The sequence below is a fragment of the Ahaetulla prasina genome, chromosome 1 (assembly GCF_028640845.1).
Source record: "Ahaetulla prasina isolate Xishuangbanna chromosome 1, ASM2864084v1, whole genome shotgun sequence".
Lineage (NCBI taxonomy): Eukaryota > Metazoa > Chordata > Lepidosauria > Squamata > Colubridae > Ahaetulla > Ahaetulla prasina.
This window is the reverse complement of record NC_080539.1, coordinates 29,288,888-29,410,783: the sequence shown is the minus strand read 5'-3', so window position 1 is coordinate 29,410,783 and position 121,896 is coordinate 29,288,888. Positions and strand designations below refer to the sequence as shown.

The window sequence follows — 121,896 nt, the reverse complement described above, 5'->3', positions numbered from 1 at the left end:
TGGTTAGTTTGGACACTGAATGATTTATAAGATAACAATAGTTTGTTCATCCAGTTTGAGACTTTAGCACAGTCTTTCTCAACTCACCCTGGCAATTTTTAAGATATGTGGACCTCAACAGCCAGAGTTGAAGTCCATGTATGTTAAAATTGCCAAGGTTGAGAAACTTTAACTTCAACATGTTGTGGGAGGTCAGCTACAGTCGTGTAAAAAGTAGCACCAATGTTTTTCCTTAAAATCCCTTAAGGAGCCCTAAGGTGACATAGAGAGGCTAAATCTATGAACAGGGGAAGACTCGTAGAACATAGAGAACATAAGGTAGGGAGTAGAAGTGGGTTTCAGCAGGTTCTGACCAGTTCTGGAGAACCGGTAGCGGAAATTTTGAGTAGTTTGGAGAATCGGTAGTAAAAATTCTGACTGGCCCCACCCCCATCTATTCTCAGCCTCCCAAGTCCCAGCTGATGGGGAGGAAATGGGGATTTTTGCAGTATCCTTCCCCTGGAGTGGGGTGGGAATGGAGATTTTACAGTATCCTTCCCCTGCCATGCCCACCAAGCCACACCCACCAAGCCACACCCACAGAACCAGTTGTAAAAAAAATTGAAACCCACCACCGGTAGGGAGGGACCTTGGAGGTTTTCTAGTCCAACCCCTGCTCAAGCAGGAGACCCTACTATTCCAGACAAATAGCTACCCAGCCTCTTCTTTAAAACCTCCAGTAATGGAGCATCCACAACTTCTGGAGATTATTCATTCCACTGATTAACTGTTCTCACAGTCAGGGCGTTTCTCCTTCGTTCTAAATTGGCTCTCTCTTTAATGATCTTCCACCCAATACTTCTTGTCCTGCCTTTAGGTACTTTGAAAAATAGGTCGACCTTTTCTTCTCTGTGAGAGCCCCTCAAGTACTAGAAGACTGCTATCATATCCCCCTTAGTCTTTCTCTTTTGTTAGGCTAGACATACCTAGTTCTCTTAATTTTTAATTTCATAGTTTAGACTCTACACCTCTTAACATCTTTGTTACTCTTCTCTGCACCTTTTCTAGCGTCTCAATATCTTTTGTATACCGGAATGACCAGAACTGGAGGCAGTATTCCAAATGTTGTCCCACCGGTGCAGCATTAAGCGTACAACGTGATCCTAAAACTATCCCTCTGCTGTTGCAACCTAGGACCGCATTCGTATTTTGGCAGCTGCAGCACACCCTGCTCAGTCATGCTTAAGTGGCGATCGATTAGGACACCTAGATCCCACTCGCAACTGCTCCTGTTGAGCCAGGCCACTCATTCGATACCTGCGCAATTGGTTTTTCTTGTCTTAATGGGTAGGACGTTACTTTTCTCACCCCTGGGATTGCATTTAATTGGATGTGGGTGGATGGGGGGTCCACTGTTCAAGTCCGCCAAGGTCTTTCTGAATCTCGAGTCTCTGGTGCGACTGTGATGTGTTTTTTTTCCTGCTTCATCCCGGTGTGACGATTCGTGTTTTTTTTCGCACGAAGAGAAAAAGTTTGAGGAAACGAGCAGGGATCGCACGGCTCTCCCTTTTGTTTCTCTCCGTCTTCTTTGGAAGACTACACTTCCCAGGCTGCCGAGCGGGGGGGAAGGGAGGGGGCGAGTGCGCTAAAGCGAGAGCCAAGAGGTGGCGACACCGCCGGGCACAAGCGAATCAGGCGCAGCAGAGCCCGCCTTTCGCTGGCCCTTCCAAGGACAAAGTGGCCGAGCGGCTAGCTAGTTATCCTTGGGGGTAAGCTCGGCGGCTCCGCAATAGCCCCGCGCAGAGCCCGCTTCGTTCCCGCGCGCCGCAATTTTCGGGGTGTTTCGCTCCAAGCCCGGGTAAAGCGATCCTCCCTTTGCGCCCCTGCGGGCTGCCCTCCTAGAAGGGAACTTAGAGGCGTCGCGGAACAGGAGGCAGCCGATGGCCAAGCGCAGCTGAAAAGAAGACGAGACCGCGGCCGATCGGAGACGCTGCATCTGGGGATGGAGGAGGAGGCCTTCGGCCGCCACTTCTCCGGCCTTTCTGCGGGTTGAGCAGCGCGATGGGCTGAACGCCGCCTCCGCCCGGCTCCAGAGATCTCAGAGCATCTTCCGCCCGGATGAAACGACCCAGGGCGGGCCCTTCCTCACTCGGCATCATGGGTCTCTTCGGACGGAAACCCCAAACGATGTCGGAGCCGCTGGGGGAGCCGGAGGGGCCCCCCTTAGACCGCGCCGAGGAGACCCGAGTCGCCTTAATGCTTCCAGAGGAGGAGGAGGAGAAGGAGCAGGAGGACCTCGTGGAGTGCCCGCTCTGCCTTCTGGCCCAGCCCAAGGCGGCCTTCCCCGCGCTCTCCTCCTGTGCCCACCTCTCTTGCCTCGCTTGTTTGCAGCAGTATTTGCGCATCGAGATCAGCGAGAGCCGCGTCCAGCTGGCCTGTCCGCACTGTCCGGCTCTCTTACAACCGGCCGAGATCCACCAGCTGCTGCCTGAGGCCGGCCTGCGCGACAAATACGAAGAGTACCTGCTGAGACGCCTGTTAGTTGCCGACCCTGGCACGCGCTGGTGCCCGGCCCCTGATTGCAGGTGGGGTGCAGGCTGGCTCAGAGGCCTTTGTGGCGGGGCAGGAGGGAAAGCATTGAACAGGTGCAGAAATCTGATCTACTAGACCAGGGGTCTCCATCCTTAGTAACTTTAAGGCTTGTGGACTTCAACTCTGGGAAGCCTTAAAGTTACTAAGGTTGGAGACCCCTGTACTAGACTAGAGAAATGCTTCAGACTGAGCTGAGTTAAGGGACTGTGATGCTCTCTTTTAAGTGCTTTCAGAGGCTGCATTCAGAAAGCATGCCCAATCTTCTTACCAAATTGATCCCTTTCCTGGGCTAAAGCATGAACTGGTATCGTACATCAGGCTAAGTCACCGAAAACAAACATAAAACCTCAGAACTACTTAACCACATTTTAAATTGATCGAAGTTAGTGGGTTGCATGAATGTACATGTTCCTGGTGGGTTGGCTTACAGTATTTGGTTCTGTGTATTGTCAACTTTATATGGGCAACCCCCTGGTAAGTCCACCCATAGTGCTTAAATTTGTTGAGTGCATACAGCCAGAGAGGGAGAAGAGGTTTTTGCATTAAACTGAAATTGAGTCTGCAGGAAAGAGTAAACAGTTTGCTGGAGAAAAGATGCAGTGGAATTACCGGTAATATATGGCAAGATGATTGAGACTGGGCTGCCATTGTTGATCTCCGTGTATCCCTTTTCTCAGTTCATTTGCTCAGTTTCTGCACCAACTTTCCCTTTCCAGCTGCAGTCAGATCTGGGTCTATTTGGTATCGTGGATGGTGGTGGGACTGATGCAGAGGTCCGGACCTCATTGAGAGAGGGCATCACTTGACCTGCAGACGATTTCAATTTCAAAACATTGGTGTTAAAGAGCACGGTGACTTGACTTCTTGACTTGGAAGACATTTTAATAAATTGGCCTGTTAATGTAAGACTGGATTGGAGGTCTAGTTCTAAATAAAGTAGTATTTAGGTAGATGGTAGATTTAAGTCAAAACTTCAATGGGAACCTGAAGTTGAGGATTCCAAATAAATGAGAGCACCCAGATAGACTCTGTACCTGCTTATTCCATAGTTGCCCCTCGTACTTTATCCAGCAAATCTGTTTTCCTGAGATCAGGTTTTTTTCGTTCTCCCCTACCATTCTCCTGGATTTACTCTTCTCCTTCACATCTTACCAGGTTGTGTTCCTTCTTTATGAAGACACAGTTGCAAGTGCACATACTGCGCTGTTAGGCACTGATCGTATTTGATTTGATGCAGGTAGCTGGTTAGGCATTTAACTGAACTGTTCTGTTGCCCCTCTGCAACAGTGTTTTAAAGATAAAAAAAATCTTTTTTGCAACCTTGCTTATTTAAGTATTGTGGAGAACAAATCATAAGGCTGTCTTGATAGATCTGCTTTGTCAGCCTGTACTCTAAGGTGATAGGATAGAAAAGCTTGATTAAAAACTGGGAATGCTGAAGCTAAGTGAACCACTACAGAGGCAAATCCCACTGATGCCATGAAAAGTATTTACAGAAAATGTTCACTATTGCAGATAATTTCTGTCTGGTGATTTATCCATCTGTCTCTCAACTGATAAAGAGATATAGTGCTATGGAGAATGGAAATGTAATGTCCATGAGAGGTGGTGGCAGAACTGCCATCATAAAACTCTTAATTCTAAAAGAAGTTTTAAGTTGTAGGAAGTGGATTGAATGGGAAAGTGAATTGCGCTAATAAGCTTCCAGGTGCAACTCAAAATGCTGCTTGTTACTTACAAAGCATTTTATAGTAGTGGCCAGGATAATTGAACGACCACTTTTTGTTGTTGTTACTACTACTTTATAGCTAGTCCTTGCATAACCAGCAGTCATTCAGCAACTCTTTGAATTTATAATGGTGCTGAACAACTGGTCCTCATCACCAATCTGGTACGCATATTTAGCTTGTGATGGTACAGTATGCAGCAAGAGTGTCTAGAAAACAATCATACAAGACAGAGTGGCTTAACAGTCAGAGAAAGGAAGAACGACATTTAAGAAGGACATATCCTAGTTGATTTGATGGCTAAAAACGGTGCCGGGAAATTTGTACCTTTTGACTTACTAGATGCTACAAGATTCTGTTAATGTAGCAGTATAATAAAATAGAATTAGCTCATCTGGTCATATTTCCTGTCTGGTTTACCTAGGAGGGCTGACACAGCAGTAGAGGAATAGCAGTGCAATCACAAGATTCAAGCATTTGGTGACCAATCCGTAATTAATGATCATAGCATCCCACAATAACTTTATGATTTGAGACATTCCCTGCCAATTTCCCACTAGCAAAGTCAGGCATGTGAGGTCCTCCCTTAACATTCTTCATGGTCCTTGCTTACCAATGGCAACAAGGATTGCCGGAACCGTTGCTAAGTGGTGTGATCACATGACATCACATTTTATGACTGTCAATTAGCAACAGAAATTCTGGACTCAATTATTCTCGTTAACTGAGGACTAGCTATATTAAGATCTGGCAGGAGGAACATGTTATAGAACTTCTGAATTAAAAAATGCCATCTTGTGATACCCAGGAAATAATACTTTTTCAATCACGGAATTTGCCTTCTGGAACACCTTTACCAAGAGATCTAATTGGCCCCAACTTGCTGGCCTTTGGGAAAGTGTTTAAGATCCTGGCTGTTTGCCCTTGCATTGGCAGTCAGGAAGTTAGCAAAACTCAGGTGGTTTGTTATTACTCTGAGATTTTTATTTTCAGCTGCCATTGCCTATTTGTTTAGATTTGTACTGTTTAATTTTAATCCTTAAACTCATAAAAGTCACTTGGGCAAGAAAGGCAGCTGTATAAATTAATAAACTAAATAATATGAATAATAAAAGACCAAATGTCAAAGCTTAAAGAATCAGTATGGCATAATAGTTAATGTATTGGACTGGCACTAAGGAAACCCTAATTCTAGTTCATCTTTAGCCTTGGAAACTTACTAGGTAAATTTGGACCAGTCTCTTTTTCAGCCCAACCTAGCTCACAAGATGGTTGTTACAGGGAAAATTGGAGGAGGAGCACACTGTATGTTGCCTACAGCTGCTGAAAGGTCAGATGTAAATATAAATAAAAATGTATAAGAAGGACTAGGGGAGATATGATAGCAGTTTTCCAATATCTCAAGGGCTGCTACAAAGAAGAGGGAGTAAAGTTATTCTCCAAAGCACCCAAGGGTAGGACAAGAAGCAGTGGGTGGAAACTAATCAAGGAGAAAAACAACTTAGAACTAAGGAGAAATTTCGTGACAGTTAGAACAATTAATTATTGGAACAACTTGCCTCCAGAAATTGTGAATGCTCCAACATTGGAAGTTTTTAGGAAGATGTTGGATAACCATTTGTCTGAAGTGGTGTAGGGTTTCCTGCCTAAGCAGGGGGTTGGACTATAAGACCTCCAAGGTCCCTTCCAACTCTGTTATTCTATTGTATTCTAAAAATAAAGCTTGAATTAGGAGAACGAATTCTGTGAGCGCTATTGAGTACTTGAGTTGATGTTCCTGCTTTTTTTTCTTCCTTCCTCCAGTTATGCTGTAATTGCATATGGCTGTGCTGAATGCCCCCGGCTTGTTTGTGGTCGTCAGGATTGCAAGACAGAATTTTGCTATCATTGCCGGCAGCCCTGGCATCCCAATTCCTCCTGTGAGCAGGCCTGGCGGGAGTGGAAGCAGCAGAGCCCTTTGGGAGCCGTGGAACTCTCCACGCAATTGATCTGGAAAGAGGAAGCAGCCCACAGTGAGTTGAGGCAATGGTACCTCTTTGCCTTCTCTCAGCACTGGGTTTCTTCCTTGCCTGTATCTTTTCTGTCAGGACCCTCTTATCTCTGCCCCTAAGTGCATCTGTTGGGGCCTGATCAGCTGCATTAGCTTAAGCCCCGTTTTCTTCTTTCTGCTTTCCATAGACCCCGACACCATCAAGGTCTGTCCCCGCTGCGGTGCCTTCATCATGAAGATCAACGATGGGAGCTGTAACCGTATGAACTGCACTGTCTGCGGCTGCCTTTTCTGCTGGCTCTGCATGCAAGAAATCACGGATGTGCATTTCCTCAGGTGTTGCAAGTGGAGAGGGAAATGGAGTGGCCCTGGCCACTCCAGGCTTTTATTCTATCCATCAGGACTTTCAGGGAATGGAGCTGCAAACTAAAGGCTTGGTAGAGATGGAAATAAACTATGAGAGCTCAAAGAAGCACTTTGAATAGTACGGATTAGATGATGAGATTGCAATCTCATATCTACTTATGGGGGGGAGTAAGCCTCACTAAATTAAATTGTATACATATATAGGCATGAATAAGATGAGCCATTGAAAGCAAAGAATGTTTTATGATTGACTTAGAATCAAGGGCACCATTTATTTATACAGACATACCATTTTAAAAATAAAAATATTATCCATAGAGTAAGAGGTTAATTTTCCTCTAACTGCTGTAAAAGAAAATTGGAAGTCATTTGTTTATACTTATTATCTCCTGCACTTTTGGCTTAGTTCTTATTTCCCTTCTTTTTTCTTCTCTTTTTCTTCTCAATATCTTAGTTTTTAATCTTTCATCTTATAATTTTAATAAAATTAATATAAAGTTATGTTTATAAATATGCTGCACATTAAACTTACCTATCTCTATTATACTATAGAAAGTCGCATAGTGACATAGACATTTACAACAAAATTGAGTATATCAAAAACAGTCAAGTGGATAACAACTTTAATAGAATTCTGAGAACAAATAAATAAAAAACTACTGGCAGCAGGTTAAGAATATTTTATGAACTAAGAATTTCAGAAAGCCTTGAACTTCTGAAATAATAGCTTTATACTTTTCTCTAGATGAATGAGATCCACATCTTGTACATACTGAATGCAAAGAGATTGGTCTACATCAAGTCCAGTAGAGGTTAGGGAGCAACAGTAGTAGATTTCACGAGTGTGTATTTAATTCTGGGAAAGGGACTTTGGTTTTCAGAAGTTCCAATCCAACTTCCTGATTTTTGACGCTGCAAAAACTGCTTTGGAAATGCATTGTAGCAAGCCCTGTGTTAACTAACAGGAAAACTTAAGGGTATCTGCACTTTGTAATTTTAAATGTCCCCATTTTCATAACGGATTCCTGTTTTCTCCTCAGTCCTTCTGGCTGCACCTTTTGGGGAAAGAAGCCCTGGTCTCGAACCCGGAAGCTCCTATGGCAGCTGGGCATGGTGTTGGGTGCTCCAATGGTGATCTCAATTGTTGCTGGCATTGCAGTGCCGGTCATCACCCTGGGCATACCCATTTACACAGGGAAGAAGGTAAGGAGACTTGCATGGAGGCCGTACCATTTCATAATCACAGAGGCCCCTAAAATGTGCACAGGATGTTTTCGTAGGCTCATGGGAAATGCAGCTCAGGCCAAATTAAAAAGTCATTTTTCTGGGGATCTCTTATTCTTTCTTTCCTTTTCCTCCAGGTTTTGAGCCATGGGCGGAAGAGCAAACTGTCAGGCTGCCAGCAATGTCTTTCTGTTGCCAGCAGCATTCTCCTCTCTCTCTTTGTGTCCCCTGTCATCACAGCTGTTACTGTTGGTAAGAGCCACAAGGAGACCGAGATGGGAGGGTGCGTGTGGATCCAGAAGGGTTTGGGGTTTTTTTTTGCTTTCGTACTGAAAGGGAAATCTTCTGCCCTTTGTGAATTGCATGGCTGCATGAACAGTCCTTGAACAGAGGTGGTTTTTATAACAGGCTCTTTGCCTGCAGGGGTGGGTGTGCCCCTGATGCTCACCTACGTGTATGGGGTCGTGGTACTCTCTCTGTGCCGGAATCGCTGGGGGTGTGGAAGCTCCCGAAAGAAAGCTGGGGAGCTCAGCACCATGGAACTGGAGAACCTCGCCAAATGTACGTAAGTTGTTGTGAGTTGTGCTGAAGTCAGAGAGGCAAAGTAATTTAGTCCAGGGGAGGGACAGATCACACCCGGCTCTCATTTAATATATTCTTGCTTTGCCCTTTAATCCTCCTTCCATAAAATAACTTCTTCTAATTTTGCCATTAGAAAGTTGATGTCTCGCTTTGGACTGTGAGAGAGAGTTTACAATGGCAGATACAACAGTCCATTGTTTCTGAACCTCCATGGCTTGGGATTACATATAGGTTCCTATATTATTACATTGGAACAATATCTTAGTTTTGCAGCCATTCTGGTAATGGAATATCTCGCTTGGTTTTGTTTATGGAAGAATGCTGTCATGTCAGTTTGATGAGTTATGTTACAGCTTCCTATCTGGGCTTCAGGTGGTCTGTTCCTATAAAATTTAGTTATCAATGAATGAAAGCCACCCAGCTCTCAATTCTTGGACATTATTTGCCTATGTTTTTTATATAGCTGGTATTATTCGGTATTATGTCAGAAATGTCATTGTGTTATAATTCCCATTGAGTTCCACCCCTTGCCTGTTTCTAGTTTTGACAGTTCTGATGGCTTTGTGTGAAAACCAGTTTAATTGACCCATTTGATTACACAGCAAGGATTCTTAAAATGCCATTTTTTCTAATTGTCCCAGAAAGCTCAGAAGTGATTCTCTTTTTAATTATTTCAAATAAGGAATGTCTCAGGAATTCCCCTAACTTGCATTTCTTCCTTTGTATAATAGCTACAGATACGGGTATCTCATACTCATATTGTCTCCAATTGCTAAAAAATATGGGTAGTAACAAGATGGGAAATACCACAACAGAGCAGCTTTCTAAAACCGACATTTAATATTCAGAATTTATGAGCTTTTTAAAAACTGTGTGACAATAAACCCTTTTGTTCCTCTTTTTTGTTTTAGTACCATTTGAAAATTTTGCTCAATCTCTGCACTTGCAGACAGTTTTATTCTATCAGGTTTCATGGAATCAACATTTCCATTAAGGAAACCTTGCAGAGGCTACCTAGATATGTGAAGATATTTCTCGATGCCAAGAAAGGGGATGCTGCCATGTTTACCCTTTCTTTCTTCATACCAGTGAACGAACTGCTGGCTGTGCTGCCTAACCCCATGGTGCCTGAGAAGGGGGCTTCTGCTTCCATCCCCCATTCAAGTAACAGCCAACATGAAGAGCCATGCCAAAAAGATCGGAAAAGCGAATCTGCCAGCACTGTAGCCTTGGCAGGCAGCATGCTAAGTGAAGCTCAAGAAACTTCTCACAGGTCAGTCTAGTGGACTTGGAAGGGTTGGAGGCGCCCCAAGCAAAGTTATTCCCTATAAGTAATCTCTGGATGGAACGGAAGAGCAGGGAAGGAAGGCCTATTGAACAAGCAGTGTTGGCTCAGCTCTGCTTTATTGGGCTGTTGCAAGTCCAGTTTGGGAGAGGTTCCACCTCACTGCTACCTCCAGTTTGTCAGTCATGGCAGACATCCTCATTCTGTTTTCAGTTCAGAAACAATACAGTAGCGCAGAGGGAAGAAACACAAAAACACATACTCTTCTTCTTCCCAATTTGCCTTATAGTGCAATATTGTGAATTATAACTCTCTACCCTGTTTTTCTGACCCATATTCCACCCAGTTCACAAATGGCACTGTTCTTCTCCTGTGCAGGGATGGCCTGAATTTGGTGGAAGTGGAAGTGGAGATTGAAACTCAGCCACAGGCTGCTGGTGAGCACAGTCTCTGTAGTGCTGCATCAGGCCACAGCTTTTCAGCAGATTCGCTCGCATATACAAGTGATGGCTGCAGTTTGGCAGGAGTGATGACAGAGTAAAGCAACTTAACACACAGACGCAACCATGGACTGAAGATCCAAGCTCTCCTAGCTTGAAAGCCAAGTCTGTCTACAGCCCATGCAAGATTCATCACTGCTCACTTCAGTTACCCAAACACTTGCCATCTTTTAGCCCCCATTCTGCCTTCCACTTGATTAAGACCTTTGGTGCTTCAAGATAATAAATAGCAGCTATCAGAGGAGTCTAATGGATCCTCCCTTTTTAATATGTAGGGATGGAACTCCATGCGTTACCTACTTAGGTGGTGGGAAGAAGTTTTATCAGATGGGGCTAAACTGCTGAACAACCACTGAGAGAACAAGTGTGAGGCCAGATTCACATTAAAGGAGCTTGGGAAATCTCTCACCTTCCAGATGTTGAATTAGGCATCACTCATAATTGGCCATATGAATCGTAGATTTCCTACCTCTGATTAAATGATTTTAAGTAACCACTTTGAGCAGAGTACTTGTGGAAGTGAAAGCACTGATCTAAATAGGCCAGAGTTTCAGTTGTGATAAGATAGCTACATATGTTAATCTTCTGGATGAAGATTGAAATTTGGGGAAACTGGAAAATCTTTAAGTGGAAGCCTAATGCCAATTTCAGAGAATCAAAGAAAGGGCGTATGGGTAGGAGGGAAAAGGGCACATGCAGCCAAGCTAGAAGTTATGAGGGATTCTGGACTACATTGTGGATTGCTTTATAACAAGTCCCACAGGAGACTTGCTATTAAAGCCATTATTATAAAATAAGCTCCTATGAAATTCCTGGAACCTTAAAACATGCTAGTTTTATCTGAGTGATTGCTTAAGGAATTCCTCAGAAATCTACTGGAACAGCAGCACTTAAAGTAGCAAGTAATTAAAGATTACTCAAATTTTCACCTCAATATTGAAACCAAAGGAGGACCTTCAATGTCTGGTAGTATTACGATCCTATATTCCATAGGAATGAGGCAAAAAAGGTTGAAAATCAACTTTGGGTTAGCCTTATACAAATCTATGGTATAGGAACAATAGATGCAAGAAAATGGGAAACGGCTATTATAAAAAAAAAGCATCTTGGGGAAAAAGGGCAAACCTGCTGGAAGAGGTATTCCAGTGATATCCACAATTCTGGCTCATTTGAGGGAGGTTAAAATAATGGTACCCAACTTGTTTTCATGTTTGGGGAGCTTTAAGGGTGGTAATGGAAGCCAAAGGTTTGTCTCTTAAAGACTTCCAATTCCCACTTTTTTCCAAGTTCAAATTGAAAATTTATGACTGTAAAGTAAGAATGCTATTCTTATTTTTCCTGGGGAAATCGTAAGGGTTTAGATAAAAGTTTCCACGGACAAGAGAAGGTGTTGGTCCTAGTTTGTTTGGGCAGAATAAGACCTTGCAAGTCATAGGCATGGAACTCACAGTGGGAAAGGATTTGGAATTGGGAAGAAACTGGAATAAGCAAGAAAAAGGAAGAGACAACAGAATCAATGAATTACATAATAGTTCAGTTCATCTTACTTCCCTCACAATTTTACAAAAGTACACAGTCACTGATAAAGAGTTTTAGTTTTTAGTTTGAAAAAAATCTCAGTTGAAAATGAATGACACAGAGTTGGGGCTTGGTAGCCATGGGGTGGGGGATATGGCAATCAGTCCCACAAATAAAAAAAAAGTGGAGGCCTTAAATAGAACTACAGCTCTGAAATCTCCACATTGTAAAACTGCTTCCTGCCAACAGAAAAATCACAGGCACGGAAATGGCAACAACCATAGATGCTTCAGTGGTGTGTGTGTGTGTGTGTGTGTGTGTGTGTTTGTGTCTGTGTGTGAGACAGAGAGTGTTTGAGCAGGTAGACTGCCTTCTGGGCTTTGGTCAGATTATGACCCTCCCTGCCATTCACTCTTTGGAATGGTTTCAAAGACCAATGGGACCCACCCTGAATCCCTTTCCCCCCTCCAAATAATAAAGACAAAATGGGCTTCCCTAAGGATAAAAAAAGCCTAAAACAGGCATCAAAAGTTCAGCTTTGTTTAGAAAACAAGAGTCCAGTGAGAGCATGGGCAATTCCCTACCCAACTTGGCTGCTAGTCCTGTCGGGCCTTCTTGCTACAACCCTCTTCTGTGGGGCTAGTTGTTGTGCTATCCTCCAGTTTCCGTTTGCTGCTCTCAGCAGGGGAGCCTTGATTGATGTGTGGTTTAAAAGAGATGATGATACAAGTCATGTTGTCACAGCCTGTTCCATCACCAGATGTGTCAGGAGCCAAACAACGATCTAGGAGCTGTTAGACAAAAATCAGAGAATGAATTCAGCATGAAATTCAGTTTCTGCCATACACTCATTAAACCCGAAGAATAGAGAAATTCAGGCAATAGTCTGATGGTTTCAGATACCTGCCAGGCAGCCTGAAAATAGACTTGCAGGAAGGAATCTTTGTGTAAACCAAACAAGATTTACTAGACGTGGACTACAAACCTAATGATTATCCTGGAACATTTTTCAGTTCCTGAAGATAATTTGTTATCAAGATAGGTGACTGTTTTCCAGGCTTAATCAATTGGAACCCAGTCAGTAAACAGTGCATGTCTGGTGCATACCAAGATCTAGTCCTTCTTAGGTGCTTTTAAAGAGAAATTTTTAGAGCCCCAAAAAGATCGTTTCTCCTGGCAATCTTATCATATCAAATAGAACTCTCATCTTGTAGCCTAAAAAAACATCTGCTAAACCTGAGAGTTGAATGTTTTTTTCCATATACTATAGAAATATTCCTGTACTTAATTTCAACGGTCACGTCTCCCAGTCTCCAACTCACTTCTTCTACTATAGATGAAAGAGATCGCAACTCTCCATCTTCACTCTTCTGTGTGATCTTGGAATGAACAAAATCCACAACCTCTTGGCTGCTCATGACATTCCTGGATTACGAGCAAAAGAGAGATTATGAAAAATAAATGGAAGACTACGTTACAATTATATCAATCTGCCCTCAGCTTTGCAACTAGAGTACAAGTTATCAGCACTCTCTACCTCCCAAGTATATTGAAAGAAATTAAGCTTTAGCTGAGTACCATAGTAAGGATTTTTGTTTACCCCAAAGCTCAATTTCCACCTACCAGATGCCATCACAGGCAATGACCATAAAATCATGGTCATCGTTGATTGTCAGGACCTTGATATCTGGCAACGCTGAGATCATCTGTTCTTCTGGGGGCAAATTCTTGTTACGTTTATAGAAATGATCTCCTAAGATACAAAAACGATCAAGAGATTTATTTGAGGGTTCACTGTCCTAGAGAAAAGTGCAGCAACAAGGAGAAAGCTGGGCTATGCTCAGAAACTGATACACCCCAACACCCCCCTCCCCGGTAAATAACAGAACATTCAAGAAATTTCTCAAACACAAATACACCTTTAACGTATCTGGTTTTTTTAGTTAACTTCTGGTTTGTATGAAGCTAGCTACACATGCCATTTCTTCCAAATCAAACAGCTGGGATTCACTTCCATGATCAAGTCAAACCGGCTTAATAACAAATATTCATTGAGGTGATTCTGGAATTTGAGCTTCATGCTCCCATAGACAAACCAAAAAAGTAAAGTAAATCCTCCTGAAAATAACTCCCCCAAATGTGGATGGGCTGGCTAAAAGACCCATTTAATCTAGTCCACAAACTTCATGGCTTGGTGGCCTGACGGGGGGTGGGGGAAGTGGTCCATGCAAATGGTGGGCCGGCGCATATGTGCTAGCGCACCGTTCACGTGTGTTGAAATGCATGCACGTGTCGGTCCGCTGCTCATGCGAGATAAGCTGCATGAGTACATACGCTGACCAGCTGCTCACATGGCCCACTTCCAAACCAGCCAAGACCCAGTAATAGGCTGTGGCCTGGGGGTTGGGGACCCCTGATCTAGAATACCATATCCACAACATTTAAGCCACTTTTAGGATTAATTAAAGGATTCACTATTGGCAGCAAATTCTTGCTTCACTCTACATTCCACATTCACACATTATGCTATATTGTTTTGGCCAAGTCACAGAGGGCATCAACCATATGTACCATGTTTAAAGCTTATTCTTGTGAATGGGCATGTTTACAAGCCAACTTTAAAGTTTAGCATGGGCCTAAGTTTCTAATTGTTGCTGGAACATTCAATAGGAAAAGTCGTCAGTCCTTTGCTTTTCAGTTTTCAAAAGCTGGTTTCTGACAATTGTTGAAAATGAATCCCACTAGTGCAAGATTTGATTTGCAAACAACAAGCATTATAATCTATTTTTCGGTTGTTCTATTTTCTTTATACCATGACATAACTCCTTTTCCTTTGTACTTAAGGCACTTCAATAGCTCCAGGTCAGATGACTGAAGAAACAGCTTTCTTTTTCAGAGAACAGAAGGCTGCAGACTGAAAGATTGCATGTGTGATGTTTTCGTCATTCGAAGGCAGAGTTTGGTATTCACTGTCACTAGTGGCTACTGCCTTATAACTCTAGCACCATGATGGCGAACCTATGGCACGGGTGCCAGAGGTGGCATGCAGAACCCTCTCTGTGGGCACGCGTGCTGTCACCATCTGCTCTTCTCGTTTCTGGCATGCATGTGCACGCCGGCCAGCTGGTCTTTGCGGGCGCTGGAATGCCGGAAAACGTCCTGAAAATCTCCCCAAAACGGCCACAAATCAGGCCATTTTCAGTCCGTTTTCCAGCCGTTTTAGCCTGTTTTCAGACTGCTTTTTGGGCTGTTTTTGGCCCAAAAAACACCCCCCAAAACAGCCTGAAAACGGCCTGAAAAACAGTCCCAAAACAGGCATGTGTGCACTGGCCAGTTGGTCTTTGGGTTTCCGGCACTCCAGCATGTGCACATGGATGCACATGCACATGCACACGCATTCCGGCTTGGGCACTCGGTGCCAAAAAGTTCGCCATCACTTCTCTAGCACATGCATACCTGTTTACTCACCAATTGCTCTGGAGAGATTGAGGCCACCATTTACCCGACCATCCATGGTTACTTTTCCACCAGCATTCTTTATTCTGGCCGATTCCACCTCATCTTCGGGCTTATGATCATAGGACATATCCACAGCCTTTCCACCTTCAGACACCACACACCGGGAATCTCCAGCATTGGCTACTATTAGCTGCTTGCCTCTGATAAGTGCTACTACCGCCGTTGTGCCGCTGTCTGAACCAGGCTGGAGAGTAAAAGAACTGTGAGGAGAGCCCATGCTGAAGCACAAGACTTACTGAAAGAGTGGGCCTCAAACCAGGGTAAGAGCAAAAGAAGCTCAGCAAATCTCAGTAAGGACCACTGTGCCTCTATTCCTTCCCCACTTTCTTCACAAACACTGACCTTTTCTTTGCCCTCCATTCCTGGGAGCATCATGTCTTCATCATCTTCCTCTTCTGCTTCTTCAGTATCATATTCTTCTTCCTCACTGCTGTAGCTATCCTCATCCTCACTGCATTCCTAATCAAAATGTAATACATCCACCCGTAACAGAAATAAAATGGACCCCATGGCTCTGGCTGCCGTCCTGCATGCAGGACCTGGGGTACCTTCCTCTTAGCCTTCATCTGTAAAGAAGACTAAGTTCTGCTTTTTCAGCTCAGCTATGGAAGGACAAAATGCCCCTCCCCCCCACTGCCCAAATGATAATGGTACCTCACTATCGTCGTCTTCCTCCTCTTCTGCATCCTCTGATTCATCCTCACTGTCCTCAAAGAACATTGACTTGATCACTTGCTGGCTCTTGCTTGCAGACGAGCAGGATGGCTCCATCTCACCACTGGCAGGAGATGCTCCCTCAGCTGTCTTTTTTTGGCAAGTACCAGCATCCCCTCCACCAGCCACATCTGGACCATGGGCAGTATTGATGGCCTCAGAGCACAGTTTGCCATTTTTCTCCTCTTCTTCACCCTCTTTATGACGCCTTGAGGGCTCCTCTGCATCTACTTCACCATTCAAACTTGGCTCCTGGGCATCCTCCTGGGTTACATCTTTGCCTGGTGGGCCCAGCTTGCCCTTGACACAGTTTTGCCCATATCGAGTCAGAAGCTCCTCAATAGTCATTGCAGCCTCCTCATGCAGCAAGGCAGTCTCCTCATTGTCCACTGCATGGGAGTATTGGGAGAGTAAGTGCAGCTAGTCTCAATGTCACATCCAGTTACCTACCTTTTTAAAATCATAGCTCAGGAAAGTCATTTATTATGACTAAAGGAACAGAGTTTTACACATATGACATCAATCTACATACTAAAATACAGATGGAATCATATTTCAGATGTCCCTATAACTGGGCCCGACAGTAGTTTTCCTAATTATATAAACTGTTTTTACCAAGCTGCAACTGTTTGGGCTGTGCAAGTGCAAACATGATGCTGGATTACAATTCCCTTTACCCCAATCACCAGCAATGCTGGCTTAGAACTGTTAGATCTCCACCTCTGGTTTCGTCTAGGCTCTTTCTTAAAGTTGGCATAGTCAATTACGTCAGATTTAACACAACAAAGGAAATGTGATTTGACATTTCTAATGCACTTTAGGCATTTAATCTCAGTTATATACAAGGTTGATATAAAAGTTCCCCTTCCGGTACTTGGCTTTTGCCTCTGATCCCACACTGGATTGCAAGTTGCTGCTTCACTCACCATCATCTTCATCTGCCACTTTCATCTCTTTCTCATCACCCTCATCTCGAGACCGCCCTGACATCAGTGCTAATTCCTTGATCACTTCTTCCATTGTCAACTTGGCATCTATGGCCAAAAAAGCATCTTCAAGTGCCTAATAAAAAATAAAGGAAAATTTCTTTGTGACCACCATTAATATTAGAAACTATTTAAATAGCAACTTATTCAAGATGTATGATACAGTTCTTAATAGCCCCAATAAACAGACTAATACCATACCACACCACAATTGATACCAGTGGACGAAAAGATTTCTGTCACTTTCTCTTTCATTATTACACAAAAAATAGCCAATTTCTAACCAGAATTGGCTTCATATTTATGCTAAACTCTTGTTTTTAACAAGCAATTTAGGTTTCTTAGAACATAGTCAAAGAAAATATCTTAAAAGGATCAAGATGGCGAAGATTGGGGAAAGATGGAATGGAATAATGAAATGAAATCCTTCACAGAATTAGCTATTCTTCTTTGGCATGCTCTTCTATAGTTTGGAAGATAGGCTTTCTATCTTACCTTTTGTAGTTTGCCTTCTTTATATGCTTTCTGATCCTTGATGATCTCTGGCAGGTATTTGGCACAATACAGGGCTACCTCTTCTCCTACAGCAAAGAGACCAACAGTTAGAAACTGACAATCTCTTGTTTCATCTCACAAGTAACCTCATGTTTGTTTCAGAGAAAATATATATTAGCATCCCAAAGCTGAACAAATTGGGTAACTCAAATAACTCAAAGACCCATTTATTAGGCACACAGGAGTTAGGATTGAGTAAGGACACCAGCATTGACAAATCTAAAAAATCCAGACAGGTTAATCAGGCAGACCATCAAGACTTCCAACAAAGGCAATGTTGCAATAATACAGATAGTCCTCGACTTGGAACAATTCATTTAATGACCATTCAAAGTTACAGCACTGAAAAAAGTGACTTATGACCGTTTTTCAGTTACCACCTTTCCGGTATCCTCATGATCACATGATAAAAATTCAGATGATTGGCAACTGGTTCGTATTGATGACCGTTGCTGTGTCCCAAGAACATGTGATGACCTTTTGCGACCTTCTGACAAGCAATGTCAATGGGGAAGCCAGATTCACTCAACAACCAGATTACTAATTTATCAACTGCTGTGATTCCCTTAACAACTGAGGCAAGAAAGGTCGTAGAATGGGGCAAAATTCACTTAAATGTCTCACTTAACAACAGTAATTTTTGAGTCTAATTGTGGTGGTAAATTGAGGATTAGCTGTAACTGGTCACCCTAGTCAGTTTCAATTAGAAACAAGTGCCTGCATAAGAATAAAGAGCACTGGCGATGAACCTCCTCAAGGCTCTACAAGATAGCCTTCTCAAAAGGCCCGGTCCCAACAGATGTCCTTAAACGAGTGGACACTTTGTTATTGGGTAACCCTTACCTCCGTGGCCATCGTATACAGAGAACATTGCCGTCTCACTGTCTAAATCGGGAATGCAGTTGTGAGCATCCTGAAAAAGAGAAGGATGAGTGAAGGGGGAAACAGCGACTACAGCGGACCAAGACTGGAAACTCCCAGCAATTTCAGTAGAAAGCAGGCAGATAAACAAGCGTAGCGGTCCTCCGCAGCCTGCCGGTGCCACTGGGGCACCGAACGATCAACAGCTCCGCCAATGTAGGAGAATCTATGACGGGGGGGCGGGGGAGGGTCTCCCTAGCCGTTAGCCCTGAGAATAACCAGAGCGCTTTTCCCATTGAAAGCCGCCATAAGAAACGAGGCTGCGGCCTCCCGTAGGGCAGAATCGCCCAGCAAGACGCCGTTCTCCCGCCCTCAGTCCGTCCCGCCCTCACCTCCATGGAGACCCGCCAGCCCTGCATGGCGCTATAGCCGAAGTGAAGCGGGCGCGGCCCAATTCCGACACCATCCCCGGAGCTCTTGGCCGTGCTGGGCTGCGACAGGTAGGCACCCATGGCAAGGCAGGCGCGGGCCCCGCCGAGCCGAAGAAGGAAGAGCGGCAAAGACTGAAAGCGAACGACAGAGGGAAGGCGATTCGGGGACCGGAAACAGACACCATAGAGTCCCCGCCGAGGAACCACGGGAACCGGATGTGAGGCCGATAAATGATACGAAGGTGGTGGTGGGGGAAAAGAAAGACGTTTCCGAGCAGAGCGATTGCTAGAGCGGCCGAGGGAAATGGAAGGCTGTGGCTGGACAGAAGGGAATGAATGGGAGAGCGGGAGGGGAGGAAACCGGACGGGATGTTGCAAAATCATAGACTATGAGGAAGAAAGGGCGTACCACTGGTTGCCCAGCAACTAAGGGGAAGGCCTGGAAGGTATTTTATTTCCATTTACTAAAGTGGTACTCTTTGCAATACTGCATTTCCTACGCGAGTCCACTGTACTGAATATCTGCGGAGATTCTCGGTCATTGAAGTCGTGGTTGTCCAAAAAAGGTGATTTTTTTCAAAATAGTACTGAATACAGAGCCACTTCCATCAGTTCAAGCAGGGGGAATAGGAATAGTGACATAGTCTAGTATCAAGATGGTAATTTGTCCGATTCCTTAACGGACATTACATTACATTATGTATTTAAGGGAGCTGTATGCTAAAAAGAGAAGGGTTAAAAATGAAGGATTCCTATATTGGGGAAATAGTTAAAAGGTATGAAAATTATATAGTCACATTTACTAATGAACTATTTTAAAGCAACTATAATTTGAAAGAAAATATTCTGTGCTCAAAATCATTTGGAATTGAAAATCAAACAGCCAATAAATACCTTTACACAACTTTATGTGCACTTATATTAGAAGAGTATGTGCAATTGTATCCACTATAACTCAAAAAGGATATTGTAGAATTAGGGTAATAAAATGTGATGGAGTAGTTAAGATAGTCATGAAGAAAATATATGGCGGCTAAGAGTTGACAGCAATTTAATGGCAAATACTTGTAATAAAAAATGGAGACTCAAGTTCAAGTCTACAGTCAACTGTGGAAACTGACTGGGTGACTTAGGCCAAGGGTGTCAAACTCGATTTCACTGAGGGCTGCATAAGGGTTGTGTTTGACCTTTTATGGGGCCAGGGTGGGCGTGGTCAGGTGGGTTTGGTGCCTGTGGTGGGCCTAGTGCTGTGCTAGGGAAACAGAGCTCCAGAACCTGTTTTTGCTGGCAGAAGCACTGTTTCCAGGGTGGCCCCGTGGGCCAGATCTAAGTTCCTCATGGGCCAGATCCAGCCCCCAGGCCTTGAGTTTGACACCCCTACTTTAGGCTGTACACCTATAGCAATTGAACCAGTTTTGATGGCTTTAGATAGGGATTACACAAATTCATATTGCCTGTTAACCAAAATGATAACCACCAAATGGGGATAATGTATCTTTCAGTACCAGCACCTGGAGAATTAGAAGCTTAATTAGGAAAGTTCTGATATGCTATTTAGATCACACCTCAGATAAATACATACATCAAGGTTTGTGTAGTTTTCGGCCAATTCCAGCGAAACTGTGATTTAGTTAGTCAACTATGATTCAGTGTACTATGACTATGTTCAGGCTATGTACGAACCAAGCGGTTAAGTCGGGTGTAAGTTTTCTGCTCCATTACCAATCTTCAAAACTATTATCAAGGGCTGTTTCTTCCCGATTCAGAAACTCTACACGATCAGAGGGAGCTTTTCTAACCATGTATGTGATTAGCGGCATTTCAATGGTTAATCTAAGAGGAGCTAAGCCGCAGTCAGTTCTCTCTTTGCTTTACGCAGCGATCAGAAAGCAGACTTTCTCGCACTGGCTCCCTAGACCGCTTGGAAATATAGAACAGCTCTAAGCGGGCTGGTTGCGGGTCACTCAAGCATCGCGCACTCAACGCGAGCGGGAATATCTCGTTCCATTTTATGCAGCCATAAAGGCCCCGCCCTGTCGCCTTGTCCCACCGGAGCTCGGCGGACGGCTGGAGTTGAATGAGAAGAACCGCGGGACCCGCCTTGCAGCACTCTGTCCAATCGAAGCGCGTCTTTGATGCGCAGGTCGGATTCTTATTGGCTGGACTAAATCCTGCCTCCGCCGTCCCTGGAGCGCCTCCCGTCGCAGCGCGGCTTGTCGGCTATTTAGTTGGCTTCAGGTTGTGAGCTGTGGCGGAGGTTGGCCTGCGCCCTGGTGAGTTCTATTTTCGGGGCTGGCGGGTTGTCGTGGCCGGGGACGGCGTGTCCCGTCGCCGGGGTGATAGCCATGTACGCGCCGAGGCCTCGTCGCGCCGGGTTGGTGGCGCGTGAGGGGCCTGCGGCTCCCCCGTTTGCCCCGCGCGCTGGGGGGACGGGCCTGTGTAACTCTGGCGGAAGCGCGTCGTCCTGGTGCTGCGTCACGAACGGCCTCCGCCCCGCCTGCCCTCCTGTTGAGAGAAGTCTCTCTTCTCTTTCAACGTGTAGGTCGCCTCCTCCGTCGCGGCGATGTCTGAGGGCGAAACCAAGCAAGTATCCGGCAATATCGGTTCCGACCAGAAACCCGAGGCTGCGTCTGCGGGATCCGGCATGACCTCCCTGTCGCCGCCGCTAGCGACGGCAACCCAAGAGGAGGAGGAAGAGGAGGAAGAAGAGGACGAGTCCGAAGACGAGTCCGAAATCTTGGAGGAATCACCTTGCGGGCGTTGGCAGAAGAGGCGGGAAGAGGTAGGTGACGAAGCCGGTGCGTTGCGTTCCCACCGTCTCTGGCTGGCTCGAAGCTGGCGCCTTTCGGAGGCCTGCACAAAAGGGAGCAATCCCGAGGAGGCTGGGGCTCTAGAAAAAGTTCCTCTCCCGAGAGCTCTGGGTGTCTCCTCCTGGGATCCAGGCTTCAGAGGTTTGTAGGTGAACAGCTGTCAAAGACTCTGAGAGGGCCAGTCGGGTCGTATAGTGTGGAAGTTGAGATTTGACTAGTCATAAGCAGTTTTTAGGACTTAAGACAGTTGCCCCTTTTTCCATAGATTTGGAAGAGTCAGGAGAAGTAGTAGTTATGTTTGGGGTGAAGTGCCTCTCTCTTTATAATCAAGCTATTCCAGACAGCATTTCAATCTGATATTTTCTTATTTAGGAATCTGAGGTTTTTGCCTTTATGTAAACGGTTGTATGTCTAGCTAGCTGGGAATTGTCTGTTTTGATTGCTAGGATTTCTTTTTCCAACCTTACCGATCGATAATGGGACTTGAATTAAGGAATTTGACTGAAAATTATGTGCTTTCCTTGTGTGTCCAATCACACTTGGCCAATAAAGAATTCTATTCTATTCTTTACAGCTGTTATAAAGAAACTCTTTTTTGCTTAAAGACAAAAACAGTTTTTGAAGACATCCTGAGAAATTTATTGAGGTTTTGTTACTTATTTTGCTGTTTCTGTTTCATTGTTCTCCCCAGATGATTTTCAAAGTGACTACCAATACAAAATAAACACTTGAAATTTCAGAATCAAAGTCATAGAAACTGATTTTAATGCCATGATTGTAGATTGTAGTCCTGGAAGTCTCCCTTTTTTTACTGTTGCCAAAACGTGTCCATGAAATCACCAGAAGTTGAGTTTGACTTGAGGGGGATTTTAATGGAAGACATAACTAAAAAGAAAAACCTTCACTCCACTCCTGAAAGGAATATGATCTGGCCACAGCGCTAAGAATGTGTAGTCTATAGCATGGGAATAACATATGCCTGGCAATTGTTGAATGGTCTTTAAGTAATATATGGCTCTGGATATGATCCCATCTTCAGTTTCCTGATGTGGATTCAGTCCTTTAGAATCAATGGTTTTATTCTGTTTCCTTGACTGAAACTTGCTTGGGGTGTGTTCTGAGGAAGTGTCCTCTTCCTTGATATTTTAAATGTAGGACAATATCTCTTGCTATTAAGGAAGCTATTTATGAGTTAGAAGATATTTTGGATAATTTTAGGTGTTTGAATTTGGCAGATTAACAAGATCATAGCTTTATATTGAAGATTTTAGAACAGCCTTTTGAATAGAGGCTGTTTCCCTTTTTGTGAAAACATTGTGTTGTCCTGAATGTTCTGAAGTCTAGAGTGTTGGGGAAATGGCTTATTTGACTGGGGAAAAAACTAGCAATCATTGCTGATTTTGAGGAGAAATTGACTTAGCTGGGCTAGCATAAATAAGTACAATATTATCCTGTTCTGTGTATTAAAGTCTTGATTTAGTCATCCTGATGGTTTATTTTCAATAAGCTGTCATGAAGATTGAATGCTACTAGCCCCTATTTAAAAATTTTTACTGTGAGGCTGTCTTGGCTAATTCTGGATTCTCTTCTGCTTTTTAATTCAACCCTAAATCCAGTGTAGGATGCATTTGAAGGACTTTCTTTTAAATATGTAAGTACATAAACCTTTAGATATACAAGATAGTTTTCCTTTGCTGAATAAGAAAGACAAGATTCATGCCCTTCTTCTGTGAATATCACTGTTACTAAAAGAAAAGAAAACACAATCTGTGCTATGGAGTTTTCTGTCAGAAAATGTACTGATGGGTGATTACTGATGAACTAAGCCTGGGCTGGATAGCCTTTTGTTGATCAGGGATTTAGCATTCTGAAGAAGCTGAAGACTCGCAAGTGGGTAGGAGCACAATACAACTAGTTTAGGAAGGAGTTTTTCATTTTATAAACAAATACATATTTGTACAGTACAGCACTTTTTTTGAAACAGAAAATTATGCCTTGAATTTGCAGCAGTCACCCTAGAGGAACCCGAAGGCCAGAAAAAGAAGGCTGTATAGATCTATTGCTTCTGGTTTAGGCTATTAACAGCTACTAACCATAATGGATGCATATATCTTTATTATGAATAATATATTTAACAATATCAGTTGAGAACATGAAGAGGGACAGCTTTTATATTTTCCTACTTGTGAACTATACATAGACATTGATATACCATAGCAGCTTTATTAAGATTTTCAATTTCTTTTCATGTTAAAAAGTTAAGGCTAATATGCTATTTGGTAACATTGGAAGGGGAATCATGTTAGCTTCCTTTACAGATTCTCTTTGTAGCCTTTAACAATCTTTATCTCCTCCCCTCTTGTGGTCCATAACTGAGTGTAGTGCTTTGTCCTGTGTTGAGCTTTGGTTGCTCTGTCTTTTGCCTTGTTTTCTTCCTTCTTTCTTAAAATAGATTTGCTAAAGCCTGCTAACCATGCCACCATCACTTTAGCTGGATGATTTTGTATTGCTGGTTTTCTGTACACATTTTTGACTCAGCACTTTAACATCCTCTGCTGTTTGCAGCTGTTCTCTAGGTCATGCCATTGTTTGATGTTCTCACTTTTCCCCATCCCCCTGTCTTTCAGGAGCAGTGTATATTTTTAAATATCTCTGAGATCATAATGAGGTTGACTCTTGGCTTGGTAATGATGTGTGACTCGCTGGTTTGACCCACAAGATGATTTGGCTACACATCAAGAAAAGGGAGGGGCAACAAAGAAACATGTGATTCCTTAACATGGGTGGTTGTGTAATTTTTGTTATACCGCCTTACCTAAGACTTCAAGAATCACTGGACTAGAATAGTTATGCCAGGAAATGTTTTTTTAATGACTTCTTTTAGTTCTGGGAGCTGTACGGACTGTGTTGGTGATATCATTGGAGGGGTCAGAGCAAACGTTTTGTGCTCCTGCCCCTAAATACAACACATGCATTCTTACTTGAAATTTAATACATATATTTTAGTACTCTTTTAAAAATGAAAATCATTTCTCTATACTGTAATTTTGGTTTTATCCACTGAATTTTGGCAGCTTCAACTTGTGGGGTTAAGACTACAGGCTGCCTTTTCTTGGATTTAACTATTATAAAGAAAATAGGAATTTGAAGAAACAGTGGGTACTGGAAGCTTGAACTTAATAATATGTGCTACTCTGAACTTTAGAATTAAAGCCAAGGGAATGCTAAAAATAAGAGTGGCTCAGAAACATAATAATGCTAAGAAGACTTCTGTCATAGGCACAATTCTTCTTCAGCAGCTCTGTGATGGCAGAATTTATTTTCCTTCCATATTCAGAAATCTCAAGCATGGGTGGTATAAGAGACTCCTAGAGTTGGTAAGAAATGTAAGAGGTCTTTATATCGAGGTGAAATGCAGGTGATTTAGGATCAAAACTAGAAATATTGTTAAGGTACAACTATCGTTTACTGAACAAATTACAGTTGACTGGATGTGTACAATATATACAGCTTGGTTTAATCAAAATTAGTTCACAGAGCATCTTGATCTTGAGTTACAATCTCTCTTTATTTTAAGGTGTTATATGAGCTCAATAATTGAATTCAAATATGGAGATAGTTACCAGTTTAACTATCAAACTGGTATTCAAAGGGGGACTGGATAAATTCATGACTGATCGGGCCATGATGGGCAGCGGAAATCAATAATTTATGGATCTCTGGTGACCACGATGACACATGGAAGATTGTGATATGGAATGTAAGAGGAGAAGTTGGTAAAGATTGCGAAAAAAATCTTTGATACTTTAAAAAAGAGAAGGGGTAGTTTAGTCACCTGCCTAATACAGGAATCCCTGACAGATAACCTGACAGATATAGCACGTGTCTAGCGAAGGTGAATCTGAAGATACTCTGTTCAATTACTGAACGGCTCTTCATTTTGCGACATTTTCTTGATCATCAGTTAAAATGTGTTTTCTTGTAATTTAAACCCATTTAAAAAAATCCAGTCTATAGCTGTGTTCAGCCTGATGCAGATAGCAAACTAGAAATATACAGGTAGACTTCGCTTAACAATTGCCTTGTCTAGCAACTCTTTGAAGTTATGACGGTGTTAAAATAATTTTATGACCAGTCCTTGCATTTATAACCATCGTAGCATCCCTAGGGTCACACGGTTGACATATGGGAGCTTCACAATCAGTTTCTGACAGTGGCAGCAGTAAAATTGCAGGTTACAGCATGGGTGTCAAACCTGCAGCATCACACCTTTCACGGCATTTTTTCCCTTCGCGGAGCTGGGGTGGGCGTGGCCTGCACTTGATGCATCTGGCCTGCAGGCTGCCAGTTTGACACCCCTGGATTACAGTCATGTGATGTTTTGCTTAATGACCAGCAGTGACACTCTTTAACAGCTATGAATGGGAGGTGAGATAAGTCTGTTCTCATGGGATATTTCACTTAGCGACTATGTAGCTTAGTAATGGAATTCTCAGTTCGAATTGTGAAAACTGAGGACTATCTGTAAAAACAAAATTTCTGGCAAATACTTTAATCTTAATGTGAGATAATATTTAAAACTGTGAGAATAAATTTGTAGCCAGAATTACAGCGAGTTAAAGTCTCTTTTAAATTTTCTTCCCATATCTCTCCTATGCAGGCCTTTATGTCTTTTCTCACATAAACCAAAACTCCTTACCTCCCATTTTCTTCCCACAGTTTCTTATAAGCGGTTCTCCCTACTTTGTTATATGGAAGTGAGAATTTGATATATTAAAACAAATGTAACAGTAAGTTGAATGTAGTAGAATTGGGTGTTAAAGAAGCTATATAGTGAAACAAGAAATAGGACCAAGAATAAATGGGTATTGAATGAATGTGATGAGTGACCACTATGAAAAGACACTGAGATAAGAATGCCTGAGGATCAGATTGCACAAAATATGGAAAATGAGTTAATGGATTAAGAGGATGAGGAACTTCAGTAGATGATATGTTGGACAGTGTTGATGGGATCCTGAAAACGAGAGAAGTGGGTAGGCGAAATAACACAGACACGATGATGTGGAGTATAGACATGGTAGAAGCAAGGATGGTTTGCATAGATTTAAAATTATGGAAAAATACAATAAATTGTGTTAGTTTAAATTAATTCTAGCTATGCTATCTTTTGTGTTTTCCCACCTTTTTAAAAATTTCTTTGGCATACTATATATTCCATTTTGATCCTGAAAGAAAATAGTGTGATTTATATATCTGTAGTGGGTAACCATCCATCCATCTTTAGTGTTTCTAGATCCCCCATCTTCCTCAAAGAGGAAGACAAATTTTAGTTGTGGAGGAGCAACGGAGGAGTACATTTATCATGTCCTGCTTTTTATCTTATCAAATTCATCTGTTTATTTGTTTTGTGAGATTCGTCTGGATAGCCTTTGGTCAGATCCAGCAGGATTCATCTTACATTTTTAGGTCAAATAGCAATAATTTGCAGTTACAGCAACTTTTCTAATCTGCCTGAAATTTGGCTTTTTTTTTCTTGTCTATTTCCATCTAGGTTAATCAACGCAATGTTCCTGGAATTGATAGTGCCTATTTGGCAATGGATACAGAAGAAGGTGTGGAGGTGGTTTGGAATGAAGTCCAGTTCTCTGAACGCAAGAATTTTAAGCTTCAAGAGGTTGGTGAAACTGGAATGAAGATTTGTGAAAAGGCAGACAAGATATCTGTTGTATGAGGGCTCAAAATTTTGGTGTGACTATGAATAAGTTTCTTGAAATCAAGCAGACAAGGAGAATGAAGAGTTGTAGGATTATTTTCTATTGTTGGCTAGTCTGCTTGCTTGACTTAAATTTAACTAATGCCTCCATCTTGCAGCCTGGGAGTAAATGTGGATGAACAGCTGTGTGTGAAGTAGATGAGCTTCATCATGAGTTTCAGGCTGTGTTGAAACTCTGCTAATGGCATTTTTCTTTTCTTGAGTTGTTTACACTACTTTGCATTGCTGCTGCTGCAGGAAAAGGTCAAAGCTGTCTTTGACAACCTGATCCAGTTGGAGCATCTGAACATTGTGAAATTCCATAAATACTGGGCAGATGTGAAAGAAAATAAAGCCAGGGTAAGTAGAATTGTGTGTGATTGCCATTTATCTTACTGTGGAAAAATATGAAGCACCAGCAGTTGATAACTTCCACTATTATTAGGTTATCTTCATTACGGAATACATGTCCTCTGGTAGCCTGAAGCAATTTTTGAAGAAAACGAAGAAGAACCACAAGACCATGAATGAAAAGGTAACTTCTTCCCAACCTCATACTCTCTTCCCAACGCCCTAAAATTGTCTTCGTGCTCTTCTTTTCTTTTCTTTTTTGTCTGTCTAGCCCTTGGCCAAGATACTGTTGCTTCCCTTTCTGCCAAAGACTATGAGTGAAAAAAATGGCTATCTAGCTCATAACTATTTAGTAAGTCTGATTCTTGCCTGAGAGTCCTGAGCTAATTCATCTAATTCTGGAGCAAAGTAAAAGAAAACCAGCTGTGATTTGCAAATCAAGAGTGCCCAGAAGTAAGGAGTATAGAAATGGCACTGTAGAGATGCCAAATGATGACTTAGTTTTACAGGAGATGCTGAAAGCTTTTTGGTGATATTTCATTTGTATTGCAGGCTTGGAAGCGCTGGTGCACCCAAATCCTTTCTGCCCTCAGGTATGTACCTTTACATATTTGAAAGGGGTGATAGTCTGGGGCACAATGTTAGTGTACAAATGATTACACTTTTTCAGAGGCTCAGTGGAATATCTGTATATTTTTTAATTTATTGTATAAGAAAGGGTTTTGGAGAAAGTAAAGGGAAGACTCTTGCTTCTTTTATTGCTTACTTTGGTTTTCAGAACCTCTGGGGTACTATATGATATGGTTTCAGCAGCATAGTAAAGTTTTCCTTAGAAAGCTCAAAAAACAACAACAACAACCTTGGATTCCAAACAGAAACTGTCAACAAAACTTTACATTCTTTGGATACCAGAAATAATAGAAATGAGGAAGACATTATTTTTCTGTTACTAAAAATATATATTTTCCTTGTACCTGCAAACTGATTTTTCAAACTATGCATTTGTATATCTGGTAGCTGTGATTCATCTCTATTGTGTTGCTGTTCCAGTTACCTTCACTCCTGCGATCCTCCCATCATTCATGGAAACTTGACTTGTGATACCATCTTCATTCAGCACAATGGACTTATTAAGATTGGATCAGGTGAGGCTGTTGTCGAATTAGTTTGTGATTTAATGTATGCTACAATTCCATTCTTGGCTTGCTTTGTTCCCTGACATTGGTTCAAGCTTTATATTAGACCAAGGAAACCTCTAGAGCTTGGAGCATATATTGTTATGTCTGTATAGCAGGACTCTGTTGCAGCTGGTGCCTCTACCTTACATCTGTTGTTGTTGACCTCTGGAAACTTCCTGGACCTTTTGCCATTTGCAGGCTGCTCTATCTTCTCTTTGTAGAGCCTCTGTTTACTCCTTTGCAGGCAGAAAATTCTGCTGTCAATTCATTTTTATGTCTGTCATTCAAATATTTGGAAGCTTGGGGACTCTGCTTGTTCTTGGCTGCTTCCAAGCCAATCTTACACTTGAACACATTGAGTCATCAGAATTGTAGGGGAAGGCAGGATGGGCAGAGCTCTTTGTTTCGCTTCTTCTTGGGCTGTCAGTTTCTTGTGGCCAGTCTTAGTTAGTGAGCTGTTAGTAAATAAGCAAAGTATCGCTGTTGGCTGCTCTATTTTTCACAAATATATGCTTAGCATTTCATCTCATTTTTTTTGTGTGCTGCTTATGTCCTATTCAATGAATTATGCCGGTTTAATTCATGAACATTCTCAAGATTACTTTTGAAGCTTATGGGACAGTGTTAATCATGATTTAACCATGGTCATGTTAATGCCACAATTAAATTGATATAAACATAGTTTCTGAATAGTCAGTTGTGGAAAAAACCAAAAGTCATACAAACATAATAGTTGGATCAAATCAAAGTTCTCAGACACCCATAATTCTGTTTCCCCAATAACCAACTTAGATGCCAGAGGGAAGTCCATAAGCTGGATAATATGAGCACTTTACTTCTCATACTATTTTATTTATTTATTACATTTGTATATCCTGCCACACTCCCATTGAACTTTCAGAAATTAGTGATTAATATACATCATGTTTTTTATGTAAATATGCTGCCCCAGTATCCAAAATAATACAATGGTGTCATATTTAGTAAGTGTAAAAAGCTTTATTCCTCATACATTTATCTGATAACCTTTAATGCCATAAGAATAGGTGGTTGTCACTATCTCATAGCATCTTTTCAAACTTCAATTTCCAAGTATTTGGAGGGGGGCATAATGACTATATTGGAATCAAATTCCTCAAAGTATTAATAACAATATTTTATGATGTGAGTGTCTTTGGGTTTAATGCAGAATGGATCAAGTAAATAAAACTATCTTGAGAAACCCTAAAAGCTTGCAAAATCCAAGTAAAATGGAAATATAAATACTATATATATATATGTATGTATGTATGTATGTATGTTTTCTGAGGTTTTCGCGGGTGTTTGTATGTAGGTCTTTGGTTATTCGGGTTTTCTCCCGCTAATATTGCAACTGCAGTCTGGCTTCAGTGACACCAGACCCACATTCACGAGGTCCACACAGGATGTCACCACCACACATCCACCCAGAAAGCAGACCCAAACCCACACTGATGATGAAGCACGACCAAGGACCAGAAGCCAGACTGCAGTTGCAACATTAGCCATTTCAAACTCCTCCAATCCATACATGCAGCAAACTGACACCCACTATGAAGATGTAGCACGACCACGACCACGAAGCCAAACAACAGCAATGCAGCTCACCAGCTCAAATCCCCCTGCAACTCAGACTAATCTGAGCACAACCAAGCCCCCACCCAAACAGGACACACCCCCAGCCAATCAGAGCACAAAAAGCCCCACAGCCAATCAGAGCACAGCCAAGCTCCCACCCAATCAGTTCAAACCCCCACTAGCAGTTAAAAGGAAGAAACAGCTGCGATCACACTTTTCTCCTAGAAGCACGAAGCTGTAAACACCTAGCCTGAAGATGACGAATGGGATTTCGTCGAAACGTTGCCAAGACACTTCCAATTTTACGCGGGAGAAAACCCGAATAATCAAAGACCTACACACACACACAAACACACATATGTATGTATATATATATGTATGTGTGTGTGTGTGTGTATATTTGTTTTCTGAGGTTTTCACGGGTGTTTGTATGTAGGTCTTTGGTTGTTCGGGTTTTCTCCCGTGTAAAATTAGAAGTGTCTTGGCGACGTTTCGACGAAGTCTCATTTGTCATCTTCAGGCTTCAGCTTCGTGCTTCTGGGAGCAAATTTGCTCCCAGAAGCACGAAGCTGAAGCCTGAAGATGACGAATGAGACTTCGTCGAAACGTCGCCAAGACACTTCTAATTTTACACGGGAGAAAACCTGAACAACCAAAGACCTATATATATATATATATACACACACACATGCATACTACACACACACTCTCCATGAATCAAGCATCAGTGGTAAAATGAACATGGTTCTTGAAATGAGCTATTATATTAACTGATCTTAGTGTCAGTCTTAATTACATCAGATATATCTTCTTGAAAGAAGTGGAAATTGGAACAACTCAAGTCTCCAAATAACAAAAATGTAGTTCCAAGAGATATGTAATGGAACAGTTCTTCAAAAAAATAAAGATTTCTAATTCTGAAGTTAATCATCTTACTCTGGATAAAATTAATTGAGAGAAAGACCCTGTAATTGTTTCCTTGCCTTTTGAGATAGAGGAAGAATGTTTACTGGACTAAAAAGTTACTGCTTCTGCAGTTAGGTTCACAAACATCTATCACTGCATTTGAAGGACATTTTTGTAGTAATTATCTTCTACATAATTACTACATGCATTACTACATAATTAAACCCAAGAAGTTAACGTAAAATGAACCTAGCTCAACACTGTTTGAATAGAGGGTCATATTACTGGCCATCTCTTACAGAAGAACAAAACTAGAACACTAGCCACTCTGTTTAGCCTGTATTGTGTCTTGATGGAGAGTTCTGTAGGTCTGAGGAAAGGGTGCATGGATTAGAATCTGCATGTTCTGAACAGGTAATTCACATGAGTTGAGAATAAACAGACTGAGCAGAGTTTGCTTTGCAGTAACTAATGGCAACTTAATTAAATTGACATGGAGCTATCTTAAGTAGCTTTGTGATCTCTGTGCTTCCAGGACTGCTTTTCCCTGGGAATAAGGAATAATTCTGTGTGTTTGTACCAGAACTCTTGTGTGAAGTTAGAATTCTTGAAATAGCTATTTGAAATAAGCACTTGCTTTTTCGTTTCTTTCCTCAGCATCCTAGTAACAATTATTAAAAATACTATAATGATGAAAAATTGATCACGGCTGGTAATGATATATGCCATTGAAATCTCATTAAACATTTTGAAAGGAAATTTAATGCACTCACCTTTTGTCTATTTGATGGAATGTTGAGAAGGAAAGCAAACAGAAACATGTCAAATTCAGAAACGAGGAAGACTTCCTGCAAGAACTCCATTAAAGAACAGGGAGGAGAAGGAAGCTAGGTGCTGACTGGCAGGAAAGGTAATCCATCCTGCATAGAACCATCTCAGGAATTATCTAAAGGATTTCACTTAGCTTCCCTAGCTGTTTTATAGAAGCATAAGAGTGCAGTAGTGGGTGAATGAGGATCTAATTCTATCTTTGTCCTAATTTATTAAGAAATACTGTTCCATTCTTTCTCTCCCCTTAAAACAAAGTTTCTTTGTTTCTTTGAATATTAGAATTCTTCCCATTCTTCCAATCTTCATTCTGCTTTTTCTCCCTCTTCCCCATTCTATTATCATAGTTCAGGCAAATGCATCCCAGTAGGTTTCCAAACTCAGCAACACCAGAGGCTACCCTTGAGGTGTCCAGAGACAGTGGTACAGAGGTGACGTTGGAGAAATTGAATAATTAACTCAGTGGACAAGCTCTCAGTGAGGTGTAGTCCAAAAGGGAGGGAGAAGGAAAACGGTTGGAATGTAACTTAGAAAATCTCTGATAGGGATTTACCAAGTAGAGAGTAGCAATTCATTGAATATATCCTTTCCTTGGGAATAGTGGGAAAAATACTAAAATATTTAAAAATCCACACTTATTTTTGAAAATTGAAGGGCTTGGAGATAGATGAACAGCATTTTTTTTCTAACCAATCACCCAGAGGTGTTGTATTCTATGCGAATGAAATGCAAGAAAGGCTTTCTGTTTTCAGGCAGATCCTCCATCTGATCTCCATTTTCTCTTTTCCTCCTCCAAGGAAAGACACTTGGCCAGTGATCTAGAATGTGCCAAATTTTGCAACTTTCAATTTCCAAACATTAGGGGTGCTCAAAAGTTGTGACATGCCTTGGGGATTGTAAAGATATTTTGGCTATTTTAATATAATTTAGATGTGCTTGGTAAGTAACTACACAAATATCAAAACTTTTAACATTTTGTTTGTTTCATTGGCCACCCAACAGCAAGTCAAGAGAAAGAGTGGGTAGTGGTAGAGGGCGGAAAGATGGCTCTGGACTAAGAATTGGATTCTGAGAAGTAGAAGATAATTTGCAGTTGATGGATAGCCAAACGTAGGTGATATATTTGGCTCCTGTCTCACTTCACATGGAGAGTGTGTACCCAAAACAGCTGAGCACTGACCTCCTTTGTGGATTTTCATAGAGGGTCAGGATAAAAAACCCTTCACTCTGTCCTGATGAGACAAACACAGTCTGTCCCATTGCTACAGGAGGTACTGTGGCTTAGCTGAAAGGCTGGCTCTTCCATCAATTCTTGAGTTTTATTTCCTGCTGATGGGCTGCCTCTCTCTCTTTTTCTTTCTCTTTTGCCAACAGTCTTTCATAGGATTTTTGCTAATGGTGAGCAAATCTCTCTGCTCTGTGATGTGACTGTGACTTTCTAAAAATAATAATAATAATAATATATATATACACATAAATGGCATCATATATATATATATATATATGTATTATATACAAAAGCTCCTTTTCCCCTTCAGTGTCCCTTGCTTATGACTCTAGTATAGTTGCGCCTGCCCTTGGCTCTTGGTTGGAGAGGAGTCTTGCCCTTCTCTCTCATTTCTGGTCTGTGTTTTCTCTGCTGTCCTGCTGCATGCTTCCTCCTGCATGTGAACTGCTCTTGTCTGAGGAGCGGCTGCTATCTCCTTCCCTTGCGGCCATGATTGGGATTTTGCTTGCTGCTTGCTTGTGGCCTGAGCTGTGGCCAACTGTTTATAGGGATCATGGATGAGGCTTATAAGAGTGCTAAAATGTTATCCAGTTTAGTGACATATGTTGAATTCCTCTTGGGGTTTCTAGTTGAATCAGAAAATTAGGCTCTGCTTTGAATGCTCTTATTTTGGAACTATTCAATTCCCTTTAGCTATAGAAGGATCCCTTGGGGATTTGCTCGCCTTCCCTATCCCAGTACTAGGTATAACGGGTAAGCAGGCCTTTCTGTTTATGGCAGAGTAGAGTGATTGAAACTGAACAATAAGACAGGTTGCCAGGAAAGAGCATATAGAGAAGATGGGCTTCCGGTGAAACTTCAGCCAAGTCTTGCAAAAAGAAGAACTGATTAAAAGAAAGAAAAAGCTTGGATGGAAGAGAGATGCTGATGATGAGACTGTGGCTTTGAACTGAGAAAAACCCTTGGGATAATTGTATGTCCAGCAATAATGAGGACTGAAAACAAACCTTGTACCAAGTTCATGTGGTCCTTGGTCTAGAAGTTCAGAAGACTGCAAAAAAACAGATGCCATACACACTGCTGAAAGGAGAGTGATGGCTGCCAAATGGAGGCAGCATGTGAAAAGCATTATTCTTTTGCTTAAGCTGTGCATATGATAGGACAAAGATGGAATTACTTCCAATTCATTATCTGGATTTACACATCATGCTAAGTGATAATATAGTTTATTTTAAACTTCCTGAATCCAGTTGTCTCTTAACCCTTAATCAATAACAAAATGAGATATGGTGAACCTAGACTACATTTATTAAAATAAGTAGCATACTTACAATAATTTATTATATTTTTAATTTTATTAAATAAATGTATATGGCCACCCAACTCACACGCAGTGACTTTGAACAGCTTACAACATTAAAACTCCACATTTATTAGTCTCTAAGCAGTGTTAAGAGATGGAGTTACTATGAGTTCATCCAGAAGTACAGAGTGTATGCATTAGTTTTAGTCTGTTGAGAACGTAGTTACTTTGTACATATTTAACTGTTGGCATACTGAAAAACACCAGTAGTCTTATTAATTTAAAACTGTATGTAAACCTTAGCATTAATGAACAGAAAGATAGCTATGAAAGAACCTAATAATTCTATAGAAATAAATTGAAACATGTATAACAAATTAAAGAACCATAATAGTATTAATGAAGATTAGGACATGAAAGTTTATGCCAAAATAACTGTAATGCCCTACAGTACTATACTTGTTTAACAAGTAGAATCCACTGGAGTTGGGCAACTAATAAATTTAAATTATTAGCAAGCAAGTAATATAATAAATAGCAATAATTATAATAATACGGGGAAAATGAGTTATTTTCATTGTTATTTATATCCATCTCTATTTTGGTAAACAAACATAGTTCATACACAAAGAATGCATATTTCTAACAGTGATCACTGGTAGGAGCTACATTTACAGTTTCTTATTCTGTAAATTTTTATTTTTATTTTTTGTTTAATGAGGACCTCAAATGGGTTGCCTGGTAAAAAGCTTTTTCAACCTGTTTTCAAGCACTTGCCAGATTTTTGGTTGATACAGAAAGTATATGGATGTAAGGAAAGTAACGTATTGCAGGAAAATTTCAGACAGGAGCAAATATCTGGAAATACTTTATTAGAGAGTAGGCTTTGACATGAAGCTAAAGCTAATATATTTTTAATTTGTTTGACTGCAGTAGTGTTGCTATTAGATCAATTTTATTCTGGGCTGTGGTTTAAGGCAGGGGTCTCCAACCTTGGTCCCTTTAAGACTTGTGGACTTCAATTCCCAGAGTTCCTCAATCAACTTTGCTGGCTGAGGGACTCTGGGAGTTGAAGTCCACAAGTCTTAAAGGGACCAAAGTTGGAGACCCCTGGTTTAAGGTATACAGGCTCAGTCTGGTCCTGCCAGCATTTTTTTCTGTTTGGGAGAAATAGTTGTGTGGGGTCCTTGGTGCTCTCTGAACTTGGCATATCAACAGGCACATACAGATTAACAACATCTACATGCCATTCAAAAGAAACAATCAAAAAGCGAAAAAGGAAACCAAAACCCCCAAAACATCTCCTCACCAACAGTCAACACCCAGATAATTCCAAGATTACACCAATAATGAAGAAACTATCAACTTGGACAAAAACACTAACAGTAAACAATAGCTTAATCAAAGAACCACCAAGACCACTTCTACCAACATTGATAGGGCAAGCCACTAGTATATAAAATGGGACCATACTCCACTCCCTTGTAGTACTGATGATGTTACCTAGTTTGGTAATTAAATGTCTTCAAGAAAAGCACAAGCTCAGAGCACCAAGTACTCCACAGTTCAACTCTGAGCTACAAATATTCTCTTCCATTGGAAGTCATTGTCCTTTCTCATTTGTCTTAAGCACCGTCTGCTGCTTGACTTACATGCTGGGTTTCTGTCATGTCAATAGGGTCTAACATCTATTGAGAACTGGTGTTTTCAGTCTATTCCTCTTACTTATCAAAAGGCGAGGCATGAACTAAAATCTCTTAACACTGCTTAAATAGAATGAATTAGCTTGCACCATCCTTGAGCCTAAGGCTGGATTTGTACAATACATTACATTATACATTAACCCATTTCCTGGATCTTTGTAATATAAATAACGGTAAACTAAATACATGGACTAACTTTGCAGAATATCTAAGCCACACATAAAAAACCAAAAAAAGTCAAGCTTTGTACATTGTGTAAAGGCATCCACTAGGTCTTTAACTAAAATATTGGAAGAACATAGCAGACGAAACAGTTCTCTATGGATAATGGTTTAGGTTTTTTCTTTCTTTTTTTTATGTCAGCTGAAGTTATATCCTGTGGGTCTTTATTGGTTTCCAGATTTTCTCAGGATGATTTTTGTATCTTGGCTAGAATGAGGCTTGTTGTGCAAGGAGCTTCTTAAGAATTGGTGGTAGTCATTCACTGACCGCTTTGTTTATCTTTATTTACTGGTCAATTTAGGGACTGTTTTAATAAGCAAATTAAATATATTTTAAAAGAAATTATAAATGTTCAGGTGCTGCCAGAAGCATTGCTTTGTTTGCGGTATCAACTGAGAAAGTTGTGAAAAAAATAGGGGGTAAGTGTTGTTGAACAATTGGGCATGTTATTGGGAAGTTGCTTTCTTTGCATAAGATTGCAAGGTGATGGGTAAAGTACCAGCATTTTGGGATTTACTTTGAGCTTTGCTTGCATCTGTGCCTGCCTGGAAAAATAGTGGCTTGGTGCAACTATCCTAAATTTAAAAAATGTTAGGGAGAATGGGCTCTTTTACTTTCATCAACGGACAAAAGCTGCTTACCTATTCTAATAGCGTGTGTGTGTATGTGTGTACACATACGGAATCTAGTTTCTTCTCATGTCCGTTTCTTTAGAAAGATCAGATGATTGCTTTGCCTGGCTTTGAGTTGACGCAGAAAAGGCCAGGGGTTTCTGGAAGAGAATGTAGGCATCCCTCCTTTTTGCTTCTGAGTTTGCTTATGATGTGGTGCTGCCTGAAAGCTGGGAAGGCCGGACAAGAGCAGTGCTTCTTTGTTTGGGGTTCCTTGCAGAGATGAACTAGATGGAAGCTGCCTAAAGTCCCATACAGCAGAAAGAAAAGAGAGGCATGGGCGCTGATCTCCTACAATTCTCTTCTCTTATAGTTGCCCCAGATACCATCAACAATCATGTGAAGACATGTCGTGAGGAGCAGAAGAACCTGCATTTCTTTGCTCCAGAGTATGGCGGTACGAATACGAGGGTATTGGGACCTGCAGTTCTGTTTTAACTGCAGAAAAAGTGTTCAGTCTGTTCTCTCTGCCTTAGAGATAAGTTCTGATTATTATTCTTTGTTCTAGAAGTTGCACATGTGACTACAGCAGTGGACATCTACTCCTTTGGAATGTGTGCGTTAGAGGTAAGTGGAGGGCAATTAGTGTATGAAGGTGTCAGCCCCGCCTGTACATATTAAGACTATCTGGCAAATTGGACTGTGCTTTATCTTCCTTATGCAGGTAGTTCTTGGTTAACAACCATTTATTCAGTGATCATTTGAATTTACAGTGGTGCTGAATGGAAAGTCTTAGGCCCAGACCTAGATGTTGTGGCCATTGCAGCATCCCCTGGAATAGTGTGATTTTAATTTGGTGTTTGGCAATTGGCAATTTTGACAGCTGCAGCATCCTGTGATTATGCGATTGCCATTTGCAACCTTCGCTGCCAGCTTCCCACGGGCAAAGTGGTGGTCATGTGATGTTGCACTTAACACCTGTGTGGGGGTTTTTCTTAATGACTACAGCTAGAGCTGCTGTTGTAAATCAGCACAGTCACATGACATTGCCCATTACAACCCTGCTGCTTGTTCCCAATCATTGTGTCAGGGTTCCAAGTAACACCCCCAACAGACTCAAGGAATTCACGTTGTTGTTAATCTGAACTACCTGTACTTCAGTGAATCATTTACCTGAGCTGCTTCCAAACTGTCCTACTGTCCCTATTTATTTGTATCCTTATCCTGTATTCATAATTATATTTATACTTATATCTGTTATCTTGTACGCATTTGACAAATAAAATAAAGTAAAATAAATAAAATATTATCTTTTCTTGGGACTTATAGAATGTTTTAGCCCTCTTTGTGTAAGCAGTTATTCTCGGTATTTGTGTCAAGGTCATCTTCCCCACTCAACAAAGAAGATGTGGGGATAGTTTTTGTTATCAAGGTTTGGAGAACAGGCCTAAAGAGGGTTCCATTATTTTTTTTTCTTGTTCTCTTCCAATTAAGACTGTTTCTAAATTCCTTATATGATATGAATCCTGATAAGCTCCTGTCTGAAGGAATATATGACTAATAAAATTAAATGGTTGAAATGAAAGCAATTTCTTTGTTGACAGTAAAAATCCAGTGGAAAGATAAAAATAGGGGCGTTGCTTTGGTTCATATATAGGATGATGAGAAAAAAATTCTGTGGTGGCTGATGAAATTTTCTGATAAAGGATGCACCTCTCTGGCGATCTAAAGGTATCGCCCATTGATATCTGTTTCTATGCTGATAGATGGCAGTGCTGGAGATCCAGGGAAATGGTGAATCTTCCTATGTGCCACAAGAAGCTATTAACAATGCCATCCAATTGCTAGAGGATCCATTACAACGAGTAAGATTGTCCTCAAATCTTTTCCTTGCTTTCCTCTTCCATTTTTTTCCCAGCTCTCTGGACTAGCACAAAATTTGGTCTCCTTTTTCTTTTCTAGGAATTTATTCAGAAGTGCCTGGAGCCACAACCTAGCAAACGGCCCACAGCTCGTGAGCTTCTCTTCCATCAGGCTTTGTTTGAAGTACCCTCTCTGAAACTTTTGGCAGCCCATTGCATTGTGGGCCATCAGCGTGAGTATAGCTAACAGAATTCTGCAGACTACCGCTAAGAGCAAAACCCTTCACTAGTGTGTAAAAATAATATTTTGTATGAAACGAATGTGTAGCTCAGTAACTAATACTTCATAATATATCCAGAAATACCCCAAAATGAAGTTACAAAGCAGAAAAGCTCAAATCTACTAAAAGGAGGCAGCCAAAATGAACAGAAAAATCCGTAATAGCTGCCTTTGTATTTAAGCAAGATTGATCCGCCTGACAAATGAGTTTTGGATGCTGTCACATGTCTTCTCCTAGTGCCTCACAGTGTAATATTCAGACATTAGCAACCTACTTTCTCAAGATTGAGTTTCCATTATTATAATAGATAAATGAGGGAGATATATGGTTCTGAAATATGAAAAACATAGAGATAAATGTAGATGGACTTCAGTCCAGCTCTCTTCATTTAGATAGTAGTAAAAAGTCCCAACAAAGAAATATTAAATACATTGTCTAAAACAATATGCTTGAGGGGAGGGGAGAGACATTGTAGTTTATCTCTAGAGTATCAGTTTGCATGGAGAGGGTCCCAGGTTAATTCCAGATAATAATTTCAGTTAAAAGGATTAAATTAGCTAAGGTAATGTCTATTACCTCAGCGAGATCGGCTCTTCCTAAGAATATAAAATACCCTGATAATGTGTGTGTGTGTGCTTTCGGCTTCGTGCTTGTGCGAGCAGAGCTGCCCTCTCTCTATAAATACTGGTGGGGAGTTGTGAAGTGCTGGCTTTGTTGCTGTAAGCAGATTGGTTGGGTGTGTTGTTACATCTTGATTGGTTGATGGAGTTGATGTTTGCAGATTGGTCAGCTGTTTTGTAGCATCCTGTGTGGGTGTGGTCCTAGCTGTGTGCCCATTAGTCTTAATGACCTGGGTAATGGGCTGTGCTGCAACATCCTGAGCCCTAGTGCTGTGACATCCTGAGTACTGGGCTGCAACATCCTGCGTGGATGTGGTCCTAGCTTTGTGCCCATTATACAACCACCATCCAGAAGCAGACCACGGCGGCATCACCAGCTGCTGAACCCCCCTCCGATCCCCACGCAAAGCAAGCTGACACATGCCATGAACACATGACAGGACCTCGGACTTGAAGACAGACCAGGGCCTGGGATGCTGCATCACTGTCATCTTCTCAGAATGTTGCAGCCCAGTACTCTGGATGTCACAGCACTAGAGCTCAGGATGTTGCAGCACAGCCCATTACACAGGTTGTTAAGACTAATGGGCACACAGCTAGGGCCATTACCCAGGTCATTAAGACTAATGGGCACACAGCTAGGACCACACCCACACATGATGCTACGAAACAGCTGACCAATCTGCAAACATCATCAACCAGTCAAGATGTAACAACACAGCCAACCAATCTGCTTACAGCAACAAAGCCAGCACTCCCCACCTCCCCACCAGTATTTATAGAGAGACGGCAGCTCTGACCAAGCTTTGCTCGCACAAGCACGAAGCTGAAAGCACCAGCCTGAAGATGACGAGTGGGACCTGCCTTTGTTATTTTTACAAATAAACTCAAGGTGGTTTATATCCACTACATATCCACCACAACTTCCTTCTTCTATTTCCCTCATAACAACAACCCTATGAAGTGGGTTGAACTGAGAGAGAGAGAGAGAGAGAGAGAGAGAGACCCAAAGTCATTCAGCTGACTTTCATTTTTTTCTAAACTAAAATAGTTCGTTTTTGTAGAAGGTTATATTGCTATCAGTATTAATGCCGTTTTTTTGGTACAAAATTAAAATCTTTATAACCACTTGGGTTCCCTCAGTATATGTGTGAAGTTAAAATTGTACCTACATTTAGAATTATGCATCAGTTTGAATTTAACATGTTCATTCCTCATGTGGACATCTTTTTAGAACATAATTTTAAAGTCTGCTTAAATTTTCATGATACTGAATAGTTAGATCACTACATACAAATCATTTCCATTCCATCGTTCCATTTATATTTTATTTATTTTTAAATTTTCTATGGCACATGTGTAGCATTTTGGGTACCCATGCTTTCCCCCCCCTCTTTCTTCACGAGCATGGTCAGTCCTTTGCTGTATTTCTTAAATCTGCTTTTTTAATCTCCTTTTTTTTAAAACTCCTCAGGGAAAAAATGGAAAGCATGTTTAGGAAACCCACTAGTTATAACAGTGGGTTAGTGAAGGAAAAATAGTGTAATGTGTACCTTTTATTTTGTGATAGACATGATACCTGAGAATGCACTTGAAGAAATGACCAAGAACTTGGACATGAGTGCTGTACTGGCTGAAATCAACCATGCTGACCGTGATGGTGTCCGTATGATGTGAGTTTGAATAGTTGGGAACTGATGGTGGGGGGAGAGAGCTTTGAGGTGGAGTGTCAAGTTTTGGAATTTGAGTTTTTCTGATTCCATGCAATGAACTGAGGTCAGACTATTAGATGGAATGGGAAGCAATTGACAGTTGGCTCATTAAAGGGTGGATGTACTTTGTGCTGTAAAAGCTAACTGGGTGCTCTGCCTTGTCCTAGATTCTCACAGTCCCCAGCGCTGGAACTAGACAAATTTTTGGAAGATGTGAGGTATGCTCCTTTCTCCTGTAATGACTCTCAGTGGGATTCTGTTACTGAAGCTAGCTAATGTCCGTTTGTGGTTCCACAGAAATGGAATTTATCCACTTACTGCCTTTGGCCTACCCCGACCTCAGCAGCCACAGCAGGAGGTGGTGAAATCTCCCATTGCCCCACCATCAGTAAAGACTCCAACACCAGAGCCAGCAGAAGTGGAGACTCGCAAAGTGAGTAGCTGGTCCCTAATCCGCGTCTCCTTGGCCGATAATAGCAAAGCCTCATCTTATCACACTCCTTTGTCATTTCCAGGTGCTGTTGATGCAGTGCAACATTGAATCAGTGGAGGAGGGTGTGAAGCACCATGTATGTATATGCCTCAAGCTGGGTGACTTATACCAGTCTAGGGCTTCCATTTGCCTACAATGGCCTATTCCCTTATGGGGCAGAATTCTACCTGGTGTTAAAGATGAAAATGCAATTTCCTTTTTTCTTCTATGCCCCACCTTTCATTCAGTTAACACTGCTGCTGAAACTGGAAGACAAATTGAATCGGCACTTGAGCTGTGACCTACTGCCCAGTAAGTCCGTGTTCTTCTCTTCTTTTCTTTTTCATCTTAAAGAACATACCAATTCTCTCATTTTCCTTCCTTAGGTGACAATATTCAGGAACTGGCAGCTGAATTGGTTCAGTTAGGATTCATCAGTGAGGTAAGTTTCAATCCTGTTCATCAAAAGACTTATTTTCTTCTCTTTCTGGGGAATGTACTGTAGCCAGTAATAATATAGGGATAGGTTTTCTTACAGTGGTTTTTCCCCCCATTCTTTTGTAGGCTGATCAAAGCCGGCTTAGCTGTTTACTTGAAGAGGCATTCAACAAGTTCTTCTACTCGCGGAATGGGGCACTGGCAGCTGTCACTGTGTCATCATAATGGCCATCTTGCTGCTAGCAGGGGTACCTGCTCTGCATCTGTGTAGGGTACTACTCTAAGCCGCTGCCACCACCGTTGCCAGCTTGGATGTGCCTCCCGCATGTGTTATAGCCAGGTCCTGCAGACAATCGCTGCCAGTCTTAAAGGCAGGGGGGCAAGGTGGGGGGGGAGGGCTGTGTGCCTTGTCAGTATTATTTTCCCTGTGGCCAACGGCCTTCCTTCCCTCTCCCTCTTTTTGGGCTCACATGCATGGAATTTTCTTTTGCTTGAATTGTACAGTTTTTTTGTTTTTTTTTTGCACAGCACAGATGTCTGTCTTGTTATTTAAAAGGGTGGGGGGGGATGGAGAAGTTAAGTTCTACCCCATCCCATGCTGGCCCTCCACATTACACATGCACTCTAGCCCCACAGTCATTGCCTTATCCCCTCCAGATGGATTCCCCACAGTTGCTTCATGCACCAGCCTTGCTTCCAGTATCCTTGGCTGCATCTATGTGTGGTATGAGGGTTCCCTCTGGTCAATAGAGGAAGTAGATAGGAAGTTCCAGTTCAGATAGCAGGTGGCAATGTTAAACCGTCTTTTCCTTTAGGATATTATCTAATGCCTGCAGGCTTGGGGCCAGTTTATCAGAGAAATTCAACCCTTCCTGTGCTGGAGCTGTTCCAAGTGTCATTTCTGTTCCTATTTTTAATAAATTGTTTTGTAAATAATTAACTGCAACCTGTTTGTGATTGGAATCTGGGAATCGGAATCACAAGAGTTAAAAGGAGCCACTTAGTGCATTCTCCTGCTGATTGGGAAAGGGCAGAAGTGGTTGGCGTTGGGCTGTTTGTACTCCTGAAATCTCTTGATCTCTGCTTTCATATTTTTAAAGGTATTATCTCATCCACTGACTGCATCTAGATTGAATCTGAATCTCATTTTGGCTTCTGCTTATTCACCAAAGAATTTTGTTCACAGCTTTTGTTTTAAAAAGACAAGAAAAATGCTGCTTTGGTCTCTGGGAACTGTGTTCTATAGCAAATATTAGTTTCTGGGTTGTGTGAGTTCTCTAAGTTAGTTTGGGGTTGTTCTTTTTTTTTGCAGACATTTTATGTCTAGGTAACATCTGGAAAAGATCCTAGTGCTAAGATTTTATGTATCTGAAGACCTTCCAGTGTTAACAATTCTGTGTTGAACAGGAAAAAACCTTTCATAGCGTTGACGATTGCTTTTATGAATGAAGGCAAATATGTGTCCCAGGATAATTGCAAAATCCAATCTGGGTCCATCACTAGGACCAGAGGTTTAGTCTTCCAAGCTTTCAGATTCATGTTAGAGCCCATCCTCAGGGAACTTCTCTCTACCGGAATACATGCTTTGAGCTATTCTATGTTTCCTATTTATGTGGTTCTTTCCTATTGGTTGATTGGTATGTTGATGGCTGGCGATTGGTTGTTGTTTCCTTGTGCTGCCAAGTCCTCAGCTCCTAAGTACTTACTTACTTTTATCTTAATGCAGTTCCTGATGCAGATAAAGGGTACTTATAATTCTATCTATCTAATGGTGAATAGGCAGACTGTAAGTTGCAGGCTTTTGCCCCCTTTTAATGTACAGCATCACATGGGTTGCATCAGTCAGCTGAATTTGACTTGGGGAACAGGTGTCAGCTCCTTACCTGTATCATTCTGTTTAATTGGAATCTCAAAGGTAAGAACACAAGTTTCTAGTGTAAGAGGCTTAGGAGTATTGCATCAGCACTTGATATGCAAAGCAGTTTGAATTTAAGTGACTTCAAGATTGAAAGAACAAGTTTTGGTCTTTTTGGAAGTGTTCTAAGGTTGGAGCACATAGTCAAATTCGAATGAAAAAATGAAATTTGAATGTAAACATTTGCACTAAATTCAGACTTATTTTACATAGCATGATAATCACTGCCTTCCAAATGAAATGGGTGAAGTATTTAAACATGGGGAAAAAGTAATTGTTGCATTCTGCACCTTGAAACCACAGAAAAGCCTTAACACTCATTAGCACATCTGTATTTTCCAACCACCTACAACCAGTAGGAAGCACTTTGTTGCCATGTTAAGAATAGATCAATGACAGTACTGTCTCTTAGTAATTGGAAATTTTCTGAAGGATTAACTGGCCTCACCAGGAGGCATAAAACGTCTGTTGTGGGGACTAAACAAATTTACAGATAAGGCTTCCAATGCCTGACTTGCAATAATTGATCAAGAAAATGTGTAGCTTCAGCTAACCAGCTCACAGTTCTCTTATAGCTTGGAGGTTGAATATAGCTTGGAGATCTGTATATATGAATATATGAATATAGCTTGGAGATCTGAATAGTGAGGAGCAGGTTTGGACTCAACCCAAGCAACACTGTGGGTATGGATTCCAAGTTTTTATTTCCAGTAGCTTTCCAGCTTTAGATCTGGATGGTATTGCACTTCCCCAGAGGGAAAAAGTATGAAGCTCTTTCTAAATTTACGTCTCTTAAGAAGCCATGCCAGAAGGACCCTTACTTAGGTTATGCCTTTGCAGTTAGCTTCCCACTGCAACTCATGGTGCTGGTTGATATCTACATGGCTTTGATTGATTGATCAAATCATTTTTGACTCCTAATGACCACATTTTCGCTGACAACCCATGCCTGTTTTTTCTGAACTCCCAAAGGTGCATTCATCAGTACTGTAACTGAGTCCATTGACCTTGCTACTGGTCATCATTGTCTCTTTCCTTCCACCTTTCCCAGAGATGAAGCTTCTCCAGAGAGTTAGATCTTTGTACAGTATGTCAAAATTAGGATAATTTGTGCAAGTAAGAACTCTGGGTTGATTCGTTGATGATCCATTGGTTTGTTTTCTTGGCCATTATTTTCTCAGGAATCTTCTCTAACATCAAAGTTCAAACTCTTCCTATCTTGAGTCTTCAAAGTTCTGCTCCCCGTTCCACAGGGAATGGAACACAGGGAGCAACATTGGGATACCATGTCCTATACAAATTTGATCTTTGTATATATGGACACATCATGGCTACGTGGCTTAGGGCATGGATAGCTACACTACCACCTTTCTAATTGTATTTGCCTATATTGTAAAGTCTAGTAGGATTGGCATTCTACATGACCCATCAATAAAAAATGTCCATCTAATGAGAACCTCAAGAAATGTGTCTTTGTGTTCTTCCTGCCCTTTGGAACAGCATTCCCCTGATACCTGCATGGTCCCAATTTTCTTGTCCTTTACGGAAGCTTTAAAATCTTGTTTTTCCAATGGGCCTAGGCAATTTGTAAGGTAGCATCAGAAATGTGATATTTTAATTTATTATTCCCTGAAAGTCTTGTTCTTTCATTTTTATTATTGGTTTAACCTCCTTTAATCCCTGCATGGTATATATTACACACTACAATTACAGCTATTACAGTTTTAATTATGGGTGTTTCTGTTTTCAAGGCAAGGTAAAAGTCTCTGAATTGAACTCAACTCTGGATGCCTTCATGAATTCATTCACTAATGCTTTCTTGAAGGATGATTTTTTTTAAAAAAAAAATCCAAGTTAGCTCAAGCCTTGAAATGTCTTAGTGGCTTCCACTCCAAGTACTAAACAGATTTGACACTGCTTGGCTTTTAGATAATATATACAGTCTTTAAAATAGTCTTCCTCATCTAATGCCTTTAGATCCATTGGAATAAAACCGAAAACTTCAACATATAGTTCACGCTAGCCAAATGATTACAGATTGGAGGCAGTTGCCTATTGGCTCCATTTGAAATGCAATCCTGTGCCAAAGTGAACTTTGTTCCAATGCAGCATGACCATTATCCAATTTTCCACAGCCTCCCCTTTCATACTGTGATCTTCTGTCACCTCCCTTGAGTTTCTGTCTCTAGAGTTACAGGACATTTGACGTAATGGATAACAAATGCCACATCAATTAAAGAAGGCAGACAATATCATTATATAAACAAGATATTTAATATGGGAGAATAAATATCTAAAGGGGGTTGAAGACTTAAGGAAATGCTCTGGCTGAGTTGGTCACTGGAAGGAGAAACTGGTGCTGGGCAGCCCTCCACACCACTGGCTGATGAATTTGAGAACATCCTGGCAGGGGGGGCTGTGTGACATCTGCAAGGAAGGCAGGAGTAAAACTAGGTCTGAGATCAAAGTTTATACATTTAGGTTATAGGGCAAGCTTGCTTGCTTTTCTTGCCCTGTGCCCTCTTCTACTTATGATTGCTAGCTTTCTTATGATTGCTTACTTATGATTGCTTGCTTTCTTATACCTTCATTCTCTTCCTCACCTTGACTGCCATCAAAAACTTGTTCCAGCTTTCCTTGTTTGCCTCTTTGCCAGGACACTTGAATTCCACCTTATTTCTTAGTACAGGATAGCCTAAGTGGGGAGAAGAAAAACAAAACATATTAAAAGGACATAAAGAGAGTCTCACATCTTGTAAAACTCAGCTGAAGGAGCAGGTTCCTGACCAGCAAATAATTTTGGCAAACACAAAATCTATGTATTCTGTTGAACCTCAGGGTAGCTTCTTGATCATACTAGAGATTAATTTGGACTATTTTAAATGTAGGATGCCTTAATCCTCAACTTAAGATGACCACTGACCCCCAAATGCCTACTGCTAAACAAGACAGCTGTTGAGTTTCGCCCCATGCTACAATCCTCCTTGCCACAGTTGTTCAGTGAATCTGGCTTCCTCATTGTCTTTGCTTTTCAGAAGGTTGCAAAAAAACGATCAATTATCCTGGGACACTGCAACTGTCATAAATATGGATCAGTTTCCAAGCATCTGTATTTTGACCACATGTCCATGGGGGATGCTGCAATGGTTGAGTGTGAAAAACGGTCGTAAGTCACTTTTTGCAGTGCTGTTGTAACTTCGAATGGTCACTAAATGAAGTGTTGTAAGTTGAGGACTAGCTGTATATGCCCTTATAGCCTTAATACATACATATGCTATAGTATATGGTACAGCACAAAGTTATATCAGACATGACTAATGAACCAGTTTGTTGTGATGGTTAAGACATCAAAGAAAGTTATATCAGACATAAGCTTAACAAAATGGACTCTATCCATCCACTCCAGTTCAAACGTTTATGAATGTCCTGATGAAATCCTCTCCGTGTTGTGAAATTCATGGGGTGTGAATAAGGTCTGTCAGGCCTTCTCTATGGTTACTCCCATGTTCTGGAATTCACCCCTCCCCTAAATTATACATGGTGCCTTGTGTTTTATTATTTTACTCTACTATATTTTTGTTTTGAAAGATTGTGAGTAACCTTTATAGTTAGTTTAATTCATTCCGAATGCCGTAATTGTTTGTCTTGTTTTTTATTGCCTATCGTAACGTAATGAACTATTTTAAAAAAGAGAACTAGAGTAGTTGCAGATAACTATAAGTGGACTCATGGATTCAACCAGGACAAATTGGCTTTCTTTAGTGAGGAAACTTCCTCACGAGTCAGAACTGTGGATATGATTTTAAAAATATGAAATGCTTAAAATGATAATCTTTCAAGGTAAAAACTTACAAGTTAAAATGTACAGAAGTAAATGCTAAAATATAAATATAGTAGGAAAAAAAAATTGAATAGTGATAAATGTCTCAGTTAAAAGAATGGTATATTAAAAGAAATCAAATGCAGAGTAGAAGTTAAGTTTAACATTCTTCTGAACGTAAGAAAAGCAGCACCATATATTTTTCTGTCAGGAGTTTGGAAGAAGAGGGACTTTCACTACAGGACAATTTAAAATACTTTTTCTCTCCTTATTCTCCCACAATGGATGAAAATAGGGTCTGAAAAAATGGACAAGCTTATATTGGGATGGGGGAGAGGCACCATTTGAAAATCTTACGGAGGAAAGATGGGATATGTTTCATTATAGCTTCAGCCATGCTGAATTGCCATGCTGTTTTGCTCACCTGTGATAAGGCAGGGCAGGGAGCGCACACCTGTGCTTGCTGCTACCAGAGAAGCTTCGTAAGTATCACGTTCATCTTGTGGCAGTACCTGTTCCAACCGCTGATCCATGGAGACAGTGAGAACCCAGTCACGGATCTCCTCACGCTGGTCTTCCTAGCACAGATAGACAAATGATGCTCAGAATGAATGAAAAGTGGCAGCAGTAGTAATACTTGGGATGGATGGTGGAAGTGCATGGGTGCATGAGTAAATTGGACTGGGAATCGGGCAAGGAATATCCTTTTCTAAGGCCCCTTAGAAATACTGTCTCCCCTGCTCAAAATAGAAATGGATTGAAATTGCGCATGCATATGAGAACACACTCACTGAGATATGTGGCTTGGCAGGCAGTGGCACTTCAAAAGGGATATCTGTATTCTGGAAGTCTGAGTGGTCTAGAGCATCAAGGGAGCCCTCTTCAATTGCCTAGGAGAGCAAACAACATCAGAAAGAACAAACATGGAGTCCTTTTCCCTCCCCACCACTCTCAAGAGTCTCAGGTAAAACTCACATCAGTTAAATCAAGGAAACGGTTTAGGAAGATAAAAGCCATGTTCTGCCAACCAACACCCTGCAAAGATGAAAGAAGGATGAACTATCTTTCCCAGTTCTCTGCCAAAAGTCAAAACTAATTTCAGTTCAACATGGCAAGAGTGTTCAAATGTTTTCAAGCTCAGATTGCTGGTTTTTTGAGGAGCATATTGGAAATTGTGCTCAACAAAAGTACTACTTTAAAAAAAAGTTTAATTAGAATCAAGGGAGACAGATGATCACTCTCTCAAATTTATCTGTGCGATTAGATGAAGACTTAAAAATCTAATGTTTTCATTCAACGGTAATCTGTACGATAGATGCAACTTTAAAGCCAGTAAAACATAATATGAACAATAAAGACTTTTTTCTGTAAGACCTGTAAAAATAAGGTCACTAATTGGGAAACTTAGAGACATCACAATATATTATCTTGTTTAATTCTCTTTTTAAGGTACCTAAATTGGCAGGCATTGCTACATTTTGTGAAAGCAAATTCCACAGTTTAAATGAGTAGTGTCAATTTAACTTTAACAATTTAACTGTACCACCGTTTAACTTTAAAGGGATGACTATGAGTCTAATATTTTGAGAAAGGAAAACAATGATTATTCTCCACCTTACTAGTGTTGTATATTGTATTTATCTCATCTTGCCTTTTACCATGCTCAAGAATCCAATTGTAATTCCCTAAGAGTCTCTGCTTAAGAGTCCATCTGGACTGAGATGGTGGATACACTGCTTCAGTTCTCTTGATCATTTGGCCATTCTTATACTGTAAAATGCTTTAATCTTTTTAAAGATTTTCTAGAGATCATTTGTTTGAAAGGTAAAATCTAAAGGTGATTCTGAATGTAAGAGGTAGAATCCTCGGGAACTCAGTGCAAATGTCAGGGTTCCAAATAATGCATCCACCAAAAGCAGAACTCAGAGACAGGTATATTCCTCAAAGAACATGTTTATTGGACATACCATATCGGCACAGCTAGTGAAAACCAACTCTAAATTTTCCCGCGGTTTTCCACCTAATTAAAAGAGCAAATATTCCCTCCCCGGATGTCACCGGTCAGATTGTTCAATGAAGGTAGCTGGGGGCTGCTTGGTCACTCCTCTGCCATCTGCTAGGAAGACCTTGATTCCCACAAGAAAACTTTTTGTTTTGACAGGTAGCCGGTCTATCTACTTCCCCCCTCCTTCCCCCCTCTCAAAGTTCGTGGCAACTCTGAGGCAGGAGAAATATGGCTTCAGCCAGGTCAGCTTCAGAGTTGACAGCAAGTTTGTCACATTCCTACAAAACATACAAGGAACCAGCCTTTCCGTTTTGCCTTATTTGGCATTAATTGGTCACATATTTCCCCACCCAACTACCTGGATGTGACCTACAAGCAGGAATTTCCTCCTCCTCACCTTAGCTGCTGCCCCTGCTTCATAGAAGGCCTTGTCTGCTGGAATGATCTCAGTATGGCGCAACAAAGAGATGGAGAGCTTGGCTGCCACAGTTTCCTGGGAGGCAAAAAAACCAGAAACTCAAACTCTGCTTTCTAGCTTCCGTTCTTAAGAGATGGCACTTCTTCAGACAAACCAGCCCTTCTCAGACAAAAGTAGTCTATTCAAGTGGAGCTAGTTGCCCCACCTTTGCCTTTTTAAAAATACTGCCTGTAATTATAAGTCATGAGTTAAATGAGTTAAGAGAAAGAGTCACCCGCTCCCTCCAAAGACTCAGAAAAAGAACTTAGCTATCCAGGATTGCAATTTGATATTTGTGCAAAGTGAAATATACAATAAATCTAAGAAGGAGAAAAGTTCTGAAAGTAGGAGTCTTCATGAGAAAATTAAGTTGCAAATGACTAAGAGATATCATAAGAACTATTCTTTCATGGCTGGCAAACCTAAACAAACAGACTTGGTTGCCAGTTGCACAAGTCCCACAGACTTTGTATAGCCATCCAAATCTGAAACTGTACTAACAAGGCAAATATTGTTATTTTTTAATCAAAGATAATGCCATCAGAACTCCATGCGGAGGAAAGTGAAATAGTAAGAAATGTAGGGTTCCGAAACAAGCCAGAGACTAGTAAACTGGTTAAGTCCTTTTGACCTGCTGCCACCCTTCTCTTACCAGTTGTTTGATGCTTTGGGCTGCAGATCGTGTAGCATAGTAGTGGGATATAAGCAACATGGTTTCAAATTCCTCATGAGCTGGTGAGTTGGCTTCACTTGATTTCCCTAAATTTTCACACTGTACGAAAGGGGATCGTGTAAGTTTTCTGGAATCTTAAATCACTTGAAATTGGGAAAAAATGACCTCTATCTGACATATTTATTTTTGAAAAAAAGAAACACAGCAGATTGTGGTTTCATTTATTGCTATCTAAACAATTCATTCACCCCATCAAAGAGATTGAGTAATAAAAAAAAAGCCGTTCTATCTGAAAATATAGAGTGGTTCCACGCAGGTATTTTGCACTGCAGCTTTCTTTAGGAAAGCGTGTGTGGTATTAGCAGCAGCGCACAGAGGAATAAAATGAAGATCAAGCACTTTACATTCAATGGTACATCATACATTTACTTTAAGCTGTACTCACCAAGTTGAAAAGTACATCCCGCAAATCAGCCCAGCTGTGATAAGCCTCTGGCCGATTCATACTGGCTGCATTCACCATCTCCACAAATAGTCGTTTATAAATATTGAAATTCTGAAGAGAAAATATGAGAAGAGCTTTGCTATGAACAGAAGCAAGCAAATTTTCCTAGCCAGTTGGGACTCTCTTACCTGGGCATTGGCGGGAGCACCATTCTGAACATAGAGGCTCAAGACTTTGTCCCAACTGTTCTCACGGATCAAGTATGTGGCATAAAGAGCCACATATTTATGCAGCACTTTATAGTTCTATAAGAAGCCAAAAGAGGAACAAAATAATATGGAAGACTGTAAAACAAACAGCAGTTTTCCATTATTGGAAATGATCTGGTTAAGTAGAATTCCTTTCTGGGTGAATTATATATCTTTAGTGTTTCCCATTTCCTAGTGAAACAAAGTAACCATGCCTTTGTTTGCATTGTGTCCAAATTGATATTCCATTCATCAGTTCTGAAATCCAATTTTATCCCAATCAATTCTGTGCAGGCAGTCAGCACTACACTGAACAGGCAATATCAGTATAAGTCCAACAGAAATGTCAATTATTTTTCCTGAAGGCTCAGCACGATGCCTTGATAATTTAATTCATTCAATAAAATGAATTTAATACCATCTCCAAACTTAATTTAATACCCATCTCCAAATGGGCCTCTGGTGGCGCAACAGGCTAATGCAGCCTATTATTAACAGCAACTGCTTGCAATATTGCAGGTTCAAGTCCCACCAGGCCCAAGGTTGACTCAGCCTTCCATCCTTTATAAGGTAGGTAAAATGAGGACCCAGATTGTTGGGGGCAATAAGTTGACTTTGTATATAGTATACAAATGGATTAAGACTATTGCTTAACACAATGTAAGCCGCCCTGAGTCTTCGGAGAAGGGCGGGATATAAATGAAAAAAAAAAAAACTGGCTCAGGGCAATACAGCATACAACCAACAGAATAAAAATAAAACAAGAAGTGATGGTGCATTTTTCTAACCACACACGATCTGGGGGAGTGAGGGCAACCACTCAGACCCAAAGCCTGAGAGAACAGCCTGGTCTTTTAAGGCTTTCTGGAGTGCCAACAGGGTGATAACTATGTGGATATTATGTATTTATTTATCTATTTGGTTTATATAATTATCCAACTCATGCTTGTTATTTATTTGTATGCTGCCTTTATTTTTACAAATAACTGAAGGCCCCAAAAATATCCTATTTTCCCCATAACAACAACCTTGTGATGTGGGTTGGGCTGAGAGCGAGTGACTGGCCCATGATCTCCCAGCTGGCTTTTGTGACTAAAGCATAACTTGAACTCACAGTCTCCCACTTTCTAGTCTGGTGCTTTAACCACTAGATCAAACTGGCTTTCATAGTTGAATGACAATTTCTTTTCAGTCTCTTTTGCAGACAGATCTTTGGCTCCTAACTAAAGCAGTAGTGAACAGAAGATGGGACTCAATTCCCGTAGTTTCATAGATCTACCAAACTCAATGTTTTAGACACCTAAGGGAAACTAAGATGCTTAGGGTGTGTGGTCAGACAACATTTGGCTCCTTTCATAGAAGAACCACTTGGGGCCTTTTACATACCTGTTTGGCAGCTGTCTCCAGGCACTTTTCCCACTGCCCCCTTTCCACATACATATCAAGGGCAGCCATAACATCCACGCCCACAAGCTGTCAAAGAGAGATCAGCTATAAGTCAGTCACTTTAAACAATAATGATACAGCAGTACAAACCTGGGCAGTTCTATCTTTTGTATACCCAATGTCATATCATACTCTCTAGTCCCCTTCTAGAGTTGCCAAATAATGTTTAGCTGCACCAAGACTTTTTGATTTAAATTTCACTACTTTTTCCTAACCCTTTGATTTTTGACTCCCCAGTCAGTTTTTAACATTTTCCAAAATAATTATTAATAGAATGACAGACGTATTCAGTTTAAGCTGCACTTCAAAACCCTGTCTCATTTCTATTTATATAGATGTAAAGGTTCTTCAAACTATTTACTTAAAAGTTTTCTCCCAACTTTCAGTGCCTCCCACTTTCCCCTTCATCCCACTCAAGATTCCTTCTCACCGAATCTACTTTGCCTTGATTCTTGAGATATTCTTTATAGTGTTGATCCACATATTCTTCATATCTGCCACAAAGAAAGTTTGTCATTTCTAGTAATAAGGCAATCTTAGTAATAAGGTGATGCAACTGGAGGCCTGAGAAACTGACAGCTTTCCATCTAAACAGCATTATATATTCTTATTCAAAATGTATTATTTGCAAATCGTTCTCAGAAGTAAGAGTTTAGTACCTGGGGTCAAGTTCTTTGGCCACACATTTAGCTTTGTTCCACTCTTCCCCCTCCATGAGGGCATCGATGGCTTCCTTGATTAGATCAAGGTTGAGATACAGCTCTACCGCCTGAGGATGGGATAGAAATGAGAAATTTCTATCATGTATTAAAATAGAAGCAAGTATAAAGTTTGGGGCTGTACAGAGAGGTTGTAGGTTTATTGCATGTCTGGCCTGAGAAGAGATAAACTTCCCAGGAATTTTGAAACTACAGAAATAAACTTTTAAAAATGGAAATGTTGGGGAAAATTAAAATATATGCAATATTTATTTGCATGCCACATTTTATCAATTTAAATTCACTTGGCTAAATTAAAAACATATGACATGTTTCCGCATACAATTATGCTTGGAATATTTATTATATGTAAAACTATAATCTCACCAGTGACTACTTTTAATAATTGAATTTACTTTTAAAGATTTTTAAAACTTTGTTTTGGCATTCCTTTATTCTTCTTCCATCATTTGAGGCTGGTCAAGAACAGACCCACCAACCTCTATGTAAACATCAGCCACAGATACTGACTTTTCACAGAAACTGACAGTTTCACAGAAACTGAATTCTCTTTTCTTCAGTGGTAAAAATAGCATTTTGCCCTCTGTGGACAGAAATTCATTTTGTATTAGCTTGGAGAACTGGGCTGCACAGCTTGTCTTCTGTATTCATAAAAGTCTTCCTTTAAAATAGAAAACCTATCATTTTTTTCAGTATTCTAAAAGAAAATTGGAATATTTTTATCCTCTTTGTCCTCTTTCCAATCTTAAAAAAACATTGGGAAAATTTTTTTGTACAAACACAGATGAGACGAAACTGCCCTTCAGAAGTTTACTCTTACCACGCTGAACTTGCCAATGCTGACCAGCTGAGGTCCCACTGTCCTCATCACCTCAATGCTCCGAGACTGGCCAAGAAACTTGATAGAAAGTTCAGCTGCCTGACATGAAAAGAAGCATTCATCAATGAAGAAATGTCCCTTGTACAGTGTTTTTTTCTTTGTGCAGAAACTCTTGCCATTATGATTTACAGCTTACAATATTTCATCAGAGACAATTTGGAATGGTAATTTTGAACATTTGGGAAAAAAAGTAACTGAACGACGACAATCAAAAGGCAAATATAGCTTGAATGTAACAAAGAAGCAGAGGCACAACTGATTTAGAAAGTCTCACTTGCCAAAAGAATTCCCACGCAGACACTTCTTTCAATTTCCAACTTTTCTCGATTTCTCTCCTTCAAGTACATTGTATGCATCCAACTGACCTAAAATTCTGTAAGTGGGGAAGGCAAGGTGGACCTTTAGCAATTTCCTACCTTCATGGAACATTTTTCCATCAGTGCACTGTTGTTGGGGTCCCGGACCTTGAGATAGCAGTCCACAGCTCTGGCATATTCGCCTGCTTGCTCCCACTCACGTGCCTGCTCCAGGAGGCCCTCAATGCCCCTACCAATCAAAAGAATCTTAGTCAACGTCCAGAAAGGGACCACAAGAGTCCCTAGAGCTTGATGTTGAAACTCCTGTATCTATTCCATCCCATAGAATTAGAAGGATAGTCCCAGAGATAGCTTAAAGACTGAGAGGATCCTAGTCCTTTGACACAATTAGTTGTCAGGTAAAAGTAAAGGTTCCCCTGGCACATATGTGCTAGTCATTCCCAACTCTAGGGGGCGGTGCTCATCTCAATTTCAAAGCCGAAGAGCCAGCACTGTCCAAAGACGTCTCCGTAGTCATGTGGCCAGCGTGACTAAACCCCAAAGATGCATGGAACGCTGTTACCTTCCCACCAAAGGTGGTCCCTATTTTTCTATTTGCATTTTTTACATGCTTTCGAACTGCTAGGTTGGCAGAAGCTGGGACAAGTAACGGGAGCTCACCCCATTAAGCGGCAGTAGGAATTCAAACCGCTGAACTGCTGACCTTTCGATCGATTAGCTCAGCGGCTTAGCCACTGAGCCACCACGTCTCCTAATTAGTTGTAGAAACCTCAATAAAAGAAGGCTAAGTGATGAGGTCTTTGAGAAACCCAGCCTTACTCTTAGGGCTGAGTGACTTTTGCCTATTAGCAAACCAGCTTCTAGAAACTTTCCCATAGCTCTCATGACCTATATACCTGGGTCCTTTCTTAGCCACCTCCCGTTCATACTCTTCCTGTAGAGCCTCCAGATCTCCAGGTAGAAATTCTTTACAGATTCGGAGAGCATCAGTCCACATAGCAGCTTCCTTGTGAAAAGAAGAATCATAAAAACTATCCTTACTTGTCAAAGGAAAAAGCTCCTCTGATTATCCTTTTCCCCGTGGAAAAAAAGAACAATTGTATAACTGTCATAACTTCTACCCTTTGGGAACTGCAGACAGTCCTTGATTTAGGATTATTCGATCAGCAACTATTTGAAGTTATAATGGTGCTGAATGAATGGCAATTATGACAAGTTCTGGATGTCCCAGCATCCTTGGTTGCAGGATATATCAGGCCGTATTTAATTTGCAATGGGTTGTATTTAATTTGCAATGGATCATTTAAAACCAGCATGGTTTGTTTTACTAAGCCAAGGCCCATGTTGTTGGCCACCAGCATCTTTGACACTGCTAGGGAGAACAGGAGGAGGAAGCACTTCCTCCTGGCTAGTATGCTTCTATGAAATTCCATTTCATCTACTGCTCCCATCACCAAAGAAATGCTATCATGTTTCAGAATAAGAGTTGGAAGGGACCTTGGAGGTCTTCTAGTCCAACTCCCTGCCTTGGGCAGGAAACCCTACTCCACTTCAGACAAATGGTTATCCAACCTCTTCTTTAAAACTTCCAGTGTTGGAGCATTCACAACTTCTGGAGGCAAGTTGTTCCAATGATTAATTGTTCTAACTGTCACGAAATTTCTCCTTAGTTCTAAGTTATTTTTCTCCTTGATTAGTTTCCACCCACTGCTTCTTAGTCCTACCCTTGGGTGCTTTGGAGAATAACTTTACTCCCTCTTCTTTGTAGCAGCCCTTGAGATATTGGAAAACTGCTATCATATCTCCCCTAGTCCTTCTTATACATTTTTATTTATATTTACATCTGACCTTTCAGCAGCTGTAGGCAACATACAGTGTGTTCCTCCTCCAATTTTCCCTGTAACAACCATCTTGTGAGCTAGGTTGGGCTGAAAAAGAGACTGGTCCAAATTTACCTAGTAAGTTTCCAAGGCTAAAGATGAACTAGAATTAGGGTTTCCTTAGTGCCAATCCTATTAACTATTATGCCATACTGATTCTTTAAGCTTTGACATTTGGTCTGACTCATTGTTCTAACTATCAGGAAATTTCTCCTTAGTTCTAAGTTGCTTCTCTCCTTGATTAGTTTCCACCCACTGTTTCTTGTCCTGCCCTCAGGTGCTTTTGATCACAGTCTGGTTGCAAAGAACGTCGAATGGAACTCAATTTCTTTGGAAATCCCTAAGTAGTTTTAATAAGACAGTATTTGGTCTGAGTAGAATGGCTTCCTCACAGCAATAAAATTAATAACTGGATAACAAATTGGAATTTAAAAGCCATCTACAGTGGACTTCACGCAGGAAATCTACAGTGGATTTCAATTTACTAAACATCTCCCAATCCAACCAAAATGTTTTGCCAAATAGAGCAGTCCTGGTGTTTGTTTGTTTTTTCTATTTACCTTGTAGTGTTTCACAGCAAGGTCAAGTCGCTGAGCCCGCAGCAACAAAGCTTCTGCTTTCTGGAACTCTTTTTGCTTGAAGGCAGCATCAGCTTGACCAACTAGCACAATCACTACACTCTCTGGGTCATGGACTTCAGCTACTCGCTGGGCAGCAGCCCAGTTCTGGGCATGAGCATACCTAAGTGAGTGGGGAGCACATTAAACACATGAGTCTTCGGAGAAGGGCGGTATATAAATTTAAATAATAAATAAATAAATAAAAAATAAATAAACCACTGGAATTGGACAGAGGCAGAAAGCAAGACTATCATAGGAGGGTGGCGGTACACTCACATTAGAACTGCCTCTTTAGGCTTCCCGGCCTTCACAAACTCCACCTCTGCCTCTTCAAACTTGCCCTGCATTTAACAAGAGTGGCATATTTACCACATGACTGGCATTACTCCAGGAAGGAGAGCAACCATTAAGAACCACAAGGGATTCTACCTCATCTTCCAGGAAAGAGCCATATTTGAAGTGGATCTCGGGTAGTTTCTGCTTCAGGGAGAGTCTAGCCAACTCAAAGGCGAAATCAAAAATGCTATGGAAGAAGAAAAGGAGGTGAAAGGAAGAATTATGTCTCCCATCCCAAACCACTTCAATTTCAGCAGAGTGAAAACTACATACCACTATCGGGCAACTGTTACGTGGTTAAAACTAGCCTAATTACAAAAGAAGCACAGCAAGAAAACCCACTCAAGGCACACAAAAATGGGCATCTGTAATTATTGCAGACCCCGATGCCTTGTCGGAACCCCGTGGGCAGGTTCAACCCCTTGAAAATCTCTGGTACGAGACAAGGCATTGGCGGATCTTGTCTCCTTTCTAATGGGAGACCTTACTTGGATACGGCAATAACTCTTTCTCTCCTTGCTGCTCACTTGTTGTCAGCTGCATGGTCAATGGCCATTTCCAGAAGTCCAAATTTGTTGAGGAGTTTCACGGCAGCCTCTCCACCAAGACTCTTTGCCCACAAGAAGGCTACATGCTTGTGAGAATTTGCTCCACCATGAGCTTTTGCCACCTGTCTCAAATCAATACAGAGGTGAAAGACAATTGGGCCTAAAGCAACTTACCGTTGCTGCCCATCAAATGTAACTTTTCCAAGACTAATGAGTATGTCCATCCTTCAGTCTTTTCTTTGTGCATGCATATTTCTGGCACCCCCGAATGCTCTACTCGTTAAGGCTATGTAGTAAGCACGCAGGTAGGAAGTATGCTAGTTATGTAATTCTGGACCACATACTTAGCTCCTAAGCTCAGCCTGGAACAGCTTAGAGAGCTCATGCCCCAGCTGTTGCACCAAAAGGAATGTATGTATGCTGCTCTTACCCTGTAGGCCTCATCCCACATATTGTTCACACGATACATGTTTACAGCTGCCTTCCAATCCTTGGCTTCAAGGTAGTGATATTCAGCCTCCTGCAGATGCCCATCAGCTTCCAGTTCCTGAAAAATAAATCAGAAGGTCACCACCAAACCTACTTTTCTTCTCTTAAAAGTAAAGGTAAAGGTTCCTTTGCACATGCATGTTAGTCGTTTCCGGCTCTAGTGGCAGTGCTCATCTCTGTTTCTAAGTCAAAGAGCAAGCACTGTCTGATGACAATTCTGTAGTCACGTGACTGGCATGACTCAATGCCAAAGGCACACGGAAGGCTGTTACCTTCCCACCAAAGGTGGTCCCTACTTTTCTACTTGCATTTTTTATGTGCTTTCGAACTGCTAGTCTGGCAGAAGCTGGGACAAGTAATGGGAGCTCACCCTGTTACGTGGCACTAGGGATTCAAACTGCTGAACTTCTGATCGACAAGCTCAGCATCTTAGCCACTGAGTCACCACATCCCCCTATTTCTTCTGTTACTTCTCCTCAAATGCTTTACCTTCCCCAAGTGCAAATGTGTATCACTCAGTAGATCCTTGTGGTATTTGGCCAGCAGACGAATCATCTCATCATACATCTTGCAATTCTTGTACATCGTAATGGCCAAGTCTGGTTCATCCACAGTTATGTAGAGCCTGGAAAAAGCAATAACTTGGCACTGAAAATTTTGCATCCCCAAATAAGGATCCCCTCTAGTGGTACATACAACTTAGCAAAAGAAGTTTGGCCTGTGGGATTTGCTGACATGTCCCCAAGAGTTCTACTTAATAGTTTGTTTACACCAGTTGGAAGCTTCTCTTTCTTCTCCCAGCCTCTGTTACAAATTCCATTCTTCTGGTTTAAAATATATAGAACCGAAACACCTCTCACCTCTCAGCCTCCTTGTACTTTCCCTGTCGCTCCAGCTCCTGAGCTTGTGTAATGTACAACACTGACACATCCTCTGGCTTCATACATTTTGATGCCAGCTGCAAGGAGAAGTGGGAGCAGGGCCTGGGCATGAAAGGATAAACTCCCCTTCTCCAAATACCCACAAGAGATGTACAATACCCCATTTTGAACCATTCTGGATAACCAAACCAAATTGCTTCACACCCTCCCATGGCAAGCTTTGTTCAAATGCACTTTCTGGAACTGGGAGCACATGGACCATTTGATGCCTCATTCCCCTCTGCTCTGGGTTGACCAGAACATACCCACAGTAGATTATTGCATCCAATTCTAGGTGCATTTTAGGAAGGATATTGGAATGCATCTAGTGAGAATGTGTCCAGGTAAGGTGCCTGAAAGGAAAAACGTACGAGTATAGGTAGTCCTCAACTTACGTCCACAATTGAGACCAAAATGTATGCTGCTAAGTGAGAAATTTGTTAAGTGAGTTTTACCCCATTTTACAACTTTTCTCACCACATTTGTTTAAATGAATCACTGCAGTTCTTAAATTAGTAACACGGTTGTTAACAGAATCTAGTTTCCCCATTGACTTTGCTTGTCAGAAAATCACAACCATGATTCTGGGACATAGCAACGGTCATGAGTCGGTTGCCAAGCATCTGAATTTTGATCATGTGACCATGGGGACGCTACAACCGTTATAAGTGTGAAAAACAGTCATAACTCACTTTTTTCAGTGCTGTTGTAATTTAGTGACCATTAAATGGTCACTTAATGAACTGTTGTAAGTCAAGGACTACCTGTAATGGCTGGAGGCATTAATTATGTTTCGCTAAAAGGGAAGACTGAGGGAGGACATAATAGTTCAGAGCTATTCCAGAAGGAAAGGGAAGAAACAATACATTTAAAATACAATGAAGAATACTGCTGTTTGATATGAGTAAGAAAATCCTTTAATGACCAGTCGGGAGTTACGATGGCCTTGGAAAAGGTGCTTTACAGATCATAAAGCACTTCTGGCCATTGTAAAATGTAAAACGTTGCCACATGAACATATTCCAGGCTCTTGGCAACCAGTTCATATTTATGACTGGTTGCAACATGGTCCTAGGACCACAATTTGCAACAGTTGTTGCCAATTTATGGTTTTAAAAAAACCCATTTGGGAGAATGGATTAGACTTAGGACTGTGTGATTCACTTAACAACCATAAAAAAAGTTGTAAAAGTGGATTCAGTCATATGAGTGCCTCAACTTATGACCACCACAATTTAAAATTGTAATCTGGTCCCAATTGCATGGTAAGTGAAGGACTACCTGTATTTGTTCCTATGTTAGACTTCTTGAACGTTTTTTGGACGGGACAAACAATTGGTTGAAAAGTGTTTACTATGCTCTTCTGGCATTCACTGAAAACAAAAGGGCATTTTTCTGGAATGTTCTTACCTTATGTGCCTTTTCCCAATGTCCAGCTTGGGTGTACATATCAATGGCATCCTTGATGTGATCTCCTTTGACATACAGCTCCTCTGCTATCTAAAGGGACAAACAGCTTGTTATTTTTCCATTGTGTCAATGGATGAGTGTGTGTGGAGGGAGAAAGTTGTTACCTCATACTCTTGCAAGGCTGCATAGTGTTGGGCAATTTTGGGGTAATAGTTGGCTGCTGTTTTCCTATCCTGCATGTCAAGAATATATATAGCTTTCTTCCACTGCCGAGCCCCAATGGCTGCTTCAATGGCCTTGATAGCACACCTGGAAAAGATCACATTCCTTAGAGCAGGGGTGTCAGACTCCATTTCATTGAGGGCCGTATCAGGGTTGTGTTTGACGTTGGGGAGTGGCGTGGCCAACTTGACGTCACTCATGTTAGGGGCAACTGTGGTGAACCGAGTGCTCTGCCAGCGAAAAAGGGGCTCCCAATCTCTGTTTTCGGCTGGGACAGCATCCTGCAACCCTCTGCCAGTGAAAATGGAGCTTGGCAGGGCCGCATTCACTGGCAGAGGGTTGCAGGAGGCCATCCCAGCCAAAAACAGAGATTGGGAGCCCCTTTTTCGCTGGCAGAGGCACCGTGGGCCGGTCCTTCACTGTTTCCAGAGCAGCTCCGTGGACCAGATCTAAGCACCTTGAGTTTGACACCCCTGCCTTAGAATAAAGCTACCACAGGACCCACCCTGATCTAGGGTGCCAGTCCAACATACAACTTTCAGGGTATTAGTAACTACAAGGAAGGTAGCCCCAAAGAGTCTAGTCAGTAATGCCCTCCACAGACCTGGCCTCAATGTAGTGGTTGATAGCTGCATCTAGTTGCTTCTGTTGTACAAGGTGGTCTCCCCAGCTCTCCTCCAGCTTTACCACTTCTGCTGGAAAAACTGAACGAGAAAGTTCTACAGCTTCAGGGAAAGAAAGAACAAAGAGCATGTAAGGTGAACTAAAGGAACCAGATCTGGGACAAGCAAGTCTCTTTAAGAAGTGTGCAGAACCTAAATCTGTCAATCCAAGGATGGGAGGGGGAAACAGTGTAAACCCTTTTCTAAATATCTCTTCCCTTGGTCCTTTTTACTTTTTGAGGTTTTTTTTTTTGCTCAAAACAAGATTTGCTATATACCGTATTTTTCATTCTATAAGACACACTCCCCTCCCCCCAAAAAAGTGGATGGAAATGTCTGTGCATCTTGTAGAGCGAATGTTGCTGACGCCCCGCCCACCTGCTGGCTCCACCCTTCAGTCTTTGCCTCCCAGCAATTTGCCTCCTTGCAGCTAACAGCAAGGTCAGCTTCAGCACAGCATGATTTAGCACAAGCAGCTGACTGGCTGTTGGATTGGCCTCCCGGAATACCGCCAATCAGCTCTTCCAGGCTGTGGGAGATTGCTGCCACCCACCGCTGCTGTCACCGCCCATCATTGCCGCCTATTGCTGCCTCTGCGTGCCCCATTTTCGGCCTCCATGCATCCCGTTTTCAGCCTGTTCCAGGAGGCGGGGATTGCTGCTGCTGCCATCACCACTCAGTGGTGATAGGTGGCAGTGGCAATCCCAGCCACCTGGAACGGACCGAAAATGAGATGCGCAGAGGCCGAAAATAGGGCACACGGAGGCGGCGATAGACAGTGGCCATCCCCACAGCCTGAAACAGCTGATTGGCGGTATTCCAGGAAGCCGATCCAACTGCCAATCATGGTCATGCTAAATCAGGCTGTGCTGAAGCTGACCAGGCTGTTTGCTGTAAGGAGACAAATTGCTGGGAGTCAGAGGCAGATTTTTTTTTTCTTTTTTTCCTCCTCAAAAACTAGGTGCATCTTATGCTCTGAAGCGTCTTATAGTGCAAAAAATACGGTAAGCTTCTCCTCACTTAGTGATTTGCCTTGTTAATGATCATTCAAAGTTACAACGGTGCTAAAACAACCCATTTACAACCTTCACATTGCCTCTCTGCTCTTATTTTTACTCACTTATTGATCTCATACCAAAATATCCTCAAGGAGAAAGAAGCTCAGTTCAGCTGAAGGACGTAGCAAGAAGCAAAGGAAAGCTGAAGTAAAACCATAAGCATGCTCACAATCACATGATTATCACTTTGTGACTGCTTCAATATTTTGAGTTGCTGGTTCCAATTGCGGTTGCTAAACCAGGATTCCCTGTAAATGACTTTGTTCTGCCTTCTAATATTAATTTTTTTCAATAAACACTCAATACAAAATGTAGAAAATATAACATTTGAGAACTTATAGTCAAGCTTCAACCTCAGAAGAGCCTTCTTTTCTCTCTCTCTCTCACCTTTCAGAAATGAGTTGCCCTTGCGATAACACTCCAGTGCTCTTTGTGGGTTCCGAATTTTTTCAAAGAGTTCCCCGGCCTAAAAATGGGGAGAAATGCATCGGTTGAAAGTTTACCAGAGAAAAACTGCCCAACAATACCCAATTTTCAAAGGCAGATCAACCACTTTTTATGCAGGGAAGTATTCTGTAAGCAAAGTGAGGTCTATCAAACTCCCTCCTGCTGCCAGACAACCCAACTGACTCCTTACATAGCTGTATTTTTCTCATGGAATGATGACATCTCACTGCTCCAAGGCAGGGGGTCTCCAACCTCAGCTTTGCTGGCTGAGGAATTCTGGGAGTTGAAGTCCACAAGTCTTAGAGTTCCCAAGGTTGGAGACCCCTGCTCCAAAGCATCCCTGCAAAAGTCTTTAGATTGAAAATCCCTGCAGCAGAACCAGAAACTTTAAAGTGCCTTGAAAATTGAACAACTTTGTGGCCTCATACTAATAGCCCATTTATAATTTTAAAAAAGGATGTTTGGGGGAAAAACCAAATTTAGAGAGTAATTGCAAGATTTAATGAATTTTAATGAATTAAAATATAGAGTAGACTAGACTAAACTTATACTAGACTGACCCATAGAAGAACTTACTTTTCCTTTCTCTTAGTAAAAGTTCTTTTTTTTCCATCTTAAGGCAAAATGTAACACCCCCCCCAAAAAGACACTAATATGTGTAGTCCTTAGAAACACTTTGAAATTAATGAGCTGAAGGCAAAAGCAACTGATAGCCGAGGCCAGGGTTCCCCAATCCCCGGGCTGCAGCCCACTACCAGGTTGCCGCCTATTTGGAACCAGGCCATGTGAGTGGCGGGCTGACCTGTGCACGCGCAGCTCAACTTGCATGAGTGGTAGGGTGGCGTGCACTCATGCACACACACACTTTTGCAAGTTGAGCTGTGTGCAAGCTGAACTGTACGCAACCTGAGCTGCGCCTATTTGCGCACAGGCCAGTCTGCCACTCGCACAGCCCAATTCCACTCCTCCCCCACAGCCAGGCCACCAAGGTTTGGAACCACTGGCCTAGGCCATCCTCCAATTCCATCATCACCCTCATAGTCACATAGGTCCTTTTTCTTTCATTCTCTAAAGGCAATGAACTTGTTTATTGTGAGCTCTATCCCCTTCCCAACTCTGCCAATCTAGCCACCCCGACCACTCTTTCATAGTCTCATCTTACTGCTCACTGCTGTGTAAGTCATCATCTATGGCCTAGATAACATTGGGAAGATCTGCCAAGATGCTGTCAACTACAACCCTGAAGAAAATGAAAGGAAGAGAACAAGCATACCCACCATTGCTACTGGGTGATGCACGTCTCCTTCAAAAGAGGAATGTAACATAATTAAAGAGACTGTATATCTACTGAACATTCTGAAGTGTAATAGATGCCTCACCTGCTCAAAAAGCTCTCCTCGAACGAGGGCTGTAGCAATACGATTGATGAGGTCAGTATTAGCCAACAGCTCCTCTCGGTCCATGGTCAGCTGTGCTGCTTTAGCCGGTAGCCCAGCCTTCAGGTAGAGGCCAATGGCTGCTTGCAAGTCCCCTTGGATCTCCTGCACTTCAGCAGCCCGCTCCTCCTGCTGTGTCTGCAGCAGCCACTCGTAATAACTTTGACGCAATTTTTCTAATGCAGGATGGTTCTAAGAGAGAGAGAGAGAGGACAACAGAGGAGAAGATACCACACCATCCCAGAAACTTGTGATCTTAAGTCTTCAGCGCCTTGCTTACTTTTGCCTCTGCCACTGAGATGCATTCATCCCACATGTGAAGCTCTTGATACATCTCCATGGCCTCCTCCACAGCATTCTAAAAGTGGGGAAATAACAATTACGGATTAGGGTACATAGAGGCATAGGGGATGGAAGTGTTCAAAATAAGCAATCCCTGCTCCCAGACTTACCTGCTCCAGAAAGATCATCTCTGCCAGCTTGTAGTTTTTTTCTAACATAGCCAGGCGGACTCGGACTTGATAATAGTCTGTGCCATCCCCTCCCTGAAGCGAGCAATTAAACAGAGGAGGAAATGTCATTCTCAAACTGTGGGGAAAATAGATTGCTCCCTGCAACTCCATCCATGTAAGTTAAGCACCCGCCAAATGTAAGAAGGACCCAGACAAGACAAATGTTCTATTGGATCAGTAGGTTCTTCTTTCCCTTTGAGGCAAGAGTTCCTAGACATTTTTGCCATCACACCTCCCTTTAATGTAATCCTAATGTAGATACCTCACCTAAAATCTCAAAGACCAAAATGAACACAGATAAGCAATGTAAACCATACAATTAATCTTTGGGGAAGGTGGATTTATTGTAGCAATGTAACATTATTCAGCCCTCCCCAGAACTCTGCCTGTACCTCCCCAATTTGGGAAACCCTGATTGAAGGGAAAGGAAATATCAGGAACATGGATAGGGAAACCTAGGCGATAAGAGAATAAAGAACAAAAGCAAGCTCTGCATTTCACTTACGTATTCCTTGGCCACTTGGTCAGCAATCTCATTTGTTTCATGGAGAAACCGAGCCTTGGATACTTGTCCAAGAGCAGCAAAACATCTAGAAGAAAATATTATTAGGGTTTAGTTTAGTTTATTTTAAAATTTCTATTTATTTCAATATTTATAAGGACAGCCAACTCAAGACAGGGTGATTCTGGGTGGTGCACAACAAAAACACATAATAATACAAACAGAAAACAACCAATATATAAATTCAAAGTATTGCAGGTCTTTTGTGGTCTAAAGTGGATAGGAAGCAGAATAAAGTGTCTTCCAGCTCATAACTGATCTAAAGGAAATTTGTAAAAATATAACTAGTAAAGAGGTGAGTAAGCAAGACTTAACAAGCAGAAATGACTATCCCAATCAAGGTATTTCACAAAAGATGGCAGACTGAATCAAAAAGAATTCCTTGGTTTAAGTGGATTGCTCCCTGAGTGACCCTGTGGGAGAACTAGGTTAATCTATGACAGGGGTGTCAAACTCAAGCAACTCAACTCGAGTGCTTAGATCTAGCCTGTGGGGCCGCTCTGGAAACAGCAAAGGACCAGTTCATGGTGCCTCTGCCAGTGAAATCGGGCTCCCATGTGGCCCTCCCGAGCTCCATTATCGCTGGCAGAGGGTTGCAGGAGGCCAAAAATGGAGACTGGGAGCCTATTTTTGCTGGCAGAGCACTTGGGCTGCCACAGACGCTCCTGACACTACTGATGTCAAGCTGGCCACACCCATCCTGGCCCCGCCTCCCCGGGCCTCCCCTGACATCAAACACAGCCCTGATGCGGCCCTCAATGAAATCGAGTTTGACATCCCTGATCTATGGTATCAAAAAACCAGGAGTCTGTCAGCATCTTTTCCAACTAAGAAATTTTATAACCTGCATCCATATAACCAATTTGTCTTTCACCATCACCTCCTCTGCTTCACCCCAATTTCAACCTTACATCAGTCTAGCCACTATTCATGTCAGCAGCTGAAAAAGTTTGTGCCTTTTTAGAAAATGTATCTGTCCAAAACCAGACTCCTGATTCTCTGGCTAATAGTGCCAGATTAAATCTACCAGATGCTTTTGGGGAGCTTGCCGGACCAAATCACGCACCTTTCAGCAATATGCAGCTGTTTGGCCTCCAATGCTAGTCGACTTAGTGTCTTCCACATGGCCTCTGTCTCAGCAGACATCTCCAACGTTTCTAAGAAAGCTACAGCTCTAAAAGCAGAAAGCAAAGGGGCTGAGTAGCAGTCACTGATGGCAATAGGACACTGAACGATTAAGAATGAGGAATCAGATTTTCTTCAAACTCTCTGTAGACTCCGCCAAGGCTTCTCATGCAAGGGCAGATTCCTCCCTCTTGAAGGGTGGACCGACATTGCTTGCTCATGCTTGGTGGCTGGTTCCAGATTCTTACCTGGCTGGAAATTTAAACCTCTCTGGAATCCTTTTCAGCCTCTCACCTGTGGTAGTCACCATCATCAATTGCTGTGCCAAACTCAATGAGCCCCTCATCCAGAGTGTAGGACACGGTATTTACACCCTCAGTCACAATCACCTCTGTCTTCCCATTGCTCCTCTCCAAATCCACAATATCACCCTGCAGGACACAATTTTTTAAACTTAGTTCTTTTCCCACGATATATAATCAGCCAGGCTAACTCTTGTCTTCCCTTCAGTAGCTGAGAGATTGTGACTATCTGCAGCCTCGCAAACTCCAGCTAATCTTTACCAACTAAGCACTTAAACCAGATGCTGGTCTGATACCAGTAGGTGGAGAGCAAATATTACTGTTCTGTCCCCACTTGCCTCTGTCCGAGCGATGGCTTAATTAGCCGGCACTATCAGCTCTGGCAGCAAACTAGCGAGTGTCTGCCAAGTGACTCTGTTATCTCCCTTGATGCCGATGAGTCACCCAGGAACAAACAGTACTTCAGCTCTAGTTAAGCAGTTGATTTGCCTGCTACGAAGAGGCATAGCAGCCCTCGCTGATTTTATATCCTGTGGGGTGTGGCTTCATGATTCAGCACTTCCTAGGCCTGCCCCACCCCTGCTTCTGTTGTTCCCGCCTCTCCTGCCTACGAAACCTAGGGTCCAGCCAGGCCTGATTGCCATCAGCTGGGTCTGGAGGCGTGGCCGGGGGGGGGAAGAGTCAGGGGATGGAGGCCTCGTTATCTCCTCCACCTGGCCTGCCTCTGGCTCCTGGAGCTGAGCCAGGGAAGCCGGTGCTCCTGAGGTAAGTCCTGATGGCCCTTCCCCCTCACTTTCCAAGTCATTTTCTGGCAGGGGGCCCGGCTCGGGGGGTGCAGACACAATAATTACCTTCATGGGGAACATGGTCACTCGTTCTGGTGTATCAATGTTATACCATACGCAGAGACTATTTCGATTCTGGGCTACCACCACGTCACTCCCTGGAACCCATTGTACATAAGAACAGTAGCTAAGGATGGTGGTCTTTACAGCATTGTCAATGTCATAGAGATGCAGCTGAGAATTAGAACAGGTGAGGTGGGTGGGAGAAAAGAAATACAGCATTAACAAAGGCATGTTTTTCATGTTATCATTCTTTTTCCTTCCATTCAGGGTCCCTACACAACATAATTCCCTCCCCTTCTATCTCCTCCTGTTACCTTCATCTTTTTATCACGGAAAAGCAATTTATGACCAGTTTCATTCAGCTCCAGCCAGTCAATCTTACTGTCATGGCTGATAGTGCCAATATTATAGCCGGCCACAAGGTCCACTAAAGTCAGGAAAAAAAAGGTATAAGGTTCAGAATTAAAGTTGAGATTTATTTATTTATTTATTTATTTTATTTGATTTTTATACCGCCCTTCTCCCGAAGGACTCAGGGCGGTGTACAGGCTACAATAAAATACAAACACCACAATATACAATTTAAAATACGAGTTAAAAAACTTATTATAATTAGCCTAGAACCTTAAAATTTATAAAACCAAAACCCCATTTAAAATTAGTAGAAAATTTAAAATCGATAAAATTTATGTAGTTTAAAATTTAAAATTTAAAATGTAAAATTAAATTTAAAATGTAAGATTAACCTCAAGCAGTCAAAGCTTGGGTAGAAAAGAAGAAGGAACTTCACTCACCTGCTGCAATGGTCTTAATGTCAACTAAATAAGCCAGTCGCTTGTTCTCCTCAGTTCCTTGCTGCCTCCTCTCATTGAGTCGGACACTAAACAAAAGTACAAAAATGAGAAATAGGTATATGCATGTTGGGAGGGCAGGTGCTTTTACTCTTCAAGTTCCAACAGCAGAAAAAGGTCTCATTATTCACCTGATGAGATGGGGGTTCATAAACTCAGTGCGCACAGAACCCAAAATCTCATTACTCCCATATTCCACGACAGTCAACTCTCCTGCATTGAAGATCATGCAGACCTAGAGTAAGATGGGAAGCATGACAATCTGAATGTAAAGGAAGAGGGGTATAGGGCCTTTAAACGTCATGGCTTCTCATACTTCTTCCCCCCTCCAATATTATAGAAATGCCAACCAGAAGAGTAGAACACACTCTTGCAGAAAGAAAGCTAAGAGAGAGGAATACTGGAAAGATTTGAATGGGCAGCATGCACACACTTACATTTTCATTGTCAAAGAAAAACTTCTCATTCCCACCAGATCCCTGCCAGGCCACCTGAGAAGAATAGACAGCGTGCATGGAATCAGATAATCTTATCATGTTCACCCCATTCACACTTGTCTGATGTGATTTGGTAAGATTGCTCTTTTATATAACATGCTTCCACTAGCACAGGGGTGTCAAACTCAAGGCCACGCGCTTTAATCTGGCCCAAGCGGCCGGCCTGGAAATAGCAAAGAACAACCCGCGGTGTCTTTGGCAGCCAAAACAGGGCACAGGGGGCCACGTGCAGCCCCCTGCGCCATGTTTTTGGCCTGGGCGGCCTCTTGCAACACTTTGCTGGCCAAAACGGGGTGTAGGAGGCCGTGCACAGCCCCCTCCACATCCCATTTTCAGCCTCGATGGCCTCCTGCCATCCTGTTTACATACACACACACACACACCCGTGGAGGAGAACTACAACGCTGATCTGGCCCTCGAAGAAATCCAGTTTGACATCCCTGCATTCAGGGTGGATTTGATTTAAATCAAGTCGATTTAAATCATGATTTATATCACTAGTAAAAAGGCTTGATTTAAATCAGCTTGATTTAAATCAACTTGATTTAAATCATAATTTTTAAAGAGCAGCTGTCATCTCTGTCCCACAGCAGCTCCTCCTCTGACCAGCTGTTGACTCACTGACAATCCCAATATTGCAGAATATATAGCCTCATGCTACATAATTAAGCTCCATTTCATGCTGAATAAACTAAATTATTAATGTATCTTAAAAATAGAAAACTACCTTCAGATAAATTTTTACTTCAAAAGCATTTTATTAAATTTAATAAAAATAAAAATAAAATCCAATTTAAATAAAAAAAATCTGATTTAAATTTTAAAAAATCCGATTTTTTTATTTTTTAAAAAACATAGATTTTTTTCCACCCTGCCTGCATGTCTCAGTGATTAAGTTCTGCCAGCCAAGCCCAGTCTGTAGACTCTCACAGCATAAATAACCAGGCTAAGTCTGTTCAAACAGTGTTAGGACTGGCTTTATATTCCAATTGCCAGTAATTTAAGGTGCCATGAGTGAAAAGAGACAGAAGTATTCAAAAAGGTTAAGCTGACTTTTATAAACTATTGCCTCCCTCTGGGAAATCACAGGAAAATGGTGAAGTCCCCAGCAGTGAGGATTGACATTTGGAAAAAGAGAGAACAGGGAGGGGGGAAAAGAGATTCACATCCGTTTCTTTAAAGGTTATCCAGCAAAAATGGATGAACAACCATCCTCCTGACCAAAAAAGCTGCAGAAAAGCCAAACCAAGCCAAAGTGATAAACAGCAGAGAACTCGGGGGGATTGAAAGCCCAAGGACAGCCAAACGCATTCAGGGACGGTTTGATCTCTTGCCATTAATCACGGTTGGAGAGACAGAGACAAGCCTGGCTGGAGGAATCCAAAAAGACATCTAAATCAGGAATGTCTGCAGAGTGTGGTCAAAAAAGTCAAAATGGCAGCCACAACGGTATGATCAAGGCCTTGCCTGTTCGTTTTTTATGCGTGATGTCTAAAACTATGGCTTGAACAAATCACCATATCTAACTGAATGCAACGGGCAGGAACTAATTCAGAAATAGACCTTATGCAGACCAGCCTCCCAACCTCTATCAGCCCACCATCTTACATGTGAAACATGTTACCTCGCTGAGTTTGGTGGAACTCAGGTCACCCAGAAGCAGTGTATCTGAGGTGTGGGCAACAAGGTAGCGTTCCTTTCCCAGGATTTTCACTTCATCGATTTCATAGCCATAGTGGGATTTCAAAACTACTCGCATGCCAGTGGACAAATTCTTCACGATGACCTGGCATATAGATAAAAAGATATCATAGCAAAGCAGGATTCTCTTTGCCCCAACCTATATACCTACATGCATACTGGTGTTCTGTAGAATTATGTGTAGACCAAAAAGATGAGGAAGCTCATTAGAGACTAACTGGTCCTAAGAAAGTCAAGTTGGTTTCCCGGAGGGTAAGAAGCCTAGCATTATTAGCTAAATTGTTGCAATCATTAAATTCTGTCATTTTGTATTCACCCACTATTACATTTAACTTTAGGAAGACAATCCAGATCAATGGCACAGCCTCACACTATGCTAATATTTCTGCCTCTGCCTTCCAATAATACATTTTCAAGTTTTATCTCCACAAATCACTAGTTTGCCTGAAATACTTTAAAGACAACATATTTTCCTAATCAAAGGTAGGAAATCAGAATATATGAAGTGATATGGCAGCGTCATAAAGGAGGTGAAATCAAAGTCTTTCAGACTTTAGAGGGAGAATCTGGAAGTACTGGGTAAGGGTGGAAATGGATGTGTCCTGTTATGTGTTTTTAGTAGCACTATGTATATTATTATGTTGACTCAGCCTTCCATCCTTCCGAGGTCGGTAAAATGAGGAATCAGATTGTTGGGGGCAATATGCTGACATTGTAAACTAGCCAGAGAATGCTCTAAAGCACTATGGGGCGCTATACAAGTCTAAATGCTATTGCGATTGCTACAACATAAATGTCTGCTATGCATATTGGCATAAAAGAGCTGTGGTGGCGCAGTGACTATAATGCAGTATTGCAGAGTAATTCTGTCAACTGCCAGCAGTTCGATTCTCACCAGCTCAATGTTGACTCAGCCTTCCATCCTTCTGAGGTCAGTAAAATGAGGACCCAGATTGTTGGAGGCAAAATACTGACTCTATAAACTACTTTAGAGAGTGCTGTAAAGCATTGTGATGCGGTATATAAACCTAAGTTCTATTGCTATAAAACAGGTACACATGCAACAGTCACATATATGTTGTTATAACACTGTATGCATTAATTCTCTAAGGCAATAACATCTATTTTGTGACTAACAAACTATCACTGTCCATACCCCTTGGAAAACAATTCTTTGTGATTCATTTAGTTCCCATTCTGCTGGTATTTGATGCCAGCTGCTCAAGAGCAAAGGTTGTTGTATTCCAAACTTCACACTCATACCTGGCTTGGCCCCACATATGTCATTTCAAATTTGTTCTTGTAAATGCTCCTGCGAAGGCAGCAGTCAAACTGTTCCACTCCACCACACAGGGTACCCTGCGCAAACAAAAGTTTCCTTCAGGTATCCTTTGTGTACCAGCCTTCCAACCCAGAATATGAGGTTGGAACACAAGACCATTCAGGAATTGTATCCACGGACATGATATGGAGATGGGAAACACACCGCACAGAGTCGTGAACCATCTCGTTTCCAGGCCAAGGCTGTGATGGTATACAGATGAGAAATCTCCTTGGGCTTGGCTTCCTCCCATGCACTGCGACGAGGACTCCAGTTCAACACTCTCAGCCTGGGAGATCAAAGATGGAGTGAGTAGCCAGGAGAGATTGGCCCTACTTCAATTTGTTCCCTTGTTCCATCCTCGAGCATCACACCTGTCAAAACTGCCAATTACTACTGACTGGCCCCCTGGACTGGCGGCTGCAACAGTGAACTCCTTCTCTGAAGCATCTCGACTGTAGTCAAAGGTTTGGATCACGTGCCCTTCTTTCCCGTAGGCCACAATCTTTTTGTCACAGCCGCAAGCCACAATACTGTTGGATGCCCATGCCAAGGCATAAGGGGGACAGGGGTGCATCACCAATTTGCCCTGTTGAAAATCCAGAAGCAAAAATGAGAGAGGTGAAAGAGGCAGGGGGCAACAGACAGCAAACACTGCACAGTGCTCTCAATAAAGGTTGTGCAAATACTTACAACAAGCCAACATAAAAATATATGCTGCTGAGAAGACCCAGGACATTTCCTTCTATCCATTAACTGGGTACACAATGGCATTTTAGATATCCTTTTCTGGACATTTATACTGAAAAACTATTTTAATCAGACTAATTCCTCTTAAGACCAATTCCACATTTGGTATAACCAGGTTGGCCTAATAAAGGCAGTCTTGTTCTCTCTGTTAACTTCCAGGTATAAGCTTATTAATCTGCACAGGAAATGCAATACTTTTTTTGCTATGGGGAGCTTCAGCAGCCTAATTTAGCTTAGGCTCCAATCGCAGATTTGTTCTAAAACAAACACAGCCAATATAACAAACTAGATAGATGTAATAATGAATTTAATATATGATAACCTTTCCATTTTTTAAGGAGAACTTCCTGCTCATAACATAAAATATCAGGGGAAAATCTTTCCTTCATCTCCTGTCTCATACAAATATCCTTCTCTGCATATAGTAGTACACACAAATTGCTTTCCTGTTCTACCCAGTACAGCAGGGAAAAGGCCAAAGTAGAGGAGATGGAGTGGGGAATGCCATGATCTTTTTAATTACTTTCTTCTTCACATGCCAGAGGAAGCAGAGTAGGGAGAGTGCATCATCTTGAAAGACAGGCAAAAAATCAGGAAAAGAGATGACATTGGTAGAAAGAATGAAGACTGCGAACTGTACAACTCCACCGCCTTTGAAGCAGGGGTGAAATCCAGCAGGTTCTGATAACTGGTAGTGAAAATTTTGAGCAGTTCGGAGAACCGGTAGCAGAAATTTTGAGTAATTCACAGAACCAGCAAATACCACCTCTGGCTGGCCCCAGAGTGGGGTGGGAATGGAGATTTTGCAATATCCTTCCCCCAAGAGTGGGGAGGGAATGGGGATTTTGAAGTATCCTTCCCTGGAGTGGGGTGGGAATGGAGATTTTGCAATATCCTTCCCCCAGGAGTGGGGAGGGAATGGGGATTTTGGAGTATCCTTCCCCTGGAGTGGGGTGGGAATGGAGATTTTGCAGTATCCTTCTCCTGCCATGCCCACCAAGCCATGCCCAAAGAACCGGTAGTAAAAAAAATTGACGTTCACCACTGCTTTGAAGTATATGTAAGTGTAGAACAGTATATAAAATTGTTCACAAAATAGAAAAGAAAATGTACAATCTGTGTATGCACATCTCTCTCTCTATAAGAAGACTATCCCAGCAATCTTCGTGTCTCCAACTAAGAGGTGCTCCATTCACCTCATTCCGAATTACCTCTTCAGTTTAGTGGAAATTCTTGTTGGGAAAGTATCCATCTTTTCCAGAAATTTGAAATCAGGCTAAAAAAAGCTGCTATTCCCTGAATAACACCATTTCTTGAAGGAATAACTGCTTTCCATGTTACACTCAACTCTTTACAGGCTTAGTTTGGTTAGAGGAGGAGGACAATTTTTTTTCGTACCTGCGATTCCCCAGAGCCTTCATCATCAAAAAAGTAACGCACAATGGTTCCATCTGCATGTCCAGAGAGGATACCCTTCCCGGAAACACTGCAGAGGGGATATATAAGGAGTGATCCATATGGCATTGCAGGGAATCATTTCTTTAAGCCACTCAGTTATTGTGGAGAAAAAATTCTCCACAATCATTTGTAATTCTGTTTACAATGAGGTAGGCTAGAGCAGTGCAGCCATCAGACTGAGGCTAAGTATCATGTAGCTAATCTACTCCTCAACTGTAGCCTAAAGACAGGTACTCACAATAAACAAGTACTCTATGCCAGCAGCCCCCAACTTTTTGGGTACCAAGGACCAGTTCCGTGGAGAGAGGTTTTTCTGCAGACCAGAGGTGCGAGGTTTCACGTGCTGCCTGCATCTGCTGATGGGGCTTCGCTTGGTTGCACGGCCCAGTTTCTGGCATGCCATAGACTGGTGCCAGTCCACAGACTGGGGATTGGGGCCCCGTACTCTACGCTCCTGGCCAGCTGGCCAGGAGAGGAATCAGAGCTAGCAACTTCTAGGCAGTCAACTAAGGCACTCCTCCCATTCCCTCACTTACTTGGAGGCCAGTGACACCACATAGGAATCTGTTCCATAAATGGTAGAGGATTTGTTGGTCTTGGTGTTAGCTAAACGAATCTTCAGGAAAGAAAAATCAGGTCATCCCAACAATCAGGGAGCAAGAAGAGAATCAGAATAGACACCCCTCAATATCTGTACTGCTTGGGAAGAATTTGGGGACAGCCAATGACATCTAAAATGAATCAATCTGCAGCAGCATCTAGATGCGGGTGTATATTTTCCCAATTTCCGAACTATACTTCTCAAAAAGAGCTCCATGACTCAGCTTCTCTCACCTTGCCTTCAACAAGCCCAAACACAATGGTATTCTCCTCTGGCCATAGCAAACATGTCACAGCACTCTAATAAAAAACAAAGCAAACAGGATAATCAGGAGCAGAAAAAAACAGCTATTCTGCATGCAGACAAAGAAATCTGTCAACTGAATGGCCAGTTTCTGAAATTGGAGTTGCAATGCTGACTCCTCCTGTAGCTGAACTTCCTCTTAGCAACTGTGAAAAATGATAGTACTGTTAGGCAGAGCTATTCTAATCATCTTCCCTTCCTGTTTATTCCATTCACAAATCTTGGTGGGGGAAGCTAATCCAATATCCAGCTCTTTCCCTCCCTCCCTCCCAAATTTCAATTCAGGGACCTATCTCTTATTAATCAAAAATAAAAGTAGACTTGACAGTATGCAAGGATGTATAAGGTCTCTTATTACAAGGACACTTACCGTCTGAATAAACTTGTTGCAGATCACTTTTTTGTCACCCCTGGATAGGAATAAGCAGAGACAATATTACTATCAAGGAGCAACAAATATTACAAAGCTCCCCTAGGAGAGCCAGCTGGATGAAGTAATATAGGAATAGCACCAGTAAAGCAGGGACAGGCACTCAGAGTGTGTCCATAGTCTCCTGAAATTAATGTGATGTTCTTTGCAATTTAAAATTCCAAGAAGCAGGAAATGAATCATCTTTATCCATGTCCACACTAACACCAGATTTGCAACTGAAGGGCTATCAATTCAACACAACCTATTGCTATTTTTAAAGAATGAATTTCCGTTTTCATCCTATCCTATCAAAAAGCACTTACCATTCTTCCCCAATTTTGTATACAAAGATTATGTTGTCTGACTGCCCAACAGCAATCTTAGTAGAATCTGGGGAAAATGCCATTCCTTTTACCACATAGCTCTTCCTGCCATACTGGAAAGAGAAGATAGATAAAGGCTGTAACATAATGTGCCTGGTGTTTATTCAACATCATAATCCAAAAAAATGTATATCAGGAGACATCATCATGTCTGAAAAAGTCACTCACATCAATGCAGTGCACCAGGAAAACTATTAGAAGTACAGGTGATTTCATTCAAGAAGCAGTAAGTGTTTTGCAAACAAAACAGGTAAAAAGGAACCCAGATTTGCAAAACAGAAATACAAACGAACAGTAAGAGATGAAATAAATTTCTGGGGCATTTTAAAAATAATATCAATAATATAGATAGGAGACAAGACCAACAAAAAAACACTTATGAGATTATATAATTTACTACAGGCTGAGAATATATCTAGAACATGTTAATCATGTATCAGTATATTGATGCTAATGTGTCACTAATAACGTGTACCTTTATGCCATATATTATGGACATACATGAAAGCTGGAATATGTGAAATCCATCAAATGTGAAAAGGTTTATTCAGGACAAAAGTTGTGGAAGGAAAAAAGGCTATTTTCTAGAACCAAATGAGACAATACTCTGTAGAAAATTACCAGGTCTGTGATAAATGCCAAAATGAAACTGGCCTGATTCAATGGACTGGTCAAATCATTAAAAAGTATATAAATGTGTGTGGAAACTGTAGTGTTTTGGAGTCATTATCCAGAAAGGGGTATCATACATGGGCATCTTCAATTTTTCTGGGACTGAGATATTGACATACATATATAGTGAAAACTTATATAGTGTGGTTTCTGTTTCATTGCAACATTGTGAAACTGATTTTTAATTATTTCCTGAAATGATTTATTCTAGTTTTACTGTACTTTTAAAGCCTTGGAAGATAATTGAGCTTCTGTACAAGAACTCACAATAAATAAATGATGCTGATATATCCAATTATGCTATTTGCTGCCAGTTACAAAATTTGTCTCTTCCCTTCTTATCTGCATTCATCATTTCTAAATATAACAATAATCTGATGGCAGTGTCAGATGAATATCTTGTAAAATATTACTCAGGCAATTCCAAAGTAAATGCATTTTTGAAAACTTCTGAAAATAGGTTCAGGATAAATCTTCATAGAATAGTGTACATTTCCCCTCTCTTAACGCATAGGTCTACAACGATAAAGTACTAAATAATTAACACTGATTCATCCAGAAGGGCAGAATGTAATGAGAGGGAATGAATGTGTTGAGTCTAACATACCAATCGAGCAACCCACTTTCTCAAATCTTAACTTTGGACAAACTCTGAAATATGATTCCATACAGCTCGACCACTCAAAATAACAATTTACCTTAGCATCTGCAGGCTTGGTGGAAAACTTGTCCCTACGCTCACCCTGTTCATCATATAAGAGAACCACGCGATCCACTGTACAAACTGCAAATTTGGCATTATTTGGGGCCCAGGCCATGCAGGTAACTTTGGCTGCCCCATCCTGGAAGAAAGAAACGCAAGAAAAGTTATAGGTAGAATATACAGGCAGACTTCCACCAAGTCAGATGAGAACTTCTTCAGGTCTAATGACCCGTTGCCAGCCCATTTTCTTCCCCAGGGAAGCGAAGATATACTACGGTTCAGGCCATGGGCAAGGGACTGCAGGTGTGGTATTTCTCCCCATGTCTCGAATTTCTCCTTCCCCATATTGGTTTTTTTCTTCGGCTCAAGTAACCTGCGGAGTAAGTAGAGTCCGAACGTGTCGCAGCTGCATCGCCACCGCCGGAGGTTGCCGCGTCTCCTCCTGTTACCCGAGTAACGTCCCCTCGTGATGACGTCACGGGCTCCGCGTGAAACGTAAAGGGGAGCCACGCGGACCATAGAGATACGCTAAATGAGAGATGTTCAAACTTGGCCCATTGAAGAGTAGAATTCAACTCTCAAGAATTCCCCAGCCAGCAACTTGCTCATATTTATAGCTCATGCTGGCTGGGAAATTCTGGGGGTTGAAGCCCATCACTCTTCAAGGGGCCAAGTTTGGACACCTCTGCACTAAATAGACCCTTATTTGTGGGACCAGTCTTCAAATCTCCACTGAGGAAGAGGCGGGGTGGGGGGGACCTGATCATAGAAACCATTGGAAAGTTAATTTTTCAGAACTCCATCTCGTCTTTTAGGACTTCACGGAAAACGTATAATGGCTACATACTGAGCTAGATATATCGAGCTAGATATAATTGCTATATGCTGAGCTAGATATACTACTTAGTATAGCCAACTGTACAGGTACAGACTAATGATACTTGGCTTAATGCCAGTAACTGTGAGAGATATCTTGGAGTCCACAATCACTTAAATAGGAGCTTATACAGGTTGTCCTCGGACCTCGACTTACAACAGTTCATTTAGTGACTGTTCAAAGTTACAGTGAAACTGAAAAAAGTGGCGTGCGCACATGCACGGCAGAACTGAACTGAGGTAATGGCTCACGTGCCCACAGAGAGGGTGCTGTGTTCCACCTCTGGCATGCATACCATAGGTTCACCATCATGGAGCTAGGATTTATGTTACGCTGGAGATGCCCAGGACTGAACTCTCCAAAACCCACAAAGCAGATTTTTTTCTATCATTAAGGGAGAATTTTCCCAGAAAGTTAAATCCTAACTTTCATGACTCAAAATAAAAAGAGATAAATATGAACATTGGAAACCGTTGTATATAAAGCCAGACATTTTCACTCTGTAGTGTCTTCAGTAATTAGCAACAGCCCTTCATTGCTGTAGGCAGTTTTTCCGGTCTGGCCATAGAACTAGCGTGATTGTGCTTGTTGATAACCTTTGACTAGCCTAGGATGGAAGTAATGCATTCATTCTGTTTCCTTGTTTTCTCAGTGGTCTTCCATACCATCTGTACCAGCTGTACATCTCTGGCATGGGCCAACTAACAATGCCTCTGGAGTTCTTTCCCAATGCCTGGAGGTTGCAGAATCTGGGTAGAGGAGAACAAGCTTTGGCTCAATCCCTTGGCTCTGGAGATTTTTCCATCTTTTAATTTGGGATGCATTTCCCTTATCAGAGCTAGTGCACAATTTAGGCTCTGAACTCACAGCTCATGTTCAGAGAGCAGATGGAAGCTGTTGCTAGGAGGGGCTTTGTTAATGCCATGTTATTAGACCTCAGAGTCATGGTTTCTTTGTGACTGTACTGATCCTGTGGAATTGCATATCCTCAGAGATCCAATGACCCTAACCCATTTATCTTTTCATGAGGGTCTTAAAACTTGGTTGCTCTGCCAGGCATTTAGGTCAGGAAGCTAGGCAAACTCTCTGGTGATGTTGCTTTTTGTTGTTTTAGCTTATAGCTATTATTATGGGTTATATGTTACGGAAGGAAGGAAGGAAGGAAGGAAGGAAGGAAGGAAGGAAGGAAGGAAGGAAGGAAGGAAGGAAGGAAGGAAGGAAGGAAGAGGACTGACTAGTTAATGGTCTGTTTGGCTGCATTCCTTAAGATTCCATATAATCTTTAAGAATCGTGGAAAATTGTTGAAGTATCAAATGACTGGAGAGCTAATGTTTATCTTCAAAAAGCAGAGGAATATTCTGCAAACTATAGACCAGCCTAACATCATTACATATATTACTACTTATATTACTTACAGTATATCCAGTAATATAAAGGGATCAATGTATAAGCATCCTGAAAATAATTGAGACATTTACTTACTTATTCATTAGATTTATATCATACCTTTCTTCCAAAAGCTGAAAATAGCATTTCTTTCCTCCATTTTCCCCCTTATAGCCCTGTAAAGGAGATTTACTGGGGCAGAGTACCTAACCATGAGTTTGTATGGCTGAGGGTTAGGGTTATTTATCAGAAAAAGAAAAGTTGGAATAATATCCTACTTATGTAATTCCAAGATACTTGTCATTCAGGAATATTAGACAAAGATATATCAATAGAAGATAATGTATCTAGTTCAGTGTAGTTGCTTGCAGACATTTCATTACCTGGCTGTGTCATCATCAGTGCTAGTGAGTGTAGGGTTTACTCCCTGTTTATATACAGTAACTTGTCTTACCAGGTTGGTGGGGGTGTGGTTTTCTCCATGGTTCTTCCTTGATTATTTTTAGGCTTGTTAATCTGCTTGATTGTCTGATGTATTACACCTGCTTACTAGGTTGGCTGCTGGAGAAGATGTGTCCTGCTCTTTTTGTTTCCTTATTAGTTTTTTTATTGTCTCTTTTGAATGGCGTGTAAATGTAGTTTATCTCTATATGTCTATTGAAATCCAATTATCTCAGTACCAAGCTTCCAGGAATTCCCTGTCATTTCTGAATTTAGCTTATTCTAGGATACTGTTCTGGGATAGTTTCCCAGTTGAAACTATAGTTAAGTCTGTCCATCTGTTGTGAAATTAAGGAGTTTTCATCATATCTTCTGATTGCTAGTTGGTGTTCATGGATGCACTCTACTACTGCATCTGCTAGTGATGACAACTAGACAGCAGCTTCTGTGTGTTTGTCCTACACAATGGTTGTTATAGTCCTTACACTGTATTTTATCGATGCCTCCTGTTTTTTCTTTTACTTGGTCTTTTGAATTACATAAGATGTTTTTGAAGACTTCAGTTGGTTCGTGTGCTGTGGTGATGCTGTGTGGTTATAATAGTCTGTTGGCTGTTTTTGAGATGTTTTTGATGTATGGTATTGTTATCCTTTCCATAGCTTGCATTGGTTGTGGAGTTCTTGAAGTTCTCGAAGCTTTTTTCTTTTCTTGCAGACTTTTAATTACCTAATTAGGTAACATCATCAATGCTAGCATCCCACAGTTAAACCCCAGCTACAAATATTCTCTTCCATATTGTTGGTTGTGCTATAGTGGGCTAACTGGTCAGGCATTTTTTGGTAAGGTTCGGTGGGTATCCATTTTGTTGGAAAATATTGCAAAAGGAGTCTGTTTACTTTTTCTGATGTTCTTGGCTGCTGCACTATTTCAGCTCTTCTGATTGGAAGTTGGGCTGTTACTTTGGTCATGGAACGCTTGGCTAATGTGAGTCAGACTTCTGTTTCTAATTTGCTGCCATTTCCTCTGCTGATTAAGATATCTAGAAAGGTTAATGCTGTTTTCTTCTTCCCTTCTGAATTTTACTTCTTTGAAAATGTTGGTTCATGTATCTTCTCTAGTTTTTAGCCCATTTTTTCATACAATCTTTTACTTCTTCCATTTCAAATTTTGATAAAAAATTATACATTTTACCAGTTACATGTTCATTATTTGTACATAGTTCAACTTTAAATTTTGTTTTCTGCTCAATTCCAAATATCTTATTATTCATATATGCATATGGACATTGACTGTGTGCCATTGAAAACTAAACCCTTCTCAGAAAATTGCTCTTTTGGTTTCAACTTATATTCTCCACGTTGCTGTTCTTTTGATAAGTTAACAATTTTTCTTTACCAACTATTTCTTTCGTATAAAATGCTTCTTGTGCTGAGAACCCATAAAAGTATTTGGTACAATCTGGATTTATATCTATTCCATATTCTCAAAATGAGACTTCTAATATAGTGTTTCTTGAAGTCTATATTAACCTTATCACTACAGAAAACAATGCCATCAAAACCTCAGATTGTTCCCTTCTAATTCTAAAATATAATTTTCAGACCACAAGAAACCTTAACCCCAACTATCTGTTTACTTAGGTAAGATTCCACTTGAAACAGAGAGTCCAGTTTTATATTCAGAGAAACAGAAATGGGTTCATTTCAAAGGGGAAAAAACGATAGCCAAGAGATGGGAAACTATTGAATGGGGAAAAATTGAACACAGTTTAGCTTAGAGAAAAGATGACTGAGAAGAGATACCATAACACTCTTCAAATACTTGAAACGACATCATATAAAAGAAGCTCAGAGACAGGATTTGTTATCTTTGATTGCAGAGCACAAGACAGAGAAAAGTGGATTTAAGTTACAGGGAGGCAAATTCTGATTAAACGTTGGGAAAAACACACCCTAATAGTAAGATTGACAGTGGACTCAAGTATTTGGAATTGATAGGCTCCCCTTCATTGAATTTGTTCATATGGAGTAAAGATGCTCCTAGACTCTTTAGGACTGGGGTCTCCAACCTTGGCAACTTTAAGACTTGTGGACTTCAACTCCCAGAATTCCAAAGTGGCTGAGGAATTCTAGGAGTTGAAGTCCACAAGTTTTAAAGTTACCAAGGTTGGAGACCCCTGCTTTAGGGTGCTTTAATGAGGATTCCTGTCCAAAGCAAGGTGTTGGAATTGATGACCTAAAAGCGCCTTACTGGGCGTTGCAGGTGTAACGCCGCGGTTGCTAGGAGAATTGACTGGGGAATTCTGGAAGTTGAAGTCACACACATATTAAAGTTAACCTGCTTTAGAAATAGTGGCCTAAATGACATGTTCCAATTCCGCAACAGCAAACCTTTTTATAACAATCGCATTATTAGTTTGGGAAGAGTTGTATTTTTTTTAATAGGAACATCATGTACGTTCTGAGTATTACATTCTTCTTTAAATTCCATGGGGCAAGACTGCGAGTGAAAAAGAACAAACATCTATTCCGGTTGCTCGTTGTTACCGAATCACAAATCGCCATTTGCTCCCAAGATCCGCATATGCAGTTCTTACTTCCCGATCTCCTTGGAATGGGGTGGGAAATGCAACTACAACTTCCCCAGGTGCTTTTTAAATAAGATTACTACTGTATCTGTGTCGCCTGGTCTCGATCGCGGCGCATGCGTGCTGGGTCTACCCGAAGGCAAGGTACATCGACGTAGCGAAGTCCCACCCACCGCCGGTAGAGCGTCCAAGACCCAGCCCGAGGCTCCTCTCTTTTCTAGTGATGGAAGCGCTCCGGGCTGCGGGACGAGCGGTGCTCCGGAGTCCCAGCCTCGCCCGCCACCGCTTGGGCGTTGCCCGCCTCCGTCGCCACAGACAAGGTTAGTGCCAGAAAAGCGCCTTACTGGGCGTTGCAGGTGTAGCGCCGCGGTTGCTAGGAGACAGCAGGACGCGCAGCGAAGCTGCTGCTCCTCCTTCCCCCACGGCCGCTCTGCCTTGCTTCCCTTCTCGTGGGACACTCGGGGACTCTTAGCCGCGCGCATGTAGCGCCTGCCCCGGCGACGCCAATGTCCACGGGACTGGAAGGGCGGGGAACGTTGCTAGGTGGAGACTGGAGTTGTGTGTGTGTCGGGGGGGTGGGAGGGAGCGCTGCTTTTTTCTGGAGCGCGAAATTAATTAGTGGCGCTCCATCCTCCCCAGCTGAGCTGCAGCCCCGAGGGAAGGAGATTGTAGGGAGGAGGCGTTTTACTCCCCCCTTCCCTTAATCCACCTGAATGGAAGAACCAAAGCAGACTCCTCCCCAACACAGTGGGGCTAACCCTGTGCTGGGGATTCAGATCCTATTCGATATTTGGTACCCTGGGCTGGATAGCTGGGCTACTCAATGTTGTACCAGGTTTGTACAACACCATCCCGGTCAGGACTTAACTGATGCTTTTGCACAGTAGGCACGGTTTGGTTAGCTTTGATTTCAGGTCACTTTCCCTTCTGATCTACAACAGCTTTCGTTTTTAAACAAAACAACAGTTTAATACTAATATATAACCTACTTTATTATCTTGTCATGTTTGCGACTTTAACACCCAAAAGGCACTAATATTTGTTGCTGGATAAACTAAACAGTGGAATAAATGGCATCCTTCCAATATTTCATCAAGGCTGACTTTGGTGCCTATCTTGCACCAATGAAAAGATTTTTTTTAGAGTTGAACCAAACTGAGTGGAGTGACAGATGAAGGAAGTAGGAGCAAAGGCAGGAAGTTTTTTCTTAGATGCTTTCCACTTTTTAAAACTGATGATAGTGCTTCCATCTGCGGGTGGTAGTTATACCTGATTGAGCCTCTTCATCTGCTCTATATCTTCATAGTGAGAGGGACAGTAGAAAATGGGCCTCCAAGTAGTGGAAACGTAGAGACACAGCCCCTAAAACGCTTTTGATTTGGTCCAGCTATTAGTTATTTCCAACCAGAGATGTTCACAAAGTGGATATGTACAGATGTCAAAAGCAGCATGTGTTGATGTGCTGTGAGCTTCATCCATTTTGTCTGTGCATAATGTTGGAAGTTAGACCTTGCAACCTGAGACTACTTTTGTTATTTTCAGGGAAATGGTGGATTCTACAGAAGCCTTCAGTTCCAACTGGACATGATTTCTGGAAGAAATATATAATTGTTTTTCTGTTTGCAGCCCCATCTGCATATGAGGAAGATTGAAGGGTCCAAATGTTTGCAAAACCCGGAAAGTCTCTAGAGAAAGCTTCTGTATTTTATATGTAGAGTCGTGATAAAATACCTGCTGCTACTGAGAGGTTGGCATGGCATTGCTTTTTCTTCCATCTCATCTAATAAATTATTTTTGCCTTGCTTTGCAGAACTCCCAGAATCCTGGGCTGACATGCGTGAACCCCTCTTGGAGGGCATGAGTTTTTCCCTGAAGTACCTAGGCATGACATTGGTGGAGAAACCCAAAGGAGAGGACATGGCAGCAGCTGCCATCCACCGGATCATTGCCATGGTAAAAGCTGTATTTCTCTTCTTATCATGTTCTTCTTGTAATACAGGCTTGCAGAATTACAAAGACTTTTATGTCTCAGGACTTCATAAACAAGCAGTGCTCAGAGGTGGGATGATTAAAGCTTGACTCTTCAGACTGTGAAGGAGAAAATGGGTGGCAGCTCCCATTCTTTTTATCAGCTTTGTAGACTGCTGTTTTGATGTTTTAAATTCTTTATAAGTTTAGAGGTAAAATACTAGCTATTTTAGCTAAACGGATCTGTATTCACATATAATGTATGAATAGAATTTGAAGGGTAGCAGTGAATACCGGAAATCCTCGACTTACGATCATAATTTAATTTACTTTTGTTTCAATGTAGATGTATTTCTATATCTGTCAGCTGCCCAGAATTATCTTCTGGTAAGATGGGCAGCCAATGCATTTTATAAATAAATAATTGAGCCTGTAACTAAGTTGTGATAATGGTAAAGTGGGTCACTGCATGATTGCGCCCTGTTTTATGTTTTTTGTGGTACTTGTTAAGCAACCATGGTGGTTGTAAAGCAAACAAAATGATCATTAAGTGAAGCCATTGTTCACTATGGAGCACTTTCTGCTGGAAACATAAATTGTGGTCATGTAGCAGCAGATTGTGGCAAATGTCGGTAAATGCAGGCTGTTTGCTGAACATCCAAAATGTAGTCACATGACTGTGGTAGTGTGGGGTGGACATCAGCACTTCAAATCTGGATCACATCCTTTTTTCATGGTCCTTTGTAACTTCAAATGGTCGCTAAGGATCAGTTGCAAGTCGACTAGCTGTAAATGTAATCCACATCTGGACCTGGGCTTTGTGGATGCATTACTTCAAAACAGTTTGCTGGATTTGAATTCTGGATTTGACGCAGAAAGAGATAGTTCTATATTCACATCCACAATTGTTTCTTGATCCACTACTTCTCATTCTTAGGCTCGGGTGGGACCTAAAAAGTTTCAGAAGATGATTCTGACTGTGTCACCCAGGGGGCTCTCTTTGCAAGATGCTGAGACCAAGGAAACAATTGAAACCATCTCCATTTACAGGTATGGGTTCACACAGGAAGACTGAATTCCTGGTGGAACACTGCCGATGGAAGAGAGATGACTAAATGGTTCGTTTGTTCTAATTGTTCCTGTATGATGTATCAAGAAGCATCAGTGATTGGCTAAAGTGCAGGCAGAAGCTACATGAATCATGGCATGTTGTAGGGTATAAGAAACTAAATTGGGGCTAATTTGGAAGCTTTCCTGGGCCTGCCCAGAAGCATATCCTTTCCATTAAAAATGCATTTCTATGCAGAGGAGTTTACTGGTTGGACTTACCATCTTTCTTATTGCTAATTTAGGAAATATGCTTTTTATATCTGCATACTTGGAAATTCTTTCCCTCTCAATTTTTTCACGGGCTTTCTGCATTTCAACTTCTGTTGCTCATTTCTGCTAGGAATCCTTTGCTGTTGCAAGAAGTGACCTACTTTTTTTATGCTGAGGGCTGTATTTGATGTTGAAATGGTATAATAGGAGATGCGCTGTGAGAAGTGGGTCAAGCCAGGGCTGAAAAACAGGCAAGGCTCTACCAAAAGATTTTTAAAATCTAAGGAACCTTCTTCCACGGTATTAACCTCTACCATAGCGAAACGTAACAGGTTCAGAGTGTTACTATTTTAACATATTTTTTTAAAAAGCCACAAATACCCCTTCCCAGATGTTTGCTCCCAAGACCTCAGTAGCAATTCAAAAACGGTCTTGCAACAAACCATTGGGCCTCATGTCAGCTGTGGAAGCCAACTTTTGCTCTTGCCTAACTGGCAAATTATCCATACCCTGTCAATTCACGTGGTTCTTTCTTCCTATTCTGATTGTGTCTTCATTAGCAAATAGGTCTTACTCTGAGCCCTTTCCTGATTTTAGGCATAGACTGCCTCTACCCTTTTTGTGCAGGCTCTTAAGAAACAATCCCAAGCTTTTTCCTTTTTGCAGGATTTCCTATTGTACCACAGACAAGCTGCAGAACAAAGTCTTCGCCTATGTGGCCCAGAACCCTCAAAGCGGTGCCCTTGAATGCCATGCTTTTCTATCACCTAAGAAGAAGATTGTGAGTTCCTGTGGCTTCAGTGGGGAGGGAGGAGGATTTTATTCTCGGGCTCATCCAAATTCTGTGGTTTGCCTTGAGACAGCACCTGGATGCCGTGCCTCAGGAGGGGGAAAATTTCCATGTTGGTTTCTGCTTGACCTGCTCCTCCTGTGTATTTTCTCTTGCCATGCTTTCTCGCCAGTGGTGGGTTGCTCCTGGTTCTGTCTGGTTCTATAGAACCGGTAATAAAACCAGTGGGAGGCTCTGCCCACCCGCCCTGATGTCATCAAGGGGCTTCTGCGCATGCGCAGAAACGCACATGCGCCTGCGAGCAAAGCGAACGCACGTGCACGCTCCTGTTGCAAACCGGTAGTAAAGATAAGTAGAACCCACCCCTGTTTCTCTCCTCATCTCACTTTGTAGGCCCAGGCAGTGACTCTCACTGTGGCACAGGCCTTCCAGGTGGCCTTGGATCTCTGGCAAGCTACACAGGCAGGTATGATTGATAAATAGACATTCTTGTAGTTATAATTGTCTCTCTCCCCGCCGCTCCCATTTTGACTGAACTCCTTGCCTTTATCCAATGCAGAAGAAAGTGAGATGCAGGAGTAAGATCTGGCTAGCCTGTGAAGCTTAGATGGCTAGCCAAAGGATGGATTGTGTTGAGAGAAGGGGGACTCTAAACATCCTCAAAGGAACTTTCAGTATTATTATTATTATTATTAAGTTGGAAATGAAAATTAGTTGGAGGGTTTCTTTTTTCTTCAGGTTCCAGGGAGGAAGAAAAGCATCTTCCAAGGCCAATGTGCCCCATAGAAGCCACTTGTCAGCCAGTCAGGACACCTCTGGGCAGCCCCCCATTCAAAACAGACTTTGAGGTATTGTATGTCCTTAGCTCGTTTCCCCCTTATTTTGCATGCAATGTATTGGTTATGATGGCCAAGAAAAGTTCCCAGCTTTGGAAACAGGTGAGCACATCGGATCCATGGTCATACTCACCTCGTAGGGAGAACTGAAGAGTCCAAGTTTCATAATAATCTCTTTCTCTAGGATGAAGATGATGAGGAAGGAGATCTTAATGAAGCCTTCTCTAGGTAGGCATTTGAAGCCCATGTCAGGGTCAGGCTGGGAGGCCAGAGCTAGGATGTCTCGTGGCTGGGAAATGCGTGACTGGAATCCTCAGTGGCTGCAACACGAAGTAGCCTGGGTGGAGTAGTTTAGACCTAACATGTCTTTGTTTCCCACTTCAAAGCTGCATGGAGGAGGGGGGCTGCCCCACCACAGGTAAATAATCTCTCTGTCTAACTTTGCTGTCGCCACATTCCCAGGTTTACCTTCTATAACAATTGGGAGTAGGGAAATGTGCTAACTTTTCTGTTTTGCCATGTCCATGACGTACGTAATTGGTTTTAGTGAGAGAGCTCTAATCCCTTTTTCTGGAGTTTGTTCTTCCTTGTATTACTCATTGTATGCCCGAACTGGAAGAGGGCATTATTCCCCTCAGTCGTTTTACTGCTAACTTTGTATTTCAGATTCAGGGAGCCTTACCTTTGGGAGCTCCCCAGACACACAGTTCCACTCAGTGGCAGCCTGGGGATGCAGTCCTCCCAGCAATTGCCTGCCTCCAGGGACACTGTTCTAAATCACCTGTTGCTGCCATCACTATTCATCTCCAGCACCATTTTATTATCTGCAATGCATAAAGAACAAGGCTGATTTCCTTCTCTCCAGCCACAGACCCCCCTTGCATTGAATAACTTCGTATTGTTCAGAACTTAAAAGTCAATACCTCCTAAAAGTCAATCAAGGTGCCCAAAGTTCTCCAGGGACTTCATTGATTCTACTCAGAAACCTGTATTCTACAAGGATGCCAGAACTCCCGTGCCTGATAAAGGCAATAGATACACTTTTTATACTAGGGCATTGCCCTGAATGCAGAGGTAGGTGCTACGTAGCAAAAGCAATCAGATTTGTAATTCATTTCTTGCCTCATTGAATTGGGGTGGGGAGCCTTGTGGGTGTAGAAAAGTTCTGGCTTCTGTTTTACTTGAGAGGGTGATCCCTTGTCCCCAATTACTCATCACTGCCAAACCACAGCTTTGTAGCAAAAGATTTAATTTTTAATGTCATTTTTAAAGGTAAATAAATATTTCTACAATTGTATTTTTGGGCATTTTTTTTCCTTTCAATTGCTTCATCTTAGATCGATGGACAAGGGAGAGGGAGGTGTTGGGAAGACTGTCCCCTGGGAGTTAATTCCTGCATAATATTCCATATCACAAAGTTTGCTTCTATCCCTAAACCCAATACTTCGAGGGATGTAGTCTAGTCTCCTGGCCATTCTGATGGAAGGGCAGTATCTGGCCTTTGGCAGCGTCGTGGGTATCTTTTGATCAAGATGAAATGAAATTGTTTGGTCTTTGTTTGGTCAATCCAAGCAGAATTGATTCTTCTTCAGTGAGTTCTTTGTACAGTCCCTCTCTAATTGCTCCTCTTAGTCTTCTGAGTCTTTACAGGAGAGGAAACTTATGGGTCTTTCAGAGTCCTGATAAATCCTCTAGTCTCAGCATTGACACCTCCTCCCAGGAGGGGATCATCAAGAAATTGCATATGCTATATGTTACTGGGTATTTTGAAGCAATAAAACAATGAATGGGGTTTGTTAATGAACATCCTTATCAATTTCAAGTCATTCTCATCACTTGAGGCCAAAAAGGAGATGCTTGGTCAAGCTGTTTGGAACTAAAAGGAATGTTGTGGACCAAGCGATTCCTTCCCCCCTACATCTGCTACAATACATTTCAGTTGGACCATTTGCAGCAATTCCTAGAGAAGAGTGTGTATGCACACAAGTATGGTCATGACAATAAATATACTTTTTCTTTCCAGTTTTGAGACTTGTTTGAGGTTGAAAGCCAAAGTTCCTCCTGCCTCTTGAAAATAAAAGTTATTTGAATCTATATTAAATATATTCTAAGAATATGATCACCCATGATTGAGTAAACTGTGGTTCAGTTTCATTTTTGAGGGTTTGCTCTTCTGGTGAACCACAAACTAATCATATGACTTTGTATAAATGATTGGGATGAAATGTTGCTGCTTATTTTCGGTGTCTGTTATGTAAACAACAGTTTTATTTCTTAGGTTTTAAATTCACTAGAAATTTTTTTTCAGTGTTTTGTAGCCAAAAAAGATGACTGAAGGGCATAACAGTATGTCCATGGCTTCAATGCTATAAAAAGCAGTGTGTGATCATTCTGGGTATTATGGCAATGCAACTGTCTTAGTTTTGTCAAATATAAATGTTGATATGATGTCAAATTCCAACTCAGCTATGACCATTACCCGGAAAATTCATTAGCAGTGATAATTTGCACTCTTACCAGTGGAGAAGGTAATTCTGCCTCATTTTTCATAGGTTCCAGGATAGCCTTTTTAATGGGAAAATACCTGAATGGCACATTTTCCTGACCCTACAGTCAGTAACACGTGGATAAGTGGGTGCTGGCTCCGTAGTTCTTCTGGTGGACTATGCAATCATGCCTTGCTCTACTCTCTAGAGCACAATACTCATAGCTGAGGAAAGGCTAGGATTCTTGGAAGACAATGGATGCTGCTGGTATTTCTGTGCCACTGGTGATTCATGTGGCTGCTTCCTGGTTTCAGTCTTGGTTTTGGGAATGAGATCTAATTCTCCATTAGCTGGCATTAACTAAGAGCTTGTTACAGATAGGAAATGCTGGCTGGTGAGAAAGTTGTATAAATGTGGCTCTCCCACTAGTATGTAAGATGACATTCTTTCAGCTACTGCCTTTGTGGCTCTGGTGAGGGATAGAGGGACAGGAATAGGGAATAGCCTTCTCAACTGGGGTATAGATTTGGGGGTGTTTGGCACATTGATGGCAGAAGGGGTGTTGGAACAAGGGAGATTACAGAAGCAAAAAGACTTTACAAAGAATTGATAGCAGCTTAGGGCAATTCTGATAGTAGAGAAAGTAACTCTAGAACAGGGGTCCCCAAACATGGCAGCTTTAAGATTTGTGGACTTCAACTCCCAGAATTCTCCAGCCAACTATGCTGGCTGGAAAATTCTGGGAGTTGAAGTCCACAAATTTTAAAGCTGCCAAGTTTGAAGATCTCTGCTCTAGAAGCTCACAATGATGCTGCTTCCTTCTACTGCTCTTCAGAGTAACATGATATTTTCCCAATAGGCTCTGGAATTAAGTTCTCACTAATGGTTGGTATGGGATATAAGTAAGTACAGTCTATAGTCCACTCCTTGATGAAAGCAGACTACTTGACAGGTTGAAAACCTTTGGGTTCCTTGTACCAGTCATTCGTTTCAAGATGCAGTTCGTTTCTCTGCCACTTGCTGGAGACATGGAGCCTGGGTTTGTAGGACTGCAGGCCATGCTTTAGGTTCTCATTCAGGATTGAAGGAAAATGTGGCCCAGTATAACGCTGCTTCCCACGTCAGCCGGAAGGAAGTCTTCACTCAAGTCTGTTCCTAGGTTAGCACTTCATGGTGCTTCCTGCTGCTGGTTTGAAGGCTTTGCAGCTGGCTGTTCCTTGTGGCCCAGGCTTGTTTCTGTTACAACTTCAGGACGAGAGGTTAGTTTAGAGGCCAGCTTCTACATGCACCTTGTCTTGGCAGCTGGCTCCATGCAGATCCCTCCTTCAGGGCAAGAAGCTTTAATTCTTTGCATGCAGGTGAAGAGCCAGACCCAGAGCCCAGCAATGTTCCAGCAGCCTTCTGGAGTGCTTCGAGCCTGTATGGCAACAGCTATACTTCAATGATATTGATAGATGGTGATTTCTTCTGTATGAGAGAGAGATGTTTATTCCAATAAGTTTTTTTAAAAAGTGCAGTTGTAACTGATTGTCCTCTAAACTTCTATTTTCTATTCCCTTTCTGTTCCATTTGATTTCTTTGATTCTGTTCCTCTGTTGTGCTCAACAAGAGAAGAGTTTTGAATGAAGAGAGACTGTCAAAGGGTCAAAGCCACCTAAACTCTTATTGTAGGAGTCCTTCAGTTACAATGGCAATTGGAGCAAGAATTTCCATCGCTAAGTGATGCGGTCATAAACCTCAATGACACGGGACCTCATGGCTTGGTAACAGCAATCCTGGCAGTCCTGGTTGCCATCATAACCTTTGGTTACTAAGTGGGAAAAGGTGGGAGTCTCAAGCAAGGTGCATGGAGGGGTTGCATGTATCTCAAAGGGGTACCATGGACAGACACTAAGGATCATGGAGGGGATGCCGTAGCTGGACACTGCGAAGCATGGGTGGACTGGCAAGGGCTGTAGGTGGGCATATCTGAGCATTGGTGGGCTAGTGGAGGCCACAGCCAGGCCCTACAGATACAGGTTGGCTGCCAGGGGCTGCTACAGAGTGTGGGCAGGCAGAGAATCGCTGGGATCTTGTACTCCATAGTGGGTGTCCTTGGGAGAAAAAGTGGTGGGAGTGACTTATAGGAGCAATATGACCTTCCCTGCCAGCTTCCCCATTGACTTTACTTGTGAAAAGCTGATAGGGAAGGTTTTAAATAGCGATCATATGACTGTAGCTTGCTGCAATGTTGTGCCTGGATCATGTGCATGCTATTACTAAAAGCAAGTTGAGATATAGAATGCTTCTGTCTATATCCAGCGGAAGTCAAGCCCAGTTCAATGAATATCTTAACTAATTAGATACTAAATGAAAACATGGAATTTTCAAACAAGTATGAACCAATTTGTTACCAACCTGGATTACTTATAAAATTGATTTTATATATGTATTTCATGGATGTTAAACTATGGCTGCCAGTGATTATGCCTAACTAACCAGTTTGGGAAGCAGTATACTCAAATGGGTGGGAGAGAGTGTTTGCTTGTCCTCATATTCTGCTATCAGTTTCATATATATGCCTGGCTGCTCTGGCAACAGAATGCAGGACAAAAGGCTCTTCATATGATCCAGTCTCTCTCTCACGCTATTTTATTCACCATCCAATAGCTTATATTCTCTGGGCCGATGCAAAATGATTGCACCATTTCAAAGCATTCAAATAATAGAATAACACAGGGTAAAATAAGGTAAAGATAATGATAGATGATATAATAGATAATATATGATAATACAAAACTAATGATAATGGAAAGTGATAATAATGGAAAGTGACTGCACAAATTTCAAGACTGTATAAAAGTATGGGTAAGAGTCTATCTTAACCTGAAAGGCTGAAAATGGGCCACAGGTATAAATACGAGGCAAAGCATGTGCCAGCAAAAACTTATCCTTTATTCTCCTATACTGGAGGTTCTTGATTCTCTTCAGGCAATCTTGATAGAATTAAGAAGAAGAATAGATAAGAAAAGAATAACAGTTTTTCCACTCTATGAGTACATTCTCATCCTGCAATGTTAAAAAGAGTGTTTCCTTAGTAGCTTTATTTTTTTCCCTATCCTTTGCCACTTCTTCCTATAATACATTCTCGTATCTTCCATTGGTACATGTACGTATCCATCTCGCTATCCTTTTCTCTCTAGAGCTATATTGAAAAGATTCTTTCCTTCTTTTTTCCAGGATTTAAGAAGGTAACGAAAGAATGCAACTGAGTAAAGTATAAATTTCTTTTTGGATAGTGGTAAAATTAATTAATTAAATTGTGATTTTAACGTTACAGTATAACGATCAGTCAAATACTTCTTCAAGATGGGGAGGGAAACTTGTAAATTATTTACAACTGACATTTTTTTTAATCTGTTCCTCCATCATACTGCTACTGTCAGTCTGTGGGAGCTGTTTGGATAATCACTCCAGAAACTTGCTGGTTGAGGAGAGATTTCAATCTTTCTCCCTCACTCCGTATTGGTTTGGAAATGTTACCTTCCTGTTTTCAAATTTCATCTCAAAATTCATCTTTTCTGAAAAGCCTTTATTACATTCCCTTAGAACTAAACAAATGCTTGCCTTGTTTACACTAAGAATCATGCTTTCCTCTTACTTTAAATCTCTTCCCATTCTCCAGTTGTTTCAGCTATTCCATTTCATATCAGAGCAACTCTTACCACCCATTATTATTACTGGGCACAGTGGACTGGGCCGATGGAAGTTGCTCAATGACTGGAGGACTCATCCAAGCTGAGAAGTGCCCGTTCAGTTGTTTATAACTACAATGGCAACGTAACAGTCTGCCTTGATATAACACCATTTCCTGTATTTCGGTAGATTACTCTGATAACATATTCTTTTTTTTTAACTCTATAGACCAGCATATTTTATAATATTTAACCATATAAGTTTTCCGACAGTTCATTTTTAGGCAACATCCTACAACATATCATACCATATTTCCAACTGAAAAATAATACCGTAGAACAGAAAGAATTGGAGAAAACACAGATAAATATCATAAGACGTATAAAGGAGGGGTGAAATGTAAAATTTGCTACTACCAGTTCTGTGGGCATGGCTTGATGGGTGGTGGTGGTAATGTGACTGGGTGGACGTGGCCAACTTTTAAAAAAATAAAAAACATTTTAAAACATTTTTTTACAACCTCTTCAGCCAAAGAGGCTGTAAAAAAATGCTTTTAAAAGCCTCTGATGATCAGGCAACTCAGCTGGGATCACCAGAGGAGCCTTTTTAAAGCATTATTTTTACAACCTCTTCGGCCGAAGAGGTTGTAGAAAAAATGCTTTGAAAAGGTTCTGACAATCCCAGCTGAGTTGCCTGATCACCAGAACCCTTTAAAAGCATTTTTTAAATCCTCTTCAGCCAACAAGGTTGTAGAAAAAATGCTTTTAAAGGGTTCTGACGATCCCAGCTTAATTGCCTGATCACCAGAACCCTTTAAAAGCATTTTTACAGCCTCTTCGGCCGAAGAGGTTGTAGAAAAAATGCTTTGAAAAGCCTCTGATGATCCCAGCTGAGCTGCACGATCATCAGAGGATTTTTTTTTACTTTTAAAAACATTTTTTCAGCCGAATTTTTGCTATCGGTTCTCTCAACCACCCGCCACCATTGCTACTGGATCGGGCAATCCGGTCCAAACCGGGAGCATTTCACCCCTGATATAAAGGTAGTACTAGAATGACTATTGCAAAAGAAAACAAAGGTAGTGCCAATAGTAATAGGCGCCTTTGGTGCAATTCCAAAACATCTGGGGTACTACTTGAACAAAATCACCATCAGTCAATTGCAAAGGCAGATTTACTTGGTTCCCGTGACAGCACTTTTAATATTATTAACCATCTGCTTATCCCAAATCTGTGGAAAGGACCCAGTAGATGGACAAAAATGCCAAACCTAATCTAAACATCGGGTTGATTGCAGTCAATCATAATATATTAAATATGTATGCTGATTCTCAACAATAATTGAACGAACTTCTTAAAAATTGTTTTCTATGTCAGAGAATGGGGAAAAGGAACAAAATTCTCTTTGTATGCATTAGTCTCAGATTAGATATTTCTCCTACAAAGGCCCAAATTTCTCTGCCAAAAGGCAGAGTGCAATCATTTTGTCTTCATTTCAGAAAAACATTTCCTAGATACAGCATTTCTTCGTATTGAAATTAAGCTCATCAGAGAGTTAAATTGTTGCACTAATTTTCTCCCTTGTGATTGTTTTACGAATCAAGGTTAGGCTAACACTTCTTCTAATGGTGGGATGCCCATTCAAAGTTATTTTTCCCTGGGATTTAAAATTTTCAAATTCATTTTTAATGTATGAGACCATTAACCATTGTGTTCTCTTTCTCATTCTCATATACATATGTACCTTGATATTCTTTCAATAACCTATTTTGTTTACTGACAGATCTCCATTTGATGTTAAAATACCTCTTTCATTTCACATAACCAGATATTTACATTTTAATACTTTTATATAAGATTTAGAACTACTTTTTCAATACGAGTAAAACGCTTTCAAGTATTTACCGTAGTTTCTGACTTCCTTAGCGTTTGAAAAAGAATGTGACAATCAGGGCTTGGTATGGAAAAAATAATTATGTTATTGAACAGGAATAGGAAAACTTGAGTTCAACTTAGTGTCACCTTGAGCCATAAAAATTCACTAGGGGATTTTGAGCCATTTTTTCCTTTCAGCCTACCTTTATTTGAAGAAATGACATATGCAATCTGTAAATACTGGTGGAAAGGTTGACTATAACTCTAATGAACAAAATGATCTATTTTATCTACCAGGTCATTTGTACAAAGTATATGTACCATACTGGGTAGCATAATTTTTCTTGTTAATTTCATAGAATTATAGAAGCAGAGGGACCTTGGAGGTCTTCTAGTCCAACCCTCTGCCCAAGGCAAGAGATCTTATTGAATCCTGGACAAATGGCTGTCCAATATTTTTGTGGATTTTATTTATTATGAAGCTGACTGCAGCAACTTTGTCTTTCAAAAATGGACTCATATGCCTGACTTCAAAAGGCAGAACACGACAGTGCTTCCTGCTGCTGAGTTTGAAACACAAATCCTAAATTTACAAAATAGAGTCTGATAATATTGGGTTGCTACATGTAGCCCAATTACTTGCAAATCATAGAAAGATGGAGTGACTTCGTTCCCTCATTTCTTACTGGATGTCTACTTCTGTTCAATATATTGCCATGATGGTATTCTAACAGCTCTGAGAGCATGTTGTTATTTATTATCATTATTATATTCTTTAAAATTCTAGGCACCAATTGGCAGTTGATTTTGAATTGGCATAGATAGACACTTTTTGTGAGATGGGTGGCTATACAGATTTAATTGACAGGTAATAAATGTTAAACTTTAAAACTTTGTATCCTTTATACAATAAGGTTCATATTACATCCTAAGTAGGGGAAAAAGCTGCATTATAGCTTAAGTGAGGATTGAGAATGTGGCATATAATAATTGTAGTAAAGAATGATGCTGGTACCTCTAGCAAAGCCTTTCACCTTGTGTCACAGGTCCTCTTCATGGTCCAGTGTGCTTGTGAATCCTCTCCCAGCCAGTTTCAGCCCATCTGAAATGAGATCACTCACCCCTCCTTTGCCCAGTAACAATATTTACCTTGCTACGTAGTAGTCCCCCTGTGGGCCGTTCTGGAGTGCTATGTTCTGAGGAAGGCTTGGTCTTCTCTTTATTATTGTTGGAATCATTGTCCTTAATGATATCATATTGCTTGCAGAAGAGTGCGATCACAGCTGAGGAAGGAAGGCAGAAGGGAGGGAGGGAAGGAAGGAAAGAAGGAAGGAAAGAAGGAAGGAAGAAAAGAAGAAAGGAAGAAAAGAAGAAAGGAAGAAAGGAAAGATGAACATGGGAAACTTAAATTTATTTATTTATTTTATTATTTATTGTATTCGAAGGATTCAGGGCGGTGTACAGCCAAATAAAAATCCACAATATACACATTAAAACAAGATTAAAACAAAACATATTACAGGGTGGCCGAAATTTAAAACAATTTAACAAACCTTAAAATATAAATAACCCCAATTAAAATTTAATAAAACTTTTAAGCCAGTCCCGCTTGAATAAATAGGTGTGTTTTCAGCTCACGGCAAAAAGTCCGAAGATCAGGCACTTGACGTAAACCAGGGGGAAGTTCGTTCCAGGGCGTAGGCGCTCCGACAGAGTAGGCCCTGCCCCTGGGGGCCGCCAGCCGACATTGTTTGGCGGACGGCACCCTGAGAAGGCCCTCTCTGTGTGAACGTACGGGTCGGTGGGAGGCATAAGGTAACAGCAGGCAGTCCCATAAGTACCCGGGCCCTAAGCCATGGAGCACTTTAAAGGTGGTAACCAAAATCTTAAAGCGCACCCGAAAGACCACAGGGAGCCAGTGCAAACTGCGCAGGAGTGGTGTTACATGGGAGCAACGAGTTGCTCCCACTATTACCCACGCAGCTGCATTCTGGACTAGCTGCAGCCTCCGGGTGCACTTCAAGGGCAGCCCCATATAGAGAGCATTGCAATAATCCAAACGGGAAGTGACAAGAGCATGAGTGACCGTGCATAAGGCATCCCGGTCAAGGAAGGGGTGCAACTGGCGAACCAAGCATACTTGGTAAAAGGCCCTCTTGGAGACGGCCGCCAAATGATTGTCAAACGACAGCCGTCTATCCAAGAGGACACCCAAGTTGCGCACCCTTTCCATCGGGGCCAATAACTCGCCCCCTACAGTCAGCTGCGGCTGCAGCTGACTGTACCGGGGTGCCGGCATCCACAGCCACTCCATCTTGGAGGGATTGAGCTTGAGTCTGTTTCTCCCCATCCAGACCCGTACGGCTTCCAGACACTGGGATAGCACTTCGACAGCTTCGTTGGGGTGGTCCGGGGTGGAAAAGTACAGCTGCGTATCGTCAGCGTACAGATGATAACTCACCCCGAAACCACTGATGACCTCACCCAGCGGCTTCATATAGATGTTGAACAGGAGGGGCGAGAGAATCGACCCCTGAGGCACCCCACAAGTAAGGCACCTCGCAGTCAACCTCTGCCCCCCTGTCAACCCCGTCTGCGACCGGTCGGAGAGATAGGAGGAGAACCATCGATAAACGGTGCCTCCCACTCCCAAGCCCTCCAACCGGTGCAGCAAGATACCATGGTCGATGGTATCGAAAGCCGCTGAGAGATCTAATAGGACCAGGGCAGAGGAACAACCCCTATCCCTGGCCCTCCAGAGGTCATCCACCAATGCGACCAAAGCTGTCTCTGTACTATGTCCGGACCGGAAGCCGGACTGGAACGGGTCTAGATAGACGGCTTCATCCAGGTACTGGGGAAGCTGCCATGCAACCACACTCTCTACAACCTTCGCCACAAAGCGAAGGTTGGAGACTGGACGATAATTTCCCAAAATAGCTGGATCCAGCATTCTCTTCATTTGAAAAGTTATGCTCTTTCATTTAAAATATTTTAGTGTCTCTCTGGTTCTTTGTGTCTGTCTCTGTCTGTCTGTTTCTCTCTCTCTCTCTCTCTCTCTCTCTCTCACACACACACACACACACATACACACACACACAATACATGCTCCCATTTTGGAGTAATTCTTTCATCTCCAAATGTTTGTGTGTGTGTACACTTCGTTAAGAATGCTTGGAGCGGGGGACAAATGGTGCAGTCATGTAGTGAAGAGGAGGAAATGTTAGCCAAACAGTAGCTGGATTCATGTATTACATTGAATTATGATTTTAACCCTGGTTTATTAACATTCCCAACCAACATGTCCCAACTACTTTGGCCAGGTTCTCTAGATGTTCAAAGCCAATGTTAAGTATGGCTTAGTGTGATGTGGAAAGACATCTACATGGACACTTGAACCTGTCTCAGGTGAGGAATTTGAAATGGTGAAAGCTCTTGAGAGTTCACATGTTTTTTTCTATTAAAGGTTGCCAATCAAGAGTAGGTACAATCATGCCATCCAGGGTATTCATCTATTCATCGATAGAACAGTGTCATAGAGACAGCAAAACCTAATAATTAATTCCCTAGAACTTTCATTTATCCCATACCAGACAATATAATTATAAGTGATTAAATAATACGTTTATAAAACTGCTTATGAACTTAAGGTTTTTTTTAGACAGAAATGTAGAGGTTAGTGATTGTGATTTTAAAAAAATCCTGTAATAATTATTTAGAAATGGGCAGAGAGAAACACAAACCTTGACTCTGCAAATCCCAGTCTTCATCCCCTGTTTTACATAGAGCCAAACTAGTCTTTCAAGGGGCAAGTACCCAAGCATTATAACCAGTGGTAGGATTCAGCCAGTTCGCACCACTTTGGGAGAACCAGTTGTTATCTTTCTGAGCAGTTTGGTGAACTGGTTGTTGGAAGAAATCATTAAGGCAGAGAACTGGTTGCTAAATTATTTGAATCCCACCACTGATTATAATGGAGCAGCAGGTGAATGATGTGAAAACAGAAATTGAATGGGGATAAAGAAATACCTTCCCCCATCCCATATCTGTTTCCTCTCTGTTTAAACTGAAAATGTTTTAGAAGAATAAAATCCATCTGCTTCTATAGCCCTTGAGAATTGTTTAGCTTCTCATTTAAAGAGAATCTTGGAGCGTAAAAAATTGGCATGGTCTTGAATAAGGAGATGGGGAATTATCATTCGTATTAATTTTATTTCCATTATGCATTACCAAGTTATGAGTTCAAAACCTTTAGCTTAGCTTTTCTCTTGCCCGGCCTCTGTGACCTGGGAAATGAGTTGATGACATCTTAAAGAACAAAGAAGCTTTTAGAGTGCAGTACTGTAAGTTAGAAACATGATCTGCCTACAGCTAGTCCTCGGCTTATGACCAGAATTGAGCCCAAATTTTCTGTTGCTAAACAGTACAGTTGTTAAGTGAGTTTTTCCCCATTTTATTTCATAAGTGAATCGTTGCAGTTAAGTTAATAATACAGTTGTTAAATGAATCTGGCTTCCCCATTGACTTTGCTTGTCAGAAGGACACAAAAGAGGTTCACATGACCACAGGACACTGCAACTGTCATAAGTACATGCCAGTTGCTAAGCGGATGAATTTTTTTTTTTTATTTGCATTTATATCCCGCCCTTCTCCGAAGACTCAGGGCGGCTTACACTATGTTAGCAATAGTCTTCATCCTATTTGTATATTTATATACAAAGTCAACTTATTGCCCCCAACAATCTGGGTCCTCATTTTGGTCACATGACCATGGGATGCTGCAACAGTCATGTGAAAACGGCCATATGTCACTTTTCTCAGTGCCATTCAGGGCTGCTATTCAGCAGGTTCTGACAGATTCTGGAGAATCAGTAGCGGAAATTTTGAGCAGTTTGGCAAACCGGCAAATGCCACCTCTGGCTGGGGTGGGAATGGAGAGTGGGGTAGAAATGGAGATTTTGCAATATCCTTCCCCTGGAGTGGGGTGGGAATGGAGATTTTGCAGTATCATTCCTCTGGAGTGGGGTGGGAATGGGGATTTTGCAGTATCCTTCCCCTGGAGTGGGGTGGGAATGGAGATTTTGCAGTATCCTTCCCCTGGAGTGGGGAGGGAATGGAGATTTTGCAGTATCCTTCCCCTGCCATGCCCACCAACTCAAGCCCACAGAACCGGTAGTAAAAAAATTTGAATTCTACCACTGGTGCCATTGAAACTTCAGACAGTCAATTGGCTAATGGTTGTAAGTCAAGGACTGCCTGTGCTATATTTCTGTTCGGACAAGGAAAAAAATATCTGGGTTTGGATTAATTTAGAAATGTTTGTTTAACCTTACATTTGCAGAGTTTACAACTGAAGAAAAGAATACATTGCTTTCATTTCTATTCTGGCTTCCATTCTTTTTATAATAAATATTAACATCTCCAGAAATTAAATGACTTATGAACTGACCATTTCTAAGCTGTGGACACCGATCACAGCTGAAAGGGCCCCTTTCCTTTGGCGTCAGATAAATGGTCAGAAAAATAGAAGCTGGTTTTCTTCAGAAGCGGAGGCTTCCACAACAGTATCCAATCATCTACTCCCCATTAATATTTATTGGATCACAGTGAACCACTAGTTATTACAGCATTTGATTCCAAGAGTGGCTAATCCATTATCTACAATATTCTAAAATGAAAGTTCTGAATAGAGGCCCTTCCTCTGTCAATTAACAGGGAAGAATAGCCAATTGTATTGGACTTTAAGGGTGGGGAGAGGATTCAGAAACACAATTGGTGGAAGAGAGGGTGGGAGGGAGAAAGATACAGACTTATCAGAAGAAGCCAGCCTTTGACTCAGGGGTGGTATTCACTTTCCCTACCGGTTCGCAAGCGTGAGCACATGTGCATGTGCACAGCCTTCCACGCATGCGCTTTGCTCACTTGTGTGCCTTCCGCGCATGCGCCCGGCCTAAAAAACATGCCTAACAGTGGTGGGTTTCAAATTTTTTTACTACCGGTTCTGTGGGCGTGGCTTGGTGGGCGTGGCATGGCTTGTGGATGTGGCTTGGTGTGCATGGCAGGAGAAGGATACTGTAAAACAGTGGTAGTCAACCTGGTTCCTACCACCCACTAATGGGCGTTCCAACTTCCATGGTGGGCAGTTAGGGGTTTTGTCCGATACTGAAGCACTTTCCCTTTTTAAAATTTAATTGACTTTTAAAAAAAATTTCATAGCATTATTTAAAAACATTTTCATTAGGTTTTCATAAAATTCCCCGAGACAATTTAAATTTCTGAAAATATACTATTTGTATCGCCCGTGCATAAGTTTAGTTCACGTTACGTAAGTGAAACTAAATGGCGCTATAGTGCGACCGCAAACAAAAGAGCCTCATCTCAGAATAGCTTGCGCATCTCCCCCCACACCACCCAGCTGTAACAGACTAGCAGAGCTGGTAGCTGGCACACCCTTCCCCAAACCTACTTTATAAATCACCATTACTGTGGAACCGCTGGGCGGTTAGAAAATTTTACTACTAACAGAGATACAAAAGTGGGCGGTAGGTATAAAAAAGTTGACTACCCCTGCTGTAAAATCCCCATTCCCTCCCGATCAGCTGGGACTTGGAAGGCAGAGAATAGATGGGGGCGAGGCCAGTCATAATTTTTACTACCAGTTCTCCGAACTACTCAAAATTTCTGCTACTGGTTCTCCAGAACTGGTCAGAACCTGCTGAAACCCACCTCTGCTTTGAATACTCAGTGTCTGCAGAGAATGAATTTGGCGACACAGGAAAATGTCACCCTTCAAAACTGGGGAAGCCAAATAAGGCCTATTGTGATGTGGATGCAATCACAAGAAATCAGGACACAAAGCATTGTACTGGACAGAGTTGCTAATGGCTATCTCGATAGTAATTTACCCATGTAAAGGATGTGTAATACAAATGTAAACAGTGGATTAATGTTTGGAACAAGGATGCAAGTACTGAACAGGCACGAAAGTGTGCAGAAATAATATGAAAAGCATGCAGAAATAACAGAAGATGGATCTGGGGATTCACTTGCAATTTCCAAGATTCAACAGTGTTTCTTTCAATTACCCACTTGCTTTCAAAATGCAAATATAATGATTTGCTATAAAAATAACATTTGCAATGTTTAGTAAAAGTCAGATAAACATTAAATAATGTTTGAACATGACTGGTAAAAGCATTGTTCATACACAGAGAATTATATATAAGAATGGCTAATGCGATAAATAAGGGTAAAAATATGCAAAAAGCCGTTCAAGAACCACATGCTAGAGAGAAAAGAACAAACATGCTCTTCAAATAGGATCTGACAGTTTGGGGGGAAATTAAGCAACTAAGGCAAAACAGAAGAAACACAGAGATGCTTCAAGAATTCAGATTACTTAATTTGCAAACTAAGTACTAATCTAAAAATTTTATGGAAAAAATTTCCATAAAGTAATCTAAAAATTTTATGGAAAAATATTTATTTATTTATTTTATTTATTTTATTTTATTAGATTTTTATACCGCCCTTCTCCCGAAGGACTCAGGGCGGTGTACAGCCAAAAATAAAACCCACAATATACACAATCAAAACAGATTCTTGAACGATACTCAATTCAACGATACTCCTTGAAAACAAATGCACTGAATTAAAGCAGTGTAGTCAGCCTGGAAAAGCATTCCTTATCAACTTCGTCCTTCGGGAGAAGAGTGGTATAAAAATTCAATAAATAATAATAATAATAACTGTGTCAATGTCCTTATCTGAATTTACCCATTTTTCCTGGGTTTTGCACAATACATTAAACCACAAATTAACTGAGCAGATTTGGTTTGCACGTCTAAGCCTCTCATTCTCATTCTCTCTCACACACACAAGGACACACATGAACAATATCATCCACTGTTCTATATTATGACATAGAATTAAATCTACAAAAAAGCTGGAATTTGTATAGAACAGGGGTCTCCAACCTTGGCAACTTTAAGCCTGGAGGACTTCAACTCCCAGAATTTTCCAGCCAGCTTTCTGGGAGTTGAAGTCCTCCAGGCTTAAAGTTGCCAAGGTTGGAGACCCCTTGTATAGAACACAATAATGAGAACTCATTATTTAACAGAAAATCAGCTACTCCTTTTTGTTTTCTGTGCTTTAATAATGGGTTCTATATTTCTAAGTTTAGCATCTAAATTGATCAAATGCATCTAATAGTTGCGATAATTTTTCTCAGTGTGTTCTGAATAATCTAAGCCAGCGGTTCTCAACCTGTGGGTCGGGACCCCATTGGGGGTCAAATGACGATTTGCCAGGGGTCGCCTAAGACCATCGGAAATATGGGAAGTATACTTGCGAGTCAAAGAATCGTGCTCCAATGGTTGACTCCACATGCCAGCTGCAGGCTCTTCAAATCACTAGCCGAATTTGGCTTCAGGCACGATGAATTAAAAAAGAGAGAAATCTTTGCTCTGATGTCTCCCTCTCAAGCCAGCTGCAGTCACTCCCAATCGCTAGCCTAATCTGGCTTCAGGCGTGATAAACTTAATAGGGGAGGAGTCTCCGCTTTAATGCCTCCGTCCTCAAGGCCATCACAAGCAGTTCAGATCGCTAGCCAATACGGCTTCAGGCGCGATAAATTCAAAACGAAAATAATTTTACGGTTGGGGTCACCGCATCGTGGCGAATTGTATTAAAGGCAGCACTATAAAGGTTGAGAACCACTGATCTAAGCCTTTGGATATCTTTGATCTAAAGTTTCTAAGGAATGTCATAGTAACATACCTTAGTAAATGTGACCATGAGTATCTGATGGGCCAGAACTCATACCAACAATAAATGTGGAACGTTGGCAGGTTGAGCAAAATTCATGAGATATCAAATGTTGATACGGTTAGTCCTCAACTTACAACCATTCACTTAATAGCCATTTGAAACTACAATAGCAATGAAAAAATGTGACTTATGATTGTTTTTCACACGACAGTTGCAGCACCCCCGTGGCCACATGATCAAAACTCAGATGCTTGGCATGTATTTATGATGGTTGCAGTCCCCTGGGGTCATGTGATCGATCACCTTCTGCAACCTTCTGACAAGGAAAGTCAGTGGGGAAGCCAGATTCACTTAACAACCGTGTTACTAGCTTAACAACTGCAAGTTGTTCACTTAACAACTGTGGCAAGAAAGGTCATAAAATGGGGCAAAGCTCACTTAACAACTGTCTTGCTTAGCAATAGAAATTTGGGCTCAATTTTAGTCATAATTTAAGGTCTACCTGTACTGAAGATCAAATATCTTCATAATTTTGCAAACATTTGCCATCAGGAGGAACTTGTAGAAGACATTTGTTCCTGCTCCAATAGCCATGGACCAAAGTAATAGCCAATCCGAAAGACATACTGTAGAAAAGCAACTTTTTTGTGCATGCCAAGTAAACACTTGACTTCCAGCCACGATCTGCTTAAATCCAGAGAACAGGCTCAAGCTTAATCCCTCCAAGACGGAGTGGCTGTGGATGCTGGCACCCCGGTACAGTCAGCTGCAGATGCGGCTGTCTGTTGGGGGCGAGTCATTGGCCCCGAAGGAGAGGCTGCGCAACTTGGGCATGCTCCTGGATGGGCGGTTGTCCTTTGAAGAGCATTTGACGACCGTCTCCAGGAGAGCTTTCTATCAGGTTCGCCTGATCCGCCAGTTGCGTCCCTTCCTGGACCGGGATGCCCTATGCACGGTCACTCATGCTCTCGTTACTTCTCGCTTGGACTATTGCAATGCTCTCTACATGGGGCTCCCCTTGAAGAGCACTCGGAGACTCCAGCTAGTCCAGAATGCGGCTGTGCAGGTTATTGAGGGAGCAGTTCGGAGCTTCCATGTAACCCCTATCCTGCGCAGACTGCACTGGCTACCTGTTGTCTTCCGGGTACGTTTCAAGGTATTGGTTACCACCTTCAAAGCGCTCCATGGCTTAGGACTGGGATACCTACGGGACTGTCTACTGCCGTCTTCTATCTCCCAACGACCGGTGCATTCCCACAGAGAGGGACTCCTTAGGGTGCCGTCAGCCAAACAATGTCGACTGGCGGCCCCCAGAGGAAGGGCCTTCTCTGTGGGGGCTCCTACCCTGTGGAACGAGCTTCCCCCTGGACTTCGACAATTAGGACCTTAGGACCTTTCGCCGCAAACTTAAAACCTATTTATTTCGTATTGCTGGACTGGCTTGATTTTTAAAATTTTAATTTGATTTAACGGGTTTTAAATTTCTGTAATTTTATAGGGTGTAATTGTATTTTAATTTTTGACCAATTGAATAAGTTTTTTAAAGGTTGTTCTTAATATTGTATGTGTTTGTTTTTTGTATTTTATTTGGTTGTTCACCGCCCTGAGTCCTTCGGGAGAAGGGCGGTATACAAATTAAATTATTATTATTATTATTATTATTATTATTATTATTATTATTATTATTATTATTATTATTATTATTATTATTATTATTATTATTATTATTATCCCAAAAGAACTCACCTGCCCACATAAGCAGCACAACCACAATGATAATAATCTCCCCGGTCTGCAGCTGCCGCTCTTTGTCCAGCCCCTCCATTGTGATGTCTCCTGTAGAAACATAAGGCTGGAACTTGGCAAGGGGACCATTCATGTTACTAAGCAAGACCAGAATTCCTTAGCACCTCCATGGTTGCTTTTTTTCACATTTAGAGCAGGTCGGGCTCTCTTGAGTGACAGGGAGCTAGCAAAGACCATCTTCACTAACTATCCTTTGGCTTGTAAGAATTATGGATATGCAACTGGGGACTGATAAGGAGAACATTACAAGGTTGCTGATGGAGGGGAGGGGCCTGACATTGCTGGGCTTTGTTTCTCATTGGGATGAGAGAATCCAATGCAGAGACTGGCCTTCTCGAAGCCACATGGCCAACTTTAGCAAATGGTTAATGATTGACATAAAAATGATAAGCAAGTTGAAGCAAGCAGAAAATGGAGAAGACAATAGATAAAGTGGACAGATGGGATCAAAGGAATTACTAAAATAGCCTTGGAAAAGATAGGAGGTGTTGCAGGACTAAGTTTGATACGGCAGATAGTTGTTTATAATGAGTAAAGCCTGGGTTGATGACACCAAACTAATTAACAAAAGGGTCTTGCTTACCTTGGTTTGAGCTGTTGGATGGAAGTCGGTCGCTTTGCTTTAACGTGCGAAAATGGACTCTCTTGCTAGCCTGACTCTCTCCGTGGAGGCCAATGCTCTGGACCTGGATGATGTAGTCTGCATCCTCTGCCAGATCCCAGAGTACACAGGCCCTGTTTGTGGTGTTCACCTCCCGGATGAATCGTTGCATTTGCCCATCTTGTCGCTGCCAGAACCAGGAAGGTTGTTAGAGCTGGAAGCCAGCCAGGCTGTGGGACAAGCCCTCAGGCTCACCTTGCCTACTTCCACCAGGCGGCTTAAGGAGACTGCTACTTTAAGGGACTGTTTAGTCCTAATCTGGGAGGGATGCATCTGAACAGAAGGAAGTGATAGCCCATAGAGGAGTTAGAAGTGGGAGATCCTGGCTGGGTTGGGGTGTAAAGGTTTCATGCTACTTGGTCCCCTGAGGAATGAAAGGCTTTCTTCTGGGAGTGCCTCAACGCAAGCTCACCTGTTGTGAAATAGCATAGCCGATTACGACGTCTCCTTCTGGCACATCCCAGGAGACTGTGGCTGAGTTTGCCTTGAGCTGTGTGACAGTCACGTTGACAGGTGATGGGGGCCGATCTATGGGATCAAGAAAGTTATCAGTGAAGAACCCTTACCAGCTGCTCTCTTCTATGGCTTATAATTAATAGCAATAGCACATAGACTTATATGCCGCTTTACAGTGCTTTACAGCCCACTCTAAGCAGTTTACAGAGTCAGCATATTGCCCCCAACAATCTGGGTCCTCTTTTTACCAACCTCAGAAGGATGGAAGGTTGAGTCAGTCTTGAGCCTGGTGAGATTTGAACTGCCAAATTGCAGGCAGCTGGCAGTCAGCAGAAGTAGCCTGCAGTACTGCACTCTAACCACTGCACCACCACGGGTCAACTTAACTTCAGAATGCTGCAGTCTGAGCAGAGACACAATTTCCTTTCTGCCCCATGCAACTCCACGCAGCATCTTTAACCTGGTTATTGAATTAACCCAGTTTCTAGATTTGCAGAATTATAAAGTAATGAAACAGGGTGGGTTTGCACAACACAATAAGCCACAAAAAAGCCTAACCAAGGCTACCACTAGCCAATTTCAGCAAGATGTGCAAACACAGCCTTCTTGAACTGATCCAGAAGTAAGGCCCGGCCTCATTGTTCTTTAAGGCAAGGGTCTCCAACCTTGGCAACTTTAAGACTTGTGGACTTCAACTCCCAGAATTCCTCAGCCAGCTTCAACCTTGGTAACTTTAAGACTTGTGGACTTCAACTTTCAAAAAAATTCTGGGAGTCCACAAGTCTTAATGTTGCCAAGGTTGGAGACCCCCCTGCTTTAAGGAAAGTTTTTAAAGATCCCACCCATCTGGCTCCAATCAAAGTTACTTGATATTCATGGTATTCAGCTTTTCTGTACATGGCCAAGAGCCATCAGCCTGGCTAGGAGCCCATAGCAGCCCAGTGCAAGCCTGCCAGGCCAAGGACAGAGGTGGGGTCAACTCTCTTCTCCGGCAAGTGTTAATTTGCTAATGGGAGGCTGGCAGCAGCCTATGGTGTGCCAGCCAGGGATGCAGCAGTGCTGGCAGCCAACTTGTACCAACAGCCTTCCCTGGGCTTGGGTGGCTGTTCCTTCTCTCCCCTCTTTTCAGATGAAAAAGATGCATGGCTAAGCCAAAGGGCAAGGAGGTTTTTCTTCACTGAAGGAATGCTAAGCTTCTCAGGACATGGCACTGCTGACCTTGAGAACCTGAAGTGTGGCTACTGGTGAATGTCTGTACCCTTCCCAGCTCTCTTTGAGGCTTTCTTCACTAGCCAATCCAGGACAGAGGAAGGTGCCCCTCCCTTGTTTCCAGGGAGAACATAGATGCCTTTATTAGATGCCTCTCACCCAGGCATCCTCAGGAGTTTCTGCCATTTGAGCAGGTGTGAAGCTGAGTTCCAGAAGTATTGCCCACCTGGAAATAGCAGTGATGGGAATTTATTATGAACATCAGTAAATAGTATTGCATTTAATATCGTCATACTGAACATGTAGTTTCTGTTTATTTGACACATTTCTTTTTCTACCCTTCTGCCAGAAAGGCTTCTATGAGGCTTACAAAAAACACGCAAATTACCCGTTCTTAACGTCCCAACGAATTGTATCTCTTCCTCTGCCACCTCTTGGTCAAAGGCAGATGGAGTTTGGAGACGAGAAGAAGCAAAGTCTGGTCAAACTGCCTTAAAAGCAAAGTAACGGAAGTTCCCTCTGCCAAAGCCCATGAAGGAACTTCTGAGGGAGAGGCAAAACCTGATGGAATGGATTTCCATCTTTTGTGGGTGTTTTGTTTTTGTTTTTTAAGTTACATTTTTTATTTTTTAAGGGGTTTTATATGGCTGGTCAACTTGGACAACTGTAGTTATGGGCAATGTACAAGAAGCCAAACAAATGTAGGTAAAACCTCCCCTGCAATGAATAGGTTATCAGGAACCCACACGATACATTACACCTTTCCAGCAATATCTCCAATCAACCTGGCCCCAACGCCAAGGGAAAACCTGAGTTTTAAACCTTTTTTTAAAGCCTATTTGGGTTGATGGTGGGAGAGATCGTTCCAGAGGGCAGATCCTCAGTGGAACAGGTTTATTTTGTTACAAGGAAGGCTGCTTTGTGACTTTAAAATCCAGGATATACATTTAACAGCACAATTTTTTTCTTTAAAAGCAAGTCACATTATTTAAATATATCCCTTTAACAGTAGATTAATATGATGAACATTTAGAAACATAGAAGCTAAGCAAGAACATTGCCTCTTGAGAGCAGAAATGGATAGAACTGGTAAAATTCTTCCTTCCTAAATTCTAAATTCATAAAAAATGATGAGCATTGAATGTGCTTAGTAACCACATTGTTCAGTATCAGTTTGAAAAGCTAAATGTGAATAGATTGGTGGAGGGGAGCCTGAGTATCTGTTTGATTTGAACCCTGAATTAGAACAGTCCTTTTAAGAGTATCCTTCAAAATTTTATCCTTTGAATCATTGAATTCCAAAGATCAAAATGTTTCTAGCTGCTTTTTGTGATATATTCATTTTGTTCTCTAATTCTTTTGCTTGGAAAGACAGAAAGAGTAACCAAGCGCAGCACAGGTCAACATTCTTTAGACTGAGAGAAGTGAAAGCTAAGGAAGGAAATGCTTGGGAGGAAACTATATAAAGGCTTCACACTGCTTGTGTGTGTGTTGTGTGTGTGAGAGAGAGATCCAATACTTTGGTTACAAATGCCTCTTTTCATTTGCTTCTTAGTTTGAATCCTTTCCAGACCTCCTAATGGAAATATACTAACACCAAGAACCTTGCAAATTTGGCCTGTAGCACATTTTCTGCATCATCTGTTTTCACTTTATTATCTGTTGCTGATTTTCTGACAAATGGGGCAACACACCCATTAGCTCTGTTACTTGAACTCTGTTATACTCTCATATTTCACACGTTTCATTAACGAAGCCATTTGTATCACTATTCTGTCTGGCTTTGTCCCTTTGCTGGTCCTTGTCCTATTCTTCCTTGAGCAACAGACCTGCCTTTCTTGATCATTTAAATTACCTGCTCCTGTCCAGCAGAATTTCTCAATCTCACCATGTGGTCATCTTCACTGAATCCCTGGCTTAGCTGGCCAAATTTGCAAGGCTTGTAAATATCTCATTTTTAACTCTATTTTTATAAATAGAAAGCATTTGAAGACACCAAATGTAAAGAGGAATATAACTATTAAAAAATTAATACCTGGGAGTTGTTACGTTATTATTGACAATGTAGTTATCTCTACAACATGATGATTTACAAAATAACTGGGAATTAGATTTCTTAGGTTTTTACTGCCAATGCAGTTATTTCTGCAACATTGTGATCTCCAGATATGTATTACTAAAACTTCCAGAATTTTTGGCCAGTTAAGGTGGACCAGAAATCCTGAAAATTGTACTAGGTTCTTTGCTGGCAGCAGTCAGGGGTATAATTGCTTTGCTAATGTAGAAGCTTTGCAATTTTCTCTAAATGTGTGTGAATTCCTTCCACATGGCTATGCTAGAAAACCAAAATCAATAGTTTCCTAGCAGATTGCATGTGGTTTATTGTAAGCTATAAAACCATATGAATAGTGCTACTCTCTTTGCATTCATAAAAATGTTAACACTGTCAAGAAGATATATTTGGCAATGAGCACAGAACAATCAAGAAGAAAAACTCCAGAATCTATTTGTCTGAATGGGAGTGGGCACCCTTTAAGCCAAATGCTGCTCTGAGATATAAAAGACTATGCATGACCCATCTGTTGACAGAGCCAGAACTTTGGCCTCAGCCTGTGTGTCCCTACATAGAGGGAATGCATTGATATACCATTTAGACATTTTTTTCTCTCCACTGCCTGAGCTATTAAGTTAGTTACTTACTTCTGATTGCCTCACCCGACCCCATCCCCACCTTTCAAAGGCAGCAAATAGCATTTCATATATAGCTAAGGCTAAAAAAAATGTGAGTTAGTCATCACCAGTATGTGTATGTGAGTGAGGTTGTGATTCATGTGGGCCTTGAGCTCAGGCTAGTGGAGTGGAGCAAATGATTGTTTCCTTTCTATCAAGTGCCAGGTTCTCTTACTTTGGGTGACTCAAGAATTGAAATGAATGGGGGGAATGGGCTTTGGTGTTTGTTGCAAGGTGCCAAATACATACTTCTTAAAAAAAAAACTTTGCAGCTGGCAAAACAAGAGCACTTGGATGAGGACCTCAGAGAAGACCTAGCAAGGCCAAATGGCAACAACCTTGAGTCAAGCTTTTATTCTAATGAAATTGGCTGGGATTTTGATGTTGGGCAAAAGGAAGGGTTGTGTAGGGAAGTTCTGAGAAGAGAACAAGACAACTCAAGTGTTGAGGGTCTTTCTTGCTTCCAAACCTCACACAACTGAATTGTCCCAAAGGGACTTCGTTCTTTTGTCCAGTGACACAGCTGTCTCTCACCATCCCACGGTAGAAGCACGGGCAGGCCGACAGGCCTTAGCCCGTCTCCCTAAACCAGAGTCACACTATCCCTGTATAGGTGGCCCCTGAAGCAGGAAGGCACAAGAGACCTAGTTCAGCACCAAGGCTAGTGACCGAGAAGTGGGCTGGTCGGAAAGGGCGCCGAAAGAGGAAGCTTTGGAAAAGGTGGCCATGGGGTGGGGTGGGGTGGGGTGGGGTGGAATCTCAGGGTGGGGATCTTGGTCTGGATCCACTGGGGAGATTCTTTCACCCCACCCCCACCCCCGTCCCCTACACTTACTTGCGCGCACAAGGCACAGGTCCCAGCTGACCAGGACCAGGACGGCGGCCGGATTGAGGTACGTGGGAATCGGAGCCATGACCGCGGCCAGATGCAGCAGCTGCTCATCGAGTCGGGCGGGGTGTCGGCGCGGCTTCGGGTTCGTCGGGAGCACCCCGCTACAAAGGGGTCTTGACGGCCGTCTCCGGGGCGCTCAAGGTGGCGAGGGACGCGCGGAGGGAACCGCAGTGTCCGCCGCAGGGACGAGCGCCACGCTCCCCCAGTCAAAAGCGGCGCCGGAGGTCGGCGCCGAACCGCCACCTGCTCCGCCGCCGCTTGGCGGCTCCATCAGACGGGCCCAAAGCCGCCGGGAATCTCCGCGGAGCTCCGCGTTGCTGCTATTGCTGCTGCTGCTGCTGCTGTTGCAACCCAAGTCCGCTACCAGATCTGTGGAGGCAGCGGCGGCAGAGTCCACTCAACCCCGCCGCTCCTGCCAGCCACGCCAAGTCATGAACCGCTGAATACTGTCATTTTGGACGCCCCCTCTTCCTCCTGGCCCCGCGCCGGCGCTCCGCCCTTCGCCCCGCGAACAATGGTTGGTTTGAGTCTGCGGGAGTGCCAAGCGGCAGAAGCCAGTCCCTGAGCAAGCAGGGCTGGGCTAGGCTGGGCTGCACTGGAAGACGCCGCCTATGGAGCAGGGAGACCCCTGCAGATCATGCCCGAGGCGTTCTTGGAGTATTTTTTGCAGCAGGACACATCTGGAGTAGGCGTCGGAAATGGGGAGAAATCCTGAGCGACGTTTTAGATGAGAGAACTGTCACGGGAGGCCCACTTGTTGAGACATGCACTCTGGACGGCAAAGATGCCCGGTGGGGGCAAAAAAGGCAGACTGTCTGTCTTTACCTTGATGCCCTACCATCATCTTCTGTCCTCTCTGTAGCTGTTATTAGCTAGTGGGAGATGTCCATGGAAACTGTGAAAGCAAGGCACAGGTTTGTTTAACACCAAAGATTTACACCATGTTACCTAGTTGGATTATGAAACATCTGCAAGTAAACAACCAAGCTCAGAAAGCCCCAAGGATCTTGCATTGAGCTACACATGTTCTCTATTGATTTCACACTAGATTTTCTGAGATGGCAGAGAACTACAGAGGAATTTAAAAACAACAACAATTACATACATAGACACAAACATGTAAAGAAATAAAGTAAGATAGCATTATTTGAGAAATAAAATCAGCAAAAAGAAAAACATGCAAAGTACTGTAACAGAGAAAGCATTTATATCCAATAATGAAATAATTTGACACAAGTTTTCCTAACAATTCAAGACAGATACTGTAAGTGAAAAGCTTCATGAAAACACATTTGTCTCTTCCGACAATCTTCTCACTGAAGAATCCTGTTCTTTGTTACATTTGATGACTGTATATCTTTCCATACCCGTTTTATAGCAACTTTATTTTTAAAAGATGTTGCCTACACATATACACATCTTTCCAAAATTTTATAAGTACATTTGTGTGAAGATGGTGTGGTGTATGTACTTTTGCTTCTTGTCAGAATGTAGTACACCTCCAGCAGTTATCCTCCTGGATATTATACATTTATACATTTCCCCACCTATATAAACTATTACATGACTTTTGAGGTCTCCATCAGTACAGTTTGTTTCCTGCTTAGAGGCAATTGAGCTGCTAATGAAGTTTCAGCAACTGATGTTATTCCAGACTAATAATTAGGCTAAAGCAAATTAAGTAAGTAAACAAACAAACAAACAAATTAGACATTTAAAAGCCATTGTCTTATTTAGTCTGGCTTCCACAGGTCTTCTCAGTTGCCCAATCCTCCTTTAAGGGGCATTGAAAGGTCCAGGTTTCTGATCTGTGTTTTTCAAACCATCAATGATTAATCTAGAAGTGGCTTAGTGATATGATCCTTTATCTCGTTGGTCAGCTGACTGGAAGTACAGAAAATGCTCTGCCCTCTAAAGACTGACATAACAACAACAACAACAACAACAACAACAACAACAACAACAACAATAATAATAATAATAATTTAATTTTTATACTGCCCTTCTCCCGAAGGACTCAGGGCGGTTCACATGGTAACAGTTCTACATTTTTCCTGCCTGCCTGCCTGCTAGTTGCTCAAATCATTTTCATTCTCTCTCTTGATCAATTCTACTTTGTTGGAAAAACAGTAATTTTGGGTATATTGCGCCCTCTGCTGACAACAACAAAAAATAGTTATATTAGCAAGCTGGTGCAGAGACGTCATTAAGAAATAACGGCCTGGCGTGGCTGAGGAGTCAGAGGAAGCTCAGCTATCTATAATTTGGATTCTCACATCATGGATTCATCATGAGACTAAGCTGAAATGGGTTTGGGTAGTTCATGACTCAATATGCTGTGAGAATCCAGCAGTTACCTTGACACACTGTATACACCAAGCCGTTATTACAATTATTTAGTATGTTATATTGACACAGATAAAGTGTTTCATTCAGCCAGTTTTAATATATGTGAACCCAGCTACAGAGTGGCTTAAATAAAAATGGATTCAGCGGAAGGCAACACTTTCAGGACCTTGGAGAGTTCAATGCAAGGAATGATTGGGAGAGATGTTGTGTCAGCATCTGTTAGTGATCAATGAAAGCTTTAAGGAGGTTAGTAAAGCTAAGAGTTACTTCTAGACTGAAAGGCTCCATGGCCTTGTGGTTAATATACTCCACAAATATTTAATATTTCCCCCTCTTCTGACTTATTAAAATTACAACTTTGCATAATGAAAGACATAACAGATAAAAGACAGCAAATTTTTAATTATGACTTTGTTACAATTATACTTCATTTAAAAGGCAAAAATGCCTACTGGGTTTTCTATATTTGCACAACCCTTCCATGTCTCTGTGAAGTCCCAATTTCTATAATATGCTGTTTGCCTCAGATCACCTCTTGGTGCATTATGGAATCAGGGCACCATGTGGTGCTGACTGTCCAGTAGCAGTACAAGATTCCCTTGTAAAGGGGTTGTGGTACTTTGTTTTGTTGCAAACTCATAATGATAAAATTGGCTAAGCATTTAATATTTATTTATTTGTTTGTTTGTTTGTTTGCTTATGTATACCACAATTACAATTTAGGAATATAAATAACAAAACATAAGATTGGTTGCTTTTAGCATAAAAATTATTAGACAGCTTTCTTTGTTTCTCAGTATTAATGTAAATGGTAAAGTTACTAAATATAATAATTTCTTTCAGAATACATATATAGATATGAAAGAAATTATTGTATATAGTAACTTTATAGTTACTAGTTACTTTAATGTTGGAGGGATAGAGAGACACCATTTGCCACTCTGTCAGACATAAAAATGCCTCGAGTCAGTTCTGAGTTTACATTATAGATGTGTCAAATACCTTATTGATAAGCTCTTCATTTACTAGAATTCCCTGAATACAGATTACTCATAAATTGTTATTATAAGCCAACCCTAATCTGCCAGAATGCCCTAATCTGGTCTGCTCTTTTGATTGGTAGCCATCCAGAGATTTTTTAGAAGATGGTAAACTATATAAATGTAACAAACAAACAAATAATAGATGCTTGGTTCGAAATCCTCCAACAAACATACTACCTTTTCAGCCCAGAAAATATACATGTTTTGAATGTTCTTGTCCAAAACTCTGTATGTATATAACTGAATATAAAGTTTTAGGGAATACTTTAAAAATACAAGAGATAGCTGTGATGTAGGGTGCAGGTGTTAGCAGAATGCATGCTATTTTAAGACATTTACAATATATGATTGTCCTCATTTAATATCCCCGCAGTCACTGAATTTTTCAAGTTAAAAACCCCCATTGAATTAGTGGTACTTACAGTGAATTATAGTTGCAGCCATTTATTTCAGCATCCCCTTGATCATATGATTGGGCTTGATGACCAGCTTGTGCTCAGACCTCACAGTATCCCACAGTCATGTGATTGCCATTTCCAACCTTCACTGCCATCTTTTGACAAGCAAAGTCAAGAGGGAAGCCAGCAGTAGATTGCAAATAACAATCATGTTACTGCAGGAGGTTGCAGCCATGCAAAATCCTCTATTAATAGTAACTGGAACTCCCAGAACTGCTGTCACAAGTTGTCAAGTGTTCGTGACGTCACACATTTTATTGCTGTGTCACTTGGTGACAGAATTCCTGGTCCCAATTACCATTGGTAAACGAAGACTGCCTGTATAATATCACTCCTCCACTTTTTATCCATATAACAACCACCTCGTGTTGGAAATGAAGCTGGAAAAAAATAATAATCCCAATGAACTGCTATGCATGGGAAGCTGCAGGAGCTGCTGGTTTTCTCAGAGTAATGAAAGAAAGTCATGGCTGCAAGTTTTGTCCCTTTCTTATATATGGATTGTGTCACGAAGCAAAGCACAAAAGAGCCGGGGCTTCAGTATCTTATATGTTGCAGTGCTGACTGTATCATGCTGTCCTTACCGATGCTGCTCCAGCCACAGCTGAGAGGGTCTTCCTGAATTTAAGGAATTCTAGCTTGAAATGGGGATGCAGTAGCTCAGTGGTTAAGCCGCTGAGCTTGTCAGTCAAAAGGTTGACAGTTCTGCAGTTTGAATCCCTAGTGCCGTGTAATGGGGTGAGCTCTTGTTACTTGTCCCAGCTTCTGCCAACCTAGCAGTTCGAAAGCAGGTAAAAAAATGCAAGTAGAAAAATAGGGACCACCTTTGGTGGGAAGGTAACAACATTTAGTGCGCCTTTGGAGTTTAATCATGCTGGCCACATGACCATGGAGATGTCTGCGGACAGTGCTGGCTCTGGCTTCAAAACAGAGATGAGCACCGCCCCCTAGAGTCAGGAAGGCCTAGCACATATGTGCAAGGGGAACCTTTACCTTTACCTTTACCTAGCTTGAAATGATTTGGGCATAAGTCCAAATATTAAAAGGAATTTCCTACAGAAAACAAGGAAAAGCAGGAGAATTAGGGAAAGACAATAGCACACAGAAAAGAAATTTAGTTACATATGAGCTACTTGAATTGAAATTTGGTTTGAGGTGCATATGCAGAGTTCCTTGCAGAGGAGAGAGAGTGATTGAGAATATTTTAGCCTCCTTTGTATGCCTCTTGATTAAAAAGACCAAACGTTACTGCAAATTTATGCAAAGTGGATTCAGAATGGAGTGAGCTATTAAGCTCTAAGCAAAAGGATTTCTTTTAAAACGTGACTTTTGTAAGTTATTGGGCAATTTTAGATTTTTGAAGGCAGATATCACACCAAGTGTAGCAATAGCACTTAGACTTATATACTGCTTTAAAACCCTCTCTAAGCAGTTTACAGAGTCAGCCTATTGCCCCCAACAATCTGGGTCCTCATTTTACCCACCTCAGAAGGATGGAAGGCTGAGTCAACCTTGAGCCGGGGAGAATCGAACTTCCAAACTGCTGGCAGCCAAAAGTCAGCAGAAGTGGCCTGCACTACTGCATTCTAACCACTGTTAGAATGTACAGCTCTGTACAACCAGAAGTGGACACTGAACACTAGTAAGAGCTCATGTCTGAATCTATAAAATAGAATAAGAGCAAAAAATATCAATTCTTCGCACTTATTGCATTCCCAGACTCTGGACTCACAAACCTGTTCCATGAAACCCAGACCCTTCTAGAGAAGAGTGGGCAAACCGCAATTCCAAACCACAGTTAATGTTGCCGGTTTCTTAGCAGATAAAGATGCTCAGATCCACTTTCATTTGGAAACCAGATGGACAGAGTCTACTGTGATGCATGGAACAATGTCATGTAGAATTATCTGTGATTCTTTTGAACATGAAGTATCAGAAGAAGTGGAGAAGTTCTTCTATGGTTTGAATGTTACCACATTCAACTTGGCTTGACCCCTGCCTTTCTTGTCTTTTCCAGGCAGAGTGTGTGCAGCTGGATTCAGGAGGTTCTCAATGCTTCTTTGAATAATATTGTTCGCCTTGGAGGAGACACTAGCACACCTCCTGAAGAACCTTACATGCCATTCCTGACAACTTTCCACCTAACTTCCAATATCTCTTTTCTGATGAAGTTTGTAATGTAGGTAATGGGGGAGGTGTTGCCCAGAAGGAGTTGGTATCAGTGATGAAATCCATTTTTTTTCACTACCTGTTCTGTGGGCGTGGTTTGGTGGTTATGGTGTGGCTTGGTGGGCGTGGCTTGATGGGCATGGCAGGGGAAGGATATTGCAAAATCTCCATTCCAACCCCACTCCAGGGGAAGGATACTGCAAAATCCCCATTCCCTCCCCACTTCAGGGAAAGGATACTGCAAAATCTCCATTCCCTCCCCACTCCAGGGGAAGGATACTGCCAAATCCCCATTCCCTCCCCACTCCTGGGGGAAGGATATTGCAAACTCTCCATTCCTACCCCACTCTAGGGGAAGGATACTGCCAAATCCTGATTCCCTCCCCACTCCGGGGGGGGGGAGGGAAGGATATTGCAAAATCTCCAGTCCCACCCCACTCTGGGGCCAGCCAGAGGTGGTATTTGCTGGTTCTCTGAATTGCTCACAATTTCCGCTAACGGCTCTCCAGAATCTGTCAGAACCTGCTGGATTTCATCCCTGGTTGATATATAATCTGAAGTTCATTCTGGACACATAGTTTCTGCTGAAACAGCAGATGGAAGTTTTGGCAGGAGGGTCTTCGATGGCTGCATCAGTTAACAGTGGAATTGTTTAAGTATTTCTACTAGAAGACATCTTTGCCAGCCCAGGATGGGACCAGCCACCATTAATGTGATTGCTAATCACGGTTAGAAGAAACTTCTTAAAGTACTTGCTTCAAAAGAAAGAAAAGGAGAGTTAAAAGACCGACATTTCTCCTGGAAAGCTGGAGATGATTTAAAACCACCATAAAAGAGGCTTAGATAAAATTACATCAAATATTAGATCAGATAATGTTGCAAACAAGTCCAGGAAAATGCCAAAGATCTTAATGAATAAAGAGAAAAAGGGGGAGGGGAAAGGAATCCTACCTTAAAATGCATAATCTCCTGTTAAGAATAAATTAAAACAGAAATATAAATTAACTATAGGCGTTCTCACCCGGTGGATAGAATAATTGCAATTTGCAAATGGATTATCTCTTCTGCCAGCCTACATGGAGCTGAACTCCAGCACTTTAGCAAAAAGAAAAAACACACTGCAGTCCAAGACTATAAATGTCAAACCTGGAAGGATTATATTGATTTATCCACTACCTATTGGGACAGACAGTGCCCCTCAAATCCCTTTCCCAACTTTGCACAAGTCTTTACTCCACAGTTATTGGGGTTTACGGTTTTCCTTCCAGTAGTCAGTTGAACCCTAAATATTCACAGGAGTCTTAAATATCCATATTTAAAAAGGTCCTGCAACAGAGAGTGTCTCGTGGAAGCAAGAGGGGCCCTCAACTCTACTCTCAACAACTCCCAGAAGCAGAGAGATAGAGAGACAGGGAAGAGGGCGAGGGAGACAGAGACAGAGACAGAGAGAGATATGAGACAGAGAGACAAAAACAGAGAAATGAGAGAGACAGAGAGATAAGAGAGATAGGGGAAAGGAAAGAGAGGGAGTGGGAGTGGGAGAAAGAGAGGGAGAGGGGGAGAGAGGGAGAGAGAGGGAGAGGGGGAGAGAGAGAGAGAGAGGAGATCATGCATATGTGTAAGCTGATCTAATTAAATACAGTATATAATATATATGAATGAGTCCAGAGATACTTCACGGAAGAGTCCTCCACTTCTCTGCTCGCAACAGAATACCTTATGCCACCAGGCTTGGGATTTTGAGCTTAGACAACTTAGAACTTCACTGTCTTCACTCCGACCTAAGTGTAGTATAAATGTCCTATCTGTCAATGACTACTTCAGCTTCAACCACAACAATACACGAGCACACAATAGATACAAACTCAAGGTAAACCGCTCCAAACTCAATTGCAGAAAATACGACTTCAGAAACAGAGTGGTCAATGCCTGGAATGCACTACCTGAGTCTGCGGTTTCTTCCCCAAACCCCCAAAACTTTAACATTAGACTGTCTACTGTTGACCTCACCCCATTCATGACACTTTTTGCTGAGCTTCTTCCCCCACCCCCCCAGCAGAGCACCCCCTTCCATATCACCTCCTTCACACTAAATGCCTCCTTCATAAGCTACTGTATGAAGCCCTCGGGAGGTCTGTAAGGGGCGTGCATAAGCGCACCAGCGTGCCTACCGTCCCTGTTCTACTTTCCCCATTTATTCGTATCCATCTCATGTATTCATAATATATTATATTATCATATCTGTTATCTAATACATGCTTGGCTAAATAAAATAAATCAATAAATAAAATAGATAGATAGACAAGTAATATAAACAAAGGACTCACTTGCTCTCATTGCCAACACCTCATCAAAGGTGACTAAGACTGAGGGTTTTCACTCCGCCAAATGGCTGAACAAATGGAGAAGCCAATAAAGGACAATATTTATAGCTTAGAGCCGAAATGAAGTCCT

General features: G+C 41.7%; 6 protein-coding genes across 17 annotated transcripts; 3 read left to right on the top strand and 3 right to left on the bottom strand.

Moving 5' to 3' along the window:
• The first annotated feature begins 1,411 nt into the window (after positions 1 to 1,411).
• LOC131188945 (E3 ubiquitin-protein ligase RNF19A-like) lies at positions 1,412 to 10,489 on the top strand. 2 transcript variants are annotated; one of them, XM_058164636.1, is made up of 8 exons: positions 1,413 to 2,564; positions 6,102 to 6,310; positions 6,477 to 6,624; positions 7,695 to 7,857; positions 8,016 to 8,130; positions 8,302 to 8,439; positions 9,550 to 9,733; positions 10,124 to 10,489. In XM_058164636.1, the coding sequence occupies exons 1-8, from the start codon at positions 2,098 to 2,100 to the stop codon at positions 10,284 to 10,286; spliced, it is 1,587 nt and encodes a 528-aa protein (XP_058020619.1). In that variant the 5' UTR covers positions 1,413 to 2,097; the 3' UTR covers positions 10,287 to 10,489. The 2 variants fall into 2 exon arrangements, with proteins under 2 accessions (XP_058020620.1, XP_058020619.1); XM_058164637.1 differs by lacking the exon at positions 8,302 to 8,439 and having other exon boundaries at positions 1,412 to 2,564.
• Positions 2,727 to 19,024, bottom strand: PPM1G (protein phosphatase, Mg2+/Mn2+ dependent 1G). 5 transcript variants are annotated; one of them, XM_058164633.1, is made up of 11 exons: positions 18,791 to 19,023; positions 18,381 to 18,450; positions 17,478 to 17,563; positions 16,923 to 17,058; positions 15,937 to 16,385; positions 15,625 to 15,741; positions 15,232 to 15,466; positions 13,387 to 13,516; positions 13,086 to 13,188; positions 12,348 to 12,554; positions 2,727 to 3,378 (listed from the first exon to the last, which is right to left on the bottom strand). In XM_058164633.1, the coding sequence occupies exons 1-10, from the start codon at positions 18,908 to 18,910 to the stop codon at positions 12,360 to 12,362; spliced, it is 1,641 nt and encodes a 546-aa protein (XP_058020616.1). In that variant the 5' UTR covers positions 18,911 to 19,023; the 3' UTR covers positions 2,727 to 3,378; positions 12,348 to 12,359. The 5 variants fall into 5 exon arrangements, with proteins under 5 accessions (XP_058020616.1, XP_058020615.1, XP_058020614.1 ...); XM_058164632.1 differs by lacking the exon at positions 2,727 to 3,378 and adding an exon at positions 6,149 to 6,287; XM_058164631.1 differs by lacking the exon at positions 2,727 to 3,378 and having other exon boundaries at positions 11,831 to 12,554.
• Positions 19,025 to 20,949: 1,925 nt separating this feature from the next.
• On the top strand, positions 20,950 to 43,641 carry NRBP1 (nuclear receptor binding protein 1). Of its 2 annotated transcripts, XM_058164629.1 has the most exons (19): positions 20,950 to 21,102; positions 21,372 to 21,611; positions 27,194 to 27,316; positions 27,653 to 27,754; positions 27,840 to 27,929; positions 28,298 to 28,338; positions 28,796 to 28,890; positions 37,066 to 37,128; positions 37,694 to 37,777; positions 37,889 to 37,947; positions 39,087 to 39,185; positions 39,283 to 39,415; positions 41,654 to 41,756; positions 41,963 to 42,013; positions 42,093 to 42,228; positions 42,311 to 42,364; positions 42,516 to 42,579; positions 42,654 to 42,709; positions 42,832 to 43,641. In XM_058164629.1, the coding sequence occupies exons 2-19, from the start codon at positions 21,393 to 21,395 to the stop codon at positions 42,928 to 42,930; spliced, it is 1,671 nt and encodes a 556-aa protein (XP_058020612.1). In that variant the 5' UTR covers positions 20,950 to 21,102; positions 21,372 to 21,392; the 3' UTR covers positions 42,931 to 43,641. The 2 variants fall into 2 exon arrangements, with proteins under 2 accessions (XP_058020612.1, XP_058020613.1); XM_058164630.1 differs by lacking the exon at positions 37,066 to 37,128.
• Positions 43,642 to 45,911: 2,270 nt separating this feature from the next.
• On the bottom strand, positions 45,912 to 79,135 carry IFT172 (intraflagellar transport 172). 3 transcript variants are annotated; one of them, XM_058164626.1, is made up of 48 exons: positions 79,033 to 79,135; positions 78,655 to 78,798; positions 77,225 to 77,337; positions 76,860 to 76,899; positions 76,420 to 76,485; positions 76,122 to 76,201; positions 75,526 to 75,613; positions 73,752 to 73,966; positions 73,543 to 73,666; positions 73,320 to 73,415; positions 71,980 to 72,141; positions 70,296 to 70,349; positions 69,990 to 70,093; positions 69,802 to 69,887; positions 69,322 to 69,434; positions 69,011 to 69,178; positions 68,152 to 68,288; positions 67,799 to 67,906; positions 66,676 to 66,760; positions 66,111 to 66,203; positions 65,939 to 66,016; positions 65,602 to 65,850; positions 64,163 to 64,241; positions 62,660 to 62,780; positions 61,998 to 62,142; positions 61,834 to 61,923; positions 60,364 to 60,461; positions 59,993 to 60,128; positions 59,445 to 59,561; positions 58,994 to 59,136; positions 58,560 to 58,653; positions 58,407 to 58,471; positions 58,071 to 58,251; positions 56,527 to 56,636; positions 55,730 to 55,859; positions 55,254 to 55,352; positions 54,374 to 54,483; positions 54,145 to 54,208; positions 53,655 to 53,741; positions 52,209 to 52,325; positions 52,021 to 52,131; positions 51,555 to 51,674; positions 50,843 to 50,938; positions 49,416 to 49,475; positions 49,232 to 49,330; positions 48,865 to 49,018; positions 47,224 to 47,315; positions 45,912 to 47,047 (listed from the first exon to the last, which is right to left on the bottom strand). In XM_058164626.1, exons 1-48 carry the CDS (start codon positions 79,069 to 79,071, stop codon positions 46,958 to 46,960), a joined length of 5,250 nt encoding a protein of 1,749 aa, XP_058020609.1. In that variant the 5' UTR covers positions 79,072 to 79,135; the 3' UTR covers positions 45,912 to 46,957. The 3 variants fall into 3 exon arrangements, 2 of the variants coding, with proteins under 2 accessions (XP_058020609.1, XP_058020611.1); XR_009152871.1 differs by lacking the exons at positions 45,912 to 47,047; positions 47,224 to 47,315; positions 48,865 to 49,018; ... (3 more) ...; positions 51,555 to 51,674; positions 54,145 to 54,208; XM_058164628.1 differs by lacking the exons at positions 45,912 to 47,047; positions 47,224 to 47,315; positions 48,865 to 49,018; ... (4 more) ...; positions 52,021 to 52,131; positions 54,145 to 54,208 and having other exon boundaries at positions 52,138 to 52,325.
• Positions 79,136 to 83,842: 4,707 nt separating this feature from the next.
• LOC131188074 (low density lipoprotein receptor adapter protein 1-like) lies at positions 83,843 to 90,151 on the top strand. 3 transcript variants are annotated; one of them, XM_058163054.1, is made up of 8 exons: positions 83,843 to 84,271; positions 85,762 to 85,904; positions 86,857 to 86,969; positions 87,906 to 88,020; positions 88,423 to 88,495; positions 88,768 to 88,877; positions 89,050 to 89,093; positions 89,532 to 90,151. In XM_058163054.1, the coding sequence occupies exons 1-8, from the start codon at positions 84,175 to 84,177 to the stop codon at positions 89,713 to 89,715; spliced, it is 879 nt and encodes a 292-aa protein (XP_058019037.1). In that variant the 5' UTR covers positions 83,843 to 84,174; the 3' UTR covers positions 89,716 to 90,151. The 3 variants fall into 3 exon arrangements, with proteins under 3 accessions (XP_058019037.1, XP_058019039.1, XP_058019038.1); XM_058163056.1 differs by having other exon boundaries at positions 89,252 to 89,674; XM_058163055.1 differs by lacking the exon at positions 83,843 to 84,271 and adding an exon at positions 84,717 to 84,786.
• A 2,453-nt stretch (positions 90,152 to 92,604) lies between these two features.
• Positions 92,605 to 113,881, bottom strand: FNDC4 (fibronectin type III domain containing 4). 2 transcript variants are annotated; one of them, XM_058162716.1, is made up of 6 exons: positions 113,367 to 113,881; positions 108,549 to 108,664; positions 108,059 to 108,263; positions 107,416 to 107,505; positions 98,050 to 98,183; positions 92,605 to 92,818 (listed from the first exon to the last, which is right to left on the bottom strand). In XM_058162716.1, exons 1-6 carry the CDS (start codon positions 113,443 to 113,445, stop codon positions 92,783 to 92,785), a joined length of 660 nt encoding a protein of 219 aa, XP_058018699.1. In that variant the 5' UTR covers positions 113,446 to 113,881; the 3' UTR covers positions 92,605 to 92,782. The 2 variants fall into 2 exon arrangements, with proteins under 2 accessions (XP_058018699.1, XP_058018700.1); XM_058162717.1 differs by lacking the exon at positions 92,605 to 92,818 and adding an exon at positions 94,289 to 94,326.
• Between the last annotated feature and the right edge of the window lie 8,015 nt (positions 113,882 to 121,896).

Bases quoted from the DNA above. Each gene is read 5' to 3' on its own strand.
- LOC131188945 (XM_058164636.1), top strand. From the start codon at position 2,098: ATGAAACGACCCAGGGCGGGCCCTTCCTCACTCGGCATCATGGGTCTC. The intron at 6,625-7,694 runs GTGTTGCAAGTG...TTTTCTCCTCAG, and splicing joins ACGGATGTGCATTTCCTCAG to TCCTTCTGGCTGCACCTTTT. The intron at 9,734-10,123 runs GTCAGTCTAGTG...TCTCCTGTGCAG, and splicing joins GCTCAAGAAACTTCTCACAG to GGATGGCCTGAATTTGGTGG.
- PPM1G (XM_058164633.1), bottom strand. From the start codon at position 18,910: ATGGGTGCCTACCTGTCGCAGCCCAGCACGGCCAAGAGCTCCGGGGAT. The intron at 13,517-15,231 runs GTGAGTAAACAG...TTTGTATCTTAG, and splicing joins CAATCTCTCCAGAGCAATTG to GAGATCATTTCTATAAACGT. The intron at 12,555-13,085 runs GTGAGTTGGAGA...TTTGTCTAACAG, and splicing joins TTTCATCTATAGTAGAAGAA to CTCCTAGATCGTTGTTTGGC.
- NRBP1 (XM_058164629.1), top strand. From the start codon at position 21,393: ATGTCTGAGGGCGAAACCAAGCAAGTATCCGGCAATATCGGTTCCGAC. The intron at 37,129-37,693 runs GTAAGTGTTGTT...CTTCTCTTATAG, and splicing joins AGTTGTGAAAAAAATAGGGG to TTGCCCCAGATACCATCAAC. The intron at 37,948-39,086 runs GTAAGTGGAGGG...CTATGCTGATAG, and splicing joins TTGGAATGTGTGCGTTAGAG to ATGGCAGTGCTGGAGATCCA.
- IFT172 (XM_058164626.1), bottom strand. From the start codon at position 79,071: ATGCAGCTGCGACACGTTCGGACTCTACTTACTCCGCAG. The intron at 56,637-58,070 runs GTAAATAGAAAA...TCTTTTCACAAG, and splicing joins TTGCTGTGAAACACTACAAG to GAAGCTGCTATGTGGACTGA. The intron at 51,675-52,020 runs GTGAGTACAGCT...CCTTTCGTACAG, and splicing joins GGGATGTACTTTTCAACTTG to TGTGAAAATTTAGGGAAATC.
- LOC131188074 (XM_058163054.1), top strand. From the start codon at position 84,175: ATGGAAGCGCTCCGGGCTGCGGGACGAGCGGTGCTCCGGAGTCCCAGC. The intron at 86,970-87,905 runs GTATGGGTTCAC...TCCTTTTTGCAG, and splicing joins GAAACCATCTCCATTTACAG to GATTTCCTATTGTACCACAG. The intron at 88,021-88,422 runs GTGAGTTCCTGT...CTCACTTTGTAG, and splicing joins TATCACCTAAGAAGAAGATT to GCCCAGGCAGTGACTCTCAC.
- FNDC4 (XM_058162716.1), bottom strand. From the start codon at position 113,445: ATGGCTCCGATTCCCACGTACCTCAATCCGGCCGCCGTCCTGGTCCTG. The intron at 108,665-113,366 runs GTAAGTGTAGGG...TTGATCCCATAG, and splicing joins CCTGTGCCTTGTGCGCGCAA to ATCGGCCCCCATCACCTGTC. The intron at 98,184-107,415 runs GTGAGTTCTTTT...TTCCTTCCTCAG, and splicing joins TGTGCTGCTTATGTGGGCAG to CTGTGATCGCACTCTTCTGC.